The following is a 144,179-nucleotide window of genomic DNA, read 5'->3' as shown; positions in this document are numbered from 1 at the left end:
TAATGATGTGATACCTCAAAGGATAATATTATCGATGATTTGAAGAATAGTTGGTTGGATTTTGTAATTCATTTTGTTCTACTGGGTGCAAGGTTCAAATTTATACTCTTGTGGAATATGATACTGAGTCTCTCGGGTATAGTCCCAGAAGGAATCGGATCATTTTTTATGATCGGCCAATATCTTGTTTAGATAACGCTGATGTTTTTGTGGGATTCATTAAAATTAGAAATAAAACTGTATTTAATGTTATTATATAATTAAAAATCCTGAAATTTTGTTTTTTCTCACTTTTATTGATAATTCCATAGGTACTCATTTTGGGTGAATGGTTTGGTATGTGTGTATGGAACTTTCAGAATCTGCAAGGAATATTTCTTCGCCTCAAATCTTTTTTGTAAAACTCTAGCTTCCTTCTCAAAGTCTCCATCATGCGTACAATTTTTTCTGATATGTCTGTATTGCCCATAAAAAATATTGTGAATTCACTTCCAATAATGTCCACAAGAGAATTCCAAATAGCTGTTGACATCTACATTCTTAAAATGTGTACTGGTGACAATTGTGCCTTGTCCCCTCTTTGAAAGAACCAGGTCGAGAAATTCAATTTTAGGAAAAAGAGAATTCCAAATTCCAAGGATTATTTTTGAGTGTATGTACAAAAAGTTGTGTGTTCATGGAACGTGCCAGTCCAGAGGAAGAACAAGTCATCAATATACCTTCTGTAAAACAAGATATGGCCTGCCAACAGGGGGAACTGGACTATGAACAGGGACTCAAACCACCTCATTTCTCATTTTAACATTGGATGTTTATATTATCATGTTCCTATATTATATTGCACATCCCCCATATGTCAGCATTATGTACCTTTACATTTATTTGTTTATGTGCACTGATCCTTTACCCTATAATGTCAGTGTGTGACTCTTTTCCCTCCTTTTTTGTTCATTTAAATCCGATCTGTTATATTATTAATACATGCCTGTCCTGAGGAACACATCTGTCCAATGTTGAAGCACGTAGCCCAATTTTTAAAAATAAATGTTTATGGAGCTATTGCCTGCCTTTATGTTGCACTCAATAGTGTTTTATCATCCCCTTTTTTATTTCAAATTTTTACCATATTTTTCTCTTTCATTGTAGTTACTGGACTGGACAATCATTTGGGGCAGCTGCAGCTGATTCCTTCCATCTTTGGCTGCTAAACAGGGTTGTACCTGGTGTCTGCACATCCCTCCAAGGTGAGAGCACTAGGATATGCCCTTTCAGTCAGCCCTCACCATCTTCAATTTATTGCATTATAGGATAATAGCCAAGGGATAATGGCCAAGGTAGGAAATGCTGAAACTAGACCACCACTGAACAGCACACATTAGTTGAAATGATAAGACTGGGTAAGGAATGGGCTCCTATGAGATGGTATTATAAAACATGAGCAAGTTGGACCTTTTTCAGGTTAAAGATGGACTCAAAATCAGCTCCTAAATCTAATGCAAGTTTATAGAAGACATTTTCTTCAAGCAGTAGTACAGGAAAAAAATCTGCATCTTTCAAGAAAACCATGCTTTTTATGTACAACAATGCTCTGTCACTTGTTGAAGTTCTCTACTACTTGGCTAGCCAATAAAGGCCTTTACACAGCAGGGAAAAGGGAAGAGTGGCAGTAGACCTGAAGCAAAAAATCCCAAAAGAAGCAGGAAAGACTCAGCACCTGGGCCCAGAGAAGGTTAGTAAAGGGCCGTTTGTTGTTCTAAAACTAGCTGCAGCTGGAGGGCAGGGGTTTTCCAAAACTGTAAAACCACTTTATTATGAAAGCTAAAATGATCCATCAGCTTGAAACATTTCCAAAATCAAACTTTGCTTAGGCCACAATGTTTAGCAGAGTGTGGGAAAATCCCTGCTATTTATATTTTAACTTCTCTAGAGGGAACTGGATTTCACGTTAAGTCCATACAGTAGTCTTGACTGGTGGAGCAAGCAGAGGGGTATTAGGTCGAAATGACAAAATGCAAAATAAGAAAAGAGTACAAATCAAAGAGAAGGGTCAGGAGTAGCCCAGTTAGGATTCTGAAAATGCAAGCAGTGTATGCAGAAATGTGTAGGGTGAAATAAACCAAGTTGAAACCAAAGTGGTAAACTAGAAATTTACCCAAAAGAATAATCAAAGAACAACTTGATGAGAATACTAGTAAATATTTCTGTATGAAGTATACAACAACTAGCACTTGACACAGCAAAATACAAATTTTATGCAGGCTGCCAAGGACCGCTATCAAATTTGTCCTGATTGGTTACCTGATTACTGATTGACCAGAAATGATTGGAATTGGGACTGGCAGGAATAGCTGTTCTTCATTGTGATTGGGTAGCTAAATTAACTGCATATTCACCACCCAGTATCTCTGTCGATATGACTAGAGCAGAGACTGACAGTGAAAAGCAACACAAGTAAGCTGCATTTTAAATGTATTACAAAAACCGACAAAAAATGTAAACATTGATTCAATTCTCTTTGCTTAGTCTATAGTTTTAGAATTTTTATCTCAATCACGTTGCCCATAGTATTGTTATAATAGTTAGTATTTGCATCATACTGTAGTATACACTTAGGATTATCTTAATGTAGTAATTAGGAATGGTTATAAAATCATACTATTGAACTCTTGCTGAAGCCCCCAGCCTTTGCTGACCATTACAGCATTAAAGTCCCTTGTTACCTGGTGAAGCGGGCAGTCATTATGGGGTTTGCATCTAACAAACTCATTGTTAATGTCCAGTTACAGTGAACAGATTGGATACTCATTTACTAAGTAATTAAGTATGTAGAATTATAGACACCAGTCAAGCACTTTAATTGCTAATTATAGCACTTTCCTGGAAGGCATTCTTAGAAAGTATCACTCAATGTCAGCAACTTTAAAAGACTTGCTAGCCTATTAAAATTTATTCATGGTTTCTCTCTTATAGTATTAGTGTTTTAGCAAAGTAACAAATATTTTCTCATGATGATCTATATATGTTCCAGTACAATCATTTTGTACAATAAATAGATAATTTTTATGACATTCATTATACATGACTATTGAGGCATAAGCAGAACAACAATAATACAAAGACACTAAAATGTTTAAACCAAAAAGTCACAAGTAAACATTGCTGCCTGATTCAAATACTGCTCTAATAGTGTACAGCATTTATTTTCTATAAGATGAATTGTATTTACTCAAGGTAAGTATGGTCCCAAAAGCTAATGCATGTGGGCGTATTTGAAATTTGTATAAAACATTTAGATTTAAACATTCTAATAAGGACTTGTATGCTCACTTATCAAAATAGTGTGATAAAGATAGAAAAAAGTATAATGGAAAGATGTAAGACCTCTTTTGAGCTGAGCCAATTCCTGGTTTTAGCTTATCAATACTGATGCAAAATATTGACCAAAATACTCCCAAGTGTAAATGCCTTTGGGAATTCTTAGTGCAATGAAGCCGCAATGTAAACTAATCATACATAATGCGATGCATATTAAAGTTCCATTTTGAGCAAACTATTGTGTGCCAAAAACATGTTTTTACTACAGCAACAAGAATCTAAAACTGTAGTTTCCTTTTTAGAATCTGTTGGCTAAAGGATGCAGTAGAACATTCCGAATTGTGACATTTGTGGTGGAAAAAACAAAGAAAAGACTTCAGGAATAAGTGACTATCTTCCTCGTGTTAGATCCATTCCTATGCATAATAAAAAAAAGAAAAACATAATATGAAAAGGGCATAAAATCTATACATAAGTTTAGGCTTAGGCCACAGCCCCACTAGTATTTGGTCAGTATTCGGCCAGTATTTTTTCTCAGGAGTGGGAGCCAAAACCAGGAGTGGGTGATAAATGCAGAATTGGTGCACTTGTTTCTAATATACCTTTTCTCTGATTGTTCCTCACCTGGATTTGGCTCCCACAAATGAGAAAAAATACTGACAGAATACTGACAAAATACTGATAGTGGGGCTGTGGCCTTTCCTGGTGAAGTGTATTCACAAAGTCGCAGGTCAGGGTAGACACATAGACTCAGGGCATTGGCACAGCAGGCTGGAAGGCACATGGAACTGCATGGACTTGAATAACAGGTAATGCTAAATGACAAGCAAGCAAGGTAGGACACATCGACAGCCACATGATCAGGAGTGAAAATGGCAGGTCTGTAAATGAAAATGGCAGGTCTGAAGCAGGACACAGATAAAGGCAGGGTGGGATTCAACTTTTTGACAAGTGGTTCCTCCTTTGTATTAGGAAACCAAGCCCATTTAGAAAGCCATGCCCATTTAAAGCCACACCAATGTTGCCAGTCACACCCATTTCCACGTACATTTTTCTCAACCACAAAATACAAGTAACTGTATCTAAAAGTAAAGGCGCTTTGCTCTACTTACCCTACCTTACCCCACCTCATTGCCTCCTTTCTGGAATACATTGTCCCAGTCACAGTCATTCACTTCTTAGTATGGTGGATAGTCTGCTGCAACTAATCTCTGGCCTCAGCAGCAAATATGTGCAAAATAATATCCCACAATGACCAGACTACATATTGCCTCCACATTGTGACCGAATAATATAATACTGATCATTAATAAAAAACACAATACTAATAACACTAATATTACCATAAGTGTAATTATACACAGGAGCTCTGTATATACAGTAGTCTGAAAAAGTGTTTTCCCCCTTCCTTATTTTTTATTCTTTTGCATGTTTGTCACACTTAAATGTTTCAGATCACAAAACAAATTTAAATATTAGGCAAAGATAACATAAGTAAACACAAAATGAAGTTTTTAAATAAAGATCTTTATTATTAAGGGAAAAATAAATCCAAACCAGGGCCCAGAATGAGAAAAAGTGATTGCGCCCTATACCTAATAACTGATTGGGCTACCCTTAGCAGCAACAACTGCAATCAAGCATTTGCGATAACTGGCAATGAGTCTTTTCCAATGCTCTTGAGGAATTCTGGCCCACTCATCTTTGCAAAATTATTGTAATTCTGCCACATTGGAGGGTTTCCAAGCATGAAACACCTTTTTATGGTCATGCCACAGCATCTCAATCGGATTAAGGTCAGGACTTTGATTAGGCCACTCCAAAGTCTTAATTTTGCTTATCTTAAGCCATTCAGAGGTGGACTTGCTGGTTTGTTTTGGATCATTGTGCTGCTGCATAACCCAAGTGCGCTTCAGCTTGAGGTCACGAACAGATGGCCAGACATTCTCCTTCAGGATTTTTTGGTAGACAGTAGAATTCATGATTCCATTTACTGCAGCAAGTATTCTAGGTCCTAAATCAGCAAACCAGCCCAAGACCATCACACTACCATCACCATATTTTACTGTTGGTATAATGTTCCTTTTCTGAAATTCTGTGTTACTTCTACGCCAGATGTAATGGGACATACTGTACACCATGCAAAAAGTTAAACTTTTGCCTTGTCAGTACACAGAGTATTCTCCCAAAAGTCTTGGCGATCATCAAGATGTTCTCTAGGAAAACTGAGACAAGCCTTTATGTTCTTTTTGCTCATCAATGGTTTTCATCTTGGAACTCTGCCACGCATGCCGTTTTTGCACAGTTTCTTTCTTATGGTGGAGTCATGAACACTGATCTTAACTGAGGCAAGTGAGGCCTGCAGTTGTTTGGATGTTGTTGTGGGGTCTTTTGTGACCTCTTGGATGAGTCATTGCTGCGCTCTTGTGGTAATTTTGTTCTTTCGGCCACTCATGGAAAGGTTCACCATTGTTCCATGTTTTCACCATTTATGGATCATGGCTTTCACTGTGGTTGGCTGGAGTCCGAAAGCTTTAGAAATGGCTTTATAATCTTTTCCAGAATGATAGATCTCAATTACTTTATTTCTCATTTGTTCCTGAGTTTCTTTGGATTGCAGCATGATGTCTAGCTTTTCAGGATCTCTTGGTCTATTTCACTTTGCCAGGCAGGTCCTATTTAAGTGATTTCTTGATTGAGAGTAGATGCAGCAATAATCAGGCCTGTGTGTAGCTAGGGAAATTGAACTCAGCTTCCCAAAGATGTGATAAACTACAGTTAATTTATGTTTTAAGGGGAGGGGGGGCAATCACTTTTTCATACAGGGCCCTGTAGGTTTGGACTTCTCTTTTCATTTATATTAAAAAGCCTTCATGGAAAAGCTGCATCTAGTGTATACTTGTGTTATCTTTGTCTACTATTTAAATTTGTTTTGTAACCTGAAACATTTAAGTGTGACAAACATGTAAAGAATAAGAAATCAGAATGGGGCAAACACTTATTCACACCACTGTGGAAGACAGTGCATAGTGTACATGTAATACAGTGACATTATACACTGGAGCTCTGTATATAATGTCAGTGTACAGGTAATAAAGTGGTCACAGGTGACATTATACACAGAAACTCAGTTTATAGTATATAGAGAACAGGTAATACAGTGATCACCAGTGACATTATACACAGGAGGTCTGTATATAACGTGTAGTGTACAGGTAATACTGTGATCACTGGTGACATTATACACAGGAGCTCTGTATATAGTATCAGTGTACAGGTAATACAGTGATCACCAATAACATTATACACAGGAGCTCTGTATATAGTGTCAGTGTACAGGTAATACAGGGATCACAAGTAACATTATACATAGGAGCTCTGTACATACTATATAGTGGATAGTGTAAATGTACAGGTAACATACTGACTTACAAGTGATGTCTGTAACTGAAGCGATTCATCTTCACTTTTCTTCATCCAGCGCAGACCGCCATCACTTCTTCCAACCAAGATTCGTCTCTGCAGAAAATAACAGTCATCTATAACTGATCGCCTCTAGAGCACATTCCCACTTTTTACCCCCCGAATTCTACACTTCACCACATGAAAAATAAAAGCGACATAGTGCACAGTAACAGGACCCCCACAACCTCATTGAAAACAGTATCCTCAAAAAAATCAACACATTCCCAGCATCCTCCTGGCCCCACATCAATAATGTCTCAATCCTCCTTACCCCCACATCCATCATGTCTCCATCCTCCTGGCCCCACATCCATCATGTCTTCATCCTCCTGGCCCCATATCCATCATGTATCCATCCTCCTGGCCCCACATCCATCATGCCTCCATCCTCCAGGCCAAACAAAAAATATCACAGCAGTAATACTATCCCTTAATGAGATCCTACAGTTATAATGTCCTATAACCTGGCCCATTCCTGTAATAATGTCCTCTATCCTGGCCCCTTCCTGTAATAATGTCCTCCATCCTGGTCCCTACAGTTTTTATCTCCTCCATCCTGGCACCTTTATGTAATAAAGTCCCCCATCCTGGCACCTGTCTGTAATAAAGTCTTCCATTCTGGGCCCCTTCCTGAAATAATGTCCTCCATCCTAGTCCCCTTATGTAATAATTTCCCCCATCCTGTGCCACATATGTCTCCCATATGTCTTCATCCTCCTGGCCCCACATCCATCATGTCTCCATTCTTCTGGCCCACATCTATCATGTCTCCATACTCCTGGCCCCACACCCATTATGTCTCCATCCTCCTGGCCCCACATCCATCATGTCTCCCTGTCCTCCATACTGCAGCTTTTACACTAAAAAAATGTTTGTCCTTACCTGGCCGCAGTCCAGCAGTGTTCTCTTCTTTCTTCATATGCGGCGTATGGCAGTGATGTCATACGTCGGCGACATGCGTGCTGACGTCTACTGTCAGCCTCCGATTGGTTGGCGGCTGTTCGCTATTCTGGTGTGAGAAGCCGGTGGCTTTCTGTACCACAATATATTTCAACAGAATGTGCGTCCTCAGACGCACATTCAGTTGATGATTGTGGGCCAGGGAACCGGATCGGGGCTCCGCTTCTTGCCGTTTCGGGGAATAGCCTGCTATTTTAAGAAGCATGTCTTCCTCATAAATTATATTTTCAGGTATAAATTTGCGTGAATCTCAATACATAAAAGCATATAATTGCTCGGAAAATGAGGAGAGGAGAGACAGAGAGAGAACTCTGTTGATTGTAGAGCTTACACTTTGTGAGGACCTCACAGAACATAAGATCTTACACTTTACAGGTGAGACGAAGACACAGGACTAGAGATGAGCGGTGTTCGACTAGAACTGCTCGCCAATCTCAAATTCGAGCTGTTTTGGGCGGTGTTCGAGTCGTTCGACGAACGCGAACGATTTGCAAAAAATTTGGCTGTTCGAGGTAATGTTCAATAACTGTTCGTGCACATAAACCGTAACTGGATTTTTTCATATCATGCAGGGATTGTCTGCCACTCACTGTAATGCCACAGCCATGGTGGTTGTGGCATTACAGTGGTTGCCCAAATCGACGGGAACAGTGCTCACAATGAAACATGAAAAGCCGGCAATTCAGCAGCGGCATACACCGGTACAGGACAATTTAGAACAGAAAGAATAGAGCATCACACATAGACATGCCGCAGACATGTCAGTCACATATATAATAAGTACAGTGACAGTGTTGGTTACTGTACTTGTCATTTAGTGTTAAAGGATTTATTAAAAAAAATAATAGTGTTTTCATGCACCGTGTCTTTAAAAAAGCCGGCCGGCAATTCAGCATCGGTACCCAACAATTTAGAACAGAAAGAATAGAACATCACACATAGATTAGATAGATAGAAACATGTCAGTCACATATATAATAAGTACAGTGATAGTGTTGATTACTGTACTTGTCATTTAGTGTTAAAATAAAGTATTTATTAAAAAAAAAATTGGCGTGTGGTTCCCAGTAATTTTAGTCTCTAGCGGAGGTTAAGCAGACGGCTGGGGCAGATGTTTGAAGCCTGGGAAGGGGGTAATACCCACGGAGCTTCCCAGGCTACTAATATCAGCCCCCCCCGCTGAATACCTAGCCTTTACTAGCTATTAAAATGGGGGACCCAAAAAAAAAATGACGTGGGGTCCCCCCTATTTTAATAGCTAGCAAAGGCTAGGCAGACAGCTGGGGGCTGATATTAAAAGCCCAGGAAGGATGCCATGAATATTGGCCCCCTCCCAGGCTAGAAACACCAGTCGTCAGCCGCCCCAGAAATGGCGCATCCATAGATTGCGCCAATTCTGGCACTTAGCCTCGCTCTTCCCACTGCCCTGTAGCGGTGGCAGTGGGGTAATAGGGCTTAGGATGATGTCAGCTTATAATGCCAGCTGACATCAAGCCCAGGTTAGTAATGGAGAGGCGTCTATAAGACACCCCCATTACTAACCCCATAGTCAAAGTTAAAAAAACACAAACACCCAGAATAAAGTCCTTTAATTGAAATAAACACACAATTCTTTAATTTTCTAAATTAAACCATACTTACCATCACGCCCATTCCAGCTGAAGCCAACGATCTCCTGCAATAAAAGTAAAATAATAAACCAACCTCATCCTTACCTTTCCATGGTTCCCAGGACAGCTTCACCTCTGCTATATTCACATAACAGGCTGGAGCACAGCAGAAAGCTGCCATCCAGCTTGCCATGCCGCAGACACTGAGAAGCGCAGGCATGCTTGCGCTCCCCAGTGTCTCGCTGTGACGGCATCCAGATGAGCCGAGTTCATGTCCAATGAACTCAGCTCATCTCATGCACGTCACTGACAGCATGGGAAAATTCTCCTGCGCTTGCCGTGAGTGCAGGAGAATTCTCTCACGCTCATCGTAAGCGCAGGAGAATTTTCCCACGCTGTCAGTGGCATGCATGAGGTGAGCTGAGTTCATTGGACATGAACTCGGCTCATCTGGATGCCGTCACTGCGAGACACTGAGGAGCGCAAGCATGCCTGAGCTTCTCAGTGTCTGCAGCATGGCAAGCTGGATGGCAGCTTTCTGCTGCGATGCAGCCTGTCATGTCAATGTAGCAGAGGTGAAGCTGTCCTGGGAACCATGTAAGGGTAAGGATGAGCTTGGTTTATTATTTTACTTTTATTGCAGAAGACATTAGCTTCAGCTGGAATGGACACGATGGTAAGTATGGTTTAATTTAGAACATTAAAGAATTGTGTGTTTATTTCAATTAAAGGACTTTATTCTGGGTGTTGCGTTTTTTTTAAATACTTTGCTAGAAATTCATGGCGGTCATGTCAAATATTGGCGTGACCCCATGAATTTCGGGATAAGGGCCAGCTGATAAAGCCAAGCTGGCCCTAACCCCTCTGTCAGTGACGTGCATGAGGTGAGCTGAGTTCATTGGACATGAACTCGGCTCATCTGGATGCCGTCACAGCGAGACACTGAGGAGCGCAAGCATGCCTGCGCTTCTCAGTATCTTCGGCATGGCAAGCTGGATGGCAGCGTTCTGCTGCGATCCAGCCTGTCATGTCAATGTAGCAGAGGTGAAGCTATCCTGGGAGCCATGGAAAGGTAAGGATGAGGTTGGTTTATTATTTTACTTTTATTGAAGGAGATCGTTGGCTTCAGCTGGAATGGGCGTGACGGTAAGTATGGTTTAATTTAGAACAATAAAGAATTGTGTGTTTTTTTTTAATTAAAGGACTTTATTCTGGGTGTTTGTGTTTTTTTTAACTTTGACTATGGGGTTAGTAATGGGGGTGTCTTATAGACACCTCTCCATTACTAACCTGGGCTTGATGTCAGCTGGCATTATAAGCTGACATCAACCCCAGCCCTATTACCCCACTGCCACCGCTACAGGGCAGTGGGAAGAGCGATGCGCCATTTCTGGGGCGGCTGACGGCTGGTGTTTCTTGCCTGGGAGGGGGCCAATATTCATGGCACCCTTCCTGGGCTATTAATATCAGCCCCCAGCTGTCTGCCTAGTCTTTGCTAGCTATTAAAATAGGGGGGACCCCACGTCATTTTTTTTTGGGTCCCCCATTTTAATAGCTAGTAAAGGCTAGGTATTCAGCGGGGGGCTGATATTAGTAGCCTGGGAATCTCCATGGGTATTACCCCCTTCCCAGGCTTCAAACATCTGCCCCAGCCGTCTGCTTAACCTCTAGAGACTAAAATTACGGGAACCACACGCCAATTTTTTTTTTAATAAATCCTTTATTTTTACACTAAATGACATGTACAGTAATAAACACTATCACTGTACTTATTATATATGTGACTGACATGTTTATATCTATCTAATCTATGTGTGATGCTCTATTCTTTCTCTTCTAAATTGTCGGGTACCGATGCTCAATTGCCGGCCAGCTTTTTTAAAGAGAGTGTCTTCTGAGCAGTTTGTCAGCTTTTGGACACCTTTGAAGGTATTTTCTTTGTGTTTTTGTTTGCCCTCCATTGGTTTTAACGGTGTTTGACCGTGTTCGACAGTGTTCTAAGGTGTTCGACGAACAGTTCCACGAAAATCCCGGTGTTCGACGAACCGAACCGAACCCAAACACTACGGGGGTGGCTCAACACTGCACAGGACACCACTGACTATAAGAGCTGAAACTCTACAGGAGAGAGGACCCCGCAAACCATAAGAGTTTGCACTCTACAGGAGAGAGAGACTTACCAGTGACCAAAGAGATGGAGAACAACTGTGCCATACAAATGGTGCTTCAATGGGAACCGTTGATCTCAGATGGCCCAGGTACTGACCACCACAGTACAAGGTATGATAAGTCGTAATATGTTATAGCATCAGTCCATTATAGCAAAGCTTGTGTGGCAATGCAAAATTATGTTAGCCTGCTCTCTGATGCTTCAGCAGTGTGAGAAAGGATGCTGTGCAAGTTCACTTTTTTTTTTGTGTGTGGGGGAGCCATGAATGAAATCTCAAATTGTTAATATTTATATGAAACCGCAAATTTCGGAAAATTCGACTCAAACTCGTTCCCCCACAAATCGATTCTCTGATCTCTAGTATTGACTATTCATACAGTTTGTGATCCTCACACACAAGGAGTAAACTAACAACATATGCAAGTAATGGAATCCACAGGAGATTGTAACATACTGAGAACCATCTCAAATAAGAATTCATGATTCTTGCAGCACACCGTGGATTAAACAGCAGCAGATGCAAGTAATGTGAACAAACTCTAATAACAGTACTTGAGACTAATGACAAAAGATGGGTTAATAAGACAATCTACTATATAATTGTCTTATCCCGTCTGTCTGTCTGTCTGTCTGTCCTGGAAATCCCGCGTCGCTCATTGGTCCGGCAGCGGCCAATCAGCGCAGCGGGATTTCTGAAAAAAGATGGCGGCCGTTAGCGGTTCATCTGCGGGACGGAGCTCAGCGGCGATGCAGCGGGGAGATGAGCGGTGCTAGCAGCACAACTACCCCGACCGGAGCCGCTGACCTCCATGCAGCTAACGTCGGAAGATCAGCGGCTTGGCCCGCTGATCTCCCGACAGCAAGTGTGAACGGAGGACCGGGGAGCGGCGCCGCCGGTCGGGATGCTTCTGCTGCGAGCAGCCGCTCATCTTCCGGCTTCTCGCAGCAGAAGGAGCCGCACAGGCAGCGCCGCTCCCCGGTCCTCGCTAATACGGAGCAGCACAAGCAACGCCGCTCCTGGGCCCACACTAATACGATGCTGATTGGTCGCGGTGGCCGGCCGCGACCAATCAGCGAGATGGGCTGCAAATTTAAACGCCGCTCGCTGATTGGTAGCGGCCGGCCACCGCGACCAATCAGCGAGATGGGCGGCAAATTTAAACAACGCTCTGCTGATTGGTCGATTTTATCGCCAAATTTAAACAAGCTCTCCGGTCCTCACTAACACAGTTCGCTGATTGGTCGCGGCCGCCACCCATGACCAATCACCGATATTGCCCCCAAATTTGAACACCGCTTTGCTGATTAGTCGCGGTTGCCGGCGGTGACCAATCAGCGATTTTGGCGCCAAGTTTAAACAACGTTCTGCTGATTGCGCCCGGTCGGCCGCATACATATTCTAGAATACCCGATGCGTTAGAATCGGGCCACCATCTAGTTAGAAATATCCTGGCTCCTATGTATTATTGACAAGCAAATATCACTCTTGTTTGAATTTGTATATTGATAAAAGCAAAAGATGAAATATTCCAGCCGGTTCTGATTAAAATATGTCAATGATGTTTATTTAAGCATATTAAAAGTGGTTCAGATATAGTCCAGGTAAAATTTGCAGGATTAATTCACATGTTTCAGACATAACTATTTTTATTCATGGATCAATTTACTAAAAATATAATGTATAAGACGCTCTTTTTTCCTCCAAAATTTTGGAGGAAAGTTGGGGGTGCATCTTATAGTGCGAACATATGTTCTGTGGTAGTGGGTGGTGGGGAGGCTGGCGGGAGCGGCAGAGGGGGATTAGCGTGGCACAGGAGGCAGCAGCCACCTGCTGCAGCCTACGCTGTCCACGCTGCTAAAGAAAATGAATATTCCCTGCTCCCCACGACCATGGGCGTGGGGAGCAGGGAATATTTATTTTCCACAATAGCACACACACTGTAGCTGCATTGCGGCTCCCACTGCGGCCGGCAGTCGATGTGCCCGCTATTAAAGCTCATGAATGTTCGCTACACCCCTCTCCCATAGGTTGTAGTGAATATTCATGGTCTTTAATAGCGGGCACACTGATGCCGAGTGAAGCAGGAACTGCGCTGCGGCTACAGGGTGTGCGCGCTATTGAAGAGAGTTAATGGTTACTGCTCATGCACACAGTACCGCCGTGGGGAGCAGTGACTATTCCGACACAGCACTTCACTATGTGAGGATGCATGGCAGGGTCATGCGCGGCTCACACAGTGAGAGTGTCGGCAGCAGAGCGGGATGCAGCGCTGGAGGAGAGAGGAGGTGAATATGATTGTTTAATTTTTTTGTGGGCAGCGTGATGGGGATCAAGGGGTGCATACCAGGATGGAGGGGTGCCAAGCATACCAGGATCAGGATCAAGGTGTGCCATACATAGCAGGATGGGGGAATCAAGGGGTGCCATACATACCAGGATGGGGGAATCAAGGGGTGCCATGCATACCAGGATGGGGGATCAAGGGGTGCCATGCATACCAGGATCAAGGGATGCCATGCATACCAGAATCAAGGGGTGCCATGCATACCAGGATCAGGGATAAAGGGGTGCCATGCATACCAGGATCAGGGATCAAGGGATGCCATGCATACCAGGATCAAGGGGTGCCATGCATACCAGGATGGGGGATCAAGCGGTGCCATGCATGCCAGGATGTAGAATCAAGGGGTGCGATGCATGCCAGGATGGGGGTCACGTGGTGCCATGCATACCAGGATGGGGGATTGGGGTGCCATGCATGCCAGGATGGAGATGAGGGCCATGTATACCAGGATGGGGATGAGGGCCATGTATACCTGGATAGGGATGAGGGCCACATATACCAGGAAGGAGGAGCCATACATACCAGGATGGAGGATATTAGCAGAATTGGGGGACATTACCCCAATACCAGTGTCAGCAGCAGACCTCCTCCCCTATAACAGGGAATCATGACCACATTTTTTGCTTACATTTTTTTTCTATGTTCTTCCTCTAGAACCTAGGTGCGTCTTATGGTCCGGTGCGTCTTATAGTCTGAAAAATATGGTACATCACTTAAGAGTATGTGACATTGCCCAAAAGGGTGAATCATGGGTTTGAATTTTGCAGACCAGATTAACTAGTAATTGATGTATGTTTGCAACCTGGTCTTCCAAATTATAACATACAAAACCATAAAAACATGAAAAATATTAATCATATTTGATACAATTAATTAATGTGTTGGAAATAGTCTTTACAGCTCTGGAATAAAATAAAATATTTCCAGAATGTTGTCATATGAAATACTTGGCAGCATTAGAGGTGCGACTATCAAATTAACGATTTATGCCGCCAATGTGCTTTTAAGGGTTTTGTAATTCCAGTGCACTGCATTGTAGACACTTAGAGCAGCAACTATGGGAAGGGAAAATACATAAGTTTAATGGTTCATTGGTTGAAAGTTGTTAAATTCGACTATTGAAAGAGTTGTAAAACCTTAACCTTTTTTATTTTATTTTATTTCATTTTTAAGTTATCCCCCCACCTCCTTGAACAAAAATGTAACGTAACCAAAAATGCTGTTTTGCAAAGTAGTTACATTCAGGTTCATTTATGAAAAATAATAATACAGCAACAGCATGCAGTATGTTAACAAGTTGTATGATTGAAAAATTGGACTATTAAAACAGGCATTAAAAAAATAAAATGTTTCTGTTATAAAATATTTGTAAAAAATTGCACATCGATACTTTTGAAGCAATAAACAGGACCATAAAAACTTTTTCATTTATTGTCCCTAAGGCAAGCACCTGCAGCAGGCTGCTATATTAGGGTGACATGTACTGGTCTAATATTGGACTACTAAATCCAAGTGTGAAAAAATATAAAAAATGAAGAATTTTAATAAGCACAATTTGTGAGGTAGATGGTTGATTTTAAAATTTTAGGTTCTGGAGATTTGTGATTCTATTTAACCCCTTTAAGACCAATGACGGACATAGCACGTCATGAGCGGGTGTCAGTTCCCGCACCATGACGTGTTATGTCCGTCATGCATTTAAGCAGAGTGCCAGGGGGTCGGGCAGGAGATCTCTGGGGGTTGGATCTCGCCTTATCGTTGTGTCAGCAGAGGCTCTATCTGAGGTACGGTGTGATGATTTATTGCACCAGCTTGAAACTTCCCACAGGACAGATCGCGCTGTTAGTGGGAGTTATTGGCTCCAGCATCACCTGATTTGCAGGAAAGTTAAAGCTGCAGCAATAGCTCACCGTAATCCTCAGAGCGACTGCAGACACGGGTTTACAGAATCACACACTGACTGCTCCTGAGCCTGGCACCAGGACATCATACATTGCATATAATATATACAACCATACATTATATTATGTATGTCCTATAGCCAGGTCCAGGAGTGACCAGTCAGTGCATACATCATTGTACAATAGGTCATTGATACATCCTATACTATGGGTGCAAACATTAGATGTCATATACAGTACAAGTGAGGGTACAATATCTGATGTCTGTACTCATAATGTAATCAATATATCACATATTGTCATGTATATGACATCCGATGTCTGTATCACAGCATAATATATTTCAGTCACATATTATCATGTAATATACTATGTGCACAGACATCCTATGTTGTATACAGGAAAATTATGCAGCTGGTGTAATATCTGTTGTCTGTAGTCACAGTATATCATATACTAATCTGCATACTATATGTAATATACTATGTGCACAGACATCCAATGTTATAACCAGGATAATATGCGACTGGTATAATATCTGATATCTATAGTCATAGTATATCATATACTAGTCAAACTAATCTGTATACTGTATGTAATACACTATGTGCACTGACATCAGATGTTATATACAGGATAATATGTGGCTGGTGTAATATCTGATGTCTGTAGTCACAGTGTATTTTATACTTGTCACATAGTATATTACATCCAGTATACTCAAGTGACATCATAGTGTGATAGGACCTAGTAAGTGCCAGAGGCACCCAGGATGTGGATCACACTAGGACAATGCAATTTAAGTTAATGAGAACAATAATTGAAGCATTTTTACGCTACAGAATGGATGTTTTTGCTCCAGCCAATTGTTTACGATTTAAGACACAGATTAAGGGAGATAATAGCATATTCATAAGAGCTATTACTAAAACAAAAACAGTATAAGAGCCACAGTTAAAGCTCAGTCATTGGGCTTAAAGTATAAAACTAAAATGATCTTTACCCTATTTGTATGCTGAGCTGTGATGCGCAAGGAAACCTCGCCGACAGCCCATCAATCAGCAGGGAGCGCGTCAATGAGTCACATCCGGCTGCGGCCGGAACTTGACGTGACATCAGCGGATGTCGGAGCCGGCTGCAGCTGGGGGTCACATGATGCCTGTGAGCTGTTAGCAATAGCGCCGCTCACAGGCAATAAAGAACAAGCAAGGTATTTACAAAAACACTTCTCTCCACAGTTTAAATAAATTGGGGCATTTTATATAGTAGTGGACAACCTCTTTAAGTGTTATTAGAGATTGTCTCACTACAGTACAAGTTTGAATTTCATTTGGTGAGCATTCTGGAAAAAATAATCACATGAACTTTAGGGGGCATCATAAAAAGTAAGTAACAGCAATAATAGGTAAAGGAGAATTGCTTCGTGTGATTTCAATTGAAAGATTGTTGTGTTTTAGGTGATATAACATAAACATGTTATATTTAGACATGGGACAACACCTTTAAAAATTGAGGAATTTCAGACACTCCTCATCAGTGGCTCTAGATGTCTTAGCTAAATGTAACTTTTCGGTAATACATAACGCAGAATGACATTAGTACACACTCCTCAACATTATAATTGCAACATCAAAAAAGTAAATGGTTTGAAATCACGGAAATCACTACATTGATAGACATTTTAATGATATGGAAATGCTAAAAATGGAAACAAATTTTTTAAAACATCTAGATTTATTTATTATTTATTTGTTTACTTACATGCCTACATGCCTTTGCATGCTATAATTGAGGAGGTTAATGGCTGTCTGATGTATGTCCTGCCATATTAAAGAGGTTGTCCACTAATTTTACATTGATGAGCTATCCTTACAATAGGTCATCAATGTCTGATTGGCCGGGGTCTGACACCCAGCACCCCCACTGATCAGCTGTTATTGTTGTCAGCAGCTGCAACCGTACTTACTTGTGGAGTTGGCCGCCTACTTGTAGGGCCACCGCAAGGTTCTACACATCCTTGATTTTAATAGGAGGTGGATGTACAGTACCAAGCCTCAGCCACTACAAGTAGACGGCCAGCTCCGCAAGTAAGCACTTCCGGCTGTCGGCCGCCGCCAACACCGAAGACGGCTGATCAGCGGGGATGCCTGGTGTTGGACCCCAGCCGATCAGACATTGAAGATAGCTCATTAATGTAAAAGTAGTGGACAATCTCTTTAAATGCACTTATGCATCAAATCATCAAGATCTGCTGCCCTTTTGAAATTTCCGACCAATAATGTCTCTGATTTGCTAAATAGGAGAGAAGTCTGGAGTTGCTGGAGACTATGGTAGTACGTGTAGCCCATGCAGGTGTGGCGCCCTTGCCGGTCCAGTCGCCACAGAGGTGCTGCATCTCAGCCAGAGGTGTGGTTCCCCACTCTCGGGTAAGGAGGGAGCACTACCCGGGTCCCACACACCCACATCCAACACCACATCACTCCTGAGGGAGAGCACAGTCCCTGTCCCTGTCTGGAGGAGGGAACTAGATAGAGGAGGTGGGTGGAGGAAGTAGTTTAGGGGAGCACACAAGGAAGGACTGAAGGTAGAGGGGACCACGTAGAGTGACAGTTAGTGACGTTGGTCACATGACAGACAGTATAAAAAGACAGGTAGAAACATCTAGAATGGTCCAGTGAGTGAGGACCGTTGAGGAGTAGGGTCCAGACAGAGTGAGGGCCCAGTCAGAGGGGCCCAGTAGGAGAGAGAACGAGAGGAGCGAGGGAGTCAGAGAAGGCTCCAGAGACAGAGAAGGTGCGGAGTCCACCCATGCGCCCGAATTTACGCCAACCATAGTCGGGAGAAGGCATCAGATCACAGTAGGGGACTGACCCCAGACTAGTGGAGGACTGAAAGACTCAGCTAGCAAATCGGAGGCTGCGGTATCTCTTAGTGCTGTAGCCAAAACCACACACGTTCGCTGAAAAGGTGGCCATATAGGACCAAGGGGACAGAGAGGACGTCATCCAACAAGGCCCACGGCCACTGGCTCGGGACACTGTTTGTGAGGCGCAGGGCAGGAGGGCGAGAGCCAGCGCAGAGAAAGACGACCCAGGAAAGGTACACAAGAAGGGGGTCCCGATCAAGTGCACCCAAGCTATCTGAGAGTTGGCTGGATCACTTCCCAGGAGGACACAGGACTCGTTGGGCTGTTATAACCTGCTGGCAGTTGTAATCTGGAACATCATAAGAACTGTAACAACTTGAAGACTACATCCCGCTGTGTCCTTGACTTAATTGCTGCGTCACCTGTCTTGCATTACACCAACAACAAAGCTACCTCTTTAACTGCCCTGGGGCCTAGCTCTACCCGTGGGGAGCTGAACTCTCTCTGCTGCGTCACCAACGGTCCCAGTGGATCTGAGCAGCAGCGGCGGCCACTTATAGCTGCATACCACGGGTGGCGTCACGAAAGTTTATCCCCAAAACTTTATTCCCCTCTGTTATTGACCCCCCGGGGCTACGAACCTGGTCAAGCCACCATGACTATCCCACGGGGGCGCGTCACAGGCTGCGCACGAGCAACATGGCATTGTGTGGAAAAATTTATTTTGGTACACTTTCTGTAATTTTTCAGCTTCCAAATATGAGTGTAAAGAAAGACATGGCTTAGTTAACCTGAAACATACACCCTGTTCACATTTAAGTATAGTGCTGCTTTGTTATCTATCTATCTATCTATCTATCTATCTATCTATCTATCTATCTATCTATCTATCTATCTATCTATCATAATTCATTGTAATGCTGTTTAAAAGATCCCTTCTGTACAGATCATAACATATGGTAATGACAGTTTATAGCTTATATTTTTACTTTATACTTTCAGCTATATCTTGAAGCCGATAAGTCATCACTTCTGCAATCTCTATCTGCAAAGTACTTTTCACCTATCTATAAATTTTGTTTCATTGAAGTAGAGCGATATGTCTGCAGGCTATGATGTAACAGCATTGCCTTGAAATTTTTCATTAGAAATAATCACTGCATGGCAGATAAGCAGACCTCTACTAATGGGGTTGATGCTCAGGTAATCTGCAAGATGGCCAACTCTATGGTGACACTGTTTTTAAAGCATTGCTGTTGAAGGCAGCGTGGCTTATACACATTACTGATATTGCTCATTAGAATTCACAGCTTGATATGCATATATTGCTTTGTTTTTTACAAGAACAAAAATTACAGGATATCAAGTTAAAAGATGTTTCTTCTATAATTGTATCCTTCAGAAATGTCCATTGTTTTCTTTGCGAAGCTGTGCAAGGGGACTGAAAAACTATGTAAACTGCAGTGAATCCTTAGTTTAAAAATAACAATCAGATTATATTAGTGTTTCTAAAAAAAATTGCATAAATCAATAGTACAAACAAATATATCAAAGTCTAATATATTGGAGAAAATGGAGAAGGGAAATGGACAAGGATAGAAGAGCCCAGTGAGTGAGAGAACAGCAGAGATACACACAGACATTGCTTCTACTTTCCAGTAAGTATTTTATACCGCTCAAGTGCTGGATTCAAAGCTATTTTGCGCAGTACATTTTTATAATGTCCTTCATGCTGTTGTTGCTTCTGAGAGAAAGTAGAGCATAAACACTAATTTCTGTTGTGCTGTGTATGGGATACATAATAGCAGTTAATCTCCACCCACTAGTTCAGAGACAACTGAAATATGAGAAAGCTGGTGAAGAATTCTGTATACAAGTCATTGTACTCTCTCTCATTTTCTTTAAATCACTCATTTACTACTTTAAAGTTCTGTTCACAATTCATTTGTGAGCTAAGTTCAGTGTATGTGTGGAGTAAAGTTCATGTGTATATGCAAAACATATCAATTGGGCTCTGTGCTCTTGTGGAATATACACTGTATGCACAATTATTAGACAAATTGCATTTTTGATAATTCATTTTATTATTAAACAACTACAGTGCTGTTGGTCAAACCAAACGGATAATAAACTTGAAACACGAATATTTATGAAAGTGAAAGTGAGGTTTTGTCTTTCCTAGGAGAATATCAGTTTGCAAAATTACTGGACAGCTATTAGTGTGCAGAATTATTATACAACTAAATGAAAAATGAAAATTTCCCCAAAATGTACAAAAATACATTACTGACATTTCAAAAAGAATATCAGTGACCAATATAGCCACCCTTCTTTTCAACAATAGTCATAAGCTTTCCATCCATGGAGTGTCAATGTGTTGACAATTAGAGATGAGCGTTGTTCTACTCGAACTGTTCGCCAATCTCAAATTCGAGCTGTTTTGGGCGGTGTTCGAGCCGGTCGGCGAACACGAACAATTTGAGAAAAATTCGGCTGTTCGAGGTTATGTTCGATAACTGTTCGTGCACCAAAATCATAACTGGATTTTTTCTCAGTAATGATGAAAATTAATGTTAATACGCAGTTTGAGTGTACAGCGGGGCGGGGGGAGGGGCAGGGGATGGATCTCTGCAGGAACAATGAAGATCTCCATTTTTTTTTCTCTTTCCCGCATTTGCAGTGGGGAGGTGCAATCTGTCAGCCTATCAGCAGCGCACACACGGAGCGAAGTGCTTTTTTTCACACAAGCAAGGGCATGTGTGATTGGCAGTGTATGTCACATGTCCTTGCCCTATAAGACCAAGCCATTTTCCCCGTCGCCACCATTTTCTCACTGCTGCAGCTGCGTGTTAGACGGCACCGCTGTTGCTGTGTGCGCTATACCTTGTTAATTTCAAGCCAATTTTCGCACAAATATACAGATAGCTTGGGAGTAGGGAATAGTTGTGATTGCAGTCCTTTTAAGGACTAGGTTACAGCATTTCCTACGACTTTTATCAGGCAGGTCTGTGCTCTTAAATAGATAGATTGTGGGAGTAAAGACTAATTGTAATTGGAGTCCTTTTCAGGACTAGGTTACATCAGTTCCTATCAGTTTTTGCCAGGCAGGTCTGTGCCAGTGCTGTGCAAGTTTTTTTCACAGCATTTGGCTGAATCTAGCAAAGCTAATCCTTTTTGGCCTATTGCAGAGTGTGTTAGTCAGTGGAGTAGCCTATCTGTGTTGCAAGATATACCACCTGTGTATAGAATACCAATTTTTTTACTGCACCTAGTGAAGTAAAATCTTTTGGGCATAGCATCATTCTATTAGTCCATCTATACTGACCTCCATCAGGTTGCAAACTGAATATAATTTTTTTCTGCATCTAGCTCTGAAAAAATATTTGGGCTTCTAGCAGTGTGTGGGACTTGGTCTATTAGTCCATCTATACTGACCTCCATCAGGTTGCAAATTAAAAATAATTTTTTTCTTCATTTAGCTCTGAAAAAATATTTGGGCTTCTAGCAGTGTGTGGGACTTGTTCTATTAGTCCTTCTATACTGACCTCCAGCAGGTTGCAAATTGAATATAATTTTTTTCTGCATCTAGCTCTGAAAAAATATTTGGGCTTCTAGCGGTGTGTGGGACTTGGTCTATTAGTCCATCTATACTGACCTCCATCAGGTTGCAAATTAAAAATAATTTTTTTCTGCATCTAGCTCTGAAAAAATATTTGGGCTTCTAGCGGTGTGTGGGACTTGGTCTATTAGTCCATCTATACTGACCTCCATCAGGTTGCAAATTGAATAAAAAAATTTTCTGCATCTAGCTCTGAAAAAATATTTGGGCTTCTAGCGGTGTGTGGGACTTGGTCTATTAGTCCATCTATACTGACCTCCATCAGGTTGCAAATTAAAAATAATTTTTTTCTGCATCTAACCCAGCCAATAGTTTTGGCCTAATACCACAGTTTGGCCACTCAGCTCTGCTCGGTTACCATCCATTGTTTTTTTGTGCAAACAACTCCAGAGTTGTGAATTAGTTAACCACCAAAATGAGTGGAAAAAGGCCTGCTGCTGGTGGAAAGGGGAATAGGCGTGTTGGGAAGGGGAAAAAAGGTTGTGTCCGTGGGGTAGGTGCAGAAGAAAGACCATCTTCCAGCCAAACTAAAATGTCTACTTCTTTTAGCGGACAATGTGATAAGATCCCTTTCTTACGGCCACGCCAATCGCTACAAATTCCAGATGAGGCACAAAAACAGCAGGTGCTTCAACGGATATCAAGTGCTCCTTTAAGTGGGCTCTCCTTCACATCAACTTCAACATCACAAATACTCCAGTCCTCAAAGTTGTCACCCAAATCGCACTTGCTTCCTCACAGCTCCCAAATCTCCAGCTGCCCGTCTGAGTATGAGGTAGAACAGATGGTTGAGTCTGCAGAGCTGTTTACTCATACTATAGCCTGGGAATCAGAGGTCGACTCCAGCGCTTCTGTGAATCCAGACGAGGAAATGATCTGCACTGATGCCCAGAATCTTTATGAGTCGGATCCAGGACCAGACGCAGAAGGTTCTGACCATAATGTAGACCCTCATTCCCAAACTGTAACTCCTGTTGGTGGAGACAATGAGGAAGACGATGATAAGACTCAAATACCTGATTGGAGCGACAACTTTAGTTTTTTGTCAGGGCAGGAACAGGTTGGCTCTGAGGACGACGGGTGTGATAACGCACAGGGTGATGATGATGAGGTCGGAGATCCCACTTACTGTCAACCCACAGTCAGCCAAGAGATGAGGTCAGCAGAGGAGGTGGAGGAAGATGCTAGTGACGACGAGGTCAGGTTGCGCCTTCCTGGACAGAGACGTAGTACTGGAAGCACGTCAACAACTGCATCCTCAAACACAACTCTGCCTCTCACCACAAGTCGTGGTGGCTCTTCAGGTCGCATGGGTGCTAAGCCTTGCATAGCCTGGGCATTTTTTCAGATCGATAAAGATGACCCAACTCGTGTTATCTGTAACATTTGTCAGCAAAAGCTAAGTAGAGGCCAAAAAATACATAGTTTGAGTACTTCATGCATGAACCGGCACATGGACATGAAGCATAAGTTGCAGTGGGAAGCTCAGTGTGCTACAATGCGGTCTAGCCGGCCGGGCCAACCACCGTCTGCCATATCTTGTGCATCCGCGGCCTCTTCATCCTCTGTGACTGGGGGGACAGCAGTCACACCTGTTTTGGGGCGCAGACCTGCCACCTCTTTACCCGCAACAGCCAGCGTGATTGGCAGGTCATCATTTTCTTTGGAGGTGGTAACACCAGCTGGTCTTGAGCGCTGTCCGACATCGATAGCACCACCTTTGGATCAAGGCAACCTAACATGTCCGCCTGCATCTTCCTCACAGACCGGCAGTTTGCCGGGGACACCCTTATCAACCCCGTCTAAGCACAATAGCCAGCCCTCGGTCCCTCAGATGTGGACAAGTAAAAGACCATTTCCTCCTAGCCATGAGAAAGCTAAGAGGTTGAATTTCACCATCTGCAAGCTCTTGGCTACAGAAATGCTGCCTTTCCGCCTGGTGGACACAGAGGATTTTCGAGACCTTATGTCCGTCGCAGTGCCCCAGTACCAGATGCCCAGTCGGCACTACTTCTCAAAGAAAGGTGTGCCTGCGCTCCACCAGCATGTCGCACACAACATCACCGCTTCTTTGAGAAACTCTGTGTGTGACAGGGTGCATTTCACCACAGACACTTGGACGAGTAGGCATGGACAGGGGCGTTACATGGCGCTGACTGGGCACTGGGTAACTATGGTGACAGCAGGACAAGGGGCTGCTGTCCAAGTCTTGCCGTCCCCACGAGTTGTGCGTCAATCCTCTTTATGTCATTTTTCCTCCACTGCTTCTGCCTCCTCAACCTCCTCTCGGTCTTCCACCTGCACCCAAAGCCTGTCTGGTCATGCCACAAGCTTTCTAACTGCGCAGAAGGGATCCTGCACACCTCCTTACTATGCTGGCAGTAGGGCTCAACGTCATCAGGCGGTTTTTACATTGAAATGTCTGGGAAATGTGAGTCACACAGCTGAGGAGTTGTGGTCAGCTCTGGAGAACCAATTTCATGAATGGTTGTCTCCACTGGACCTGAAACCAGGGAAGGCCGTGTGCGACAATGCTGCAAACCTGGGTGCGGCCCTTCGCCGGGGCAATGTCACACACGTGCCTTGTATGGCTCACGTGTTGAACCTGGTTGTCCAGCAATTTTTAGCCCACTATCCCAGACTAGATGGCCTTCTGCAGAGGGCACGGTCGCTGTGTGCTCACTTCCGCCGTTCGCATCCCGCAGCTCAGCGACTTACATCTCTACAGAAGTCGTTGGGCCTGCCACTTCACCGGCTAAAATGCGATGTGCCTACCCGGTGGAATTCAACTCTGCACATGTTGCAGCGACTGTGGCAGCACCGACAAGCCCTGGTGCAATACGTTCTGACGTATAGCCTGGGCCAACGAGATTCAGAGGTGGGGCAAATCACGCTGGAGGAGTGGTCTCAGATCAGGGACCTATGCACCCTTCTGCACAGTTTTGAAATGGCGACGAAGATGTTTAGTGCTGACGATGCCATTATCAGCATGACTATTCCGGTGATTTACATGCTGGAGCACATGTTAAACAGAATTCGGAGTCAGGTGGTGGCACAAGAGGAGGTGGAGGAAGTAGAGGAGGAGGGGTTGTATGCGGAAGGGCTAACATCTGCAAGGTCCAGACGGTCGGCAGCACCAGGGCGGCAGGCATGTGAGGGTGGGGGAGATGATTTTACCAGGGCGCATGGTAGCAGCCAAACTAGTGAGGAAGGTGCAGGAGCCCAGGAAGAAGTGGAGGACGAACTGATGGAAGACTCATCAGATGAGGGAGACCTTGATCACATTTCTGTTGTGCGAGGTTGGGGGGAGAGGACAGAGGAAGGAAGCATGATTGTTACCTCGCCACCAACACAACAGGGACTTGGTGCTCCTGGATGCGCAACACACATGAGTGCCTTCTTGCTGCACTACCTGCAACATGACCCTCGAATTGTGAGAATTAGAAATAATCCTGACTACTGGGTTGCCACACTGTTAGATCCCCGGTACAAAAGTAAATTTGCAGAAATTATTCCTGCCATAGAAAGGGATGCACGCATGCAGGAGTATCAGCAGAGACTGTTGCAGAATCTTACATGTGCTTTTCCACAAAATACCAGTGGTGCACGTAGTGAATCTCACAGTTCCAACTTGCCAACCGTGGTCTGTATGGAATTGTTCAATAAAGGGCCCAAAATTAAGATAACATAGATGGGAGAGGTCTCTATGAATAGGAATTCCTAAGTATTTGATACCCTGTGAGGGCCAGGCAAAGGGAAAGTTGGACTGGATGGAATCCTATATGGATTTAGGGAGGGAGACATCGAGGGCCTCAGACTTCGCTGCATTGATTTTAAAATTTTACCATGTAACAAAGTGATCTATTTCAGCCATAACAGCAGGGATGGATATATGTGATTGAGTGATATATACTAGGACATCATCAGCAAATAGAGAGCACTTGTACTCGGTGCCTCCCACCTCAATCCACCTAATATTGGGGTTATGGCGAATTGATGAGAGCAGGTGCTCTGTCACTAGGATGTATAAGAGAGGGGACAGAGGACATCCCTGCCTTGTCCCATTGGTGATTGTGAAAGGTGATGAAAATGTTCTGACGCACCCCCTGGGCCTTGGGACACCCGGAGCCGGACCCTTTTTGGTGGATGCTGGTGGTTGCAGTCTTCGTGGCGGCGATCCGGTTCCGTGGCTCAGGGCGGTCAAACCAGTGGCGGAACTATTTATGTGGTTTTGATGTTTAAATGTCCGACTACGCCACCCGTGGATTGCGGTCAGAGTGAACCGCCGCTACAGGGCAGACCGCTAAGGCTGGTGTTGTGGGTGCAGCAGAGCGTAGCATAACTCCCCACGGGAGGAGTATAGCCTCAGGGAAGTGTATGCGGAGGATGGGGGTGATGGTGCAGGGCAGCAGCAGTAACGACACGGAGTCAGTGATGCAGTTCAGGGCCTTTACTCACAGTTCTTATTATCCAGACCACGTCTGCAGGTAACGGCTGCCCACGTCGTACTGTGCTCACCAGGTGAGGGGCTCAGACAACTCCCAGATAACTTTGGAGCGCTTCACAGGACCCCCTTTGTGTGTCCTTTGTCTGGCCTTTCTTACCAACACTTCTGTCCGGCTGCCTCGGGCCTCCTCTTGGTAAACTTGGCGCCAGTTTCCCTGACCCTATGTGGTGCCTTCCTAGCGGGTGGAGCAAGGGGCTGCGCCACATAAAATGTCAGAGCCTCCGGTTTCTAGCTGAGGGTCGTTTCCTGCCTCCACTAGTTCGGGGACCGGTCTCCCCCTTTGGCCTGACCCCTCCACGCAGGTGGATTCGGGCGTGCGGTGGCGACTCACCCGTCCGCACCCCTGGGATCCCTTCATTCCTCGTTCCTGGAGCCTTCTCCGCTCCTCTTCCTTCCTTCTCCCTCTTGCAGGCCTGGGCCTCTGTTACTAGGCCCGCCTCCGGAGCAGAGCTCATGCAGAGCCCCTGCTCCCTGCCACTTCTGCTCAGACTTCTCTGCACTGAACTAAGATGGTGCCCACCTTTTATACTCCCTTCTCAATGCACCCAGGAACTGCTTCCTCCCTGCTCCTGCACTGCAGGGTTCCCCTTCCTCAGTGTTCCCTCCCCCCACGCCAGCCAGGGACAGGGACTGTCGTGCCCATCTCAGGGGCATATTGGTCGCCCTGCCCCACGGCAATGTGGTGTAATGCATGCAGGTGTCGGGTCCTGATCCACACTCCATCCTTATCTGAGAGTGAGATATCACACCTCTGGGTGAGGTGCAATACGTCTGTAGCAACCGAGCCCTCGGTGCTACAGTTCCATTTATCTTCAGCCTAGGTGACGTATTGTGATACAGGGCCGTGATTTTGGCTATAAAAGGGTCCCCTAGACCCCTACCCCAAGCTTTTTAAGAGAATCATATATGGCGTGCCAGGAGACTCTATGGAATGCTTTCTCAGCATCCAACGAGAGTATCTACTTACAAATTTTTAACTGCATCTAGCCCAGGAAATACTTTGTGCCTAGTAGCAGTGTCTGCTAGTCAGCGGATTATCCCGGCTGTTAAGCAAGCTACACCACCTGTAGTTTGGACACTTAATTTTTTCAAAGGAAATGCTTCGGGACCACGGGATACTTAGTGAAGAGCATCAGGAGGCACCCCAAGGCATAGGGGCTGGGACTGGCACTAGGATGCCTTGCGGTGGACAGCCGAGCTCGATCCTTATAAAAGCTTTTTAACTGCAGCAGCTTTAGTGGACGCTACTGGAGCTGGAATTACGCGGCTGCTGGCATGAGACTTGCCCTCCAATAGATCCTTGTAAATGGATTTAAAGTGTATTCATTCAAATTAGAGGGACAATTTAAATTAAAAAGCTTAGAGCTGCCTCCACCACAGGGGGGCTCTCTCGACCCACCAGCGGACAGGCACCAGTATTGGGAGAGGGGGGCTGGCCGTCAGGGTTCACCGCGGCTCTGGCACAAACCCGGCGACACGGAGGTGGCACGGGCAGGAGCGGACTGGCCGTCTCGGCTTCTCACTTTTTGGATTTTAGAAGGGCATGACATGCCTATATCTGTGTCTCCCCCTCCTTTTACTCCTCCACCTCTTTTCTTTTCGCATGACTATATGTACTTGTCACTTTTCCATGTGTTAGTTGTGTCTTCTGAGCAGTTTGTCAGCTTTTGGACACCTTTGAAGGTGTTTTCTATGTGTTTCTATGTGTTTTTGTTTGCCTGCCATTGGTTTTAACGGTGTTCGAAGGTGTTCGACGAACAGTTCGACGAACAGTTCGGCGAACACACGGGTGTTCGACGAACCGAACCGAACTCGAACACTACGGGGGTGGCTCAACACTATTGACAATAGGGATGAGCGAACACTAAAATGCTCGGATGCTCGTTGCTCGAGCTGAGCAATTCATAATGCTCGAATGCTCACTTTGTGTAACGAGCATAATGGGAGTCAATGGGAAGTCTGAGCATTTTTCTGGTAGACCATACAAGGAGGTCTCGGGGGGCAGTGAAAATGTTGAAATGGATGGAAAAAGTGCTAAATGGAAAGAGAACAGAATGGGGAAGACCACTGGAGTGGAAGCATCTCTAACTCCCAGATCGCTGCTGAGAACAATGGTTTGACACTTTCACTCCACTTTAAGGACTTACAATAAAACATTCAAAATCAACGAGAAATTGGAGTTTACAGGAAAAAAATTTTTAAGAAACATTCTTTGCTGTGTAATGACTTGTACATAAAAAGGATTTTAAAAAAACTAATAATTTAAGTAAACCAAATGAGAAATTTTTATTTAAAAAAAATTGGAATTGTCGGTGTAATTTATGAAGGAAGCAAGAACTGCCAAAAATTTGATGAAAGAGGGACTCAGTTACATCCTGTATTAAACATAAAGGAGGGCCTCATACACATTCTCTTCAAATTGTCATATAGTATAGTTGTGGTACTCCTACACTTATAAAAGCTTGGCACACAGTGCCAAAAATTACAACCAGGGTTTTCCATATACCCTTGAAGGCACCAACTGTTATGCTTCTTTCAAATATTTTGAACAAAGTGTAGTTGTGGTACTCCTACACTCATAAAAGCTCTGCACACAGTGCCAAGCCTCACAAAAATTACAAGCAGGGTCATCCATACACCCTTGAAGGCATCAACTGGAGTGCCTCTTAAAAAAATAAGAAAGTGTAGTTATTATTATTTATTAGTATAGCACCATTTATTCCATGGCGCTTTACATGTGAAAAAGCGGTATACATACAAAAACAATTACAATGATCTTTAACAAAATGTGATGGCGACTGGAACAGAAGGAGCGAGGAACCTGGCTGCGAAGGCTCACAGTCTACAAGGGATACAGTAGGTGGGGGTAGAGCTAGTCATGCAGCGGTATGATGGAGCGATGGTTGCTGCAGGTTGTAGGCTTGTCGGAAGAGGTGGGTCTTCAGGTTCCTTTTGAAGGTTTCCACGGTAGGCGAGAGTCTGATATGTTGGGGTAGAAAGTTCCAGAGTAGGTGGGATGCACGGGAGAAATCTTATATGCGATTGTGGGAAGAGGAGATAAGAGGGGAGTAGAGCAGGAGATCTTGTGAGGATCAGAGGTTGCGTGCAGGTATGACTAGGTCACAGATGTATGGAGGAGACAGGTTTTGGATGGATTTGTATGTCATGGTTAGGATTTTGAACTGGAGTCTCTGGCCAATGGGGAGCCAGTGAAGGGATTGACAGAGAGAAGAGGCCAAGAAATACCGGTGGAACAGGTGGATTAGTCGTGCAGCAGAGTTTAGGACAGATTGGAGGGGTGCGAGAGTGTTAGAAGGGAGACCACAGAGCAGAGGTTGCAGTAGTCGAGGCTGGAGATGATGAGGGTGTGCACTAGTGTTTTTGCAGATTCGTGGTTGAGGAATGTGCGGATCCGGGAAATATTTTTGTGTTGGAGTTGGCAGGAAGTGGAAAGGGCTTGGATATGTGGTTTGAAGGAGAGATCAGAGTCAAGGGTTACCCCAAGGCAGCGAGCTTGCTGGACTAAGGAGAGTGAACAGCCATTGACATTGATAGGTAGGTCAGATGGGGGATGAATGGGAAGGTGGAAAGATGATGAATTCTGTTTTATCCATGTTAAGTTTTAGAAATCTGGCAGAGAAGACGGATGAGATAGCGGACAGACATTGTGGGATTTTGATTAGTAGGGAGGAGATATAGAGTCCAAAGAGGTAGATCTGTGTGTCATCAGCATAGAGGTGATACTGAAAGCCGTGAGGTACTTTTACACTCAAAGGCTCTGCACGCTGTGCAAAGCAAGAAAAAAATTATGAGGGGGATCATTCATACACCCTTGGAGGCAAAAATTGGAGGGCTTCATTCAAATATTAAAATTAAAATAACTTTATGTGCAGCTGTCATCTGGTAGTGTGGAAAAGTTGAGGCTAATCCAGGCTTTGTTCATTTTATCAGAGTGAGCCTGTCAGCATTTTCTGTTGACAGGCATTAGCGCCTGTCTCTTATGACCCCCTCGGTGGCAATAAAAACCCACTCAGACAAGACGATAGCAGCAGGGCAGCACAACACCTCCAAGGCATAGATGGACAGCTCATGCCAGGTGTCCAGCTTTGAGACACAATTTTTGAAGGTCGCAGAGGAATTAGGGAATATGCTAGTTTTGTCGGCAAGGTAATGCTTGACCATCTTTAAAAGCTTTTCCCTCCTTGTCAAAAATACTCGGTCATCAGGGCCTGAATTCTGGGAGGATGTCAGGAAATTAGCACAGGCCTTTGACAGTGTACCCCTGCCTCTACTGTACCTGTTTTGTGTCTCCCTCGCCTCTCCTTGGTTGAGCAAGGAAGCTTGCCCCCTGCTGCTAGCATTGTCTGATGGGAATTTTTTCAACATATTTTCCACAATAACATTCTGGTATAGCACCATTTTAGTAGATGTGTCTGCCTCAGGAAAGAGAGATGCAAGGTTCTCCTAGTAGAATGGATCTAGCAAGGTGAACAACCAGTACTCTTTTTTTGTGCAAGATGAATGTAACATGAGGGTCACTGGAAAGGAATAGGTTCATGAAGTCGGCCATATGTGTCAAGCTCCCTACAGCCAACACTTCCCTGTCTCCACCATTGATGACTACTCTCCATCTCCTCCTTCTCCTCCATCTATTCCTTCTCATTCCCCTCCTCAGCCCATCCACATAGGAGAGGTGGGATGAATCTTGCTTGGGTACTAGCCTCTATTGAGCTAGAAATCAGCTCCTGTTCCTCCTCCTCAGCCTCTACCTCCTCATTGTTACCCAATCCACACTGAGCTGATGAGATTTGGCTGGGATAGGTAGTATCTCCTTGTCTCATGTCTTCTTTCATCTCCACCTGGTCCACATGCAAAGCTTCATGTTTAATTGTCAGCAGCGACAGTTTAAGTAGGCATGCACTGACTATGGCGTCATTGCCTCTCATCATCTTTGTGGTGTCCTCAAAGTTTTGGAGAACCGTAAAAATGTCAGACATCCAAGCACAATTTTAGTTGCTAGGTGCGGAGGCTGACCATATTGTTGATGGGCGTGTTGGAGCTTGTATTCGATAATTGGCCTCTGCTTCTCACAAAGCCTTGACACCATGGGCAAATGTGGTGTTTCAGCGAGTGGTGACATCGCACACAAGTCGGTGAGCTGGCAATAGATTGTGCTGCTGCAGTACTGGCAGAGCAACGGCAGCTGTAGATGATTTGTGAAAACCTGAGTAGGTTTTTGAAACCCACTGAATCACCAAGTTGAGCACATGGGGCAAGAATGGTACATGTGCGACTTGCTAAGCTTCATAGCAGCTACCAAGTTACTCCCATTATCATACATGACCATGCCTGGTTGTAGGTTCAGCAGCGAGAGCCACAGATCTGTCTTTTCTGTTATTCCCTACAATAACTTTGCCACAGTTTGCGGTTTGTTTCCTAGACAAATTAGCTTCAGCAGAGCCTATTGGCACTTTGCTAAGGAAGTGCTGCTGAGTTTTCAGATTCCGGCTGATGTCGACAACGTGCTCTGTGATAACAAATTGGAGATGGAGGATGAGAAGGAGCAGGAGGGGGTGCAGGAACCAGTGTTGGAGGTGGAGGAAACCCTAATAGAAGTAGGGCCAGCAATCTTCTGTGTCGGTAGCACATGTGCCGTGCCAGGGTGGGACTCGGCCCCGGCCTTCACAATGTTCACCCAGTGTGCTGTCAGGGAAATGTAGCTTTCCTGGCCACAAGCACTTATTCACGGGTTGGTTGTTTAGTGGGCAATCCCAGTTACTGCCTTGGTAAGGGCACAGGTGATGTTACTGGACACGTGCAGTTACAAGGAGGGGACGCCACACCAGGAGAAATAGTGGGACCGAGTACCGAGGGATTGCTGCCGCCATGATTGAGTAGAAATCCTCTGTGTCTACAAGCCTAAATGGCAACATTTCCATGGCGAGCAGCCTATAAATTTGCCCATTTAGCATTTTGGCCTGTAGGTGGGTGTATGGAAACTTTATTTTTCTTTCCAAGGCCTCGGGTAGGGACAGCTGAATGCTGTACTGTGACAAGTTTTTGGAAGTGCCTGATGATGGTGCCTCAGAGTGTGCAAGGATAGGAGCACGGCTGGAGGCATCTGCACCAGTGCCATGGACAGGGGATTGGAAAGCACCTAGCACAGGGGAAGAGACAGTGGTGACACCCGCTGGCATCAATCGTGGACCTAAGCGTTCGGCCAGCCGAGTCGAGTGCTTAGATGACATGTGCCTGATCATGCTATTGGTGATTAGGCTCTTATTGGTCAGGCCCTTGCTGATCTTGTCATGGCACAGGTTGCAAATGACCATTTTTTTGTCCCAGAACTCACTTTAAAAAAATCCCAGACTGGGGAACACATAACTCCTTAACGGAGAAATTCACGAGTGTCGATACTCTGCGGAACAGTTGCCGGCCTTCTCCCTCTGGTCACCCCACTGCCTCTTCTTGCCTGTTTTGGTGCTGCCAATTCCTCCCTCTCAGCACTGCTAGCCTTGATCTGCATGCCAGATTTCTAGGTTGGGTCTGTAACTTCGTCATCTACTACCTTGTCTTCCACCGCCGCACCCTAGTCCTCCTTACTTGGTGACTTAACAGCAACCTGACTAATTTACCGTTCCCCACCGTCATCTTCTGGTGACTGTGACTGATTTGTTTATCAGTAAACAGCATGTCCTCCTGTCCCTCTTTGAGCATGCAGGGTGAGAGGCCAGAAGCAAGAAATGATAATGCAAAGAGCTACTTGAAGTTTCCTAGTGTGGGACTACTGGTCTCCTGGGACTCAACATGGTGAGAGAAGGAAGGATCAGGGTAAGGATTAAGTGATCCAGACTGTTGGCTGGTAAGACAGGACCATGTGGAAGACATGTGGTGCCGGCATGCTGGAAGCATTATCTGCTATTCACCTGTTCGCACTGGTGTGGCTAAAGAAGTGGTGTCCCCTGCCTCCCTGCAAAGTGGGACAGGAAGCCATGTGTCGTGGATGGGTATGTTTTTTGCTCTCCAGCAACTGGCATAGTCCTAGCTCCCCCACGTCTTCAGCGTCTGCGTGTACCATTATCAGCAGTTTAACTTCCACGTCCCTTACTGCACGCCTTACACATTTTCTGATTGCTAGGTCTGTAGAAACCAAGTTTATTTTTGATTAAAAAAATTTGATCACCTGCAGCAAGCAAAGCATTTTTTTTAGTTTAATACCACCGAAATGTAACACTAAGCATGTTAAACTGTATGGATGACTAATTGAATTTAGGAAAAAAATGTGAACTTTTTTTTGCATTTTATATACTATTGTAATGTAATACTAAGAACATTTGACTATATGGATTACTAATTGAACCCAGAAAAAAATGTTGAACAATTTTTGAGGGGTTTAATATATCATTGCAATGTAACACTAAGCAAGTTAAACTCTATGGATGACGAATTCAATGCAGATTTATTTTTTTTCCGGAGTTTAATGCATTATGCAGAAGTTCATACTTATTTCTAGTTGCATATGGCATTTCTGATTTATAGTTGAAATTCAAAAGTGATAGAGTACTTCTAAACTTTACACTCTGGACTTCAGCTTTTTTTACCCTCCACTGTAATGAACACCATGTGTTCCCTCCTGGTCGGAATAGTACTTTCTAAACCTCCGAAACTGGTTTGTACGTTGCCTACTGTAGCCCAGTTCTTACTAGCTGCCTAGAGGAATTATGCCTCCCTCAACTCTGACTATTGCTACGGCAGGTACTCACTGATGGTGAAAAGGAACTTCAGATGACTTCTCATTCTATCTCTGCACTCTGGTCGTGTAAGAATTCAGTTACTGTAGAACTTGTTAACCCTTTAATTCTCCTGCAGCTAAAACACTCCATCTTGTGGCCTACTAAACGATTAAAGTTCTTATATCTTCAGTCTCTTCGCTCTAATAGTGTTGAGTGAGTTTGTTTGGCAAATATTCGAAAGTTTCAAATTCGGCACGAATATGGCACAGTCGGATTCGTGATCGCAAAGGCAAGCAAATTTTCTTAAAATCAAAAAAGTTTGACGAATTTGCGCGGCACCGTGAATACAGGACAACCACAGCATTTTGAACAGTTTTGTTAGCATAGTGCAAGTATATGATGAGCGCTGACATGTGCCAGGTGAGTGTGGGGGCTGTGGAGAGCTTAGAACAGGTCAGATCAGCGGCGCACTGTTTTTTTTTTTTCTTTTTTTCCTGCGGGCGGCAACTTTAACTGAGGAAAGCGCGGCCAGCCAATCATAGCGAAAGAAGCATATACACTCTCCAGACATAAGGGCTTCTGCAATTGGCTGCAGAAATCACATGTCCTCTCAATATAAAAAATGGCCATTTTTCCCTCAGCGCCATTATATCCATGTCAATGCTGGAGACAGACGCAGCTCAGTGTTCTCCTGTGTAATGAGAGATATTAGCTAGATAGATGGGCGCTTGTGTGGTTGTCAGATAGTGTAGATAATTCCTGGCCTGTGCAACCGCTGGTGCAGCACATTTTTGGTGTTCTTCTGCAAGTACTGAGCTTCTGACTGAAACAGAGGGCCCATGCCATACAATAGTGCTATGAACCGCTGGTATAGAGCTCCATGTCTCAGTATACCTTGAATCTTTTTTTGCACTTGCTAATGTGATCAAGCAAGCGCAGTGCACCTTTTCAGTTAGTGGGGTTGAAATTGTGCTCTGCACAGTCTGCAGATCTACTTATTGCAGAGCACAAAATCAGTTTTTTTTTCTGTTGCTATTGTGATATTGAAAGCTGTGTGCACTAAAGGTTTTCAGATACTATTTTAATGGAGCTGAACTTCAGGTGGTTTCAGAGTAAAAAAAATACATTTTTTCTCTTGCTACGCCCAGTCCAAAAAATATTTTTTTCTGTGCCAAAAGTCATACAGTTCTATAAGCCAGCTACTGCAAAAAAAAAAGGAGCACGGACCACATCTCCAAAAAATCATACATTTGATCTAATGCCTCTCAGCAAAAATATATATAACTGAACATGAGGTTCTTAGTTTAACATTCTGATCAGACTGTATGAAGCCCACTGCCACGTCACGGCAAACCTTATAGTGGGTCCTAACATTTCCTGCCTGAACTGGAGCGGAGCCGTGTGCCATCCACCGCTGCAGACAATGCACCAGCAGTGCGGGCGGCCCGGTGCCTCACAACACCCATGCTGCAAGACCGAGTCCCCATGACTCCAGGCCGCACCGCCCCACAAGCACAAAACCACAGCAATAATGGCCGACACGCTGCACCAACACCACATGAAATGAGCATTGTGACTCACCTTCCTCAAGCTCTCAAGTGAGAGCAAAAATAGGCTAGACTCTCTTTGCAGTCTCCTGCTAATTAAAATCTCCTGTGCCAAATGGGAGGAGTGCTGGTCCAAGAAAGGGGAAAGAATATGCAATGCAGAAAAAAGGGGCATGGACCGCACCTCCAAAAAATCATACATTTGATCTAATGCCTCTTGGCAAAAATATATATAACTGAACATGAGGTTCTTAGTTTAACATTCTGATCAGACTGTATGAAGCCCACTGCCACGTCACGGCAAACCTCGTAATGGGTCCTAACATTTCTCTTGCTATGCCCAGTCCAAAAAATATTTTTTCCTGTGTCAAAAGTCATACAGTGCTATAAGCCAGCTACTACGTCAGTGGCGGTCAAAGTCAGCTGGACGAAGAGCTTATGCAGAGTAACCCAAAAATATTTTTTGCTCTGAGTAAAGTGATACAGCTGGCTAGATCTGAGTTTGAAATATTTTGGAGCATATATTCTATGTCATACTGGCCTCATCCACATTAAAAAAAAAATTCTTCTGTTCCTAAAGTAATACAGCAGGGGACATCTCAGTTTGAAATTGTTTGGAGAATATCTCCACAAAAAAGAGAGAAAGGTAGACAGAGAGCACACCAATCTAAGTGTAGCGGTAATATGAATATTTATAATGGTCTTTTGCACTCACCTTTATTTGGTCTTTCAATTCAGCTTACTGATCTCTAAGGATCACAAAGAAAGGGATTTTCTCCTTTCAGTTGGTTTGCTGCATTTTCCTGGTGGCTATTCGATAGCCCTGCTCGGGTTATCATAGAAAAGAGATTTTGACAATAATATCCATATATTCATCCATATATTCTGAGGAAGACATAATCTTGTCGAAACGTGTTGTACTTACTTGGGTAAGAAAGATCGTTTGGAAAATATATACCCACAGTATTCACTGGCATCTTGGAAGCGCATTTGGCCTGAATGAACATTATTGTCAAAATTGGAGAATATCTCGTAGGTTTTATAGGCCTCACGCACACAAACAAATTTCATTAGTCTGTTAGTAGCGTTATACAGCAGGCAATATCTTACCTTGTCATTTAGTGACGCTGAAATTCAGGTGAGTGTTGAGCTATTGCACAGGAAAAAAACATATTTTTCTTTAGTTAATTGCGTGCTCCTACCACTGTATCTGACCAACATGAGTGGGAAAAAGATGGCGGGAAGGGGGAATAGGCTTGGTGTTCAGGGTGTATGTGGGGTACGTGGTAATGTTAGTGAAAGCACTAGTGAACCAACAGAAACATGTCCTATCTAAAGACAACTGACAACTTATTTTAGTGGACGGCCTACTGCACTCCCTTCCTTTGGCAGCCGCACAGCGATATGCCTTGTTGATAAGGTTCAGAAAGAGCAGGTGCTCCAGTGGATGGCAAGTTCTGCTTCCAGTTCCCTCTCCTCTTCTTCCTCCACCTCAACATCACACTCAGTACAGTCCACAGAGGTGGCACCCCAATTACCCATGCTTCCCCCCGCGTCACAACTGGCCAACAACCCAACTGACTGTAGCGAACCACAGATGGGTGAGTCTGTAGAAATCTTCACCCATTCGACACCATGAGCATCAGAAGTGTACTCCAAACAGTCACAGAGTCAAGGGGAGGAAAACATCCGCACCGATGCCAATTTTTTTTAGCTTGGATTCAGGCCTGGACGAAGTAGGGTCCGAGCAGGTTCTTGACCCTCGTCACCAGATATTAACCGCAGGGGAGGGATGTGATCCCGATGAGACTCAGATACCTGAGACTCATGCAGACTGTACTGTGCTGTCAGGGCAACAAGAGGAGAGGGGTCACTCTGAAGGCGAGGAATGGGATAACACATTGGATGATGACGAGTTTGAAGTTCCTACTTGAACCCAGTGTCACGCAGCCGAGTATCTCATCTGAGGAGGTGGAGGAGGAAGACGAGGAGGTTACATTTCACCATACGGTGCAGACACGGAGTGATGCAAGCACGAGGAGCACTCCATCCTTAGCCACAACTGGGGCTGTGGCCAGCAGTGGTCACGGGTCTGCAGGTGCAGCAAGGGTTGCCTAGCATGGGCCTTTTTTGTCTCTGCAAAGGATGAGCCAACTCACGTTATCTGCAAACGTTATCTGAAAACTTTGCGCTAAAAAACTCAGTAGAGGGAAAGACTGCAATAATTTGACTACTACATGCATGAACGTTCACATGCTCAAACAACATTCTTTACGCTGGGAATCTTACCACACTGAAATGCGGACCAGCGCACCTCAACAACCATCAGCAGCCCCATCAAACGCATCAGCTGCTTCTTCCTCTTCCTCTGTTACCGTGCCAAGTATTGTCATGCAGGAAACTCCGGTTCTTTACCTGGCTCCAGTCAGGCTGTTCACCATACTCTGCCCTCTCTCAGCACCTTAGCCAGACCTCGGTCCCGCAGTTGTGGTCACGTAAAAAGATTGTTTCATCCTACGCATGACAAAGCTAAAAGGTTGAACTCCAACATCTCCAATCTGTTGGCCATGGAAAAGCTGCCTTTCCGCCAGGTAAATTCAGATGGTTTCCGAAAATTAATGGCCGTTGCAGTCCCCCAGTACCAGTTGCCCAGTCGCCATTACTTCTCTAAGAAAGCTGTGCCTGCACTACACCAGCATGTCACAGACAACATCACCCTTTCCTTGCCTAAATCTATGTCTGCCAGGGTGCATTTCACCACAGACACCTGGACGAGTAAGCATGGCCAAGGGCATTACATCTCGCTGACTGGGCACTGGGTGACTCTGGTGGCTGTGGGGGCAGGCGGGGAAGGGGCTGCTTCACAAATCTTTGAATCCCCAAGGTTTGCAGAAGAAAACCTCTGTATTTCCCACGTCATCCACTGCTTCTGTTTCCTCCACCTCTAGGGCCTCCACCTGCACACTCAACCTCTGCCTTAACGAGACACGCCTTCCAAAGGTGCGGAGCGAATACACACCACCTCCGTACTGCGCAGTCAGGGCTCACTGTAATCAGGCAGTCTTCAAATTAATATGCCTTGGAGATCGCAGTCATAAAGGTGAAGAGTTGTGGGCAGCTCTCCAGGCTCAGTTTGAGCAATGGCTGTCTCCGATGGACCTAGAGCCAGGGAAGGCCATGTGCGATAACGGTCCAAACCTGTTAGTGGCCCTAGGCTGAGGTAAGCTCGCACATGTGCCTTACATGGCTCCCATCCTCAACCTGGTGGTACAGTGATTTCTCCGCCACTATCCTGGCCTGGATGAGCTGCTTCACAAAGTACAGAAACTGTGTGCTCACTTCCGCCGTTCGCACCCTTCATGTCATCGACTTGCATCGATACAGAGGTCTTTGTCCGTGCCAGTTAACAGGTTGATCTGAGATGTGCCGACGCGGTGGAATTCTACTCTGCACATGTTGCAGCGACTGTGCCAGCAGCAACAAGTGCTGACACAGTATCTCATGATGTATAGCTTGGGGCAATGCAGTACGGACTTGGGGTATATAACGTTTGCGGAGTGGGAACAGATTAAGGACCTCTGCACCCTTCTGCACAGATTTGATTTTTGAAATGGCTAGTAAACTGGTTAGCGCTGACAATGCCATCATCAGCATCACTATTCTGATCATATACATGCTGGAGCAAACTTTAAATAACCTGCGGCAGGAGGTGGTGGCCCTAGAAGAAGAGGAGGATGCGAAAGGGATACCAATGTCTCAAATGTCTCAGATTTCCAGACTGTCATCACACAGGTGGTTGCCAAGTGACGGTGGATTACAGCGATCGAGGGGGTTTGGTAATACCAGGCAAACTGTTAGTGAAGGTACAAGAGCCAAGGAACTAATGGAGGAGTAAGAGGTGATAGGCAATCAACTGTCAGAGGATGAAGAGGATAATCATCCCCTCTCGTTTGAACATGGTTGGCAGGAGAGGACGGAGGAAAAAGGCATCAGTGTTACGCAGCCCACAATACAGCCTGGCTTTAGACCTCCAGAAGGGGGCTGGAGGCAAGGAACCTAGATGGAAGCCCCACATGTCCGGGAAGGGACAGGAGGGTGTAATTTGAACTTAAAAGGATAGGGATTGGATATAGGTTGAAGGGCGGGCATTTGAGGAGGGGGGTAGATAAAGCAGAAAGGGTGGGGAGAGAAACGGTCAGCTCCAGTCGGGGTGCCTGCTAGAAACAACGGGACAGGGATGCAGCAGCGGAATTTCATGGGCAGGCAGCGTCAATTTGAAGATCTGCTGCCTGGCTCGATGCAACACATTCAAGGCGGTGGAGCGGCGGGCATTAGCACTGGGATGCCTGGCAGTCAAACTTGGAACACGACAGGCCGGACACGAGAGTCAGGGTCTGGAAATCGAGGAAGGTCACGGACGGCAGGAAGGACCAGAGCCAGGATTGACGGAGGACGAGCAGCGGAGACGGCGGCGAGTGCTCCGGTCCCCCCTGGTGACGAGGAGGCCAGGGGCGCGGGCCTTGCACTGCAGCAGGAGTTGGACGGATCGGAGAGTGGGGAGGATAGAGGTGAATACAGGCGTCGGCAGGACACAGGAATTTCGGCTGGCAGGGACACAGCACCTGCGCAGCTGGGTGAGTTTGCTTCTATGTCTTGTTTGTTGCCCGCTGGGTCATTACTGTATGAGGGAGTTGATAGGTAGTCGGCGGGGCCCAGCGGGCAAAATATTAGGGAAGGTTACGGGTCAGATATAATGGATCTTAGAGACATTTTGTTTAATATGTCGCAATTCTTGGCTAGAATAGATAGTGGGGGAGTTAATCAGGGTGGATTGGCACCCGCGGCAGCGGCGTGGGTGCCTAGTCAACCGGTGTCTTTGCAGGTGGGAAGCGAGATGGGCAGGTCGGGGGTCAGTGCAGACATTATACCTTCTGGGGTATCGGTTTGTGTGCAGACAGAGAAGGACAAGGCGGATAATGTAAGACTGGACGATAGGGCAAAAGGGGAAGTTTATGTGTGCTTTGAGGGGCCGTTGGGGGCACACCTAAAAAAAGAGGTAAAGGAAAAAATTTGGCGGGATGAGTACATAGAGATTTTTTCCCTTCTTCCATTGGAAAAGTTTAACCTGGATAAGGGAAAAAGGGATGAGAGTAGAAAAGAGGAGGAGGAGAAGAGTAGGTGGAGGTTGATTCCTCAGACGTTTGTAAATTGGTTACAGGCTTTCGCAATATTGGTTAGTGTTATTGGGGAGAAAGCTGCTGATAATTGCTCAGGCTTATTCTGCTATCTTGATGCTATCGGGGAGGCTCATAGGACTTACGGGGGTCAGGCGTGGTTAAGATATGATGAGCAATTTCGGCAGAGAAAAGCAGTCCGACCGGAGATCAGATGGGATCAGAAAGCCTTTGGGTTGTGGTTGAGGGTTATGGCCCCAGTGAGGTATGGGCAGTCCTTTCACGGGAACAACAGTAGCGGGAATCAATCAGCGGGACATGGGGGAGGTAGTCAGGGGGCGCAAAACATTAAAAAGGAAGCGGGAACTTGCTGGCAATTTAATGATGGCCAATGCAAGTACGGGAACTCCTGTAAATTCAAGCATGTGTGCTCCCATTGCAATGGAAGTTCACATGGAGCATCAAAATGCTTTAAGAGAGGAAAAGGAAAGCCGTCGGTGGTTACCGGTCAAGGGGGTTACTCCGGTGAGGGTTTACGCGATGGCCCCCTTTCTAAATAGGTATCCGAATCAGTTGAAGTCTAAAGTTATTGAGGATGGGTTTTTGGATGGTTTTAGAATACCAGCTCCTGATCATGTAGTCCCTTTTTCGGTTAAAAATTTAATGTCGGCTCACCATTTTCCAGAGGTGGTTAAGACGAAGTTAGCTAAAGAGGTTGAATTGGGCAGGATGGCGGGACCTTTTCAGGAATTTCCTAGCAACAAGGTGATTATTTCACCGTTAGGAGTTGTGCCCAAGAAAGAGGTGAATAAGTTTCGCTTGATTCAGCATTTGTCATACCCTAAAGGGCTTTCAGTGAATGATGGCATTGCGCAGGAGTTGTGTTCGGTCCAATATACATCTTTTGATGCAACGGCACAATGGGTACGGAGGTATGGGCCAGGCTCGTTGCTAGCTAAGACTGATATTGAGTCTGCTTTTAGGTTGCTGCCAGTTCACCCGGATAGCATCCCGTTGTTGGGATGTTTTTGGGAAGGGGAGTATTATGTTGATAGATGTTTGCCAATGGGTTGTTCAATTTAGTGTTCTTTGTTTGAAACTTTCAGTAGTTTTTTGGAATGGGTAGTGAAGGACCTGGCTTCTGTGGAGTCGGTCATTCATTATTTGGACGACTTCTTGTTTATAGGTCCCCCGCAATCATTGTTGTGTAGGAATTTGTTAGGTACTATGGAGTGGGTGGCAGAGCATTTTGGCGTACATTTGGCAGTAGAAAAGACGGAAGGCCCTTGCACAACTCTAAGTTTCCTGGGTATTGTAATTGATACTGAAAGGATGGAGTGTCTTTTACCAGATGATATATTGATTTTGATAAACAGGAGGTCGATAGGATCGGGAGATTGCGCAAGGTGACACTGAAGGAGTTACAGTCACTGTTAGGGCGTTTGAATTTTGCGGGCAGGATTATGCCAATGGGCAGAATATTTTGTCGCAGGTTGGCTGAAGCGACAGCAGGAATGTGGGCTCCGCATCATTTTATTCACTTAAATAAAGAACACGAGGAGGATCTGAAAGTTTGGAAGCTGTTTCTGCAAAATTATAATGGAAGATCGTTAATACAGGAGGAGTTATTGAACAGTTATAATTGTGAGATATTTACGGATGCTGCAGGAGGTGCTGGTTATGGGGCATACTGGAAAGGACGGTGGAGTGTAGGTGAGTGGCCGAATATGTGGAAAGAGAGGGGTCTTACGAGGAACTTGGCATTTTTGGAGTTGTTTCCTATTGTTGTGCCGGTGAATATTTGGGGGGAGTGTTTTGCCAACAGGAAAATTCGGTTTCACTGCGATAACATGGGAGTGGTATCGGTCGTCAACAGTTTGTCGGCCTCGTTGCCGCCTGTGATTAGGTTGCTGAGGGAACTTGTACTTTGTTGTCTTAAGTTGAATGCTTGGATTACAGCAGTCCATGTGCCAGGTGTAAAAAATTCCATAGCAGATGCCTTGTCTCGTTTTCAGTGGGATCGTTTTCGGGCACTAGCACCAGAGCCAGAGGACGTGGGTCAAGAATGCCCTTCGCGGTTGTGGCAGATGGTTATGGAGGAGCGGGTCGGTTAATACAAGAGTCTATCACAAGGCAGACCTGGGCATCATACGAGGCATCGTGGCGAGTATGGCAAAGTTGGATTCGGGAGTGGGATGGAGTGGAGAGTGAGGTAGATAGACGGCGGTGTTGTTTCTGCTGGGAAGGGCGGCGGAGAGCGGATGGTCGGTTTCAAAAGTTGGCAAGTTTGTGGCAGGGTTAGCATTTGGTTTTAAATTGCTGGGTACGAAGGATGTTACGAAGGCCTTTTTGGTGATGCAAGCTTTGAAGGGCTTTAGGAGAGGAGGTAAAGTGTTGGATAAACGTAGGCCGGTAACCTTTAGTATCTTGGAACGTTTAGGTTTGGTAATGGAAAGGATTTGTTGTTCATTTTTTGAGGCCACATTGTCTAGATTGGCTCTTGCATTGGCATTTTTTGGTGCACCAAGGGTAGGTGAATTGGTGGCACCAAGCAGGAATAAGGTTGGGGATTTGTTTGCTGAGGATATGAGCAGTCGAGATGGGGGCATTGAATTTTGGATAAGACGGGGGAAGACAGATCAATTGGGCAGAGGAAAACGTGTGGTCTTATGTGAGGTTAAGGGATCTTTGGTTTGTCCTAGGACATGTTTAATGGCTTACTGGCAGGTTTGGTCAGGGAGGAAGGGCCCATTATTGTGTCATGAAAATGGTGAATTTTTATCACGTTTCCAGTTTATAGCAGTGTTTAAGAATGGTATTACTGAGTTGGGCCTTAGCCCTGAGGTATATGGGTCACATTCCTTCAGAATTGGCGCGGCGTCGGAAGCGGATGGTTTGGGGTTAGGCAAGGAAGTGATAAAACGCATTGGGAGATGGAGTTCCGATCGATACCTGTCTTATGTAAGGAATTAGGCATTCGGTCTAATGTAATTTATCTTTTTGGATTTAAATATTTTTGGTTGTCTTGTTGAAGGTGGAGTCCCGCTGTTAGTGTGGATTATAGGGCACTCTTTTGTCCACTGGGGGGCGCTGCGGGCGGATGTGAGGCCCGACGGTAGGCAATTGGGCTTCAGCCGAGAGAAAGCCGTGGTTCGGTGGTTGGGTTTCCGAGGGATGGTGTGGAGAAGAGTACTGCCAGGGTTCCATAAAGCAGCTCGTTTGGATCGGGCACCGGATATTTTAGTGCTGCACATGGGAGGGAATGATTTGGGGACTTGACTGGTCAGGGAATTGATGAGGGACATTAAAATTGATCTTTTAAGGCTATGGACATCGTTTCCTGAGGTGTTGACTGTTTGGTCTGAGGTGGTGCCCAGAAAAACATGGAGGGAGGCCAGATCATTGAAGGGAATTAATAGGGCATGTATAAAGTTGAACAGAGCCATATCAGCTTTTGTTAACAGGAATGGGGGAGTAAGCGTACGACATCTTGATCTGGAAGTGGGAGTTGTGAAATTTTGGGCAAAGGATGGCGTGCATTTGAATGATATAGGCATCGATTTATGGGCATTGGCCATACAGGGGGGGATTGGAAGGGCTTTGGCGGTGTTGGGTCGCTCACGAGCCTGAGGTGGTCAGGGCTGTTCGTTTGTGGCGGGGGGGGTTGGGGTTCTTGGAGTTGGCACGGAAGTGTCGGCAAAAAAGGAGATTATCAAGTTACAGAAATTGGCTTGATTAAGTGGGGTGATCTGGCATTGTGGCTTTGGGGGCTCTGGACGGGGTTTTACCCTGGGAGCTTTTGGTGCCCTTGAGCTGGCGTGGTACAGCTGAGGGTAACATGGTGGTTCAAGTACTGTTTGGTTTATGCCAGATCAATTTTTTAACTCCAAGAACCCTTACCCTTGTTATTATAATGTTTATATGTTTAATATTGTTGTTTGTTAATAAAACGGCTGCTGTGGCCAAATTTATCCAAAGAGAAAATTACAGGTGCAGTGTTTTATTTGGCATTGGTGAAAAGGGGAGGGGGAATGTGAACAATGGAAACGTCAGTTCGTCAACGCCAAAACATTAGCAGCAGCTGAGTATGTGGCAGAAGCAATTTTTGGGAGTCTTTTCACACAGTTTTTGCACCAGCTCATGAACCAGCACAACAGAGTACAAGTCTGACACGTGGTGAACGACTGGAGAGGATGGTGCAGGAGTATCTAGAGTTCAATATCAATACCATCAGGGAGGGTTTGGACCCTTGTACATTTTGTTCTTCAAAAATGGATGAATGGCCTGAGCTCACCTCTCATGCCTTGGAGGTTTTATCATACCCGGCAGCCATTGTTCTCTCTGAACGTGTCTATTGCGCTGCCGGTAGTGTCTTGACAGATAAGCCCACCCAGCTGTCCCCTGAAAGTGTAGACCACCTAACTTTCATCAAGATAAACAAGTCATGGATCTCCAAGCACTTTTGTACACCAATTGCAGACTGTACAGAGTAGGCGATGTTGTCGTTTTGAGTGTGCTGCATTGATCTCTTGAAATTGCAGTCTGTGATATGGCTTCTGTGCCTGCTCTTGCTGCTGCTGCAGGTTTTAGGCCCTAATTTTGGGAAATGTGAAGAATTCTGATTGTGACTCCATCCATTGGGTTGGCTATAGTGGGACAGGTTTGGGTCTGCGTTAAACTACTTGTAGTCTGATGACATTGATGCAACTTAGGTGGTGTTAGGCCCTCATTTAGGGAAAAGTGAACACTTCTGATTAGGTCTCCATCTCCTGGGTTGGCTGTACTGGAAGAGTTGTGGGTCTTATTTCTACAGTAGTGAAATTGATGTTACTTTGCTGGTGTCTGCCACTAATTTTTTTTAAATTTGGGGAATCCTAATTGGGTCTCCATCTATTGGGTTGGCTGTAGTAGAACTGGTTTAGGCCTCCTTAGCAATACTTATACTCCAGTGAAATTGATGCCACTTCGGTCGTGTTTGTTAGGCCCTCATTTAGGGCAGTGTGAACACTCATGGTTAAGTCTCCATCTCTTGGGTTGTCTGTACTGGAAGAGATGTGGGTCTCATGTACACTATTTCTACTGTAGTGAAATTGATTACACTTTGCTGGCATCTGCCGCTAATTTTTGGAAATGTGGTGAATTCTGAATGGGTCTCCATCCACAGGGTTGACTGTAGTGGAAGAGGTTTTCGTCTCCATGCATTTCTATAGTTATACTGTAGTGAAATTGAGCATTTGGTGCAGATATTATTCTCCCCAAACAGGTACACAAACATGATAAACTCTAAATTGATTTTCAATAAACAACCATCAGCCGCCCCATCAAACACCACTGCTGCTTCTTACTCCTCCTCTGTTACCGTGCGAAGTTGTATCACGCAGATGTCCAACAGAACCAGCTGTATACCCGCTGAATTTAGTCTGAGTGACAGTCCGTCAGCTGTAAGTGAAGCGGACATGCCTGCTGTGTTTGTTTCCCTGAGCACACCACACGTTTCTCAATCCACCGTAACATCTCCGCCTGCACCTCACTCATGGTCTATCGGCTTGTCTATTTCACCGTACTCTGCCCTCTCTCAGCACTGCAGCCAGCCCTAAATCTCTCTGTTGTGGTCACGTAAAAGATTGTTTCATCCTACACATGACAAAGCTAAGAGGTTGAACTCCATCATCTCCAATCTCTTGGCCACGGAAATGGTGGTCTTTGGCCCTATTTTTTTAAATGTAAACACTTCCGATTGAGTCTGCATCTCCTGGGTTGGCTGTAGTGGGACAGGTAAGGGTCTGGGTTAAACTACTTGTAGTCTGATGACATTGATGCCACTTTGTTGGTATTAGGCCCTCATTTAGGGCAATGTGAACACTCCTCGTTAGTAGTGTTGAGCCACCCCCGTAGTGTTCGAGTTCGGTTCGGTTCGTCGAACACCCGTGTGTTCGCCGAACTGTTCGTCGAACTGTTCGTCGAACACCTTCGAACACCGTTAAAACCAATGGCAGGCAAACAAAAACACATAGAAACACATAGAAAACACCTTCAAAGGTGTCCAAAAGCTGACAAACTGCTCAGAAGACACAACTAACACATGGAAAAGTGACAAGTACATATAGTCATGCGAAAAGAAAAGAGGTGGAGGAGTAAAAGGAGGGGGAGACACAGATATAGGCATGTCATGCCCTTCTAAAATCCAAAAAGTGAGAAGCCGAGACGGCCAGTCCGCTCCTGCCCGTGCCACCTCCGTGTCGCCGGGTTTGTGCCAGAGCCGCGGTGAACCCTGACGGCCAGCCCCCCTCTCCCAATACTGGTGCCTGTCCGCTGGTGGGTCGAGAGAGCCCCCCTGTGGTGGAGGCAGCTCTAAGCTTTTTAATTTAAATTGTCCCTCTAATTTGAATGAATACACTTTAAATCCATTTACAAGGATCTATTGGAGGGCAAGTCTCATGCCAGCAGCCGCGTAATTCCAGCTCCAGTAGCGTCCACTAAAGCTGCTGCAGTTAAAAAGCTTTTATAAGGATCGAGCTCGGCTGTCCACCGCAAGGCATCCTAGTGCCAGTCCCAGCCCCTATGCCTTGGGGTGCCTCCTGATGCTCTTCACTAAGTATCCCGTGGTCCCGAAGCATTTCCTTTGAAAAAATTAAGTGTCCAAACTACAGGTGGTGTAGCTTGCTTAACAGCCGGGATAATCCGCTGACTAGCAGACACTGCTACTAGGCACAAAGTATTTCCTTGGCTAGATGCAGTTAAAAATTTGTAAGTAGATACTCTCGTTGGATGCTGAGAAAGCATTCCATAGAGTCTCCTGGCACGCCATATATGATTCTCTTAAAAAGCTTGGGGTAGGGGTCTAGGGGACCCTTTTATAGCCAAAATCACGGCCCTGTATCACAATACGTCACCTAGGCTGAAGATAAATGGAACTGTAGCACCGAGGGCTCGGTTGCTACAGACGTATTGCACCTCACCCAGAGGTGTGATATCTCACTCTCAGATAAGGATGGAGTGTGGATCAGGACCCGACACCTGCATGCATTACACCACATTGCCGTGGGGCAGGGCGACCAATATACCCCTGAGATGGGCACGACAGTCCCTGTCCCTGGCTGGAGTGGGGGGAGGGAACACTGAGGAAGGGGAACCCTGCAGTGCAGGAGCAGGGAGGAAGCAGTTCCTGGGTGCATTGAGAAGGGAGTATAAAAGGTGGGCACCATCTTAGTTCAGTGCAGAGAAGTCTGAGCAGAAGTGGCAGGGAGTAGGGGCTCTGCATGAGCTCTGCTCCGGAGGCGGGCCTAGTAACAGAGGCCCAGGCCTGCAAGAGGGAGAAGGAAGGAAGAGGAGCGGAGAAGGCTCCAGGAACGAGGAATGAAGGGATCCCAGGGGTGCGGACGGGCGAGTCGCCACCGCACGCCCGAATCCACCTGCGTGGAGGGGTCAGGCCAAAGGGGGAGACCGGTCCCCGAACTAGTGGAGGCAGGAAACGACCCTCAGCTAGAAACCGGAGGCTCTGACATTTTATGTGGCGCAGCCCCTTGCTCCACCCGCTAGGAAGGCACCACATAGGGTCAGGGAAACTGGCGCCAAGTTTACCAAGAGGAGGCCCGAGGCAGCCGGACAGAAGTGTTGGTAAGAAAGGCCAGACAAAGGACACACAAAGGGGGTCCTGTGAAGCGCTCCAAAGTTATCTGGGAGTTGTCTGAGCCCCTCACCTGGTGAGCACAGTACGACGTGGGCAGCCGTTACCTGCAGACGTGGTCTGGATAATAAGAACTGTGAGTAAAGGCCCTGAACTGCATCACTGACTCCGTGTCGTTACTGCTGCTGCCCTGCACCATCACCCCCATCCTCCGCATACACTGCCCTGAGGCTATACTCCTCCCGTGGGGAGTTATGCTACGCTCTGCTGCACCCACAACACCAGCCTTAGCGGTCTGCCCTGTAGCGGCGGTTCACTCTGACCGCAATCCACGGGTGGCGTAGTCGGACATTTAAACATCAAAACCACATAAATAGTTCCGCCACTGGTTTGACCGCCCTGAGCCACGGAACCGGATCGCCGCCACGAAGACTACAACCACCAGCATCCACCAAAAAGGGTCCGGCTCCGGGTGTCCCAAGGCCCAGGGGGTGCGTCAGAACATTTTCATCACCTTTCACAATCACCAATGGGACAAGGCAGGGATGTCCTCTGTCCCCTCTCTTATACATCCTAGTGACGGAGCACCTGCTCTCATCAATTCGCCATAACCCCAATATTAGGTGGATTGAGGTGGGAGGCACCGAGTACAAGTGCTCTCTATTTGCTGATGATGTCCTAGTATATATCACTCAATCACATATATCCATCCCTGCTGTTATGGCTGAAATAGATCACTTTGTTACATGGTAAAATTTTAAAATCAATGCAGCGAAGTCTGAGGCCCTCGATGTCTCCCTCCCTAAATCCATATAGGATTCCATCCAGTCCAACTTTCCCTTTGCCTGGCCCTCACAGGGTATCAAATACTTAGGAATTCCTATTCATAGAGACCTCTCCCATCTATGTTATCTTAATTTTGGGCCCTTTATTGAACAATTCCATACAGACCACGGTTGGCAAGTTGGAACTGTGAGATTCACTACGTGCACCACTGGTATTTTGTGGAAAAGCACATGTAAGATTCTGCAACAGTCTCTGCTGATACTCCTGCATGCGTGCATCCCTTTCTATGGCAGGAATAATTTCTGCAAATTTACTTTTGTACCGGGGATCTAACAGTGTGGCAACCCAGTAGGCAGGATTATTTCTAATTCTCACAATTCGAGGGTCATGTTGCAGGTAGTGCAGCAAGAAGGCACTCATGTGTGTTGCGCATCCAGGAGCACCAAGTCCCTGTTGTGTTGGTGGCGAGGTAACAATCATGCTTCCTTCCTCTGTCCTCTCCCCCCAACCTCGCACAACAGAAATGTGATCAAGGTCTCCCTCATCTGATGAGTCTTCCATCAGTTCGTCCTCCACTTCTTCCTGGGCTCCTGCACCTTCCTCACTAGTTTGGCTGCTACCATGCGCCCTGGTAAAATCATCTCCCCCACCCTCACATGCCTGCCGCCCTGGTGCTGCCGACCGTCTGGACCTTGCAGATGTTAGCCCTTCCGCATACAACTCCTCCTCCTCTACTTCCTCCACCTCCTCTTGTGCCACCACCTGACTCCGAATTCTGTTTAACATGTGCTCCAGCATGTAAATCACCGGAATAGTCATGCTGATAATGGCATCGTCAGCACTAAACATCTTCGTCGCCATTTCAAAACTGTGCAGAAGGGTGCATAGGTCCCTGATCTGAGACCACTCCTCCAGCGTGATTTGCCCCACCTCTGAATCTCGTTGGCCCAGGCTATACGTCAGAACGTATTGCACCAGGGCTTGTCGGTGCTGCCACAGTCGCTGCAACATGTGCAGAGTTGAATTCCACCGGGTAGGCACATCGCATTTTAGCCGGTGAAGTGGCAGGCCCAACGACTTCTGTAGAGATGTAAGTCGCTGAGCTGCGGGATGCGAACGGCGGAAGTGAGCACACAGCGACCGTGCCCTCTGCAGAAGGCCATCTAGTCTGGGATAGTGGGCTAAAAATTGCTGGACAACCAGGTTCAACACGTGAGCCATACAAGGCACGTGTGTGACATTGCCCCGGCGAAGGGCCGCACCCAGGTTTGCAGCATTGTCGCACACGGCCTTCCCTGGTTTCAGGTCCAGTGGAGACAACCATTCATGAAATTGGTTCTCCAGAGCTGACCACAACTCCTCAGCTGTGTGACTCACATTTCCCAGACATTTCAATGTAAAAACCGCCTGATGACGTTGAGCCCTACTGCCAGCATAGTAAGGAGGTGTGCAGGATCCCTTCTGCGCAGTTAGAAAGCTTGTGGCATGACCAGACAGGCTTTGGGTGCAGGTGGAAGACCGAGAGGAGGTTGAGGAGGCAGAAGCAGTGGAGGAAAAATGACATAAAGAGGATTGACGCACAACTCGTGGGGACGGCAAGACTTGGACAGCAGCCCCTTGTCCTGCTGTCACCATAGTTACCCAGTGCCCAGTCAGCGACATGTAACGCCCCTGTCCATGCCTACTCGTCCAAGTGTCTGTGGTGAAATGCACCCTGTCACACACAGAGTTTCTCAAAGAAGCGGTGATGTTGTGTGCGACATGCTGGTGGAGCGCAGGCACACCTTTCTTTGAGAAGTAGTGCCGACTGGGCATCTGGTACTGGGGCACTGCGACGGACATAAGGTCTCGAAAATCCTCTGTGTCCACCAGGCGGAAAGGCAGCATTTCTGTAGCCAAGAGCTTGCAGATGGTGAAATTCAACCTCTTAGCTTTCTCATGGCTAGGAGGAAATGGTCTTTTACTTGTCCACATCTGAGGGACCGAGGGCTGGCTATTGTGCTTAGACGGGGTTGATAAGGGTGTCCCCGGCAAACTGCCGGTCTGTGAGGAAGATGCAGGCGGACATGTTAGGTTGCCTTGATCCAAAGGTGGTGCTATCGATGTCGGACAGCGCTCAAGACCAGCTGGTGTTACCACCTCCAAAGAAAATGATGACCTGCCAATCACGCTGGCTGTTGCGGGTAAAGAGGTGGCAGGTCTGCGCCCCAAAACAGGTGTGACTGCTGTCCCCCCAGTCACAGAGGATGAAGAGGCCGCGGATGCACAAGATATGGCAGACGGAGGTTGGCCCGGCCGGCTAGACCGCATTGTAGCACACTGAGCTTCCCACTGCAACTTATGCTTCATGTCCATGTGCCGGTTCATGCATGAAGTACTCAAACTATGTATTTTTTGGCCTCTACTTAGCTTTTGCTGACAAATGTTACAGATAACACGAGTTGGGTCATCTTTATCGATCTGAAAAAATGCCCAGGCTATGCAAGGCTTAGCACCCATGCGACCTGAAGAGCCACCACGACTTGTGGTGAGAGGCAGAGTTGTGTTTGAGGATGCAGTTGTTGACGTGCTTCCAGTACTACGTCTCTGTCCAGGAAGGCGCAACCTGACCTCGTCGTCACTAACATCTTCCTCCACCTCCTCTGCTGACCTCATCTCTTGGCTGACTGTGGGTTGACAGTAAGTGGGATCTCCGACCTCATCATCATCACCCTGTGCGTTATCACACCCGTCGTCCTCAGAGCCAACCTGTTCCTGCCCTGACAAAAAACTAAAGTTGTCGCTCCAATCAGGTATTTGAGTCTTATCATCGTCTTCCTCATTGTCTCCACCAACAGGAGTTACAGTTTGGGAATGAGGGTCTACATTATGGTCAGAACCTTCTGCGTCTGGTCCTGGATCCGACTCATAAAGATTCTGGGCATCAGTGCAGATCATTTCCTCGTCTGGATTCACAGAAGCGCTGGAGTCGACCTCTGATTCCCAGGCTATAGTATGAGTAAACAGCTCTGCAGACTCAACCATCTGTTCTACCTCATACTCAGACGGGCAGCTGGAGATTTGGGAGCTGTGAGGAAGCAAGTGCGATTTGGGTGACACCTTTGAGGACTGGAGTATTTGTGATGTTGAAGTTGATGTGGAGGAGAGCCCACTTAAAGGAGCACTTGATATCCGTTGAAGCACCTGCTGTTTTTGTGCCTCATCTGGAATTTGTAGCGATTGGCGTGGCCGTAAGAAAGGGATCTTATCACATTGTCCACTAAAAGAAGTAGACATTTTAGTTTGGCTGGAAGATGGTCTTTCTTCTGCACCTACCCCACGGACACAACCTTTTTTCCCCTTCCCAACACGCCTATTCCCCTTTCCACCAGCAGCAGGCCTTTTTCCACTCATTTTGGTGGTTAACTAATTCACAACTCTGGAGTTGTTTGCACAAAAAAACAATGGATGGTAACCGAGCAGAGCTGAGTGGCCAAACTGTGGTATTAGGCCAAAACTATTGGCTGGGTTAGATGCAGAAAAAAATTATTTTTAATTTGCAACCTGATGGAGGTCAGTATAGATGGACTAATAGACCAAGTCCCACACACCGCTAGAAGCCCAAATATTTTTTCAGAGCTAGATGCAGAAATTTTTTTTATTCAATTTGCAACCTGATGGAGGTCAGTATAGATGGACTAATAGACCAAGTCCCACACACTGCTAGAAGCCCAAATATTTTTTCAGAGCTAGATGCAGAAAAAAATTATTTTTAATTTGCAACCTGATGGAGGTCAGTATAGATGGACTAATAGACCAAGTCCCACACACTGCTAGAAGCCCAAATATTTTTTCAGAGCTAGATGCAGAAAAAAATTATTTTTAATTTGCAACCTGATGGAGGTCAGTATAGATGGACTAATAGACCAAGTCCCACACACCGCTAGAAGCCCAAATATTTTTTCAGAGCTAGATGCAGAAAAAAATTATTTTTAATTTGCAACCTGATGGAGGTCAGTATAGATGGACTAATAGACCAAGTCCCACACACCGCTAGAAGCCCAAATATTTTTTCAGAGCTAGATGCAGAAAAAAATTATATTCAATTTGCAACCTGCTGGAGGTCAGTATAGAAGGACTAATAGAACAAGTCCCACACACTGCTAGAAGCCCAAATATTTTTTCAGAGCTAAATGAAGAAAAAAATTATTTTTAATTTGCAACCTGATGGAGGTCAGTATAGATGGACTAATAGACCAAGTCCCACACACTGCTAGAAGCCCAAATATTTTTTCAGAGCTAGATGCAGAAAAAAATTATTTTTAATTTGCAACCTGATGGAGGTCAGTATAGATGGACTAATAGACCAAGTCCCACACACCGCTAGAAGCCCAAATATTTTTTCAGAGCTAGATGCAGAAATTTTTTTTATTCAATTTGCAACCTGATGGAGGTCAGTATAGATGGACTAATAGACCAAGTCCCACACACTGCTAGAAGCCCAAATATTTTTTCAGAGCTAGATGCAGAAAAAAATTATTTTTAATTTGCAACCTGATGGAGGTCAGTATAGATGGACTAATAGACCAAGTCCCACACACTGCTAGAAGCCCAAATATTTTTTCAGAGCTAGATGCAGAAAAAAATTATTTTTAATTTGCAACCTTATGGAGGTCAGTATAGATCGACTAATAGAACAAGTCCCACACGCTGCTAGAAGCCCCAATATTTTTTCAGAGCTAGATGCAGAAAAAAATTATATTCAGTTTGCAACCTGATGGAGGTCAGTATAGATGGACTAATAGAATGATGCTATGCCCAAAAGATTTTACTTCACTAGGTGCAGTAAAAAAATTGGTATTCTATACACAGGTGGTATATCTTGCAACACAGATAGGCTACTCCACTGACTAACACACTCTGCAATAGGCCAAAAAGGATTAGCTTTGCTAGATTCAGCCAAATGCTGTGAAAAAAACTTGCACAGCACTGGCACAGACCTGCCTGGCAAAAACTGATAGGAACTGATGTAACCTAGTCCTGAAAAGGACTCCAATTACAATTAGTCTTTACTCCCACAATCTATCTATTTAAGAGCACAGACCTGCCTGATAAAAGTCGTAGGAAATGCTGTAACCTAGTCCTTAAAAGGACTGCAATCACAACTATTCCCTACTCCCAAGCTATCTGTATATTTGTGCGAAAATTGGCTTGAAATTAACAAGGTATAGCGCACACAGCAACAGCGGTGCCGTCTAACACGCAGCTGCAGCAGTGAGAAAATGGTGGCGACGGGGAAAATGGCTTGGTCTTATAGGGCAAGGACATGTGACATACACTGCCAATCACACATGCCCTTGCTTGGTGAAAAAAAGCACTTCGCTCCGTGTGTGCGCTGCTGATAGGCTGACAGATTGCACCTCCCCACTGCAAATGCGAGAGAAAAAAAAATGGAGATCTTCATTGTTCCTGCAGAGATCCATCCCCTGCCCCTCCCCCCGCCCCGCTGTACACTCAAACTGCGTATTAACATTAATTTTCATCATTACTGAGAAAAAATCCAGTTATGATTTTGGTGCACGAACAGTTATCGAACATAACCTCGAACAGCCGAATTTTTCTCAAATTGTTCGTGTTCGCCGACCGGCTCGAACACCGCCCAAAACAGCTCGAATTTGAGATTGGCGAACAGTTCGAGTAGAACAACGCTCATCTCTACTCGTTAGGTCTCGATCTCCTGGATTGGTTGTACTGGAAGAGGTGTGGGTCTTATTTACACTATTTCTACAGTAGTGAAATTGATGCCACTTTGCTGGCGTCTGCCACTAATTTTTTTAAATGTGGAGAATCCTGTTTGGGTCTCCATCTATTGGGTTGGCTGTAGTGGAACCTTCCTGTTCTGCAGTCTAAGTTGTGTAAGATTGCATACCAGTCCTTGCTGCACTCCTGATACAGACTCTGCCTGCTGCACTCCTGATACAGACTCTGCCTGCTGCACTTCTGATACAGACTCTGCCTGCTGCACTCTGATACAGACTCTGCCTGCTGCACTCTGATACAGACTCTGCCTGCTGCACTCTGATACAGACTCTGCCTGCTGCACTCTAATACAGACTCTGCCTGCTGCACTCTGATAAAGGCTCTCTGCCTGCTGCACTCCTGATGCAGACTCTGCCTGCTGCACTCTGATACAGACTCTGCTTGCTGCACTCTGATACAGACTCTGCCTGCTGCACTCTGATACAGACTCTGTCTGCTGCACTCCTGATATCATATATAAAACAGATTATTGTAATACTATACATTAATACAATACATTTTCAGTGAGAGTGTCAAGACTTCTCTACTTTTACAATTCCACAAATGAACGCTTGACAAGGAACTTCATTGGAAGAAATTCCAAGTGACTACCTGTTTAAGCTGCTTGAGAAAATGAAAAGGGAGTGTAAAATTGTTATCAAAGTAAAAGGGGGAACTTTGAGCAATCTAAGGTTCAACACATTCTGGTTTGCTTCACATGTGTTTCATTATTCCTTTTTTCCATAGGTGTTTTTTCTTTTTGCTACCTTTATTCAGAATCTACAATGTGCAGATTTCTAAAAGAACAAGAAAAATCATTACATGAAGAGGTGTGTCCAAACTTTTGACCGGTACCAAATCTTAGAATTATAGAAAAGCAATATGTGAACATAGCAGAACACTGACTAATGGAAATTTTATTATCACTTACTTTTGACAGTTTCTATATTACTTTAACCTGATCAGTAATATTAACTGACCAAGATGTGAGAACTGGAAAAGGAATTTAAAAGCCCCAATTCATGAATGTGTTTTCTCCACTTTTCTGGCATGAAACATCTTTAAATATCACAACTTGTACATTGGTGACTTTTGATGTTTTTATGCCAATCCTGGCCAGCTCCTCCAAAATGAGCGGAAAATTAGCAAGATGGACCATGGCTAAGCACGATAGTCTGATTCGTGAAAATTTACACGATTTTAGTGACCCACAAAGATTCTGGAAGGATGAGATAGTGGGGAAAAAAGATACAGAAAGCGCTATCTAAGCGTAGTAAGTTTGTACGATTTATGAAGGAGATGAATGACTATATATCACACTCACTTTTATGAGTTGTGCAGTTAGGTACAACTCTAAATATCTTTTTGGGTAACACAAAGATTCCTTCACTTTGTAGCTGACGTTCCAATATACAGAGTTGGAAATTATTCCTTCCCGGATAATCCCTTCCACGTGGATGTAAATAAAAGCAAAGAATGGGGTTTTCTGGCTGGCGCCTCTGTTCCAGACAGAATCTCCAAAGTGAGTCAAGGAATATTTTCATAATTAGTGATGGTAGGTGTTAATTCTTTTTATTATTTAAAATATCCTTTTCAGAAAAATTGTATATGTAATTCAAAAGTACAATATCACACAACGCGTTTCGGCTTAGACAAAGCCTTCATGAGTTGTCTAGAGCTGTATCTCCTACTGGAAATTTATATCATTCCTTATTTCTATGGGTGGGTTTCTCTATATGGGTGGGCCTATTAGCAGAGAGGAAAACTTCCATACATGCCACAAGATTCAATCTCATATCATGATTTTAGTATGATTTTAGTACATATGTATTTTCTGTATGTTAAAAACTAAAATATATTAATAACTAAACGTTGTTAAAAAAAAAAGAAAAAAAAGTTAACAACTAACATCACTAATTATGAAGATATTCCTCTGACTCACTTTGGAGATTCCATCTGGAACAGAAGCGCCAGCCAGAAAACCCCATTCTTTGTTGTTTATACAACTTTAGTTGCATTAATTTAATCAGGGATGTACTGCAGTGAAGGACTTAAGTACATTCCTGTCAGTGGTATAGGACACTTCTAAGATGTGCCTAATTCATTAAGTTGCGTGAGACTATTAATGAATTAGGTGCATTTTACAATGACATGCTCCTTCATTAAGACTGGGGTGAAACATGCCAGTATTAATGGATTTAGGCCAAAATCTTTTAAAATCCTTTTTTAATACAAAAAAGTGAATAGGAAAAATAACAATAAAATTTGATTCCCTAACGTAATGTGTGTTGTATCTGATGATCGCTATAAGCACACCAAGCAGTATTTTAAAAAGCTAACAGCATCAAGGAAAAAAAGGAATTCATTATGTTTTGTTTGACAGAGGGCAGTAGAAAAATAGTAAGTTGTCCAAAATCAAAAGGAAATAATTACTCTTTCTTTTTTGTATGCTGTGTTCTGAAAATGTCATCAGACTTAAAAATTAGCAACTGGAAACAAAAGACTTCCATGCACTATTTTACAGATATTACCTTTTATTTTTCTATTCAGAGTGAACAAAACAACAGCACAAAGTATTAGTTCTAACCAAGTGGCAACTAATATTTACTATAGTCCAATGGATGTCAGCCCTTTGAGTTCTCTTTTTCTCAATATAGTCATGTTCATTAAAATTATCTCTCCCCAAGCAGTGCTTAACTTTAAAATACAAAAACTACATTTTTAATAGTAGTAGGCATCATTATCAGTGTTTCATTTGCTGGATTTGACAGGACTTAAAAGTCATTCACTTGTGACTTAAATCAAGGAGGGAAGAACACTTTCAAGTCATTAAATTACATACTTTTTAATGGTACTTACTCTAAATGTGATGAAAATAATTTGATTTCCAAGTGTCATTAATTTGCAGGCTTTTGTAATGCTTCTGTCTCTGACAGTAGCATAGTTCACACTAAAGAATGAGTAGAATGTGTACAGCTCCTTTCCATTCTGTATGAAACACTAAAAAAAATCAATTATTACAAATGGTGTTTTATATTTTTTTAGATATTTAATTCAGTACTGGGACAGGGTATTTCGGTGTCCTCGAATTGTACAAGTAAAATCAAATAACTCATATTGTTGTCTCCTATATGTACTGGCAAACCTCAACTGCTATATTTTCCTATCCCCCTGTTCACTGAAAAGAGGGCAAACTAGTGTGATTTTTTTGGAAAATAAATATAGGCAATAGGTTATAACTATTTTTCTTTTTTATGGAATAGAGCAAACTACATTGCTATTGCATAATGAATGATAACAGATGACATCTGCAGTTACTTACAGGAAGTTCCATATATAATGTACATATGCCTTAGCGTGTCCTGCATGGATTGTAACTGAAATATTGCCACCATTTGGTTGGATGACCACATAACATGCTAATCCATTTATATAACTGGGCCAATAGTAGAGGACACTGTAGCCCACATTCACAAACACAGGGATGGGAGTTGAGTGAGAACAGTGCCTCGCCATCCACTCACCTTAATAGCGGATACACAGAGATACCTGCTACACTCACAATCAACGCCTACATCAAAGCACTGTACAGAAATATGCAGCGTTTTTAAGGTGGTACCAAGAAAAGGAAGTGGGGGAAAAGGAAACTATCGTATCCAAACTCACTCTACTGTGCCTTGTGCTTTACAATCAGCAGTGTAGCAGAGAACAGAGCCACACCCTCTACACTAACCTATGTCTTTGGCTCAGAAGTAGTTTTCGGGGGGAGGGGGTGGATATCTGTATATAGCCTTAGTGAACTGAAACCTACAATTTCCTCCAGCATGTAATGTGTCAGGGGTTAAATCATTATATTCAAAGGGTGTGGTTTTGTGAGTAGGTGATAGATGGGCAGGACGCCTACTCACCATATCTCTGCCTGGAAGGATTGGCTGGGAGCAGCTAAATACTGAGCCACTGTTTTTTTTACTGGGTTCTGGTCTGGAGAAGCAAGTTTCCAGGCTGTGAGTGAGGCCAGAGAGCTCCACTGAAGGACTTTGCTGGACTGTTTGTGATACCGAGAGAAGGCGAAACCCGCTCACCTATGAACTGTGTTTTACTTTATCTTTTTGTTTTCCCATTATGCCGGAGAGGACTTGATTATTATTTTTGTGGAACCCTGCTGCAGTTTATGCCGCATATTAATAAACCTGCAGGAAGTTAACCCGAGACGTGTGTCCTGTGTTTGCCTCTGTGAGAGCCGAGCAAGTTGCTTTAGCAAAGTTGGTGTGAGAGTGCTGACGAGATTCCAGGAACACATGTACCTGCCATAGTGAACGGTGGATGTCCTGGGTGAAGGTCGTCAGCCAGCCAGAAATGTCCAGCAACATGGAAGAGCTTATTAAGCATTTAGTCCAGAGCCAAGCACAGCAACATCAACAGCACTGCAGCAATTACAGCAGCACCAAGAGCTACAGCAGCAGCTGATCCTGCAGCAGCAGCAAGCTTAACAGGAAACGACCAAACTGTTGCTGCAACAGACGCAGTTGCAGCAGAAAGCGCAGCAGCAACACCAGCAGGAGCAGCAGCAGCAGATACAGCTTCTGGCGGATGCCATCCAGGGCAGAGCGACTGCCCCACCCCCAGGGCCAACTGATGAAACGTCAGGAAGGTGGTAAGACAGGCTTTGCAGAAGATGACCCTGGGGGATGATGTATAAGCCTTTCTGACAATCTTTGAGAGGGTAGCTGATCGAGAGAGACTTCCACCAGAACAGTGGGCAGAGGTTCTAGCACCATATTTGTGGGGTAAACCCGAAATGGCATATTATGACTTAGCACTGAAGGATGCCAAGGAATATGCCAAACTAAAGACAGAGATCTTGGCACGCCTGGGAGTGAATATGGTGGTGAGAGCCCAATGAGTCCACCACAGGGCGTTTGCCGGCGACAAACCCCTCGCTCGCAGATCTTTGTCGCCGTTCAGAAGTGGTTGCAGCCAGAGTCCTCCACCCCTGCCCAGATGGTCGAGCGAGTGGTGATTGATAGAGTCAGACACTCCCTTCCCAGGTCGGTACAGACTTGGGTTGAAGGCAATCCCCAGAACACAGACAACCTCGTCAGCCTAGTAGAGAGGTACCAGGTCGTTGATAAATCCCTTGGGAAACTGGATATAGTCACTTCCTCATACTGGGATACTCAAAAGGGGGCAGGTTCACCACGAAAGGGGCTTAGAGCCACAACTGGGGGGCGTCCAACTTCCACTGAAGGTGCCGCAAGGACCATTGTTAAGGATATGGTCTGTTGGCAGTGTCACAATCCAGGACACGTAGCCACCCGGTGTCATATGTCAGTTGAGCCAATGGACTGCAGCTTATTCAGACAGAGTTCCTATTATGCTTATCCAGCCTGCAGTGTGGACTGTCAAACCGGTGAGGGGTCGCAGGCGTGTGCCGTGTCCATTAATGAAGTAAAGGTGCTTGGACTGTTAGACTCTGGGAGTCTGTTGACCTTAATCAGAGCTACTTTTCCCCACCAGTTGGTCCCTACCAAAACCGCTGGCGTTCGGTGCATCCATGGTGATGCCAAGGACTACACTGTGGCCACAGTGACAGTGGGAACAGACTGTTGTGCCTAGTCCCACGAGGTCGGGGTGGTCAAGGACCTGATGAAGTCTCAAGTGGATGAGTTCCCACTGTGTGTCCTTGCCATCGATGAGGTTGAGACGGTGACCAAGGAGGCTGACCTTCCTGAGTTAGATGTGTCCGGAGGGAACTTTGGGACTGCTCAAGTTCGGGACCTGTCCTTAAGGGGGCGTTTGACCAGGTTACTGTATGAAATAGGGTCACTCAAGATCCGGGGGCCGACAGTGGGTTCCCCCACTTTGCAGTCCACCGGGAGTTTGGGTGTCCTAAACTAAAAGCCGGTGAGATAGTGCAACAACTGCTAGTGCTGGGGCCATACCGATGGAGAGTATTAGATATGGCCCATTCACATGTTCTGGGGGGACACCGAGAGGTTGAGAAAATGCAGGAGAGGATATTGAGAAGGTTTAATTGGCCAGGGTGTTACTGAGAAATTCTAAATAATTGTAGGTCCTGCCCCACCTGCCAAATAACCGCTCCCTCTTCCCACTTCTGTAGTCCACTAATTCCACTACCGGTGATAGAGATCCCCTTTGAGAGGATGGCTATGGACCTAGTGGGGCCCTTAGTCAAATCAGCCCGGGGCCACCAATACATTCAGGTGGTCATGGACTATGCGACCCGGTATCCAGAAGCGGTACTGCTAAGGAAATCATCGAGTAAGTTCATAACCAGGGAACTTGTCCATATATTTGCCAGGACTGATCAGCCAAAGGAAATACTAACTGATCATGGGACCCTGTTCATGAGCAAGGTAATGAAGGAGCTGTGTAAGGTCCTCCAGATTACCCAGCTGCGAACATCCGTTTACAATCTGCAAACAGACGGCCTAGAAGAGCGCTTTAACAAAACCCTAAAAGCGATGCTCAAGAAAGTCGTAGAGAAGGATGGACGTAATTGGGACTATCTGCTACCGTTCTAGCTCATCTCGATAAGGGAGGTTCCGCAAGACTCTACTGACGTTTCCCCATTTGAGCTACTGTATGGACGACATCAGTGAGGGCTCCTGGATTTTGCTAAGGAAACCTGGGAAGCCAAGGTTATGCCACACCGGAGCATCATTGAACATGTCGCCCAGAAGCAGGAAAGAATGGTGAAAGTGATGCCTATCATGAAGGTGCATCTCCTCTGGGCGCAGGAGCCTTAGGCAAGGGTCTGTAACCGATCGGTGAGGCCGGGGCAGTTCTAGCCTGGGGACCGTGTTTTGGTGTTAATCCCTACAGTCGAGAGCAAGTTCCTGGCCAAATGGCAAAGCCTGTATGGCGTGGTGGAGAAAATCAGTGAAGTTAATTATAAAGTCCACCAACCTGGCCAAAGAAAGCCGCACCAAGTGTACCATGTGAACCTGCTCAAGCCTTGGCGAGATCGGGAACCTGTTGAAGTTCCTTTCCTGGGAGCCGCTCCCGAAGGCAAGGTGGAAGAGGTCGCAATAGCAGAGACTCTATCGCCGACCCAGAAGCAACAGTGTCAAGAACTGCTACAGCAGAATCGTAACCTGTTCTTGGAGTTGCCGGGGCGTACTCAGGTGACATAGCATGACTGTTATGATCTGCAACAAGTACTAAGGAAAGATAGGGGAAAGCTGTCCCTACAGTAAGACTAAGCTGAATCACTACAATGTAGCGGGCTGCCTGTTCCTAGCGAACAGACCCGCCTTTGTCGTTGGCTAGTCTGAACGAAGACCTATAGCATAAGGGAAGGAGTCCCTAAAAGAACTAAGGACTGGGACAAAAATGGGACACCTTCTAAACAGAGAAGTTGTTGCAGAACACAAAATGACCAACTGGTAAAAAGGTACTAGAGGTCCCAGAAGGACCAAGCGAACTGACAGAGAAAGGCACCAAAGCACCTGGCTAGAGAAACAGTCAAACACTGAAGTCCAGCACATCCAAAAGGGCGGAGCTGGAATATAAAGGCAGATGGTCACGTGACCGCAAAACACAAGATGGAAAAAAAACAAACAGGAGGGTTCTAACAGTACCCCCTCTTTTATGAGGACCCTCCGGATCCTCCAGGCCCAGGCCTATCTGGAAACCTCTTGTGGAAAGCTTTAACAAGCCTAGAAGCAGAGACGTCATCCGTCCTTACCCAGGAGTTGTCTTCGGGACTGAAACCCTTCCAGGAGACAAGATACTGTAATCTCCCCCTATGCCATCTAGAATTCAAGATACAAGAAATTTCATATTCGCCATCTTCCACCACAGGAGGAACTGTGACAGTGGCATCCCTATCTGACATGTGGCACCCTGCTGTTCACAGGTACCACAGGACCTAGGGTGCATGGATGGACTTCTCCACAAGTGGTCCTCATTACATACAAACACCTCCACCCATCCACCTCATACCACCAGAGGGAGCCCGTTAGGGATATATATATGGAGGGTGGAGCCAGGCAGTTCAGTCAGTCAGACAGAGTCAGAGAGTCTGAGAGCGTGCTGATGCTGAGAGCAGCGAAGACGCAGCACGTCTGCTGCTGAGTTCTGAAGGCCCCGAGTGTGGCCGACGCCAAGGAGGAGAGGAGAGAGGAGTTGAGGGGCAGAGTATCATCATAGGCTCACCCCGAATATACAAACCGGACACCGGGTCCGTGCCTACAGGGTCCTTTATACCCAGTAGGGATCACCAGCATACTCGAAGGACAACAAGTCCCTGGCCGACCTGAAGCTAAACCCTTAACAGGATCTTGGACCACGAAGAGCCCAGCGTTACCAGGGGTAGTGGTTGCCAGCAGAAGGTCCTACTACCAAGCGACAGGTGAAGGAACAGCACGACACATAAGCTAGGCCCAGTTGCAGGCTGGCCAGGAACATACAGAGAGGCAGACACGGACCAGGAGGCCTTATACCCACTCACTGGGGAGAAGTCCTGAAGTGCACCCATCCTACTGAGTACCCTGGACCGTACCTGACATCCGCACCAGTAAAGGTATTGAAGCGAATCCCCTGTCTCTGTCAGTTACTACTGCTGCGCCATTCCACCTGCACTACAGGTCCCAGCATCACCACCCACCATCAAACTCTACCCTGCACTGAGGCCCGCTCCACCTGTGGGCAGCCGTTCCATCCCAGATGCCTTATCAACTGCCTCAGAGGTTTGCAGCAGCCCTGGTACAAATTACCAGAAACCATAGGTGGCATCACGATCGAACTGTAAACCCCCTATAAACTTTCCCCCCTATTAGTTGACCGCCCTGGGCCACGGACTGGGCCATCCACCATGACATATCCCTTTCCCCCAGCATCCATAGGCCCGGACACCGAGTACCCCACTGCCCTGGGGGCGCGTCAACTTCTGGCGTCATGAACAGGATTTTGTGCCCGTTGCCACCGGGTACTGTGTGCCGTATTGAACTGTGTTTTAAATGTGGTGAACATCGCCGCCATTACCGCGTCGCCGCGCGGGAAGAAGAGGGGCGTAACCGCGGGAATCGGAGAGGCGTGACTGCTAGAAGCGCGCGAAGATCAATCCCTGACTCGCGCTCTGATGCAGCACAAGGAAGCGTCAGGTCCTGGAAGGAGACCGTTGTCTGGGGAGCTGCAGCCTACCCGATTAAAGAAACAGGAGGTAGGCTACGGTTCACTAGGGGGGCGCAACCATGGCCGACGACCAGCGAGACGCCGGAGCACCGGATAACGCTCCTGATGCTCAACTTGCGCCCTGCGCTGCACAGGCGGAGTGGCCGCCCCACCAGCAGGGGTCGTGACTCCGTTGATACCCATGGCCCTGCCGTATATCCCTGGAGCAAAATGGCTTTCCCACTATGATGGCAAACCAGACTCCCTATCTGGATTCAAACGGAAAATATGAGGTGTACTGGATATGTACTCAATGACTGGTAAACAGAGAGCCGCTGTTGTGCTGGGACAATTAACTGGTGCCGCAGAGCGGGAAGTTGAAACCTGGCCAGCCGCAGACCAGGAATCAGTATCCATTATCTTTAAGAGACTGGAAACTGTCTTTGAAAACCGCACTGAGACAGATCTCCGGATGAGGTTCTACCACTGTACCCAGAAACCTGAGGACAGTATCCGGGACTATGCCTGGCGCTTACAGGAAGCCCTGCGGGCCCTGAAACAGGTTAGTCCAGCCAGCATACAAGATTAGAGATGAGCGGTGTTCGACTCGAACTGTTCGCCAATCTCAAATTCGAGCTGTTTTGGGCGGTGTTCGAGCCGTTCGGCGAACACGAACAATTTGAAAAAAATTCGGCTGTTCGAGGTTATGTTCGATAACTGTTCGTGCACCAAAATCATAACTGGATTTTTTCTCAGTAATGCTGAAAATTAATGTTAATACGCAGTTTGAGTTTACAGCGGGGCGGGGCGATGGGCAGGGGATGGATCTCTGCAGAAATAATGAAGATCTCCATTTTTTTTTCTCTGTCCCGCATTTACAGTGGTGAGGTGCAATCTGTCAGCCTATCAGCAGCGCACACACGGAGCGAAGTGTTTTTTTTCACACAAGCAAGGGCATGTGTCATTGGCAGTGTATGTCACATGTCCTTGCCCTATAAGACCCAGCCATTTTCCCCGTCGCCACCATTTTCTCACTGCTGCAGCTGCGTGTTAGACGGCACCGCTGTTGCTGTGTGCGCTATACTTTGTTGATTTCAAAACAATTTTTGCACAAATCTACAGATAGCTTGCGAGTAGGGAAGAGTTGTGATTGCAGTACTTTTAAGGACTAGGTTACATCATTTCCTATGACTTTTATCTGACTGGTCTGTGCTCTTAAATAGATAGGTTGGGAGTAAAGACTAATTGTAATTGCAGTCCTTTTGAGGGCTAGGTTACATCAGTTCTTATCACTTTTATCAGGCAGGTCTGTGCTCTTAAATAGATAGGTTGGGAGTAAAGACTAATTGTAATTGCAGTCCTTTTCAGGGCTAGGTTACATCAGTTCCTATAACTTTTTGCAAGGCAGGTCTGTGCCAGTGCTGTGCAAGTTTTTTTCACAGCATTTGGCTAAATCTAGCAAAGCTAATCCTTTTTGTCCTCTTGCAGTGTGTGTAAGTCAGTGGAGAAGCCTATCTGTGTTGCAACCTACACCACCTGTGTATAGAATACAAATTTTTTTTTCTGCACCTAGTGAAGTAAAACCTTTTGGGCATAGCATCATTCTATTAGTCCATCTATACTAACCTCCAGCAGGTTGCAAATTTAATATAATTTTTTTCTGCTTCTAGCGCTGAAAAACTATTTCGGCTTCTAGCAGTGTGTGGGACTTGTTCTATTAGTCCATCTATACTGACCTCCAGCAGGTAGCAAATTCAAAATAATTTTTATCTGCGTCTAGCTCTGAAAAAATATTTGGGCTTCGGCTTGTAGCAGTGTGTGGGACTTGTTCTATTAGTCCATCTATACTAACCTCCACCAGGTTGCAAATTCAATATAATTTTTTTCTGCATCTAGCTCTGAAAAAATCTTTTGGCTTGTAGCAGTTTGTGGGACTTGTTCTATTAGTCCATCTATACTAACCTCCAGCAGGTTGCAAATTCAAAATAATTTTTATCTGCATATAACCCAGCCAAAACTTTTGGGCTAATACCACAGTTTGGCCACTCAGCTCTGCTCGGTTCCCATCCATTGTTTTTTGTGCATACAACTCCAGAGTTGTGAATTAGTTAACCACCAAAATGAGTGGAAAAAGGCCTGCTGCTGGAGGAAAGGGGAATAGGCGTGTTGTGAAGGGAAAAAAAGATTGTGTCCGTGGGGTAGGTGTTAAAGCAACAGTAATATCTGCAGAAGAAAGACCATCTTCCAGCCAAACTAAGATCTCTACTTCTTTTAGCGGACAATGTGATAAGATCCCTTTCTGACGGCCACGCCAATCGCTACAAATTCCAGATGATTTACAAAAACAGCAGGTGCTTCAACGGATATCAAGTGCTCCATTAAGGGGCTCTCCTCCACCTCAACTTCAACATCACAAATACTCCAGACCTCAGAGGTGTCACCCCAATCGCACTTGCTTCCTCACAGCTCCCAAGTCTCCAGCTGCCCGTTTGAGTATGGGGTAGAACAGATGGTTGAGTCTGCAGAGCTGTTTACTAATACTATAGCCTGGGAATCAGAGGTTGGCTCCAGAGCTTCTGTGAATCCAGACGAGGAAATGATCTGCACTGATGCCCAGAATCTTTATGAGTCGGATCCAGGACCAGACGCAGAAGGTTCTGACCATAATGTAGACCCTCGTTCCCAAACTGTAACTCCTGTTGGTGGAGACAATGAGGAAGACGATGATGAGACTCAAATACCTGATTGGAGCGACAACAGGTTGGCTCTGAGGACGATGGGTGTGATAACACACAGGGTGATGATGACGAGGTTGGAGATCCCACTTACTGTCAACCCACAGTCAGCCAAGAGATGAGGTTAGCAGAGGAGGTGGAGGAGGATGCTAGTGACGACGAGGTCAGGTTGCGCCTTCCTGGACAGAGACCTAGTACTAGAAGCACATCAACAACTGCATCCTCAAACACAACTCTGCCTCTGACCACAAGTCATGATGGCTCTTCAGGTCGCATGGGTGCTAAGCCTGGCATAGCCTGGGCATTTTTTCAGATCGATAAAGATGACCCAACTCGTGTTATCTGTAACATTTGTCAGCAAAAGCTAAGTAGAGGCCAAAAAATCCATAGTTTGAGTACTTCATGCATGAACCGGCACATGGATATGATGCATAAGTTGCAGTGGGAAGCTCACTGTGCTACAATGCGGCCTAGCCAGCCGGGCCAACCACCGTCTACCACATGTTGTGCATCCGCGGCCTCTTCATCCTCTGTGACTGGGGGGACAGCAGTCACACCTGTATTGGGACGCAGACCTGCCACCTCTTTACCCGCAACAGCCAGTGTGATTGGCAGGACATCATTTTCTTTGGAGGTGGAAACACCAGCTGGTGTTCAGCGCTGTCCGACATCGATAGCACCACCTTTGGATCAAGGCAACCTAACATGTCCACCTGCATCTTCCTCACAGACCGGCAGTTTGCCGGGGACACCGTTTTCAACCCCGTCTAAGCACAACAGCCAGCCCTCGGTCCCTCAGATGTGGACAAGTAAAAGACCATTTCCTCCTAGCCATGAGAAAGCTAAGAGGTTGAATTTCACCATCTGCAAGCTCTTGGCTACAGAAATGCTGCCTTTCCGCCTGGTGGACACAGAGGATTTTCGAGACCTTATGTCCGTCGCAGTTCCCCAGTACCAGATGCCCAGTCGGCACTACTTCTCAAAGAAAGGTGTGCCTGCGCTACACCAGCATGTCGCACACAACATTACCGCTTCTTTGAGAAACTCTGTGTGTGACAGGGTGCATTTCACCACAGACACTTGGACGAGTAGGCATGGACAGGGGCGTTACATGTCGCTGACTGGGCACTGGGTAACTATGGTGACAGCAGGACAAGGGGCTGCTGTCCAAGTCTTGCCGTCCCCACGAGTTATGGGTCAATCCTCTTTATCTCAAAGTTCCTCCACTGCTTCTGCCTTCTCAACCTCCTCTCGGTCCTCCACCTTCACCCAAAGCCTGTCTGGTCATGCCACAAGCTTTCTAACTGCGCAGAAGGGATCCTGCACAACTCCTTACTATGCTGGCAGCAGGGCTCAACGTCATCAGGCAGTTTTTACTTTGAAATGTCTGGGAAATGTGAGTCACACAGCTGTGGTCAGCTCTGGAGAAACAGGTTCATGATTGGTTGTCTCCACTGGACCTGAAACCAGGGAAGGCAGTGTGCGACAATGCTGCAAACCTGGGTGCGGCCCTTCGCCGGGGCAATGTCACACACCTGCCTTGTATGACTCACGTGTTGAACCTGGTTGTCCTGCAATTTTTAGCCCACTATCCCAGACTAGATGGCCTTCTGGAGAAGGCACGGTCGCTGTGTGCTCATTTCCGCCGTTCGCATCCCGCAGTTCAGCGACTTACATCTCTACAGAAGTCGTTGGGCCTGCACAGTTTTGAATTGGCGATGAAGATGTTTAGTGCTGACGATGCCATTATCAGCATGACTATTCTGGTGATTTACATGCTGGAGCACATGTTAAACAGAATTCGGAGTCAGGTGGTGGCACAAGAGGAGGTGGAGGAAGTAGAGGAGGAGGAGTTGTATGCGGAAGGGCTTACATCTGCAAGGTCCAGACTGTCGGCAGCACCAAGGTGGCAGGCATGTGAGGGTGGGAGAGATGGTTTTACCAGGGCACATGGTAGCAGCCAAACTAGTGAGGAAGGTGCAGGAGCCCAGGAAGAAGTGGAGGACGAACTGATGGAAGCCTCATCAGATGAGGGAGACCTTGATCACATTTCTGTTGTGCGAGTTTGGGGGGAGAGGGCAGAGGAAGGAAGCATGATTGTTACCTCACCACCAACACAACAGGGACTTGGTGCTCCTGGATGCGCAACACACATGAGTGCCTTCTTGCTGCACTACCTGCAACATGACCCTCGTATTGTGAGAATTAGAAATAATCCTGACTACTGGGTTGCCACACTGTTAGATCCCCGGTACAAAAGTAAATTTGCAGAAATTATTCCTGCCATAGAAAGAGATGCACGCATGCAGGAGTATCAGCAGAGGCTGTTGCAGAATCTTACATGTGCTTTTCCCCAAAACACTAGTGGTGCACGTAGTGAATCTCACAGTTCCAACTTGCCAACCGTGGGACCGTCGAGTGTTCAGCACTCAAAACGTAAGAGAAGCACAGTATCTGCTGGTAACAACAATTTTGCGGAATCATTTCACCACTTTTTTAGCCCATCATTTGCAAGGCGACAGGAGACAAGAAGTCTGACACATAGTCAACGCCTAGAGACGATGGTACCGGAGTATCTCTAAAAACAGACAGCATAGCCAGAACAATAGACAGAATTTTTAGAAAATAGCAAAAGGCAATGGTACTCACCAGCCAAGGTTTCAAGAAGAAATGCACACCAGGACACGGCCGGCCCCCTTTTGTTAGAAGGAGGTAACACAGCTGCAGAATGCTGATGAACAATCGCCCTTATCCACTCTCACTGGAGGGGCGACTGCCCAGCACTAAAACTGCACACAGATGAAACTTGCAGTAGGGTGCAATTCACACACTCGCGGCACCGTGCCCAGCCAGCATCCTATTACACGCCCCTACTATTCGACTAGGCGGGATGCCCGGCACCCTTTCCGTGCATCGCAGAGTTGTGAAGCCCCAACTCACAAGGTCACCATTACTGGGCCTGGCCGTGCCCGTGCAGTTTTAGTGCTGGGCAGTCGCCCCTCCAGTGAGAGTGGATAAGGGCGATTGTTCATCAGCATTCTGCAGCTGTGTTACCTCCTTCTAACAAAAGGGGGCCGGCCGTGTCCTGGTGTGCATTTTTTCTTGAAACCTTGGCTGGTGAGTACCATTGCCTTTTGCTAATTTCTACAGGAGTATCTCCAAGTAAACATTGAACCCATGACTGCGTCACTGGACCCTTGCTCTTTTTGGGCTTCCAATCTGGATAAATGGCCGGAGCTTGCCACTTAAGCCTTAGAGATCTTGTCATGCCCCGCAGCCAGCGTTCTGTCTGAACGTGTGTTCAGCGCTGCTGGTGGTGTGCTGACAGATAAGCGCACGCGGCTCTCCACTGATAATGTAGACAGACTCACGTTCATAAAGATGAACAAATCATGGATCCGAAACGACTTTTCTACCCCTGTGTCATCCTGGGGAGAGTAAAAGCTTGATGATTTGTTAAAATCACCTCACCAACCGTTTTATGCTTTAAAATTACTAATCATGTTTATCTGTATCTTGGCTGGAAAATAATTTGGGCCTTGTAGCAGTGTGCAGTACTGATTCTATTAGGCATTCTATACTAAGCTCTACCAGATTTAAAATTACTAATCATGTTTATCTGTATCTTGGCTGGAAAATAATTTGGGCCTTGTAGCAGTGTGCAGTACTGGTTCTATTAGGCCATCTATACTAAACTTCACCAGATTTAAAATTACTAATCTTGTCTATCTTTATCTTGGCTGGAAAATAATTTGGGCCTTGAAGCAGTTTGCAGCACTGATTCTATTAGGCCATCTATACTAAGCTCCACCAGCTTTCAAATTAATAATAATTTTTAGCTGCATCTAGCCCGGAAAATAATTTCGGGGCTCCTAGATGCGCAAGACACATGAGTGCCTTCTTGCTGCACTACCTGCAACATGACCCTCAGATTGTCAGAATTCGAAGTAATCCTGACTACTGAGTTGCCACACTCTTAGATCCCCCACACTCTTCGATCAACCTTTTCATTTTAATAAAGAACAAAAAAATGGTCATTTTTGAAATTATAAGCATTAGCAGATTATTAGAAACTGAAATAAAACAGTTTTCAACTCAAAACTTTATTCTAGGTGATGTTACATTAGCACATAGGACCCCTTGTTCGAAAGGAGCTTCTGAACTCTCTCGTCCATTGAATTTGTCCGGTTTTGGATGGTTTCTGCTTTAATTGTTTTGCATGAGGACAGAATACCCTCCAAGAGCTGTTGCTTAGAAGTGAACTGCCTCCCGCCATCATAGACACTCCTTTTGATGATGCTCCAGAGGTTCTGAATGGGGTTGAGGTCAGGGGACCATGGGGGTCACACCATAAGTTTGTCCCCTTTTATGCCCATATCAGCCAGAGATGCAGATGTGTTATGTGCAGCATGAAAATTATCTTGCTGCGGAATACACGGTTCTTCTTCTTGATCCTTATTGAAAAAATGACCAAGTATGGAATGGACAAGGCAACTGTTAGGTGGATTCATAACTGGCTTAGTGATCGGACTCAAAGGGTGGTTGTAAATGGCTTCACATCCAGCTGGATGAATGTCTCAAGTGGGGTACCACAGGGCTCCGTCCTGGGACCTGTATTGTTCAACATCTTTATCAATGATTTAGATGAAGGAATTGAGGGTAAACTGATTAAATTTGCTGATGACACAAAGCTAGGAGGGATAGCTAATACTAGAGAAGAGAGAGAGAGGATTCAAAAAGACCTAAATAAACTGGAGCAGTGGGCAGCAACCAACAGAATGGTTTTTAACAGGGAAAAATGCAAAGTACTACATCTGGGCAATAAAAATGAAAAAAGCATATACAGAATGGAAGGAATAGAGCTAAGCAACAGTACATGTGAAAAAGACTTAGGTATACTAATAGATCATAGACTGAACATGAGTCAACAGTGTGATGCAGCAGCAAAAAAGGCAAATACAATTCTGGGATGTATTAACAGAAGAATACAGTCTAGATCACGTGAAGTCATTATCGGTCTTTACTCCTCTTTGGTCAGACCTCATCTGGAATACTGTGTACAGTTTTGGGCACCACATTTTAAAAAAGACATAGACAAACTGGAGCAAGTTCAGAGAAGAGCGACCAGAATGGTGACTGGTCTGCAAACCATGTCCTATGAGGAACGGTTGCAGGATTTGGGAATGTTTAGCTTGCAAAAAAGAAGACTGAGAGGAGACTTAATAGCTGTCTACAAATATGTCAAGGGCTGTCACATTGTAGAAGGATCATCTTTATTCTCATTTGCACAAGGAAAGACTAGAAGCAATGGGATGAAACTAAATGGGAGGAGACACAGATTAGATATTAGAAAAAACTTTTTGACAGTTAGGGTGATTAATGAGTGGAACAGGCTGCCACGAGAGGTGGTGAGTTCCCCTTCAATGGACGTCTTCAAACAGAGGCTGGACAGACATCTGTCTGAGATGATCTAGTGAATCCTGCTTTGAGCAGGGGGTTGGACCAGATGACCCAGGAGGTCCCTTCCAACTCTACCATTCTATGATTCTATGATTCTATGATTCTATGAACCATGGCAGGAAGTGCTGTTTGAGAAACTCCACATACATTATGGAGTTCATCTTTACCCCTTCAGGGATCCTAAAGGGGCCGACAATTTCTCTCCCCTTGATTCCAGCCCAGAACATTACTCCACCTCCTCCTTGTTGGCGCCGTATCCGTGTTTGCGTGGGGTGTCCATCAACCAGCCATCCTCCACTCCATCCATCTGGACCATCGAGCGTTGCACGGCACTCATCGGTGAACAAAACAGTTTTGAAGTCAGTCTTCATGTATTGTTTGGCCCACTGGAGCTGTTTCTGCTTGTGTGCATTGGATAGAGGAGGTCAACAGGATGGCTTACGCTCAGCTGCAAACCTCTGAAGGACCCTGCATCTTGTTGTTCGGGGGACGTTGGAGGCACCAGCAGCTTCAAAAACTTGTCTGCTGCTAGGACAAGGCTTTTTTGCCGCTGCTCTTTTAGCCAGGCGTAATTGCTGGTAGGAAAGAGTCCTCAATTTTCCCTTATCAGCACGCACACGTGTGTACTGTGAATCAGCTACATACTTCTTGATTGTGCGATGATCAGGATGAAGTGTCTTGGCAACGTTGATTGTAGTCATGCCTTGACCTAAACACTCCACAATTTGTTGCTTCTCAGCAGCCGACACATCCTTTTTCTTTCCCATTTTGGCAGAAAATGTAGGCTGCTTAATAATGTGTGACAGCCTTACAGTTCTAACTTGCCAACCGTGGTCTGTATGGAGTTGTTCAATAAAGGGCCCAAAATTAAGATAACATAGACGGGAGAGGTCTTTATGAATAGGAATTCCTAAGTATTTGATACCCTGTGAGGGCCAGGCAAAGGGAAAGTTGGACTGGATGGAATCCTGTATGGATTTGGGGAGGGAGACATCGAGGGCCTCAGACTTCGCTGCATTGATTTTAAAATTTGACCATGTAACAAAGTGATCTATTTCAGCCATAACAGCAGGGATGGATATACAGTACAGACCAACAGTTTGGACACACCTTCTCATTTAAAGATTTTTCTGTATTTTCATGACTATGAAAATTGTACATTCACACTGAAGGCATCAAAACTATGAATTAACACATGTGGAATTATATACTTAACAAAAAAGTGTGACACAACAGAAAATATGTCTTATATTCTAGGTTGCTCAAAGTAGCCACCTTTTGCTTTGATGACTGCTTTGCACACTCTTGGCATTCTGTTGATGAGCTTCAAGAGGTAGTCTCCAGAAATGGTCTTCCAACAATCTTGAAGGAGTTCCCAGAGATGCTTAGCACTTGTTGGCCCTTTTGCCTTCACTCTGCGGTCCAGCTCACCCCAAACCATCTCGATTGGGTTCAGGTCTGGTGACTGTGGAGGCCAGGTCATCTGGCGTAGCACCCCATCACTCTGCTTCTAGGTCAAATAACCCTTACACAGCCTGGAGGTGTGTTTGGGGTCATTGTCCTGTTGAAAAATAAATGATGGTCCAACTAAACGCAAACCGGATGGAATAGCATGCCGCTGCAAGATGCTCTGGTAGCCATGCTGGTTCAGTATACCTTCAATTTTGAATAAATCCCCAACAGTGTCACCAGCAAAGCACCCCCACACCATCACACCTCCTCCTCCATGCTTCACGTGGGAACCAGGCATGTAGAGTCTATCCGTTCACCTTTTCTGCATCGCACAAAGACACGGTGGTTGGAACCAAAGATCTCAAATTTGGACTCATCAGACCAAAGCACAGATTTCCACTGGTCTAATGTCCATTCCTTGTGTTCTTTAGCCCATACAAGTCTCTTCTGCTTGTTGCCTGTCCTTAGCAGTGGTTTCCTAGCAGCTATTTTACCATGAAGGCCTGCTGCACAAAGTCTCCTCTTAACAGTTGTTGTAGAGATGTGTCTGCTGCTAGAACTCTGTGTGGCATTGACCTGGTCTCTAATCTGAGCTGCTGTTAACCTGCGATTTCTGAGGCTGGTGACTCGGATAAACTTATCCTCAGAAGCAGAGGTGACTCTTGGTTTTCCTTTCCAGGGGCGGTCCTCATGTGAGCCAGTTTCATTGTAGCTCTTGATGGTTTTTGCAACTGCACTTGGAGACACTTTCAAAGTTTTGCCAAGTTTTCGGACTGACTGACCTTCATTTCTTAAAGTAATGATGGCCACTCGTTGTTCTTTACTTAGCTGCTTTTTTCTTGCCATAATACAAATTCTAACAGTCTATTTAGTAGAACTATCAGCTGTGCATACACCAGACTTCTGCACAACACAACTGATGGTCCCAACCCCATTTATAAGGCAAGAAATCCCACTTATTAAACCTGACTGGGCACACCTGTGAAGTGAAAACCATTTCCGGTGACTACCTCTTGAAGCTCATCAAGAGAATGCCAAGAGTGTGCAAAGCAGTCATCAAAGCCAAAGGTGGCTACTTTGAAGAACCTAGAATATAAGACATATTTTCAGTTGTTTCACACTTTTTTGTTAAGCATATAATTCCACGTGTGTTAATTCATAGTTTTGATGCCTTCAGTGTGAATGTACAATTTTCATAGTCATGAAAATACAGAAAATTCTTTAAATGAGAAGGTGTGTCCAAACTTTTGGTCTGTACTGTATGTGATTGAGTTATATATACTAGGACATCATCAGCAAATGCAGAGCACTTGTACTTGGTGCCTCCCACCTCAATCCACCTAATATTGGGGTTATGGCGAATTGATGAGAGCAGGTGCTCTGTCACTAGGATGTATAAGAGAGGGGACAGAGGACATCCCTGCCTTGTCCCATTGGTGATTATGAAAGGTGATGAAAATGTTCCATTTATCTTCAGCCTAGGTGACGTATTGCGACACAGGGCCGTGATTTTGCATATAAAAAGGTCCCCTAGACCCCTACCCCAAGTTTTATAAGGGAATAATATATGGCGTGCCAGGAGTCTCTATGGAGTGCTTTCTCAGCATCCAACGAGAGTATCTAATTACAAATTTTTAACTGCATCTAGCCCAGGAAATACTTTGTGCCTAGTAGCAGTGTCTGCTAGTCAGCGGATTATCCCAGCTGTTAAGCAAGCTACACTACCTGTAGTTTGGACACTTAATTTTTTCAAAGGAAATGGTTCGGGCCCCCGGGACACTCAGTGAAGAGCATCGGGGAGGCACCCCAAGGCATAGGGGCTGGGACTGGCGGTAGGACGCCTTGCGGTGGACCGCAGAGCTCGATCCTTATTAAAGCTTTTTAACTGCAGCAGCTTTAGTGGACGCTACTGGAGCTGGAATTACGCGGCTGCTGGCATGAGACTTGCCCTCCTATAGATCCTTATAAAAGGATTTAAATTGTATTCATTCAAATTAGAGAGACAATTTAAATTAAAATGCTTAGACCTGCCTCCACCGCAGGGGGGCTCGCTCGACCCACCAGCGGACAGGCACCAGTATTGGGAGAGGGGGGCTGGCCGTCAGGGTCCACCGCAGCTCTGGCACAAACCCGGCGACACGGAAGTCGCATGGGCAGGAACGGACTGGCCGTGTCGGCTATGCACTTTTTTGGTATTAGAATGGCATGACATGCCTATATCTGTGTCTCCCCCTCCTTTTACTCCTCCACCTCTTTTCTTTTCGCATGACTATATGTACTTGTCACTTTTCCATGTGTTAGTTGTGTCTTCTGAGCAGTTTGTCAGCTTTTGTACACCTTTGAAGGTGTTTTCTATGTGTTTCTATGTGTTTTTGTTTGCCTGCCATTGGTTTTAACGGTGTTCGAAGGTGTTTGACGAACAGTTCGATGAACAGTTCGGCGAACATATGGGTGTTCGACGAACCGAACCGAACTCGAACACTACGGGGGAGGCTCAACACTATACAAGATGAAAATAAAATGCTGACAGAACAATTCATCTGGGGGTTGAGGTCCCAGGAAGAGAGTAGAACCATACAGTGGTGGGCCTTAGATCATCCAAATGCCACCTTTGACACCCTGAAGGACATGGCTATTAAGGGCCTTCAGCCCCTGGAAACATCAGTGACTGCTATCCAGTGTTACCAGGATGGGGCCATCCCAGTGCCCACAGCACCCACTACTCCTTCATTAACAGCTGAAACAAAGATGCAAACAGTACCCCCTAGCGAGCTGGATAGCCTGCGCTCTGAAGTGCGTCAGCTAAGTAAAACCCTGGCCACTATCCTGAGCACCCTGCAGCTACAGACGGAGCCTGAGCCGGAAGGAAGGATCCTACTCGCCGACAGTCCTGAGGATGTCCCCTGGATGAGGAGAAGAAGGAGGACAACTCCACCGCGTAGGAGGACAACGCCACCCCGTGGGAGGACCCATGACCAATTTTGCCCTCCAGGAGATTTCATCTGCTACCGTTGCTACAAGGCAGGCCACACCACGCGGAACTGTCCTTTAAACGGGCAAACCCTGGGGCTGAGGGCCGACACCCAGGAGTAACTCAACCAAGCCCATCAAGCTGGTACCACCGGTTCGTAGGAGCAAGGCCTTTCCTTTCCATCATGCTGGACGGCATAGCAACACCTGCGTTACTGGACACCGGCTCACAGGTAACCATTATACCTGATGTCCTCTACAAAAGGTACTGGTCCATTGATGAACTCAACCCGCCAGCCCCGAACCTCTCTGTGTATGCCACTAACGGCCTTCCTCTTAACCTAGTAGGGGTTAAGGACGTGACAGTGAAGGTGGGGAGAGAGGAACTAAAGGACCAAGGACTAATTGTCATAGAATCTAACCCTGGTGATACCAATCCGTATATGATACTTGGTACAAATATTGTTGGTAACTGTTTGGGAGAAGTGTTGTTTTTATTCCAACAGATTGCTGACACTGCCAAACCAGGGCAGAGGAAGGTGCTCCAGAGAGAGTTTCGAGCCCTCCTGTACCAGCAACAGGTAAAGCTAACAGGTGGTGAGATTGGTAATGTACGGGTGACAGACCCGATACCCATTATGATTCCCCCAATGAGTGAGATGCTGATTTGGTGTAGGGCAGCAATAGGTCTCAAGGGACAGAACTACCAGGCGGTAGTGGAGCCCATTAGCTCAGAGCACAGACCTACACTCTTAACTGCTAGAGGGGTAGTTGATGTACGCAATGGAAGGGTACCTGTACGTCTCCTAAATTGGGGGAGGCGGAAGTTAAATTGCCACGATACGCCACTGTTGCCAGACTGTATAAGGTGAATGATGATGCCATACACAAAGTGGAATCCTTGACCCCACCAGATACAGTGGAGGACAATGACTCCGAAGCTCAGCTGGAGGATTGGTGTCAACAGCTCCATGTTGGGACTGACGCCACTCCTGCCATCAGAAACACGGTGTTTGAAGAGTGGTTGAGGAATATGAACAAGTGTTTAGTAATCACCCACTTGATTTTGGAAGGATTAAAGGCGTACAACACCACATACCCACAGGTGACCATCCACCCATTAAGAGCGTTACCAAACCATACCACCAGCACATTACCAGAAAGCCAAGGAAATGTTGGGTGACATGAAAAAGGCAAGGGTAGTAAGGGATAGCTGTAGCCCCTGGGCAGCTCCCCTGGTCCTGGTCAGGAAAAAAGATGGTAGCATTAAGATGTGTGTAGATTATAGACAAATTAATCGCATAACACATAAAGATGCATACCCTTTGCCCGTATAGAGGAATCCCTGGCTGCACTCAAATCTGCCAATTACTTCTCAACACTGGATCTCACTAGCGGGTACTGGCAAGTCTCTGTTGCTGAGGAAGACCGGGAAAAGACAGCCTTCACCACCCCGATGGGACTATGCGAGTTCAACAGTATGCCGTTTGGGCTCTGCAACGCACCCAGAACGTTCCAGAGGCTGATGGAGTGTTGCTTGGGACACCGGAAATTAGAGACAGTGCTGCTGTACCTGGATGAGGTTATCGTGTACTCGAGGATGTATGAAGACCATCTGAAGCACCTAGTGAAGGTATTTGAAGCATTGTCCCCTTATGGGATGAAACTAAAACCTTCTAAATGCCACTTGCTCAAGCAGAAGGTTCAGTACCTGGGACACGTAGTCAGCTCGGAGGGAGTAGCACCAGACCCGGAGAAGGTCACTGCCATCCATAAGTGGCCTGAACCGAGAAGCATCAAAGAGGTACGGCAATTCCTGGGACTGGTCGGGTACTACACGAGGTTCATAAAGGACTATACCAAAAAGGTAGCACCTCTACAAGACCTCCAGGTAGGACAGTTCAAAAGAGGGAAGAGTCCCCCATTCCAGTGGGGCAAAGAACAGGCTGAATCCTTTGCAGTAATGAAGGAAATCCTGACTGGTGAAGAAATCCTGGCTTACCCTGACTACAGCCAGCCTTTTCTGCTGTACACCAACGCCAGCAACGAGGGACTGGGAGCTGTGCTGTCCCAGAAGCAAAATGGCAGAGAGAAGGTAATTGCCAGTATGCCATTAGGAAGCTTCGCCCTACCAAGTGGAACCCGGAGAATTACTGCTCTTTCAAGCTGGAGTTCCTGGCCTTGGTCTGGGCTATCACTGAACAATTCAAGCATTATCTAGCCTCAACTAAGTCTACAGCTTTTACTGACAACAATCCCTTGACAAACCTGGAAACAGCCAGGTAGGTAGCCATGGAACAGCGTTGGGTGGCCAGACTGTCAAATTATCAGTTTACCATCAAGTACCGGGTTGGTCACAAGAACACCAATGCTGATGCCCTGTCAAGGATGCCTCACCAGTCAGACACCGAGGATGAAGTGGATGATTTAGAGGAAGTTGAATTACCTTCTTTCCATCAAAGCGGAGTGGTCCACGAGCAACACGCCACCAGAAGACGTCATGGAAGGACGCTGAATCCTCTACCCCACCACAGTTGGAAGGAGACCCAGGACAGTGACCCAGTTTTCAGCCTCATCAATAGACTGATCACCCAAGAAGGTTCTCACCTGGAGAAGGATGCTCCCCCACAAGCCAAACACCTGTGGAATGAAAGAAGCCGGCAGTTCATCTACAGAGAGAAGCTGTGCAGAAGATATGTCAACCCCAAGACCCATGAAATGGTGTGGCAGATTGTTGTACCCAGGACGGATATCCAGATGGTGTTAGAGGCCTACCACGATCAAGCAGGTCACTTTGGCTGGAAGAAGCTGGAAACCCTGCTGAAGGACTGGTTCTATTGGGTTGGAATGCGGAGTTCCATAGAGAGGTGGTGCTGGAATTGTGGGCCCTGTAGCCTCAGAAGAAAAGACTACGGCAGCCAGAAAGCACCCTTGCAGTCCATCAGAACAACCCAGCCCCTGGAGATTGTCGCTCTAGATCACTTCAAGCTGTCACCCAGCAGGTCAGGCTATTCCTATGCACTGTCCATGGTGGATCATTATTCCCGGTTCCTGGTGGTAGCCCCTGTCAAGGATCTGACAGCAGAAACTGCAGCAAGAACATTCCAAGCATACTTCTGCAGGCCCCATGGATACCCGGACAAAGTGCTGACGGATCAAGGCCCTGCCTTTGAAGCCGAGCTGTTTAAAGAATTCTGTCATCTGTATGGATGCAAAAAGACCAATGGTTTATGTGAGAAAATGAACAACATTGTCATAGACCTGCTGAAAACCTTACCCTTGGAAGAATGGAACCAGTGGCCAGACAAACTACCTGACCTGGTAGATCTGTACAATCACATACCTGTGAGTTCTACTAATTGTACCCCAGCGTACCTCATGAGAGCAAGACCGGGAAAGTTGCCCATGGACCTGGAACTCGGAGCGGTAGAACCAGAAGCAGATATGTCCACTGAAGACTGGGATACAAATCAGCAAGAGCAGTACAGGAGAGTACAGGCCTGTGTTGAAGACAGTCTGAACAGGGTAAGGGAAAGACAGGAAGAACAGTACAATAAACATGCACCAGCAGAACCCTTGGCACCTGGAGAGATAGTGCTAAAGTGGAAGAGAAGAAGTGACAAGCTTGATGACCAGTGGGAAAGAGAGCCCTACACAGTGTTGAACTCCAAGTTTGACAACAGTAAAACCTGACTGATTAGCAATGATGGAGGTAAAACAACTGCAACAGTCTCAAGAGACCACCTGAAAGTGTGCCCAGGTCTACTGAAGACAGCGGAGGAAGAAGTACCTCCTATAGCACCGGAAGAACCCAAGGAACAAGTGCTTCACACAGTTCTAGGAGATTTCCCTGCGGACTGGCCTCAACTTGATGGAGCAGTTATTATACCCGTAATACACTTCTATCAGCCACGAGAAGAACCTGTGTGCGCTCTGGAAGAACCTGCTCAGGAACAGGAAGAGTCCCCAGTCAGAGGAGGATCACCCATTGAAGCAGAGCCTGAAGGCCCAGTGGACAGTGCACATGCCAGTCCCATAGAGAGATTAAGGCAGTTCTATAATTTACCAGCACGTACACCTGCTAGATTAACAGAGAGGGCATGCATAGACACTAGTGACACCCCAGTGCTACGAAGGTCCACACGCAGCACACAAGGATAAATCCCTGCCAGCTTTAAAAAGTGTCTACCATGTAAATAGTTACCCAGTTGGGTATTGCCTATTGTTTGCTATGTAAACTGTCAATAATATGTGTGCATTTAGTTACCCGTCAGGGTACAAAGACTTGTAGGCTGAGGACTGTGAGCAGCCAAAAACTGTCCTTGTACACTATATAATTTGCACTTATCAAAGTGCCCCTTATTTGACCACAGAACAAAAATCCGTTTGGCGTGGCCAAAGACGTGGTCCAGCACCTGGATGGCCTATGCCCTGTAGCCACGCCCAGGGCCTACCTTGAGGGTTTTCAGGCGGGTCCCTCATGTTACTCCTGTTACATCATCGGTGAAATGTACACCTGGTTACGAGACATACTGTAACTTTATTATTATTATTATTGTTGTTGTTATTGTTGTTAACCTATTTTACAAAATGCTTCAGTCCGGGAGTACTGAATTGTACTAGGGAGGAAGGTGGCACCCTGCTGTTCACAGGTACCACAGGACCTAGGGTGCATGGATGGACTTCTCCACAAGAGGCCCTCATTACATACAAACACCTCCACCCTTCCACCTTATACCGCCAGAGGGAGCCCGTTAAGGATATATATATGGAGGGTGGAGCCAGGCAGTTCAGTCAGTCAGACAGAGTCAGAGAGTCTGAGAGCATGCTGATGCTGAGAGCAGCGAAGACGCAGCACGTCTGCTGCTGAGTTCTGAGGGCCCCGAGTGTGGCCGACAGCAAGTAGAAGAGGAGAGAGGAGTTGAGGGGGCAAAGGAGCATCATAGGCTCACCCCGAATATACAAACCGGACACCGGGTCCGTGCATACAGGGTCCTTTATACCCAGTAGGGATCACCGGCATACCAGGAGGACTACAAGTCCCTGGCTGACCTGAAGCTAAACCCTCAACAGGATCAGGAACCACGAAGGCCCCAGCGTTACCAGGGATAGTGGTTGCCAGCAGAAGGTCCTACTACCAAGCGACAGGTGAAGGAACAGCACGACACATAAGCTAGGCCCAGTTGCAGGCTGGCCAGGATCATACAGAGCGGCAGACCAGGAGGCCTTATACCGGCTCACTGGGGAGAAGTCCTGAAGTGCACCCATCCTACTGAGTACCCTGGACCGTACCTGACATCTGCACCAGTAAAGGTATTGAAGCGAATCCCCTGTCTCTGTCAGTTACTCCTTCTGCGCCATTCCACCTGCACTACAGGTCCCAGCATCACCACCCACCATCAAACTCTACCCTGCCCTGAGGCCCGCTCCACCTGTGGAGAGCCGTTCCATCCCAGCTGCCTTATCAACTGCCTCAGAGGTCTGCAGCAGCGCTGGTACAAATTACCAGAAACCACAGGTGGCGTCACGATCGAACTGTAAACCCCCTATAAACTTTCCCCCATTTTAGTTGACCGCCCTGGGCCACGGACCGGGCCAGCCACCGTGACATATCCCTTTCCCCCAGCATCCATAGGCCCGGACACCGAGTACCCCACTGCCCTGGGGGCGCGACAGACACATCAGCCTTTTTCAACAAGGAAACATGAAACACAGGATTAATCTTCCAGGAAGTAGGGGCACCCAACCTAACAGCAGACGGGTTAACAACCTGAAGCACTTTAAATGAACCCACAAACTTAGGACCCAGTTTTTTAGAGGGAATCCTCAACCACAGGTTCTTTGAGGACAACCAAACCATGTCACCCACAGTAAACAAAACCTCCTTACGTTTCCTGTCAAAATACTTCTTGGACTTCTTGTTAGCCTCTTGAAGGTTGCAATGTACATTAGTAAAAACTCTCTCCAAATCACCGGAAAAATTCTCCTCCGGCACCGCTGACCCCAATTTGTAGAACGAACCAAAAGACAGATGTCTCCCAGTACAACAAACAAAAGGAGAACACCCAGCAGAGGAGGATGTATGATTGTTAAGAGCAAATTCCACGAGAGGCAGAAACTCAGACCACATCTCTTCATTGTCCGCCACAAAACAACGCAAAAACTGTTCTACATCCTGGTTCTTTCAGTCTGTCCATTAGACTCAGGATGATACCCAGACCAAAATGACAAATGGACTCCCAACCTGTCACAAAAAGCAAACCAACAGCGATCCACAAACTGAGGTCCTCTATCAGAAACAATATCCGTGGGAACACCATGAAGCTTGACAATCTCCTTAACAAACGCCTTAGCGAGTGTCTTGATGCAGGGCAATTTAATGAATGGAACCAAATGACACATCTTACTAAAACAGTCCACGACCACCCAGATGACAGTAAAACCCTCGGACACAGGAAGATCAGTAATAAAATGCATTGTGAGATGCGTCCAAGGTGCACTAGGAACCTCCAGAGGGCAAAGCAACCCCGCAGCTTGAGTATGTGAAGCCTTTGACCTAGCACACACAGTACATTGACACACCCACTTGATGACTTCTTTCTGCAATCCAGGCCACCAAAAACTGCGACTGATAAGTCTCTTAGTCTCAGAAATTCCTGGATGACTGCCAACCGAGACTCATGACACTCCACAAACAAATCTCTCCTAAAGGTTCTAGGCACGAACAACCTCCCATGGGGAGTGTTAGATGGGGAATCATCTTGAGCTTTCAGAATCCCATCCTCCAAAACGGAGTCCAATGCCGCCACCACAACTCCTTTCTGTAAAATGCTCTCCTACTCCTCGGCACCGACCGTAGGAAAGAAGCTGCGAGATAAAGCATCGGCTTTAACATTCTTAGTACAAGGGAAATAGGTAACAGAAAAATGAAACCTAGAAAAAAAAAGTGCCCTCCTAGCTTGACGGGCATTCAAGTGCTTGGCAGCATCCAGACAGATCAAATTCTTATGATCTGTGAAAATCTGAATAGGAAATCTAGCGCCTTCCAAAAAATGACGCCGATGTTCAAACGCGAGTTTAATAGCCTGCAACTCCCGATTTCCAACATCATAATTCAGTTCGGTTTCCGAAATTTTTTTCGAAAAGAAGGCACAAAACTGCTCCGACCCCCACCGATGAAGCATCGACCTCGACCAAAAAGGCTTGGTCTCATCAAGCTGCATAATGATAAAGGAAGAACTGGACCTCTCTTTGAGATACTTAAACGCTTCAATAGCCTCAGTAGTCCACTGGATTGTATTCGCACCTTTCCTGATGAGATCGGTTAGATCGGTTAGAGGTTTAACAATTACAGAAAAATTCTTAATGAATTTCCTGTAATAATTGGCAAAACCCCAAAATCTCTGTATAGATTTCAAACCAAGAGGCCTAGGCAATTCCTGCACAGCCTGATCCTGCATCGGATCCATCTCAAAGCCCTCGCTGGAGACAATGTAGCCCAGAAAACTAATTTTCTGCACAGCGAACTCACATTTCTCCAGCTTAGCAAAGAGTGAATTATCACTCAATAACTGCAAAACTTCACGTACACTTTGCCACTGGGACTCTAGATATGATGAATAAATCAAAATGTCATCCAAATACACAACCACATTCTTACCAACCAAAGGTCTCAGGATGTCATTAATAAGGTTCTGAAAAAATGCAGGTGCATTGGTAAGACCAAAAGGCATCACCAGATTCTCAAAATGAACTACCGGAGTGTTAAAAGCAATTTCCCATTCATCACCCTCCTTCACTCGTAACAAATTGTATGCCCCCCGGAGATCAATTTTAGAGAATCACTTGGCCCCCACTAACTGGTTAAACAAGTCAGGAATTAATGGCAATGGGTAGGAATTGCGTACGGTAATCTTATTAATTTCACGAAAATCCAGACATGGACGTAAACCCCAGTCCATTTTTTTAGCAAAGAAAAATCCAACTGCCACAGGCGACTTAGAAGGTCTAATGTGACCAGCAGCCAGGCTAGTCTGTATGTATTCCTCCAAGGCCTTTCTTTCTGGGATAGTCAGATTAAACAAGCGACTCTTGGGAAGAGTAGCTCCCGGAACAAACTCAATGGCGCAATCATAATCCCTATGAGGAGGTAAAACTTGCGACGACTCCTCCAAAAAAAACCTCCATAAATCTTGAATAGGTACCGGTAATTCCCCTTTTTCCACAACCGCAATGCGACCATTATGACTAGAGATGAGAGGTGTTCGACTAGAACTGTTCGTCAAACTCAAATTCGAGCTGTTTTGGGCGGTGTTTGAGTCGTTCGACGAACGCGAACATTTTGCAAAAAATTCGGCTGTTCGAGGTTATGTTCGATAACTGTTCGTGCACCAAAAGTGTAACTGGATTTTTTCACATCATGCAGTGATTGTCTGCCACTCACTTTAATGTCACAGCCATGGTGGTTGTGGCATTACAGTGGTTGCCCAAATCGATGGGAAGAGTGCTCACAGTGAAACATGAAAAGCCGGCAATTCAGCAGCGGCAAACACCGGTACCCGACAATTTAGAACAGAAAGAATAGAGCATCACACATAGATTAGATAGATAGAAACATGTCAGTCACATATATAATAAGTACAGTGAAAGTGTTGATTACTGTACTTCTCATTTAGTGTTAAAATAAAGGATTTATTTAAAAAAAATTGGCGTGGGGTTCCCAGTAATTTTAGTCTCTAGCGGAGGTTAAGCAGATGGCTGGGGCAGATGTTTGAAACCTGGTTAGGGCGTAATACCCACGGAGCTTCCCAGGTTACTAATATCAGCCCCCAGATGAATATCTAGACTTTACTAGCTATTAAAATGGGGGACCCCAAAAAAAATGACGTGGGGTCCCCCCTATTTTAATAGCTAGTAAAGGCTAGGCAGACAGCTGGGGGCTGATATTAATAGCCCAGGAAGGGTACCATGAATATTAGCCCCCTCCCAGGCTAGAAACACCAGCCGTTAGCCGCCCCAGAAATGGCGCATCCATAGGATGCGCCAATTCTGGCACTTAGCCTCGCTCTTCCCACTGCTTTGTAGCTGTGGCAGTGGGGTAATTGGGCTGGGGTTGATGTCAGCTTATAATGCCAGCTGACATCAAGCCCAGGTTAGTAATGGAGATGCGTCTATAAGACACCCCCATTACTAACCCCATAGTCTAAGTTAAAAAAAACACAAACACCCAGAATAAAGTCCTTTAATTGAAATAAACACACAATTCTTTAATGTTCTAAATTAAACCATACTTACCAACATGCCCATTCCAGCTGAAGCCAATGTCTTCTGCAATAAAAGTAAAATAATAAACCAACCTCATCCTTACCTTTCCATGGTTCCCAGGACAGCTTCAGCTCTGCTACATTCACATGACAGGCTGGATCGCAGCCGAAAGCTGCCATCCAGCTTGCCATGCCGCAGACACTGAGAAGCGCATGCATGCTTGTGCTCCTCAGTGTCTCGCTGTGACGGCATCCAGATGAGCAGAGTTCATGTACAATGAACTCAGCTCACCACATGCACGTCACTGACAGCGTGGGAGAATTCTCCTGCGCTCAGTGCTTGAGCAGGAGAATTCTCCCACGCTGCGATGGCATTCTGATGACAGGCTGGATCGCAGCTGAGTGCTGCCATCCAGCTTGTCATCCTTCAGAGACACTGCAGAGACACTTTTTTAAAGAGAGTGTCTTCTGAGCAGTTTGTCAGCCTTTGGACACCTTTGAATGTGTTTTCTATGTATTTTTATTTGCCTGCCATTGGTTTTAAACGGTGTTCGACGATGTTCGACAGTGTTCTAAGGTGTTCGACGAACAGTTCCAAGAACATCCCAGTGTTCGACGAACCGAACCCGAACACTACGGGGGTGGCTCAACACTAATTATGACATTTATCATAGCACTTCGGACTCCAAGACTTAATCACGGTAGTAGACCAGTCCAGCAAAGGATTGTGCAGTTTTAACCAAGGCAAACCTAAAATGACCAGAGAGGGTAAATTATCTAATACAACCAAGTCCAAAATTTCTTGGTGAACTCCATTCGTAGTGAGGGGAAATGCAGCAATCTTGTGAGTAATACATTTTAAGGAAGTGTTATCAATTGCAATCAGAGAAATAGGTGATGACAAAGGTGTGGATTTTAATTTAAGGTTTTCCAAAAACCCTTTATCAATCACATTAAGTGTTGAACCACAATCCACAAATACCTGAAATTCAATCAAATCTCCCTGCAAAGTTGTACTCCCAGAAAGAAATACTCCTGCAGAGCGTAAACAAGCAATACGGGCGTACCTGACCTTTTTTTTTTCTTTACTTAAACAAAGCTCACAATACTTAAAAAAATGGTCAGCTTTACCACAATAAAGACACAATCCCTCAGCAAACCTCCGGTCTCTTTCCTGAGAGCGGAGTGACATCGCCCCAACCTCCATCGGTTCTCTGCCGTCTGAGCAGATTTTCTGGAGACTAGGACTTGACATTACAGGAGTGTTAACCTCATTCAACCTGAGCCTCAGCCTCCTGTCCACACGAACAGCTAATTGCATGGCATCCTGCAGAGTCTCAGGTGCAGGGAATGCAATTAGCAGATCCTTAACTCTTTGACTCAGACCAGCAAGAAATAAACATTTCAGAGCAGGATCATTCCATAAGACTTCTGAAGCCCATCTTCTGAAGTGTGTGCAATAATTTTCAACATCACCTGACCCCTGATTCAAACGCCTGAGTTCTGCCTCAGCAGATGAGATTCTATCAGGATCGTCATATAATAGACCCATAGCAGAAAAAAATTCTTCTACAGACCTTAAGCATGGATCATTAGGTTGGAGAGAAAAGGCCCACCCCTGTGCTTCATTGCACAAAAGTGACATAATAAAACCAATGCGCTGTGATTCATTCCCAGAGGCCCTTTGTTTCAAACGTAAATATAACAAGCATTTTTAAAGGAAAAAAATCTTGCTGTTTACCATAAAAAACATCAGGCAGTCATACCTTGGGTTCCACAAAATGCGCTCCAGAACAGCTACTCACGTGTTGTTGTTGCTCGGCCGCCTCCAGAGACTATCCCTGCAAGTGTTGAGCCAAATCCTGGATGGAAACCATACTGATCCCCGAATTTCTTTCCTTTTAGTTTTTTGGGCTGGACTTACTGTTATGATCTGCAACAAGTACTAAGGAAAGATAGGGGAAAGCTGTCCCTACAATTAGATTAAGCTGAATCCCTACGATGTAGTGGGCTGCCTGTTCCTAGCGAACAGACCCGCCTTTGTCCTCGGCTAGTCTGAACGAAGACCTATAGCATAAGGGGAGGGGTCCCTAAAAGAACTAAGGACTAGGACAATACTGGGACACCTCCTAAACAGAGAAGTTGTTGCAGAACAAAATAAGACAAACTGGCAAAAAGGTACTAGAGGTCCCAGAAGGACCAAGCAAACAGACAGAGAAAGGCACCGAAGCATCTGGCTAGAGAAACAGTCAAACACTGAAGTCCAGCACAGCCAAAAGGGTGGAGCTGGAATATAAAGGCAGATGGTCACTTGACCGCAAAACACAAGATGAAAAAAAAAAAAAAACATTAGGGTTCTAACAATGACATGCTAACAGAGCCACATATACAAGTGAACCTGAAAACATCCAGAATTCCTGAAGCACGCCGCAAGGTGATCTCAACCAAGGTGAAAAGGATGTTAGACCTTGGTGTGATAGAGGAGTCGAAGATTGGATGGTCGAGTCCCATCGTCCTCGTGCCAAAACCCAACGGGGAGTGGAGGTTTTGTAATGACTACCGCCGGCTGAATGAGGTGTCCAAGTGTGATGTATACCCGATGCCCCGCATTGTCGAACTCATCGAGAGGCTTGGTCCTGTGAGTTATATCACCACCCTCGACCTGACGAAGGGCTACTGGCAGATACCCATGTCCAGAGGGCCATTGAGAAGACAGCTTTCTCTACACCTTATCAGGTGTTTCCAATACACCTGAATGCCTTTTGGATTGCTGGGGGCCCCAGTCACCTTCCAGAGGGCCATGGATCGGATCTTAGCCCCACATAAGAAGTATGCCGGAGTCTACCATAATGACATTGTAGTCTTTAGTCCAGACTAGGCTAATCACCTGCCGAAGGTAGAGGCGATTCTGGATGCTCTGAGGAACGTGGGATTTACTGTAAATCCAAAGAAATGGCTATGGCTATGTCGTCGGGAGAGGCAAAACTAAACCGTTAAGCCGCAAGTCAACAAAGTCAAGGCAATCTAAAAATGGCTGCAACCGCTCTCCAAGAAGCAGATGGGAGCGTTTCTTCGAATTGTGGTATCTTGCAGGCGGTTTAAGCCAAATTTTGCCATGATGGCCATGCCACTTACAGATCTTCTCAAAGGCACCAGATCAAAGATGGTGAAATGGACGGATGAAACGGAGACGGCATTCCAACTGCTGAAACTGGCACTGTGCAAACAGCCGATCCTGGTCACACCAGACTTCAGTAAAGAATTTGTGGTCCAGACAGATACTTTAGAAGTTGGCCTAGGAGCCATGCTCTCTCAAGAGATAAATGGGGAGGAAAATCCCATTCTCTGAGTCGGAAGGTCTCTTCCTACGAAAAAGTATGCTATAGTAGAAAAAGAGTGCTTAGCCATAAAATGGGCTGTAGATACTCTGAGATATTACCTACTAGGCCGGAAGTTTAAGCTCATGTCAGACCATGCCCCTTTGAGGTGGTTGAGTGAAAACAAGGGTAGAAATACCTGGGTAGCTAGGTGGTTTTTAGGTCTCCAGGACTTTAATTTTCATGTGGAGCGTAGGCCTGGTAAGTTACATGGGAACGCTGATGCCCTCTCTAGAATTCTCTGTCTGGTGTCTGAAGGTGCCCAAACCCCCGGCTTCGGGCGGGGGGGGGGAATATGTGACAGAGTCACTTATGTTGTATGTGAGGGGAGATATGTTTCACTACGCTTATTAACCTTAGTGAACTGAAACCTACAATTTACTCCAGCATGTTACGCGTCGGGGGTTAATTCATTATATTCAAAGGGTGTTGTTTTTGTGAGTAGGTGAGAGACGGGCGGGACGCCTACTCACCATATCTGCGACTCGAGGGTGTGTCTGGGAGCAATTAAATATTCAGCCACTGTTTTTTTTCAGGGTCCTGGTCTGGAGAATGAAGTCTCCAGTCTGTGAGTGGAGGCCAGAGAACTCCACTGAAGGACTTTGCTAGACTGTTTGTGATACTGAGAGCAGGTGAAAACTGCTCACCAATGAACTGTGTTTTACTTTATCTTTTTGTTTTCCCGTTATCCTGGAGAGGACTTGATTATTTTTGTGGAACCCTGCTGGAGTTTATGCCGCATATTAATAAACCTGCAGGAAGTTAACCCGAGACGTTTGTCCCGTGTTTGCCCCTGTGAGAGCCGAGCAAGTCGCTTTATCACAATATATATATAAATATATATATACATATATATATATATATATATATATATATATATACAGTACAGACCAAAAGTTTGGACAGACCTTCTCATTTAAAGATTTTTCTGTATTTTCATGACTATGAAAATTGTACATTCACACTGAAGGCATCAAAACTATGAATTAATACATGTGGAATTATATACTTAACAAAAAAGTGTGAAACAACTGAAAATATGTCTTATATTCTAGGTTCTTCAAAGTAGCCACCTTTTGCTTTGATGACTGCTTTGCACACTCTTGGCATTCTCTTGATGGTTTTGATTCTCTCTGCCCACAAGCTTTTTGGAGATGGAAATTTCATTGTCAAGTAGGACTAGGCACTAGTGATGAGCGAGCATGATCGCGACTGCTCGGTGCTCGCCCGAGCATCTCACTACTCGAGATTCTCGAAGCTCACCGAGTATCTCAGGGGTTGCTCGGCGGGAGCTCGGGTCTAGTGTTGAGCCACCCCCGTAGTGTTCGATTTCGGTTCGGTTCGTCGAACACCCGTATGTTCGACGAACTGTTCGTTGAACTGTTCAACGAACACCTTCGAACACCGTCAAAACCAATGGCAGGCAAACAAAAACACATAGCAACACATAGAAAACACTTCAAAGGTGTCCAAAAGCTGACAAACTACTCAGAAGACACAACTAACACATGGAAAAGTGACAAGTACATATAGTCATGCGAAAAGAAAAGAGGTGGAGGAGTAAAAGGAGGGGGAGACACAGATATAGGCATGTCATGCCCTTCTAAAACCAAAAAAGTGCGTAGCCGACACGGCCAGTCCGTTCCTCTGTTTCAACGTGTTTTAGCCAGAGCTGCGGTGGACCCTGACGGCCAGCCCCCCTCTCCCAATACTGGTGCCTGTCCGCTGGTGGGTCGAGTGAGCTCCCCTGCGGTGGAGGCAGGTCTAAGCTTTTTCTTTTAAATTGTCTCTCTAATTTGAATGAGTACACTTTAAATCCTTTTACAAGGATCTATTGGAGGGCAAGTCTGATGCCAGCAGATGCGGGAATTCCAGCACCAGTAGCGTCCACTAAAGCTGCAGTTAAAAAGCTTTTATAAAGATCGAGCTTGGCGGTCCACCGCAAGGCGTCCTACCACCAGTCCCAGCCCCTGTGCCTTGGGGAGCCTCCCGATGCTCTTCACTGAGTATCCCGGGGGCCCGAACCATTTCTTTTGAAAAAATTAAGTGTCCAAACTACAAGTGGTGTAGCTTGCTTAACAGCTGGGATAATCCGCTGACTAGCAGACACTGCTACTAGGCACAAAGTATTTCCTGGGCTAGATGCAGTTAAAAATTTGTAATTAGATACTCTCGCTGGATGCTGAGAATGCATTCCATAGAGTCTTCAGGCACGCCATATATTATTCTCTTAAAAAGCTTGGGGTAGGGGTCTAGGGGACCCTTTTATAGCCAAAATCATGGCCCTGTGTCGCAATACGTCACCTAGGCTGAAGATAGATGGAACTGTACCCCCCCCGAGGGCTCGATTGCTACAGAGGTATTGCAGCTAACCAGAGGTGTGATATCTCACTCTCAGATAAGGATGGAGTGTGGATCAGGACCCCGACACCTGCATGCATTACACCACATTGCCGTGGGGCAGGGCGACCGATATGCCCCTGAGATGGGCACGACAGTCCCTGTCCCTGACTTTTGATGCGGGGAGGGAACACCGAGGAAGGGGAACCCTGTAGTGCAGGAGCAGGGAGGAAGCAGTTCCTGGGTGCATTGAGAAGGGAGTATAAAAGGTGGGCACCATCTTAGTTCAGTGCAGAGAAGTCTGAGCAGAAGTGACAGGGAGCAGGGGCTCTGCATGAGCTCTGCTCCGGAGGCGGGCCTTGTAACAGAGGCCCAGGCCTGAAAGAGGGAGAAGGAAGGAAGGAAGAGGAGTGGAGAAGGCTCCAGAAAAAAGGAACGAAGGGATCCCAGGGGTGCGGACGGGCGAGTCGCCATCGCACGCCCGAATCCACCTGCATGGAGGGGTCAGGCCAAAGGGGGAGACCGGTCCCCGAAACTAGTGGAAGCGGGAAACGACCCTCAGCTAGAAACCGGAGGCTGTGACATTTTATGTGGCGCAGCCCCTCGCTACACCCGCTAGGAAGGCACCACATAGGATCAGGGAAACTGGTGCCAAGTTTACCAAGAGGAGGCCCGAGGCAGCCGGACAGAAGCGTGGTCACTGGTGGGGTAAGAAAGGCCAGAGAAAGGACACACAAAGGGGTCCTGTGAAGCGCTCCAAAGTTATCTGGGTGTTGGCCGAGCCCCTCACCTGGAGAGCACAGTACGACGTGGGCAGCCGTTACCTGCAGAAGTGGTCTAGATAATAAGAACTGTGAGTAAAGGCCCTGGACTGCATCACTGACTCCGTGTCGTTATTGCTGCTGCCCTGCACCATCACCCCCATCCTCCGCATACACTGCCCTGAGGCTATATTCCTCCCGTGGGGAGTTATACTACGCTGTGCTGCACCCATAACACCAGCCTCAGCGGTCTGCCCTGCAGCGGGGTTCACTCTGACCACTATCCACGGGTGGCGTAGTTGGACATTTAAACATCAAAACCACATAAATAGTTCCGCCACTGGTTTGACCGCCCTGAGCCACGTAACCGGGTCGCCGCCACGGAGACTACAACCCCCAGCATCCACCAAAAAGGGTCCGGCTCCGGGTGTCCCAAGGCCCAGGGAGCGCGTCAGAAAATTTTCATCACCTTTCATAATCACCAATGGGACAAGGCAGAGATGTCCTCTGTCCCCTCTCTTATACATCCTAGTGACGAAGCACCTGCTCTCATCAATTCGCCATAACCCCAATATTAGGTGGATTGAGGTGGGAGGCACCGAGTACAAGTGCTCTGCATTTGCTGATGATGTCCTAGTATATATCACTCAATCACATATATCCATCCCTGCTGTTATGGCTGAAATAGATCACTTTGTTACATGGTCAAATTTTAAAATCAATGCAACGAAGTCTGAGGCCCTTGATGTCTCCCTCCCCAAATCCATACAGGATACCATCCAGTCCAACTTTCCCTTTGCCTGGCCCTCACAGGGTATCAAATACTTAAGAATTCGTATTCATAGAGACCTCTCCCGTCTATGTTATCTTAATTTGGGGTCCTTTATTGAACAACTCCATACAGACCACGGTTGGCAAGTTAGAACTGTAAGATTCACTACGTGAACCACTGGTGTTTTGTGGAAAAACGCATGTACACTGTGTTCCAAATTATTATGCAAAAAGTGTTTAGGAGTGAAAAGGTAAGAATTTTTTTGTTTGTCAGTTAAACTCATTGATGGTGATGTGTGTCAGGGCTCTTTTTATCACTGTAAGCAATTGCAGACACCTGTGCTAAATAGTTTGGCAGGTGTGTCCAATGAAAGGAAGGACTACTTAAGAAGGTTGTCCCACATTATTAAGCAGCCTACATTTTCTGCCAAAATGGGAAAGAAAAAGGATGTGTCGGCTGCTGAGAAGCAACAAATTGTGGAGTGTTTAGGTCAAGGCATGACTACAATCAACATTGCCAAGACACTTCATCCTGATCATCGCACAATCAAGAAGTATGTAGCTGATTCACAGTACACACGTGTGCGTGCTGATAAGGGAAAATTGAGGACTCTTTCCTACAGGCAATTACATCAGGTTAAAAGAGCAGGGGCAAAAAAGCCTTGTCATAGCAGCAAACAAGTTTTTGAAGCTGCTGGTGCCTCCAACATCCCCGAACAACAAGATGCAGGGTCCTTCAGAGGTTTGCAGATGTGCGTAAGCCATCCTGTCGACCTCCTCTATCCACTGTACACAAGCAGAAACGGCTCCAGACTGACTTCAAAACTGTTTTTTTCACCGATGAGTGCCCTGCAACGCTCGATGGTCCAGATGGATGGAGTGGAGGATGGCTGGTTGATGGCCACCCCATGCAAACACGGCTACGGCGCCAACAAGGAGGAGGTGGAGTAATGTTTTTGGGCTGGAATCATGGGGAGAGAGATTGTCGGCCCCTTTAGGATTAGTGTTGAGCCACCCCCGTAGTGTTCGAGTTCGGTTCGGTTCGTCGGACACCCGTGTGTTCGCCGAACTGTTCGTCGAACTGTTCGTCGAACACCTTCGAACACCGTTAAAACCAATGGCAGGCAAACAAAAACACATAGAAACACATAGAAAACACCTTCAAAGGTGTCCAAAAGCTGACAAACTGCTCAGAAGACACAACTAACACATGGAAAAGTGACAAGTACATATAGTCATGAGAAAAGAAAAGAGGTGGAGGAGTAAAAGGAGGGGGAGACACAGATATAGGCATGTCATGCCCTTCTAAAATCCAAAAAGTGAGAAGCCGACACGTTCAGTCCGCTCCTGCCCGTGCCACCTCCGTGTCGCCGGGTTTGTGCCAGAGCCGCGGTGAACCCTGACGGCCAGCCCCCCTCTCCTAATACTGGTGCCTGTCCGCTGGTGGGTCGAGCGAGCCCCCCTGTGGTGGAGGCAGCTCTAAGTTTTTTAATTTAAATTGTCTCTCTAATTTGAATGAATACACTTTAAATCCATTTACAAGAATCTATTGGAGGGCAAGTCTCATGCCAGCAGCCGCGTAATTCTAGCTCCAGTAGCGTCCACTAAAGCTGCTGCAGTTAAAAAGCTTTTATAAGGATCGAGCTCGGCTGTCCACCGCAAGGCATCCTACTGCCAGTCCCAGCCCCTATGCCTTGGGGTGCCTCCTGATGCTCTTCACTGAGTATCCCGTGGTCCCGAAGCATTTCCTTTGAAAAAATTAAGTGTCCAAACTACAGGTGGTGTAGCTTGCTTAACAGCCGGGATAATCCGCTGACTAGCAGACACTGCTACTAGGCACAAAGTATTTCCTGGGCTAGATGCAGTTAAAAATTTGTAAGTAGATACTCTCGTTGGATGCTGAGAAAGCATTCCATAGAGTCTCCTGGCACGCCATATATGATTCTCTTAAAAAGCTTGGGGTAGGGGTCTAGGGGACCCTTTTATAGCCAAAATCACGGCCCTGTATCACAATACGTCACCTAGGCTGAAGATAAATGGAACTGTAGCACCCTGAGGGCTCGGTTGCTACAGACGTATTGCACCTCACCCAGAGGTGTGATATCTCACTCTCAGGTAAGGATGGAGTGTGGATCAGGACCCGACACCTGCATGCATTACACCACATAGCCGTGGGGCAGGGCGACCAATATGCCCCTGAGATGGGCACGACAGTCCCTGTCCCTGGCTGGAGTGGGGGGAGGGAACACTGAGGAAGGGGAACCCTGTAGTGCAGGAGCAGGGAGGAAGCAGTTCCTGGGTGCATTGAGAAGGGAGTATAAAAGGTGGGCACCATCTTAGTTCAGTGCAGAGAAGTCTGAGCAGAAGTGGCAGGGAGCAGGGGCTCTGCATGAGCTCTGCTCCGGAGGCGGGCCTAGTAACAGAGGCCCAGGCCTGCAAGAGGGAGAAGGAAGGAAGAGGAGCGGAGAAGGCTCCAGGAACGAGGAATGAAGGGATCCCAGGGGTGCGGACGGGCGAGTCGCCACCGCACGCCCGAATCCACCTGCGTGGAGGGGTCAGGCCAAAGGGGGAGACCGGTCCCCGAACTAGTGGAGGCAGGAAACGACCCTCAGCTAGAAACCGGAGGCTCTGACATTTTATGTGGCGCAGCCCCTCGCTACACCCGCTAGGGAGGCACCACATAGGGTCAGGGAAACTGGCGCCAAGTTTACCAAGAGGAGGCCCGAGGCAGCCGGACAGAAGTGTTGGTAAGAAAGGCCAGACAAAGGACACACAAAGGGGGTCCTGTGAAGCGCTCCAAAGTTATCTGGGAGTTGTCTGAGCCCCTCTCCTGGTGAGCACAGTACGACGTGGGCAGCCGTTACCTGCAGACGTGGTCTGGATAATAAGAACTGTGAGTAAAGGCCCTGAACTGCATCACTGACTCCGTGTCGTTACTGCTGCTGCCCTGCACCATCACCCCCATCCTCCGCATACACTGCCCTGAGGCTATACTCCTCCCGTGGGGAGTTATGCTACGCTCTGCTGCACCCACAACACCAGCCTCAGCGGTCTGCCCTGTAGCGGCGGTTCACTCTGACCGCAATCCACGGGTGGCGTAGTTGGACATTTAAACATCAAAACCACATAAATAGTTCCGCCACTGGTTTGACCACCCTGAGCCACGGAACCGGGTCGCCGCCACGAAGACTACAACCACCAGCATCCACCAAAAAGGGTCCGGCTCCGGGTGTCCCAAGGCCCAGGGGGTGCGTCAGAACATTTTCATCACCTTTCACAATCACCAATGGGACAAGGCAGGGATGTCCTCTGTCCCCTCTCTTATACATCCTAGTGACGGAGCACCTGCTCTCATCAATTCGCCATAACCCCAATATTAGGTGGATTGAGGTGGGAGGCACCGAGTACAAGTGCTCTGCATTTGCTGATGATGTCCTAGTATATATCACTCAATCACATATATCCATCCATGCTGTTATGGCTGAAATAGATCACTTTGTTACGTGGTCAAATTTTAAAATCAATGCAGCGAAGTCTGAGGCCCTCGATGTCTCCCTCCTCAAATCCATATAGGATTCCATCCAGTCCAACTTTCCCTTTGCCTGGCCCTCACAGGGTATCAAATACTTAGGAATTCCTATTCATAGAGACCTCTCCCATCTATGTTATCTTAATTTTGGGCCCTTTATTGAACAACTCCATACAGACCACGGTTGGCAAGTTAGAACTGTAAGATTCACTACGTGAACCACTGGTGTTTTGTGGAAAAGCACATGTACACTGCGTTCCAAATTATTATGCAAAAAGTGTTTAGGAGTGATAAGGGAAGAATTTGTTTGTTTGTCAGTTAAACTCATTGATGGTGATGTGTGTCAGGGCTCTTTATATCACTGTAAGCAATTGCAGACACCTGTGCTAATTAGTTTGGCAGGTATGTCCAATGAAAGGCAAGACTACTTAAGAAGGCTCTCTCACATTATTAAGCAGCCTACATTTTCTGCCAAAATGGGAAAGAAAAAGGATGTGTCGGCTGCTGAGAAGCAACAAATTGTGGAGTGTTTAGTTCAAGGCATGACTACAATCAACATTGTGCGATGATCAGGATGAAGTGTCTTGGCAATCAAGAAGTATGTAGCTGATTCACAGTACACACGTGTGCGTGCTGATAAGGGCAAATTGAGGACTCTTTCCTACAGGCAATTACGTCAGGTTGAAAGAGCAGCGGCAAAAAAGCCTTGTCATAGCAGCAGACAAGTTTTTGAAGCTGCTGGTGCCTCCAACGTCCCCCGAACAACAAGATGCAGGGTCCTTCACAGGTTTACAGCTGTGCATCCGCCATCCTGTCGACCTCCTCTATCCACTTCACACAAGCAGAAACGGCTCCAGTGGGCTAAACATTACATGAAGACTGATTTCAAAACTGTTTTGTTCACGGATGAGTGCCGTGCAGCGCTCGATGGTCCAGATGGATGGAGTGGAGGATGGCTGGTTGATGAACACCCCACGCAAACACGGCTACAGCGCCAACAAGGAGGAGGTGGAGTAATGTTTTGGGCTGGAATCATGGGGAGAGAGATTGTCGGCCCCTTTAGGATCCCTGAAGGCGCTAAAGATGAACTCCATAATGTATGTGGATTTTCTCAAACAGCACTTCCTGCCATGGTTCAAGAAGAAGAACCGTGTATTTCACAGCAAGATCATTTTTCTGCATGATAATGCACCATCTCATGCTGCACATAAAACATCTGCATCTCTGGCTGATATGGGCATAAAAGGGGACAAACTTATGGTGTGTCCCCCATGCTCCCCTGACCTCTACCCCATTCAGAACCTTTGGAGCATCATTAAAAGGAGTGTCTATGATGGCGGGAGGCAGTTCACATCTAAGCAACAGCTCTGGGAGGGTATTCTGTCCTCATGCAAAACAATTGAAGCAGAAACCATCCAAAACCTGACAAATTCAATGGACGAGAGAGTTCAGAAGCTCCTTTCGAACAAGGGGTCCTATGTGAAAATGTAACATCACCTAGAATAAAGTTTTGAGTTGAAAACTGTTTGATTTCAGTTTCTAACAACCTGCTAATGCTTATAATTTCAAAAATGACCATTTTTTTGGTCTTTATTAAAATGAAAAGGTTGATCGAAAAGTTTGGGGGATCTAAGAGTGTGGCAACCCAGTAGTCATGATTACTTCGAATTCTGACAATATGAGGGTCATGCTGCAGGTAGTGCAGCAAGAAGGCACTTATGTGTCTTGTACATCTCGGAGCCCCAAAATTATTTTCCGGGCTAGATGCAGCTAAAAATTATTATTAATTTTAAATCTGGTGAAGCTTTAGTATAGATGGCCTAATACAAAGCCCAAATTATTTTCCAGTCAAGATACAGATAAACATGATTAGTAATTTTAAATCTGGTGGAGCTTATTATAGATGGCCTAATAGAATCAGTGCTGCACACTGCTACAAAGCCCAAATTATTTTCCAGCCAAGATACAGATAAACATGATTAGTAATTAGAAAGCTTAAAATGGTTGGTGAGGTGATTTTAACAAATCATCAAGCTTTTACTCTCCCCAGGATGACACAGGGGTAGAAAAGTCGTTTTGGATCCATGATTTGTTCATCTTTATGAACGTGTGTCTGTCTACATTATCAATGGAGCGCCGCGTGCGCTTATCTGTCAGCACACCACCAGCAGCGCTGAACACACGTTCAGACAGAACGTTGGCTGCGGGGCATGACAAGATCTCCAAGGCGTAAGTGGCGAGCTCCGGCCATTTATCAAGATTGGAAGCCCAAAAAGAGCAAGGGTCCAGTGACACAGTCATGGCTTCAATGTTTACTTGGAGATACTCCTGTACCATCCTCTCTAGGCGTTGACTATGTGTCAGACTTCTTGTCTAATGTGGCCTTGCAAAGGATGGGCTAAAAAAGTGGTGAAATGATTCTGCAAAATTGATGTTACCAGCAGATACTGTGTTTCTGTTACGGTTTGAATGCTGAACATTCGACGGTCCCACAGTTGGCCAGTTGGAACTGTGAGATTCACTACGTGCACCACTGGTGTTTTGTGTAAAAGCACATGTAAGATTCTGCAACAGCCTCTGCTGATACTCCTGCATGCGTGAATCCCTTTCTATGGCAGGAATAATTTCTGCAAATTTACTTTTGTACCGGGGATCTAACAGTGTGGCAACCCAGTAGTCAGGATTATTTCTAATTCTCACAATTCGAGGGTCATGTTGCAGGTAGTGCAGCAAGAAGGCACTCATGTGTCTTGCGCAATCCAGGAGCACCAAGTCCCTATTGTGTTGGTGGCGAGGTAACAATCATGCTTCCTTCCTCTGTACTCTCCCCCCCAACCTCGCACAACAGAAATGTGATCAAGGTCTCCCTCATCTGATGAGTCTTCCATCAGTTCGTCCTCCACTTCTTCCTGGGCTCCTGCACCTTCCTCACTAGTTTGGCTGCTACCATGCGCCCTGGTAAAACCATCTCCCCCACCCTCACATGCCTGCCGCCTTGGTGCTGCCGACCGTCTGGACCTTGCAGATGTTAGCCCTTCCGCATACAACTCCTCCTCCTCTACTTCCTCCACCTCCTCTTGTGCCACCACCTGACTCCGAATTCTGTTTAACATGTGCTCCAGCATGTAAATCACCGGAATAGTCATGCTGAAAATGGCATCGTCAGCACTAAACATCTTCGTCGCCATTTCAAAACTGTGCAAGGGTGCATAGGTCCCTGATCTGACACCACTCCTCCAGCGTGATTTGCCCCACATCTGGATCTCGTTGGCCCAGGCTATACGTCAGAACGTATTGCACCAGGGCTTGTTGGTGCTGCCACAGTCGCTGCAACATGTGCAGAGTTGAATCCCACCGGGCAGGCACATCGCATTTTAGGCGGTGAAGTGGCAGGCCCAGCGACTTCTGTAGAGATGTAAGTCGCTGAGCTGCGGGATGCGAACGGTGGAAGTGAGCACACAGCGACCGTGCCCTCTGCAGAAGGCCATCTAGTCCGGTATAGTGGGCTAAAAATTGCTTTACACCCAGGTTCAACACGTGAGCCATACAAGGCACGTGTGTGACATTGCCCTGGCGAAGGGCCGCACCCAGGTTTGCAGCATTGTCACACATGGCCTTCCATGGTTTCAGGTCCAGTGGAGACAACCAGTCATGAAACTGGTTCTCCAGAGCTGACCACAACTCCTCAGCTGTGTGACTCACATTTCCCAGACATTTCAAAGTAAAAACCGCCTGATGACGTTGAGCCCTGCTGACAGCATAGTAAGGAGGTGCGCAGGATCCCTTCTGTGCAGTTAGAAAGCTTGTGGCATGACCAGAAAGGCTTTGGGTGCAGGTGGAGGACTGGGAGGAGGTTGAAGAGACAGAAGCAGTGGAGGAACTTTGAGATAAAGAGGATTGACGCACAACTCGTGGGGACAGCAAGACTTGGACAGCAGCCCCTTGTCCTGCTGTCACCATAGTTACCCAGTGCCCAGTCAGCGACATGTAACGCCCCTGTCCATGCCTACTCATCCAAGTGTCTGTGGTGAAATGCACCCTTTCACACACAGAGTTTCTCAAAGATGCGGTGATGTTGTGTGCGACATGCTGGAGGAGAGCAGGCACACCTTTCTTTGAGAAGCAGTGCCAACTGGGCATCTGGTACTGGGGCACTGCGACGGACATAAGGTCTCGAAAATCCTCTGTGTCTACCAGGCGGAAAGGCAGGATTTCTGTAGCCAAGAGCTTGCAGATGGTGAAATTCAACCTCTTAGCTTTCTCATGGCTAGGAGGAAATGGTTTTTTACTTGTCCACATCTGAGGGACCGAGGGCTGGCTGTTTTGCTTAGACGGGGTTGAGAAGAGTGTTCCCGGCAAACTGCCGGTCTGTGAGGAAGATGCAGGCGGACATGTTAGGTTGCCTTGATCCAAAGGTGGTGCTATCGGTGTCGGACAGCGCTGATCACCAGCTGGTGTTTCCACCTCCAAAGAAAATAATGACCTGCCAATCACGCTGGCTGTTGCGGGTAAAGAGGTGGCAGGTCTCCGTCCCAAAACAGGTGTGACTGCTGTCCCCCCAGTCACAGAGGATGAAGAGGCCGCGCATGCACAAGATGTGGCAGACGGTGGTTGGCCCGGTCGGCTAGGCCGCATTGTAGCACAGTGAGTTTCCCACTGCAACTTATGCTTCATATCCATGTGCCGGTTCATGCATGAAGTTCTCAAACTATGGATTTTTTGGCCTCTACTTAGCTTTTGCTGACAAATGTTACAGACAACACGAGTTGGGTCATCTTTATCGATCTGAAAAAATGCCCAGGCTATGCAAGGCTTAGCACCCATGCAACCTGAAGAGCCACCACGACTTGTGGTCAGAGGCAGAGTTTTGATTGAGCATGCAGTTGTTGATTTGCTTCCAGTACTACGTCTCTGTCCAGGAAGGTGCAAGCTGACCTCGTCGTCACTAGCATCCTCCTCCACCTCCTCTGCTGACCTCATCGACTGGCTGACTCTGGGTTGACAGTAAGTGGGATCTCCAACCTCGTAATCATCACCCTGTGTCATCCTCAGAGCCAACCTCTTCCTGCCCTGACAAATAACTAAAGTTATCGCTCGATTCAGGTATTTGAGTCTCATCATCATCTTCCTCATTGTCTCCACCAACAGGAGATACAGTTTGGGAACTTGGGTCGACATTATGGTCAGAACCTTCTGCGTCTGGTCCTGGATCTGACTCATAAAGATTCTGGGCATCAGTGCAGATCATTTCCTCGTCAGGATTCACAGAAGCTCTGGAGCCGACCTCTGATTCCCAGGCTATAGTATGAGTAAACAGCTCTGCAGACTCAACCATCTGTTCTACCCCATACTCAGATGGGCAGCTGGAGACTTGGGAGCTGTGAGGAAGCAAGTGCGATTGGGGTGACACCTCTGAGGACTGGAGTATTTGTGATGTTGAAGTTGATGTGGAGGAGAGCCCACTTAAAGGAGCACTTGATATCCGTTGAAGCACCTGCTGTTTTTGTGCCTCATCTGGAATTTGTAGCAATTGGTGTGGCCGTAAGAAAGGGATCTTATCACATTGTCCGCTAAAAGAAGTAGACATCTTATTTTGGCTGGAAGATGGTCTTTCTTCTGCAGATGTTACTGTTGCTTTAACACCTACCCCACGGACACAACCTTTATTTCCCTTCCCAACATGCCTATTCCTCTTTCCACCAGCAGCAGGCCCTTTTCCACTCATTTTGGTGGCTAATTAATTCACAACTCTGGAGTTGTTTTCACAAAAAACAATGGATAGGAACCAAGCAGAGCTGAGTGGCCAAACTGTGGTATTAGCCCAAAAGTTTTGGCTGGGTTAGATGCAGATAAAAATTATTTTGAAATTGCAACCTGGTGGACGTTAGTATAGATGGACCAATAGAACAAGTCCCACACACTGCTACAAGACGAAAGATTTTTTCAGAGCTAGATGCAGAAAAAAATTATATTGAATTTGCAACCTGGTGGAGGTTAGTATAGATTGACTAATAGAACAAGTCCCACACACTGCTACAAGCTGAAATATTTTTTCAGAGCTAGATGCAGATAAAAATTATATTGAATTTGCTACCTGGTGGAGGTTAGTATAGATGGACTAATAGAACAAGTCCCACACACTGCTACAAGACGAAAGATTTTTTCAGAGCTAGATGCATAAAAAAATTATATTGAATTTGCAACCTGGTTGAGGTTAGTATAGATGGACTAATAGAACAAGTCCCACACACTGCTACAAGCCGAAATATTTTTTCAGAGCTAGATGCAGATAAAAATTATATTGAGTTTGCAACCTGGTGGAGGTTAGTATAGATGGATTAATAGAATGATGCTATGCCCAAAAGGTTTTACTTCACTAGGTGCAGTAAAAAAAATTGATATTCTATACACAGGTGGTGTAGCTTGCAACACAGATAGGCTACTCCACTGACTAACACACACTGCAAGAGGCCAAAAAGGATTTGCTTTGCTAGATTTAGCCAAATGCTGTGAAAAAAACTTGCACAGCACTGGCACAGACCTGGCTGGCAAAAAGTGATAGGAACTGATGTAACCTAGCCCTGAAAAGGACTGCAATTACAATTAGTCTTTACTCCCAACCTATCTATTTAAGAGCACAGACCTGCCTGATAAAAGTGATAGGAACTGATGTAACCTAGCCCTCAAAAGGACTGCAATTACAATTAGTTTTTACTCCCAACCTATCCATTTAAGAGCACAGACCTGCCTGATAAAAGTGATAGGAACTGATGTAACCTAGCCCTGAAAAGGACGGCAATTACAATTAGTCTTTACTCCCAACCTATCTATTTAAGAGCTCAGACCTGCCTGATAAAAGTCATAGGAAATGATGTAACCTACTCCTTAAAAGGACTGCAATCACAACTATTCCCTACTCCCAAGCTATCTGTAGATTTGTGCGAAAATTGGCTTGAAATTAACAAAGTATAGTGCACACAGCAACAGTGGTGCCGTCTAACACGCAGCTGCAGCAGTGAGAAAATGGTGGCGATGGGGAAAATGGCTGGGTCTTATAGGGCAAGGACATGTGACATACACTGCCAATGACACATGCCCTTGCTTGTGTGAAAAAAAGCAGTTCGCTCCGTGTGTGACCTGCTGATAGGCTGACAGATTGCACCTCCCCACTGTAAATGTGGGAAAGAGAAAAAAAAATGGAGATCTTCATTATTTCTGCAGAGATCCATCCCCTGCCCCCCCCCCCCGCCCCACTGTACACTCAAACTGCATATTAACATTAATTTTCAGCATTACTGAAAAAAAATCAAGTTATGATTTTGGTGCACGAACAGTTATCGAACATAACCTCGAACATCTTAATTTTTTTCAAATCGTTCGTGTTCGCCGAACGGCTCGAACAACGTCTAAAACAGCTTGAATTTGAGATTGGCGAACAGTTCGATTCGAACACCGCTCATCTCTACTCGGGTCCCCTCCCTGCTCTTTAGAGCGCCAATCAACATGCAGGGATTGCCTGCCACTCACTGTAATGCCGTAGCCATGTTGGTTGTGGCATTACAGTGATTGGCTGGCCGCACAGCGTCATCGGGTCTATATCAGACCTGGCGCCGCCATGTTCGTCACAGTCACTCTGGAATCAGACAGTGTAGGGAGAGATGCTGCTGCGTCAGGGAGAGATTTACTTGTGTATTAGGTAGTGTAGGGAGAAAAACCGTACATTACACATATCCATCTTAACAAACAGTTCTTTTGAGGACTAACTAATCCATCTGCAGAGATATCAGGCAGGCAGTTTATATAGGCAGGCAGGCAGGGTATATAGCAGACTGCAGTGCATACAGCACAAGAGGCTCCATTCCAATTCTGCCTTCTGCTGCTGTTAGATATTTCTATACAAAGGCCCTGGTCTCAGGGGCGAGGAATATTTTTCTTTAGATCTTAATCCTCATTATTTGCTTGAAAAGCAATCAGAGAACACGGTTTTTCTGCGCCATTTGCTTGTTGGCACTGCAGAATACAGCCAGGTCCTTTCCATATTAGAGCGCTAGAAATCCAGTTATTTAAAACTGTGTTTTCTAAGTCAAACGGATCACAGAAAATACTGCCATTTCTGGCCTCCATTAAAAATTTCCTTTAGTGTGTCAGTGAAGCAATACACAGCAGTTTGCTATTCAAACTACTTACCTATAGGCCAGGTATTTAAAACTCTGTTTTCTCTGTCATATGGATCATATATACGTTGTCAGAAAATACTGCCATTTCTAGACTCCATTAAAAATTTCCTTTAGTGTGTCAGTGAAGCAATTCACAGCAGTTTGCTGTTCAAGCAACTAACCTACAGGCCAGGTATATAAAACTCTGTTTTCTGCGTCATATGGGTCACGCATACGTTGTCAGAAAATACTGCCATTTCTGGCCTCCATTAAAAATTTCCTTTAGTGTGTCAGTGAAGCAATTGACAGCAGTTTGCTGTTCAAACTACTTACCTACAGGCCAGGTATTTAAAACTCTGTTTTCTGCGTCATATGGGTCACATATACATTGTGAGAAAGTACTGCCATTTCTGGCCTCCATTAAAAATTTCCTTTAGTGTGTCAGTGAAGCAACTGAAAGAAATTTGCTGTTCAAACTACTTATCTACAGGCCAGGTAGTTAAAACTCTGTTTTCTCCGTCACACGAATTACATATACGTTGTTAGAAAATACTGCCATTTCGGGCCTCCATTAAAAATTTCCTTTTGTGTGACAGTGAAGCAATTCACAGCCGTTTGCTGTTCAAACTACTTACCTACAGGCCAGGTATTTAAAACTCTGTTTTTTCTGTCACATGGATCACATATATGTTGTCAGAAATTACTGCCATTTCTGGCCTCCATTAAAAATTTCCTTTAGTGTGTCAGTGAAGCAATTCACACCAGTTTGCTATTCAAACTACTTACCTACAGGCCAGGTATTTAAAACTCTGTTTTCTCCATCACACGGATCACATATACATTGTCAGAAAATACTGCCATTTCTGGCCTCCATTAAAAATTTCCTTTAGTGTGTCAGTGAAGCAATTCACAGCAGTTTGCTGTTCAAACTACTTACCTACAGGCCAGGTATTTAAAACTCTGTTTTCTCCGTCACATGGATCTGACGCGCCCCCTGGAGCGTGGGGTACTCGGCAGCCGGGCCTATGGATGCCGGTATGGGGGATATCACGGTGGCTGACCCGGTCCGTGACCCAGGGCGGTCAGTAAAAATGGAGATAGATTTATAGGGGATTATAGGTGTTTGTGACGCCACCTGTGGATTGCGGCTAAAGGGAGCCGCCGCTGCGGAGCAGTCCTCTGGAGCTGGTATTACGGCAGCAGGGGTGGTGTGGCTCTCCACAGGTAGAGCTTAGCTCCAGGGCGGTGTTGATGTTATAGGTTGTGCTGGGCGTTGTAGTGCAGGGGTGAAGGCACAGACAATAATCACATAGATGGTGGGGTGCAGTCTTCCGAGTTTACTCACAGTTGATAAGTTCCTCAGGTTACAGGGTCTGGACCACAACCTCCAAGGTCGTGCTGCATTCACCAGGCAGGGGTTCAGCAATCCCTCAGGTAATTCAAGAGTGCCTGACATGACCCCTTTCTATGTGCCTTCCTCAGTCATCTTCCTGCGCTGGCTCTCGCCCTCCTGCCCTGCGCCTCGCAACCAGTGTCCCAATACGCTAGCCTCGGGTCTTGTCGGGCGACCTGCTGTCCCCTGGACCCTCTGTGGCGACCTTTTCGGTGATATAGTTGCAGATGCGGCCACTGCACCTTGCAAGTACAGCAGCCTCCGGTTCCTAGATGAGCCTTGTAGTCCTCCACTAGTTTAGGGGCCGGTCCCCCCTGTGGCCCGATCCCTCTGTCTTCTGACAGATTCTGGGCATACGGGTGCTGTCTCGCACTCGCCGTACCCCCTAGGATCCCTTCTGTTCCTGGAGCTTTTCACCTGCTCCCTCTCCTCTCTCAATCCTGGGCCTTTTACTTAGGCCCGCCTCTGGAGCAGAGCTCTTGCAGAGCCTCTGCTCCTTTCACTTTCCTCCTCTGCCTGGCTTGTCTTTCTAAGATGGCTCCTCTTTTTATACAGATTCCTTCATGTGCTCCCCTGAACTACGCCCTCCACCCAGACCCACTACAGGTTGCCCCTACCTTTGGGTTCCCCCCACTCCAGCCAGGGTCAGGGCTCAGCTCTGTGCACGCATGTTGCCCCTCCAGCCGGCCTGGAGCAGTGTAGTGTTGAATGCAGGTGTGGGGGTTCCGGGCAGCACTCCCTCCTTACCTGATAGAAGGAGACACCACACCTCTGGGTGGGGTGCAATAGCTCTGTGGAGACTGAACCCTCAGGGGCGCCACAGATCACATGTACGTTGTCAGAAAATACTGCCATTTCTGGCCTCCATTAAAAATTTCCTTTAGTGTGTCAAAGAAGCAATTCACAGCAGTTTGCTGTTCAAACTACTTATCTACAGGCCAGGTATTTAAAACTCTGTTTTCTCCGTCACACAGATCACATATACGTTGTCAGAAAATACTGCCATTTCTGGCCTCCATTAAAAATTTCCTTTAGTGTGTCAGTGAAGCAATTCACAGCAGTTTGCTGTTCAAACTACTTACCTACAGGCCAGGTATTTAAAACTCTGTTTTCTCCGTCACACGGATCACATATAAGTTCACTCCAAACTCAGTCATTTGTAGTGAGCGTGGAAGATACTGTCCTCCATTTAAAATGGGCAAGGCATGTGGCAAGGGACGTGATGGTAATGGTGCATGCAGAGGCCGAAGACAAGGCCCTGGGCAAGCTGAAATTGTGCCACAACAAACACCCAAATTTTCTCTCCTGACCATCCTGTCCCAATTTCTAGGGGACCGCAGCACACCACTATTGAACCCAGAGCAGTGTCAAAAGGTTGGTGGTTGGATAGCAGACAATGCTTCCAGTCACTTAGCCACCACCACCACCACCCTGTCTCCCACACGGTCAAGTCTCAGTAGCCGTGAGTCTGGACCACATATTCCTCACCCTGATCCTCCTTCCTCCCACCATGCCGAGTACCCAGAGACAACTGATTTCACACTTGGACACTCTAAAGAGCTGTTCACTTTTCCATTTATAGATTCGGGCCTCTCGCCCGGTCCACTTGAAGCGGGGCAAGAGGAGATCGCGTGTAGCGATGCCCATATATTTGAGCAGCCACGGTCACATAAAGGCGACGGTGGGAAATTGTCACAAGAGGTGGATGATGATGAGACCCAATTGCCAGACTGTCAGGAGGAGGACCAGGGTGCGGAAGTGGAAGACGAGGTGGTGGATGATAGAGTAACTGACCCAACCTGGCAGGAGGACATGCAGAGCGAGGACAGCAGCACACAGGGGGAGGGAGGCAGAGCACCCCAACAGGCAGGAAGAAGCAGTGTGGTGGCCGCAGACAGAAGGCAGGCAACCGTTCCTCGTAACACCAACACGAAGGAAGTTGCCAGTACAACTGTTAGGTCTTCCCGAGTCTGGTTGTTTTTAAAAGACTTTGCCGATAACCCCAAAAAGGCCATTTGCACCACCAGCCAGGCCAGCATCAGGAGGGGTGGCAAAACGACCAGCCTGACAACCACCAGCATGATCAGGCACATGGCAGAAAAGCACACGACTTTGTGGGCCGAACTCCAGGGTCCAGGAATAGTATCTGCGGGTGGCACCGTTGCTTCTTCCGCTGTTGTTCATGCAAGCCAATCCCCTGTCCATGGTGCACTCTCAAGTAGCAGCATCAGGAAGCACGTCCATGTCCTTGTCCCAGCGCAGCGTTCAGTTGTCCATACCCCAATCCTTGGAATGCAAGCGCAAATATGCAGCCAACGCCCCACAGGCCACACTACTAAATTCTCATATTTCATGACTGCTTGTGCTTGAAATGTTGCCTTTTAGGCTCGTGGAGACGGAAGCATTCCGCAACCTGATGGCGGTGGTCGTCCCTCGGTACTCGGTCCCCAGCCGCCACTATTTCTCCCGGTGTGCCGCCCCCGCATTACACAAGCACGTGTCCCAAGACATTAGCCGTGCTCTCAAAAACGCAGTTACCGGGAAAGTCCACCTAATCACGGACACGTGCACAAGTGCTTTTTGGCAGGGACGGTACATCTCGCTGACAGCACACTGGGTTAACATAGTGGAAGCCGGGACCCAGTCGGACCTTGGGACGGAACACGTCTTCCCGACGCCAAGGATTGCGGGCCCTAGGTCAATCAGGGTTGCCCCCACGGTCTACAGCTCCTGCACCTCATCCTCCTCAGCCTCCCACTTCTCTTCAGCCTCCATCTCCGACATGACCACATAAGTTACAAGCTGGAAGCACTGCTGCACTGCCTCGGCCAAGCGGCAACAGGCTCTGCTGAAGCTAATATGCTTAGGTGAAAAAACGCACAATGCTGAAGAGTTGTGGACAGCTGTGAAAGAGCAGGCTGATTTGTGGCTCACATCGCTGAACCTAGAGCCAGGCATGTCGTGTGTGACAATGGCTGGAACCTGGTGGCTAGTGTTGAGCCACCCCCGCAGTGTTCGAGTTCGGTTCGGTTCGTCAAACACCCGTGTGTTCGCCGAACTGTTCATCGAACTGTTCGTCGAACACCTTCGAACACCGTTAAAACCAATGGCAGGCAAACAAAAACACATAGAAACACATAGAAAACACCTTCAAAGGTGTCCAAAAGCTGACAAACTGCTCAGAAGACATAACTAACACATGGAAAAGTGACAAGTACATATAGTCATGCGAAAAGAAAAGAGGTGGAGGAGTAAAAGAAGGGGGAGACACAGATATAGGCATGTCATGCCCTTCTAAAATCCAAAATGTGAGAAGCCGACACGGCCAGTCCGTTCCTGCCCGTGCCACCTCCGTGTCGCCGGGTTTGTGCCAAAGCCGCGGTGGACCCTGACGGCCAGCCCCCCTCTCCTAATACTGGTGCCTGTCCGCTGGTGGGTCGAGCCCCCCGCGGTGGGGGGGAGTAACATCTGCAGAAGAAAGACCATCTTCCAGCCAAACTAACATGTCGACTTCTTTTCGTGGACAATGTGATACGATCCCTTTGTTACGGACACGCCCATCGCTACAAATTCCAGATGAGGCACAAAAAAAGCAGGTGCTTCAGCGGATATCAAGTGCTCCTTCAAGTGGGCTCTCCTCCACCTCAACTTCAACATCACAAATACTCCAGTCCTCAGAGGTGTCACCCCAATCGCACTTGCTTCCTCACAGCTCCCAAGTCTCCAGCTGCCCGTCTGAGTATGGGGTAACACAGATGGTTGCGTCTGCACAGCTGTTTACTCATACTATAGCCTGGGAAATGGAGGTCTGCTCCAGAGCTTCTGTTAATCCAGACGAGGAAATGATCTGCACTGATGCCCAGAATCTTTATAAGTCGGATCCAGGACCAGATGAAGAAGGTTCTGAGCATAATGTAGACCCTCGTTCCCAAACTGTAACTCCTGTTGGTGGAGACAATGATGAAGACGATGATGAGACTCAAATACCTGATTGGAGCGACAACTTGACTTTTCGGTCAGGGCAGGAAGAGGTTGGCTTTGAGGACGACGGGTGTGATAACACACAGGGTGATGATGACAAGGTTGGAGATCCCACTTACTGTCAACCCACAGTCAGCCAGTCGATGAGGTCACCCGGGCCTTTGCCTGGCCTTTGGGATGTCGCGGTGGTCGGCTCCCTGGCCCGTACCCTGGGGTCACTCTTTAAAAGGGTGGACAATTGTTAATTTTATAAGAGTTTGTGACACCACCTGTGGTATCTGGTGAGAAGCACCAGCGCTGCAGCAGTCTACTGAGGCCCGTGATAAGGCAGCTCGATGGTATAGCTCCCCACAGGTGGAGCTAGGTCTCAGGGCAGCGTATGCAGTGGGAATGCAGGACAGGCGAGACCCAGCTGGGTCAGAGCAAGAACGGAAACGGACACGGTAGTCACTTCAGTACCTTTTACTGGAGGAAATTCAGGCACATCCTGGAGCACTGTAGGGTGAAGGGTGCATATCAGGATCCTCCCCAATGAGCGGGTGTAGGGCCTCCTGTTTCTTGCCTCTGCGCAGTAAGTTTCTGACCTGCCTGGAGCTAGGCCTAACTTTGTCTCTGTCCTGCGCTGGCTGACCTTGTGGTAGGGCCTTCTCTTGAAGTTCACGCTCCCAGTATGCGGGGCCTAAGCGTCTCCTGGCTCTGTTACGTATCAGCACCTTAGCGTTCCTGGGACTTGTAGTTCTCCAGGGATTCCGATTATGCCTTACTGGGTCATAGAGATCCCGGTAAGCTCGGATCCGGTGTCCGGTAAATGCTTCGGGGTGAGCTGGTTAAGCTCCTCTGCCCCTTATGTACTAACTCGCCACTCGCCTTCGGCCTACTCGGGCCCTCAATAGGCTATACACACTAACGGCAGCTTGCCGCGCTTCACCGATCTTATGACGCTGGCACACCTTAAGCTCTATCTGGGCTCCCTGAATCTAGCTAGCAGGAGCCTCGTGCTCCACTGCTGAACTATTAACTGAGTTCTCTAGACTAGACTGAGCTCCAGTGCAGACTGACCTCTCTTAGGCTTCTCTACTGCGGGAACTCTTCAGAGGAACTGAACTGCCTAGCTCCACCTTCCCTATTTATATCCCTAACGGGCTCCCTCTGCTGGTCTGAGGTGGAAGGTGGAGATGTGTGAATGTTTATGGGGGCCTCTTGTGGAGGATTCCATCAATACACTCTTCTAGGATCTGTGATACCAAGCGCAGCGGGGCGTCACAGATGCTATTGACGACGAGGTTAGGTTGCGCCTTCCTGGACAGAGACGGAGTACTGGAAGCACGTCAACAACTGCATCCTCAACCACAACTCCGCCTCTGACCACAAGTCGTAGTGGCTCTTCAGGTCGCATGGGCTCTAAGCCTTGCATAGCCTGGGCATTTATTCAGATCGATAAGGATGACCCAACTCGTGTTATCTGTAATATTTGTCACCAAAAGCTAACTAGAGGCCAAAAAATCCATAGTTTGAGTACTTCATGCATGTACCGTCACATGGATATGAAGCATAAGTTGCAGTGGGAAGCTCACTGTGCTACAATGCGGCCTAGCAGGCTGGGCCAACCACCGTCTGCCCCATCTTGTGCATCCGCGGCCTCTTCATCCTCTGTGACTGGGGGGACAGCAGTCACACATGTTTTTGGACGCAGACCTGCCACCTCTTTACCTGCAACAGCCAGTGTGATTGGCAGGTCATCAGTTCATTGGGAAGTGGAAACACCTGCTGGTGTTGAGAGCTCTCTGACATCGAGAGCACCACCTTTGGATCAAGGCAACCTAACATGTCCGCCTGCATCTTCCTCACAGACCGGCAGTTTGCCAGGGACACCCTACTCAACCCCATCAAAGCACAACAGCCAGCCCTCGGTCCCTCAGATGTGGACAAGTAAAAGACCATTTCCTCCTAGCCATGAGAAAGCTAAGAGGTTGAATTTCACCATCTGCAAGCTGTTGGCTACAGAAATGCTGCCTTTCCGCCTGGAGGACACAGTGGATTTTTGAGACCTTATGTCCGTCGCAGTGCCCCAGTACCAGATGCCCAGTCGGCACTACTTCTCAAAGAAAGGTGTGCCTGCGCTCCACCAGCATGTCGCACACAACATCACCACTTCTTTGAGAAACTCTGTGTGTGACAGGGTGCATTTCACCACAGACACTTGGACGAGTAGGCATGGACAGGGGCGTTACATGTCGCTGACAGGGCACTGGGTAACTATGGTGACAGCAGGACAAGGAGCTGCTGTCCAAGTCTTGCCGTCCCCGCGAGTTGTACGTCAATCCTCTTTATCTAGAAGTTCCTCCACTGCTTCTGCCTCCTCAACCTCCTCTCGGTCCTCCACCTGCACCCAAAGCCTGTCTGGTAATGCCACCTGCTTTCTAACTGCGCACCTCCTTACTATGCTGGCAGCAGGGCTCAATGGCATCAGTGTTTACTTTGAAATGTCTGGGAAATGTGAGTCACATAGCTGAGGACTTGTGGTCAGCTCTGGAGACCCAGTTTCATGAATGGTTGTCTCCACTGGACCTGCAACCAGGGAACGCCGTGTGCGACAATGCTGCAAACCTGGGTGCGGCCCTTCGCCGGGGCAATGTTACACACGTGCCTTGTATGGCTCACGTGTTGAACCTGGTTGTCCATAAATTTTTAGCCCACTATCCCGGACTAGATGGCCTTCTGCAGAGGGCACGGTCGCTGTGTGCTCACTTCCGCCATTCGCATCCCGCAGCTCAACGACTTACATCTCTACAGAAGTCGTTGGGCCTGCCAGTTCACCGGCTGAAATGCGATGTGCCGACACGGTGGAATTCAACTCTGCACATGTTGCAGCGACTGTGGCAGCACCGACAAGCCCTGGTGCAATAGTTTCTGACGTATAGCCTGGGCCAACGAGATCCAGAGGTGGTTCAAATCACACAGCAGGAGAGGTCTCAGATCAGGGACCTATGAAGTTGACGCGCCCCCTGGGCCGTGGGGTACCCGGAGCCGGGCCGGTAGACTCTGGGGGTTGTAGTCACTGTGGCGGTGACCCGGTCCGTGACCCAGGGCGGTCAATCCAACGGTAATTTGTATATATGGATTTTATAATGTCCGACTACGCCACCTGTGGAGTGCGGCCAAAGGGGCCGCCGCTGCGGAACAGTCCTCTGAAGCTGGTGGTTTTGCTGCAATGGTATTATTACTCACCACAGGAAGAGTGTAGCTTCAGGGCAGTGTGGGTGGATGATGGTGGTTGTAGTGTAGGGAGTCAGTAATGAACACAGAGTCCGTGTGATGCAGTCCCAAGATCTTTACTCACAGTTGTTGCAGTCCAGATTACAGGTACCAGAGCTATCTCACCCGTCGTGCTGTGCGTACTCAGTGAGGGGCTCAGTCCACCCCCAGATAGCTCCGGAGTACTTAGCAGGACCCCCTTCTGTGTGTCCTTTCTCTGGCCTTCTCCCTGCACCTCACACCCAGTGACACTTCTATCCGGTATCCTCGGGCCTTGGCGGGCGACTTGTGTTCCGTCCCCTGGGTCCCATGTGGCTACCTTCTTAGTGAGACTGGTGTGGACTTTTGCCTGCAGTACATGAAATGCTGCAGCCTCCAGTTTCTAGTTGAGCCTTGCTGTTTCTCCTCTAGTTGAGGGACCGGTTCCCCTTATCTGGCCTGACCCCTCTACCTCCTGGTAGCAGCGGGAGTACAGGTGGCCTTCTGCACGGCTCGTAGCCCTAGGGTCCCTTCGGTTCCTGGAGCCTTCCTGCTCCCACTCCTCTCTTCTCTCCTTCAGTCCTGGGCCTCCCAGGCTAGGCCCGCCTCCGGAGCAGAGCTCATGCCGAGCCTCTGCTCCTGTCACTTTTCCTCCTCTGACTGGCTTGCTCTTTCTAAGATGGCTTCCTATTTATACTCTCCCTGTCATGTGCTCCCCTAAGCACCCACTACATAGGATCCTCCCACCAGCTAGGGACCTGGGACTGTGCTCTCCCTTAGGAGCAATCTCGCCCTAACCCCACTGCGGGTATGTGTTGGATGCAGGTGTTAGGGTCCCGAGCCATACGCCTTCCTTACCTGAGGGTGAGATACCACACCTCTGGGTGAGATGCAGTAACTCTGTGGTGACTGCACCCTCAGGGGTGCCACACACCTTTCTGCACAGTTTTGAAATGGCGACGAAGATGTTTAGTGCTGACGACGATGCCATTATCAGCATAACTATTCCGGTGATTTACATGCTGGAGCACACATTAAACAGAATTCAGAGTCAGGTGGTCGGACAAGAGGAGGTGGAGGAAGTAGAGGAGGAGTCGTATGCGGAAGGGATAACATCTCCAAGGTCCAGACGGTTGGCAGCACCAAGGAGGCAGGCATGGGAGGGTGGGGGAGAGGGATTAAAAAGGGCGCATGGTAGCAGCCAAACTGTTGAGGAAGGTGCAGGAGCCGAGGAAGAAGTGGAGGATGAACTGGCGATGGGCATGGAAGACTCATCAGATGAGGGAGACCTTGATCACATTTCTGTTGTGCGAGGTTGGGGTGAGAGGGCAGAGGAAAGAAGCATGATTCTTACCTTGTTACCAACACAACAAGGACTTGGTCCTCCTGGATAGTGTTGAGCCACCCCCGTAGTGTTCGAGTTAGGTTCGGTTCGTCGAACACCCGTGTGTTCGCCGAACTGTTCGTCGAACTGTTCATCGAACACCTTCGAACACCGTTAAAACCAATGGCAGGCAAACAAAAACACATAGAAACACATAGAAAACACCTTCAAAGGTGTCCAAAAGCTGACAAACTGCTCAGAAGACACAACTAACACATGGAAAAGTGACAAGTACATATAGTCATGCGAAAAGAAAAGAGATGGAGGAGTAAAAGGAGGGGGAGACACAGATATAGGCATGTCATGCCCTTCTAAAATCCAAAAAGTGAGAAGCCGAGACGGCCAGTCCGCTCCTGCCCGTGCCACCTCCGTGTCACCGGGTTTGTGCCAGAGCCGCGGTGAACCCTGACGGCCAGCCCCCCTCTCCCAATACTGGTGCCTGTCCGCTGGTGGGTCGAGAGAGCCCCCCTGTGGTGGAGGCAGCTCTAAGCTTTTTAATTTAAATTGTCCCTCTAATTTGAATGAATACACTTTAAATCCATTTACAAGGATCTATTGGAGGGCAAGTCTCATGCCAGCAGCCGCGTAATTCCAGCTCCAGTAGCGTCCACTAAAGCTGCTGCAGTTAAAAAGCTTTTATAAGGATCGAGCTCGGCTGTCCACCGCAAGGCATCCTAGTGCCAGTCCCAGCCCCTATGCCTTGGGGTGCCTCCTGATGCTCTTCACTAAGTATCCCGTGGTCCCGAAGCATTTCCTTTGAAAAAATTAAGTGTCCAAACTACAGGTGGTGTAGCTTGATTAACAGCCGGGATAATCCGCTGACTAGCAGACACTGCTACTAGGCACAAAGTATTTCCTGGGCTAGATGCAGTTAAAAATTTGTAAGTAGATACTCTCGTTGGATGCTGAGAAAGCATTCCATAGAGTCTCCTGGCACGCCATATATGATTCTCTTAAAAAGCTTGGGGTAGGGGTCTAGGGGACCCTTTTATAGCCAAAATCACGGCCCTGTATCACAATACGTCACCTAGGCTGAAGATAAATGGAACTGTAGCACCGAGGGCTCGGTTGCTACAGACGTATTGCACCTCACCCAGAGGTGTGATATCTCACTCTCAGATAAGGATGGAGTGTGGATCAGGACCCGACACCTGCATGCATTACACCACATTGCCGTGGGGCAGGGCGACCAATATGCCCCTGAGATGGGCACGACAGTCCCTGTCCCTGGCTGGAGTGGGGGGAGGGAACACTGAGGAAGGGGAACCCTGCAGTGCAGGAGCAGGGAGGAAGCAGTTCCTGGGTGCATTGAGAAGGGAGTATAAAAGGTGGGCACCATCTTAGTTCAGTGCAGAGAAGTCTGAGCAGAAGTGGCAGGGAGCAGGAGCTCTGCATGAGCTCTGCTCCGGAGGCGGGCCTAGTAACAGAGGCCCAGGCCTGCAAGAGGGAGAAGGAAGGAAGAGGAGCGGAGAAGGCTCCAGGAACGAGGAATGAAGGGATCCCAGGGGTGCGGACGGGCGAGTCGCCACCGCACGCCCGAATCCACCTGCGTGGAGGGGTCAGGCCAAAGGGGGAGACCGGTCCCCGAACTAGTGGAGGCAGGAAACGACCCTCAGCTAGAAACCGGAGGCTCTGACATTTTATGTGGCGCAGCCCCTTGCTCCACCCGCTAGGAAGGCACCACATAGGGTCAGGGAAACTGGCGCCAAGTTTACCAAGAGGAGGCCCGAGGCAGCCGGACAGAAGTGTTGGTAAGAAAGGCCAGACAAAGGACACACAAAGGGGGTCCTGTGAAGCGCTCCAAAGTTATCTGGGAGTTGTCTGAGCCCCTCACCTGGTGAGCACAGTACGACGTGGGTAGCCGTTACCTGCAGACGTGGTCTGGATAATAAGAACTGTGAGTAAAGGCCCTGAACTGCATCACTGACTCCGTGTCGTTACTGCTGCTGCCCTGCACCATCACCCCCATCCTCCGCATACACTGCCCTGAGGCTATACTCCTCCCGTGGGGAGTTATGCTACGCTCTGCTGCACCCACAACACCAGCCTTAGCGGTCTGCCCTGTAGCGGCGGTTCACTCTGACCGCAATCCACGGGTGGAGTAGTCGGACATTTAAACATCAAAACCACATAAATAGTTCCGCCACTGGTTTGACCGCCCTGAGCCACGGAACCGGATCGCCGCCACGAAGACTACAACCGCCAGCATCCACCAAAAAGGGTCCGGCTCCGGGTGTCCCAAGGCCCAGGGGGTGCGTCAGAACATTTTCATCACCTTTCACAATCACCAATGGGACAAGGCAGGGATGTCCTCTGTCCCCTCTCTTATACATCCTAGTGACGGAGCACCTGCTCTCATCAATTCGCCATAACCCCAATATTAGGTGGATTGAGGTGGGAGGCACCGAGTACAAGTGCTCTCTATTTGCTGATGATGTCCTAGTATATATCACTCAATCACATATATCCATCCCTGCTGTTATGGCTGAAATAGATCACTTTGTTACATGGTAAAATTTTAAAATCAATGCAGCGAAGTCTGAGGCCCTCGATGTCTCCCTCCCTAAATCCATATAGGATTCCATCCAGTCCAACTTTCCCTTTGCCTGGCCCTCACAGGGTATCAAATACTTAGGAATTCCTATTCATAGAGACCTCTCCCATCTATGTTATCTTAATTTTGGGCCCTTTATTGAACAATTCCATACAGACCACGGTTGGCAAGTTGGAACTGTGAGATTCACTACGTGCACCACTGGTATTTTGTGGAAAAGCACATGTAAGATTCTGCAACAGTCTCTGCTGATACTCCTGCATGCGTGCATCCCTTTCTATGGCAGGAATAATTTCTGCAAATTTACTTTTGTACCGGGGATCTAACAGTGTGGCAACCCAGTAGTCAGGATTATTTCTAATTCTCACAATTCGAGGGTCATGTTGCAGGTAGTGCAGCAAGAAGGCACTCATGTGTGTTGCGCATCCAGGAGCACCAAGTCCCTGTTGTGTTGGTGGCGAGGTAACAATCATGCTTCCTTCCTCTGTCCTCTCCCCCCAACCTCGCACAACAGAAATGTGATCAAGGTCTCCCTCATCTGATGAGTCTTCCATCAGTTCGTCCTCCACTTCTTCCTGGGCTCCTGCACCTTCCTCACTAGTTTGGCTGCTACCATGCGCCCTGGTAAAATCATCTCCCCCACCCTCACATGCCTGCCGCCCTGGTGCTGCCGACCGTCTGGACCTTGCAGATTTTAGCCCTTCCGCATACAACTCCTCCTCCTCTACTTCCTCCACCTCCTCTTGTGCCACCACCTGACTCCGAATTCTGTTTAACATGTGCTCCAGCATGTAAATCACCGGAATAGTCATGCTGATAATGGCATCGTCAGCACTAAACATCTTCGTCGCCATTTCAAAACTGTGCAGAAGGGTGCATAGGTCCCTGATCTGAGATCACTCCTCCAGCGTGATTTGCCCCACCTCTGAATCTCGTTGGCCCAGGCTATACGTCAGATCGTATTGCACTAGGGCTTGTCGGTGCTGCCACAGTCGCTGCAACATGTGCAGAGTTGAATTCCATCGGGTAGGCACATCGCATTTTAGCCGGTGAAGTGGCAGGCCCAACGACTTCTGTAGAGATGTAAGTCGCTGAGCTGCGGGATGCGAACGGCGGAAGTGAGCACACAGCGACCGTGCCCTCTGCAGAAGGCCATCTAGTCTGGGATAGTGGGCTAAAAATTGCTGGACAACCAGGTTCAACACGTGAGCCATACAAGGCACGTGTGTGACATTGCCCCGGCGAAGGGCCGCACCCAGGTTTGCAGCATTGTCGCACACGGCCTTCCCTGGTTTCAGGTCCAGTGGAGACAACCATTCATGAAATTGGTTCTCCAGAGCTGACCACAACTCCTCAGCTGTGTGACTCACATTTCCCAGACATTTCAATGTAAAAACCGCCTGATGACGTTGAGCCCTACTGCCAGCATAGTAAGGAGGTGTGCAGGATCCCTTCATCGCAGTTAGAAAGCTTGTGGAATGACCAGACAGGCTTTGGGTGCAGGTGGAAGACCGAGAGGAGGTTGAGGAGGCAGAAGCAGTGGAGGAAAAATGACATAAAGAGGATTGACGCACAACTCGTGGGGACGGCAAGACTTGGACAGCAGCCCCTTGTCCTGCTGTCACCATAGTTACCCAGTGCCCAGTCAGCGACATGTAACGCCCCTGTCCATGCCTACTCGTCCAAGTGTCTGTGGTGAAATGCACCCTGTCACACACAGAGTTTCTCAAAGAAGCAGTGATGTTGTGTGCGACATGCTGGTGGAGCGCAGGCACACCTTTCTTTGAGAAGTAGTGCCGACTGGGCATCTGGTACTGGGGCACTGCGACGGACATAAGGTCTCGAAAATCCTCTGTGTCCACCAGGCGGAAAGGCAGCATTTCTGTAGCCAAGAGCTTGCAGATGGTGAAATTCAACCTCTTAGCTTTCTCATGGCTAGGAGGAAATGGTCTTTTACTTGTCCACATCTGAGGGACCGAGGGCTGGCTATTGTGCTTAGACGGGGTTGATAAGGGTGTCCCCGGCAAACTGCCGGTCTGTGAGGAAGATGCAGGCGGACATGTTAGGTTGCCTTAATCCAAAGGTGGTGCTATCGATGTCGGACAGCGCTCAAGACCAGCTGGTGTTACCACCTCCAAAGAAAATGATGACCTGCCAATCACGCTGGCTGTTGCGGGTAAAGAGGTGGCAGGTCTGCGCCCCAAAACAGGTGTGACTGCTGTCCCCCCAGTCACAGAGGATGAAGAGGCCGCGGATGCACAAGATATGGCAGACGGTGGTTGGCCCGGCCGGCTAGACCGCATTGTAGCACACTGAGCTTCCCACTGCAACTTATGCTTCATGTCCATGTGCCGGTTCATGCATGAAGTACTCAAACTATGTATTTTTTGGCCTCTACTTAGCTTTTGCTGACAAATGTTACAGATAACACGAGTTGGGTCATCTTTATCGATCTGAAAAAATGCCCAGGCTATGCAAGGCTTAGCACCCATGCGACCTGAAGAGCCACCACGACTTGTGGTGAGAGGCAGAGTTGTGTTTGAGGATGCAGTTGTTGACGTGCTTCCAGTACTACGTCTCTGTCCAGGAAGGCGCAACCTGACCTCGTCGTCACTAGCATCTTCCTCCACCTCCTCTGCTGACCTCATCTCTTGGCTGACTGTGGGTTGACAGTAAGTGGGATCTCCGACCTCATCATCATCACCCTGTGCGTTATCACACCCGTCGTCCTCAGAGCCAACCTGTTCCTGCCCTGACAAAAAACTAAAGTTGTCGCTCCAATCAGGTATTTGAGTCTTATCATCGTCTTCCTCATTGTCTCCACCAACAGGAGTTACAGTTTGGGAATGAGGGTCTACATTATGGTCAGAACCTTCTGCGTCTGGTCCTGGATCCGACTCATAAAGATTCTGGGCATCAGTGCAGATCATTTCCTCGTCTGGATTCACAGAAGCGCTGGAGTCGACCTCTGATTCCCAGGCTATAGTATGAGTAAACAGCTCTGCAGACTCAACCATCTGTTCTACCTCATACTCAGACGGGCAGCTGGAGATTTGGGAGCTGTGAGGAAGCAAGTGCGATTTGGGTGACACCTTTGAGGACTGGAGTATTTGTGATGTTGAAGTTGATGTGGAGGAGAGCCCACTTAAAGGAGCACTTGATATCCGTTGAAGCACCTGCTGTTTTTGTGCCTCATCTGGAATTTGTAGCGATTGGCGTGGCCGTAAGAAAGGGATCTTATCACATTGTCCGCTAAAAGAAGTAGACATTTTAGTTTGGCTGGAAGATGGTCTTTCTTCTGCACCTACCCCACGGACACAACCTTTTTTCCCCTTCCCAACACGCCTATTCCCCTTTCCACCAGCAGCAGGCCTTTTTCCACTCATTTTGGTGGTTAACTAATTCACAACTCTGGAGTTGTTTGCACAAAAAAACAATGGATGGTAACCGAGCAGAGCTGAGTGGCCAAACTGTGGTATTAGGCCAAAACTATTGGCTGGGTTAGATGCAGAAAAAAATTATTTTTAATTTGCAACCTGATGGAGGTCAGTATAGATGGACTAATAGACCAAGTCCCACACACTGCTAGAAGCCCAAATATTTTTTCAGAGCTAGATGCAGAAAAAAATTATTTTTAATTTGCAACCTGATGGAGGTCAGTATAGATGGACTAATAGACCAAGTCCCACACACCGCTAGAAGCCCAAATATTTTTTCAGAGCTAGATGCAGAAAAAAATTATTTTTAATTTGCAACCTGATGGAGGTCAGTATAGATGGACTAATAGACCAAGTCCCACACACCGCTAGAAGCCCAAATATTTTTTCAGAGCTAGATGCAGAAAAAAATTATATTCAATTTGCAACCTGCTGGAGGTCAGTATAGAAGGACTAATAGAACAAGTCCCACACACTGCTAGAAGCCCAAATATTTTTTCAGAGCTAAATGAAGAAAAAAATTATTTTTAATTTGCAACCTGATGGAGGTCAGTATAGATGGACTAATAGACCAAGTCCCACACACTGCTAGAAGCCCAAATATTTTTTCAGAGCTAGATGCAGAAAAAAATTATTTTTAATTTGCAACCTGATGGAGGTCAGTATAGATGGACTAATAGACCAAGTCCCACACACCGCTAGAAGCCCAAATATTTTTTCAGAGCTAGATGCAGAAAAAAATTATTTTTAATTTGCAATCTGATGGAGGTCAGTATAGATGGACTAATAGACCAAGTCCCACACACCGCTAGAAGCCCAAATATTTTTTCAGAGCTAGATGCAGAAAAAAATTATATTCAATTTGCAACCTGCTGGAGGTCAGTATAGAAGGACTAATAGAACAAGTCCCACACACTGCTAGAAGCCCAAATATTTTTTCAGAGCTAAATGAAGAAAAAAATTATTTTTAATTTGCAACCTGATGGAGGTCAGTATAGATGGACTAATAGACCAAGTCCCACACACTGCTAGAAGCCCAAATATTTTTTCAGAGCTAGATGCAGAAAAAAATTATTTTTAATTTGCAACCTGATGGAGGTCAGTATAGATGGACTAATAGACCAAGTCCCACACACCGCTAGAAGCCCAAATATTTTTTCAGAGCTAGATGCAGAAAAAAATTATTTTTAATTTGCAACCTGATGGAGGTCAGTATAGATGGACTAATAGACCAAGTCCCACACACCGCTAGAAGCCCAAATATTTTTTCAGAGCTAGATGCAGAAAAAAATTATATTCAATTTGGAACCTGCTGGAGGTCAGTATAGAAGGACTAATAGAACAAGTCCCACACACTGCTAGAAGCCCAAATATTTTTTCAGAGCTAAATGAAGAAAAAAATTATTTTTAATTTGCAACCTGATGGAGGTCAGTATAGATGGACTAATAGACCAAGTCCCACACACTGCTAGAAGCCCAAATATTTTTTCAGAGCTAGATGCAGAAAAAAATTATTTTTAATTTGCAACCTGATGGAGGTCAGTATATATGGACTAATAGACCAAGTCCCACACACCGCTAGAAGCCCAAATATTTTTTCAGAGCTAGATGCAGAAATTTTTTTTATTCAATTTGCAACCTGATGGAGGTCAGTATAGATGGACTAATAGACCAAGTCCCACACACTGCTAGAAGCCCAAATATTTTTTCAGAGCTAGATGCAGAAAAAAATTATTTTTAATTTGCAACCTGATGGAGGTCAGTATAGATGGACTAATAGACCAAGTCCCACACACTGCTAGAAGCCCAAATATTTTTTCAGAGCTAGATGCAGAAAAAAAATATTTTTAATTTGCAACCTGATGGAGGTCAGTATAGATGGACTAATAGACCAAGTCCCACACACTGCTAGAAGCCCAAATATTTTTTCAGAGCTAGATGCAGAAAAAAATTATTTTTAATTTGCAACCTGATGGAGGTCAGTATAGATGGACTAATAGAACAAGTCCCACACGCTGCTAGAAGCCCAAATATTTTTTCAGAGATAAATGAAGAAAAAAATTATTTTTAATTTGCAACCTGATGGAGGTCAGTATAGATGGACTAATAGACCAAGTCCCACACACTGCTAGAAGCCCAAATATTTTTTCATAGCTAGATGCAGAAAAAAATTATTTTTAATTTGCAACCTGATGGAGGTCAGTATAGATGGACTAATAGACCAAGTCCCACACACCGCTAGAAGCCCAAATATTTTTTCAGAGCTAGATGCAGAAAAAAATTATATTCAATTTGCAACCTGCTGGAGGTCAGTATAGAAGGACTAATAGAACAAGTCCCACACACTGCTAGAAGCCCAAATATTTTTTCAGAGCTAAATGAAGAAAAAAATTATTTTTAATTTGCAACCTGATGGAGGTCAGTATAGATGGACTAATAGACCAAGTCCCACACACTGCTAGAAGCCCAAATATTTTTTCAGAGCTAGATGCAGAAAAAAATTATATTCAGTTTGCAACCTGATGGAGGTCAGTATAGATGGACTAATAGAATGATGCTATGCCCAAAAGATTTTACTTCACTAGGTGCAGTAAAAAAATTGGTATTCTATACACAGGTGGTATATCTTGCAACACAGATAGGCTACTCCACTGACTAACACACTCTGCAATAGGCCAAAAAGGATTAGCTTTGCTAGATTCAGCCAAATGCTGTGAAAAAAACTTGCACAGCACTGGCACAGACCTGCCTGGCAAAAACTGATAGGAACTGATGTAACCTAGTCCTGAAAAGGACTCCAATTACAATTAGTCTTTACTCCCACAATCTATCTATTTAAGAGCACAGACCTGCCTGATAAAAGTCGTAGGAAATGCTGTAACCTAGTCCTTAAAAGGACTGCAATCACAACTATTCCCTACTCCCAAGCTATCTGTATATTTGTGCGAAAATTGGCTTGAAATTAACAAGGTATAGCGCACACAGCAACAGCGGTGCCGTCTAACACGCAGCTGCAGCAGTGAGAAAATGGTGGCGACGGGGAAAATGGCTTGGTCTTATAGGGCAAGGACATGTGACATACACTGCCAATCACACATGCCCTTGCTTGTGTGAAAAAAAGCACTTCGCTCCGTGTGTGCGCTGCTGATAGGCTGACAGATTGCACCTCCCCATTGCAAATGCGGGAAAGAGAAAAAAAAATGGAGATCTTCATTGTTCCTGCAGAGATCCATCCCCTGCCCCTCCCCCCGCCCCGCTGTACACTCAAACTGCGTATTAACATTAATTTTCATCATTACTGAGAAAAAATCCAGTTATGATTTTGGTGCACGAACAGTTATCGAACATAACCTCGAACAGCCGAATTTTTCTCAAATTGTTCGTGTTCGCCGACCGGCTCGAACACCGCCCAAAACAGCTCGAATTTGAGATTGGCGAACAGTTCGAGTAGAACAACGCTCATCTCTACTCCTGGATGCGCAAGACACATGAGTGCCTTCTTGCTGCACTACCTGCAACATGACCCTCAGATTGCAGAATTCGAAGTAATCTCGACTACTGGGTTGCCACACTCTTAGTTCCCCGGTACAAAAGTAAATTTGCCGAAATAATTCCTGCCATAAAAAGGGATTGACGCATGCAGGAGTATCTGCAGACGCTGTTGCAGAATCTTACATGTGCTTTTCCACAAAACACCAGTGGTGCACGAAGTGAATCTCACAGTTCTAACTTGCCAACCGCGGGACTGTCGAGTCTTCATCACTCAAACCGTAACAGTAACACAGTATCTGCTGGTAACAGCAATTTTGTGAAATCGTTTCACCACTTTTTTAGACCATCCTTTGCAAGGTCACAGGAGACAAGAAGTCTGACACATAGTCAATGCCTAGAGAGGATGGTGCAGGAGTATCTCCAAGTGAACATCGAAGCCATGACTGTGTCACTGGACCCTTGCTCATTTTGGTATTCCAATCTGGAAAAATGGCCGGAGCTCGCCACTCACGCCTTGGAGATCTTGTCATGCCCTGCAGCCAGTGTTCTCTCTGAATGTGTGTTCAGCGCTGCTGATGGTGTGCTGACAGATAAGCGCACGCGGCTGTCCACTGAGAATGTAGACAAACTCACGTTCATAAAGATGAACAAATCATGGATTCGCAAGGACTTTTCTAATCCTGTGTTATCCTTGGGAGGCTAAAAGCTTGAGGATTTGGTAATATCAACTCACCAACCGTTTTAAGCAACTGTAGGGCAATTGATGCCACTTAACCCTAGAACGCATGACCATAAAAATCTACACTTTCATATACCTGGGGCCTTTTAGGCCCGTGTGCAAATAACATTGAATAACTCAAACTCAAATGACAAACAACTATATACATGAAGAATACCTAGAGTTTCAAAATTCTAACTAAAGTAATCTTGCAGAAAATAGAAAACAATTAACAGGGCGGAACTGCGAGGCCCCAGGTATGCGGTCTAGGGTTAAGTGGTGTCTGTGCCACAATTTTGGGAAAAAATGGAAACTCTTTTTGGAGTCCCCTTGCTGTGTCTTACGTGACGTTGGCATCGTCAATTCCAGGTGGGTTGGGTCGCTCCCCCCCCCCTTTTAACTGTAAGAGACTACATACACTATGGCTTGGGGTAACACAGATGATTGAGTCTGAAGAGCTGTTTACTCAGAGGTCTGCTCCAAATATTCAGTGTCTGCTAGTCAGCGTAGAATTTTTAACTGCATCTAGCCTAGGCAATACTTTGGGCGTAGTAGCCCAGCTGCGAAGCAAGCTGCACCGCCTGTGTATCTAATAAGAATTTTTAAATGCATCTAGCCTAGGCAGACTGTGGGGACCCCCAACCAAACCCAGACGCTCAGCCCCCCTACCGCCCCCCTTTCCTTGACAATACAATAATGTAACTCTTACAACTGGATGGGTGAGGATCGGTCACAGCTTTATTAACTCTTTATACTCATTCCATTAGAAAGACATTTTATTTCTAAAATAATTCAGCTTGTTGCAGCATGCCCTGGGTCTCCACTCCGGCAACTTGGCCAACAAGTGTAACTCTCCAACATGTCCTTTCTATTTCCAGGCCACGGAGGATCCTGCGTACTCGTATGCAGGACTCTGACCCCCACCCATCACTCTTAACGCTTGTTCCACTCCGTCCTGGAGTCCTGACAGGAATATGTCCAGTCCAATATCCATTAAGTGAACACCGTCGGGCCGTATGAGGCCTGCTTTATCTCCTTCCAGTTGTCAGTGTCATACCACTACACCGCCTCTGTCTCTTCTAAATTTTGCCATCCGAATATTTATTACCCGCCTTGTCCGTTCGATGGCCGTGATGTCTCGCGCACCTTGCCATACCGCTATCGGCACAATCTCTGACCATACTATAGCTAGTTTTGTGAAAAATTCTCTGAAGCGCTCAGTGTCTAGTTTCATTATTGCCATTAGTTATGCGCTCTTGTGATGACCTAGGTTGTTTCCCCCGGCCTGTATAACTAAGATGACCAGACATCTTGCCTCTCTCCCTACCTTGATTACCTCCATTAGTACCTGTGGCCATAGCAGGCCTCTAATACCTCTCCAGTTGAAATATGTGTTATGAAACTCTAATTTCCTCCCGCCTGGGCGGACTTTCGCCCTTTAATCTGCCCAATATATATACGAGTGGCCTATCACCCACACTGTTGGCTTAGCGTCACCTGTAAAAGAAACAAACCACGTTAGGATAACAAGTCCGGTCTTATGTATCTTGCCAAACACGTGGATCACCATCTCTCTATCCTCTGAACTTCCGTTTCTGACAGTCCTGCTCTTGCTGCTTCTGTGGCCGCGCCTATGCGGAATGAGTGTGTCCCGTAATCTTTGGGGTGGTTCCCTGCCGATGTTATGCATTTATTAAATATAGCTTGGAACTGGTATCTTGCTAATGGCGTCCCATCAATGTGTGATAGGAACAAATTACTTTGTGATCTGATGGTTAGATATGGTTTTACTATTGTTACCCGACTCAGTGTACCGTTTGTGGGTTGTAGAAGTACCCAAGTGCCCCTGCCCGCTGGAACCATTTTCGATTTGTGTATGCGTAGACGTATTGCATTATTGGCTATGACTACGTCCTGGTGTAATAAGCCTCCACTGGTGCTAATTTTGGATTGAGGGACTAATTCGCTTATGCATAGCGCCCCGAAGAAGGCGATCACAAATGCAGTAGACAGGAGTGTTGCTTCAAATTGTGAGTGTCATGTTAATGGTGTTAGGGATATGATGTGAGAAATCAGTTTTGGTGACACGGGACGGGACGTCTACACTCCTGATTTGGCTGACCCCTTTTCCACCCTTTTATGGATTGTCTGATGATGAATCTTTGTCACATCTCCCCAATTCAGTAGTTGGAAGTGAAATGCTACTCCGGTCAGACACCGCTGCGCTGACGCCCCTGATATGCCCCTCATCATTAGCTGGTGGAGAAATTCTATGGTGACTTGTGATCTGGCTTGTTCACATTGGTCAACCCTTCTGCCTGCTACTAGTCGTGTCCACTCTTCCCATGCCTTACCGTATGCTTGCCACGTCGACGGGGCAACTGACGCTCTGATTAATGGCATCAACTATTCGCCACTAGATCCCATAGGGAAGGTGGGCAACTGTTGTCCCGATGGGTGGGCATTGTGGAAGAGCTCTGTGAAAATCTGCCAATTGAATTGTTATAAAGCGTTAGCAGCAGCTTTAGACCCCTCAGCATAGTGGCTAGCGCGGACCCATACATTGTGTTTTAGGCACAGGAATGCTAGCCTGGGTAGTAGGCCTAGCACTGGGAGAGACGATGATGCCATCTTATTAATGCAGTGCGCTAAGCTGGTGTTTTTTGTTATGAAGCGTATATTTTTGTAAGCCAGGAGCGCGCCCCATATTTCTATTGCTACCACTATTGGGAAGAAAAATTATTTTCAGTGCTAGATGCAGCGAAAAATTATTATTAATTGAAAAGCTGGTGGAGCTTGGTATAGATGGCCTAATACAATGAGACCCACACATTGCTAGAAGGCCAAATATTTTTTCAGAGGTAGATGCAGAAAAAAATTATATTCAGTTTGCAACCTTATGGAGGTCAGTATAGATGGACTAATAGAACAAGTCCCACACACAGCTAGAAGGCCAAATATTTTTTCAGAGGTAGATGCAGAAAAAAATTATATTCAGTTTGCAACCTTATGGAGGTCAGTATAGATGGACTAATAGAACAAGTCCCACACACAGCTAGAAGGCCAAATATTTTTTCAGAGGTAGATGCAGAAAAAAATTATATTCAGTTTGCAACCTTATGGAGGTCAGTATAGATGGACTAATAGAATAAGTCCCACACACAGCTAGAAGCCCAAATATTTTTTCAGAGGTAAATGCAGAAAAAAAATATATTCAGTTTGCAACCTTATGGAGGTCAGTATAGATGGACTAATAGAACAAGTCCCACACACAGCTAGAAGGCCAAATATTTTTTCAGAGGTAGATGCAGAAAAAAATTATATTCAGTTTGCAACCTTATGGAGGTCAGTATAGATGGACTAATAGAACAAGTCCCACACACAGCTAGAAGGCCAAATATTTTTTCAGAGGTAGATGCAGACAAAAAATTATTTTGAATTTGCAACCTTATGGAGGTCAGTATAGATGGACTAATAGAACAAGTCCCACACACAGCTAGAAGCCAAATATTTTTTCAGAGGTAGATGCAGACAAAAAATTATTTTGAATTTGCAACCTGATGGAGGTCAGTATAGATGACTAATAGAACAAGTCCCACACACAGCTAGAAGGCCAAATATTTTTTCAGAGGTAAATGCAGACAAAAAATTATTTTGAATTTGCAACCTTATGGAGGTCAGTATAGATGGACTAATAGAACAAGTCCCACACACAGCTAGAAGGCCAAATATTTTTTCAGAGGTAGATGCAGACAAAAAATTATTTTGAATTTGCAACCTGATGGAGGTCAGTATAGATGACTAATAGAACAAGTCCCACACACAGCTAGAAGGCCAAATATTTTTTCAGAGGTAGATGCAGACAAAAAATTATTTTGAATTTGCAACCTTATGAAGGTCAGTATAGATGGACTAATAGAACAAGTCCCACACACAGCTAGAAGCCCAAATATTTTTTCAGAGGTAGATGCAGAAAAAAATTATATTCAGTTTGCAACCTTATGGAGGTCAGTATAGATGGACTAATAGAACAAGTCCCACACACAGCTAGAAGGCCAAATATTTTTTCAGAGGTAGACGCAGAAAAAAATTATATTCAGTTTGCAACCTTATGGAGGTCAGTATAGATGGACTAATAGAACAAGTCCCACACACAGCTAGAAGGCCAAATATTTTTTCAGAGGTAGATGCAGACAAAAAATTATTTTGAATTTGCAACCTGATGGAGGTCAGTATAGATGACTAATAGAACAAGTCCCACGCACAGCTAGAAGGCCAAATATTTTTTCAGAGGTAGATGCAGAAAAAAATTATATTCAGTTTGCAACCTTATGGAGGTCAGTATAGATGGACTAAAAGAACAAGTCCCACACACAGCTAGAAGGCCAAATATTTTTTCAGAGGTAGATGCAGACAAAAAATTATTTTGAATTTGCAACCTGATGGAGGTCAGTATAGATGACTAATAGAACAAGTCCCACACACAGCTAGAAGGCCAAATATTTTTTCAGAGGTAGATGCAGACAAAAAATTATTTTGAATTTGCAACCTTTTGGAGGTCAGTATAGATGGACTAATAGAACAAGTCCCACACACAGCTAGAAGCCCAAATATTTTTTCAGAGGTAGATGCAGAAAAAAATTATATTCAGTTTGCAACCTTATGGAGGTCAGTATAGATGGACTAATAGAACAAGTCCCACACACAGCTAGAAGCCCAAATATTTTTTCAGAGGTAGATGAAGAAAAAAATTATATTCAGTTTGCAACCTTATGGAGGTCAGTATAGATGGACTAATAGAACAAGTCCCACACACAGCTAGAAGCCCAAATATTTTTTCAGAGGTAGATGCAGAAAAAAATTATATTCAGTTTGCAACCTTATGGAGGTCAGTATAGATAGACTAATAGAACAAGTCCCACACACAGCTAGAAGCCCAATATTTTTTCAGAGGTAGATGCAGAAAAAAATATATTCAGTTTGCAACCTGATGGAGGTCTGTATAGATGGACTAATACAACAAGTCCCACACACAGCTAGAAGCCCAATATTTTTTCAGAGGTAGATGCAGAAAAAAATATATTCAGTTTGCAACCTGATGGAGGTCAGTGTAGATGGACTAATACAACAAGTCCCACACACAGCTAGAAGCCCAATAATTTTTCAGAGCTAGATGCAGAAAAAAATTATATTCAATTTGCAACCTGATGGAGGTCAGTATAGATGGACTAATAGAATGATGCTATGCCCAAAAGATTTTACTTCACTAGGTGCAGTAAAAAAATTGGTATTCTATACACAGGTGGTATATCTTGCAACACAGATAGGCTACTCCACTGACTAACACACTCTGCAATAGGCCAAAAAGGATTAGCTTTGCTAGATTCAGAAAAATGCTGTGAAAAAAACTTGCACAGCACTGGCACAGACCTGCCTGGCAAAAACTGATAGGAACTGATGTAACCTAGTCCTGAAAAGGACTCCAATTACAATTAGTCTTTACTCCCACAATCTATCTATTTAAGAGCACAGACCTGCCTGATAAAAGTCGTAGGAAATGCTGTAACCTAGTCCTTAAAAGGACTGCAATCACAACTATTCCCTACTCCCAAGCTATCTGTAGATTTGTGCGAAAATTGGCTTGAAATTAACAAGGTATAGCGCACACAGCAACAGTGGTGCCGTCTAACACGCAGCTGCAGCAGTGAGAAAATGGTGGCGACGGGGAAAATGGCTTGGTCTTATAGGGCAAGGACATGTGACATACACTGCCAATGACACATGCCCTTGCTTGTGTGAAAAAAAGCACTTCGCTCCGTTTGTGCGCTGCTGATAGGCTGACAGATTGCACCTCCCCACTGCAAATGCGGGAAAGAGAAAAAAAAATGGAGATCTTCATTGTTCCTGCAGAGATCCATCCCCTGCCCCTCCCCCCACCCCGCTGTACACTCAAACTGCGTATTAACATTAATTTTCATCATTACTGAGAAAAAATCCAGTTATGATTTTGGTGCACGAACAGTTATCGAACATAACCTCGAACAGCCGAATTTTTCTCAAATTGTTCGTGTTCGCCGAACGGCTCGAACACCGCCCAAAACAGCTCGAATTTGAGATTGGCGAACAGTTCGAGTAGAACAACGCTCATCTCTACTGGTGCCGGCTCTGAGGCGAGGCGAGCTCTCACACGTACCATGTCTGGCCCATGTGCTTAACCTCGTGGTTCAGTGGTTTCTCAAATCCTACCCGGAGCTCCCGGAGCTGCCTGTTAAAGTACGCCGCCTGTGTACACATTTTAGAAAGTCAGCTACAGCTTCCGCCGCCCTTGCAGTGTTTCAGCAGCGTTTGCAGCTTCCAGCTCACAGACTGGCGTGTGATGTCAACACGCATTGTAACTCTACACTGCAGATGTTGGGAAGGATTTGTGAGCAGAAGAGGGCAGTTGTTGAGTACCAGTATCTACAAGACCATCGGTTTTCAGTTCAGACTCCACAAATAAGACCTCAGGAGTGGACATGGATGTCAGACATATGTACCATCCTCTAAAAATTTGAGGACTTCACCAAGATGGTGAGCGGTGATGACGCCATAATTAGCGTCACCATCCCACTTTTCTGTCTTCTGAAACGCTCTCTGCTCACAATCAAAGGGGATGCATTGCAGGCGGAGCACGATGAGATGGAGCAAGGAAGCATACAGGGTGATTACACACAGCCAAGCCTCATCTCATCCCAACGTGGATTGGGTGACAATGAGGAATAGGAGGAGGAGGAGGAAGGACAGGAGCTAGTTTCATGCACTATAGACGGTACTACCTGCACAGCTGTCATACCGTCTGTTCAGCGTGGATGGCCAGAGGACAGAGAGGAGGAGGATGAGGAGAGCATGGTCAGTCATCCTCTTGGTGAGGACACGGAAGTCTTGCCTGTTAGTAGTCTGGCACGCATGGCTGAGTTTATGTTACGCTGCCTTTCCCATGACCCTTGCGTTCTCAAAATTTTCGGTGACAGTCATTACTGGTTGGTGACACTTCTAGACCCACGCTACAAGGAGAGCTTTATATCTCTTATTCCTGAGGTGGACAGGTCTACAAAAATGGGGCAGTACCAGAAGGCCCTTGTTGCAGAACTATTAAAAAAATTCCCATCTGAAAATGCTGGCAGCAGAGGGCACACTTCGTTGGACAACCAAGGAGTACAGGCGAGAGAGACACAACTTCAAACCAGCAGAGGCAGGGGAACACTGTCAAAGTTCTGGGAGAGTTTTCTCAGACCCTCCCATCGCACAAGCCCTGAGGCGCGTGTTACTCTCACAAGGAGTGCAAAGTTTGGGAAGATGCTGAGGGAGAACCTTGCCGACCGTACCAACGTCCTCCGTGATTCCTCTGTGCCTTATAATTATTGGGTGTCCAAGCTGGATACGTGGAATGAACTGGCTCTCTATGCCTTGGAGGTCCTGGCCTGCCCTGCTGCTAGCGTTTTATCAGAGCGGGTTTCTAGTGCCGCTGGTGGAATTATAACTGATAAGCGCATCCGCCTGTCAACTGACAGGCTGACTCTTATAAATATGAACAAGGGCTCGATTGGGCCAGACTTCTCAACATCACTGAATGATAGCAGCATAACATAAACTCAAATCCAGTGTCTTTTCTTGGGAGGTGTATTCCCATGCACCATTTCACACCCATACATGGTTATGCGCTTCCTAAATTTTGTCTATTTGCTCTTGTCCTCCTCCTTCTCCTCATCCTCCAACACCATATCACCGGGGTGACCGTAATCCGTGATGCAACACCCACATAATTTTTTTAAAGGGTGTTTATGTTGTCCGTAAAAAAATTTTTTTATACAGTATGTTCATGTAAATGGGGGTAAATGTTTGTCAGCCCATACACTTGCATGGGCATTACAAGAATAGGAGGCCCACTCCTTTCTAATGGGAACATTTTTTTTTAGTCCCTCCCCCACGTCTCTTCCAAGGGGCATTGAAGTACTTCCAAATTTTTGGCAGCCCTTGCATTCTCTGCATCGGCCAACACTATGGGAGACTCTCTTCTTTCTAAAGGGAATTTGTCATTACTGTGGCCCTGCTCTGTGTGTCTTTAAATTCTTAGTGGGTTTTTTCCTAAAATTGTCAGCCGCTGGACTCACTGCATACCCTATGACTGTATAGCATACCCTCTCCTTGCTAATGGGAACATGTGGTACCTTGTTACTGTGGCCTTGCTCCATGTGTCTTTAAATTCTTAGTGGGGTTTTTCCTAAAATTGGTCAGCTGCTGGACTCACTGCATACCCTATAACTGTATAGCAGACCCTCTCCTTTCTAATGAGAACTTGTCGTACCTTGTTACTGTGGCCCTGCTCGGTGTGTCTTTAAATTCATAGAGTGGTTTTTCCTAAAATTCGTCAGCCGTTGGACTCACTGCATACCCTATAACTGTATAGCAGACCATCTCATTTCTAATGGGAACATGTCGTACCTTGTTACTGTGGCCCTGCTCTATGTGTCTTTAAATTCTTAGTGGGTTTTTTCCAAAATTTTTGGTAGCCCTTGTAGTCACAGCATGGGCATTACCACTATAGGGGACCTGCTCCTTTATAAAGGGAACATTTTTGTTACTGAGACCCTCCTCTATGTTTCTTCAAAGGGGTATTGGGTTGTGTCTAGTGATGAGCGAGCATGCTCGCCACTGCTCAGTACTCGCCCGAGCACCTCAGTACTCGAGATGGTCGGAGCTCGCAGAGTACTTGCGTGATGCTCAGGCGGGTGCTCGGGTTCCCGTCCTGCATGTTTGGCGCTATTTAGAGCACCAATTATGCAGGGATTGTCTGCCACTCACTGTAATGTCACAGCTATTGTGGTTGTGGCATTACAGTGATTGTCCAAATCGATGGGAACAGTGCTCACAGTGAAACATGAAAAGCCGGCAATTCAACAGCGGCATAATCAGTACCCGACAATTTAGAACAGAAAGAATAGAGCATCACACATAGATTAGATAGATAGAAACATGTCAGTCACATATATAATAAGTACAGTGATAGTGTTGATTACTGTACTTGTCATTTAGTGTTAAAATAACGGTTCCCTGTAATTTTAGTCTCTAGCGGAGGTTAAGCAGATGGCTGGGGCACATGTTTGAAGCCTGGGAAGGGAATAATACCGACTGAGCTTCCCAGGCTACTAATATCAGCCCCCAGCTGAATACCTAGCCTTTACTAGCTATTAAAATGGGGGACCCAAAAAAAAAATGATGTGGGGTCCCCCCTATTTTAATAGCTAGCAAAGGCTAGGCAGACAGCTGGAGGCTGATATTAATAGCCCAGGAAGGGTGCCATGAATATTGGCCCTTTCCCAGGCTAGAAACACCGTAGGATGCGCCAATTCTGGCACTTAGCGTCGCTCTTACCACTACCCTGTAGCGGTGGCAGTGGGGTAATAGGGCTGGGGTTGATGTCAGCTTATAATGCCAGCTGACATCAAGCCCAGGTTAGTAATGGAGAGGCGTCAATAAGATGCCCCCATCACTAACCCCATAGTGAAAGTTAAAAGAAAAAAAACACCCTGAATAAAGTCCTTTAATTGAAATAAAGACACAATTCTTCAATGTTCTAAATTAAACTCTACTTACCGTCACACCCATTCCAGCTGAAGCCTACGATCTCCTGCAATAAAAGTAAGATAATAAACCAACCTCATCCTTACCTTTCCATGGTTCCCAGGACGGCTACAGCTCTGCTACATTGAGATGACAGGCTGGATCGCAGCAGAACGCTGCCATCCAGCTTGCCATACCGCAGACACTGAGAAGCTCCTCAGTGATACTCCTCAGTGTCTGGCTGTGACGGCATCCAGATGAGCCGAGTTCATGTCCAATGAACTCAGCTCACCTCATGCTCGTCACTGACAGCGTGGGAGAATTCTCCTGCGCATGCGGTGCCGGCAAATGACGTCACCGCTTGAGCAGGAGAATTTTCCCACGCTAGGACGGCATTGAGATGGCAGGCTGGATGGTAGCCATTCCATCTCCGAAATGACTACATCAGTCACAAGCTGACAGCACTGCAGCACTGCCTTGGCCAAGCGGCAACAGATAGCTGCTGAAGATAACATGCTTAATGCTTAATTGACAAACCGCCCAGCGCTGCAGAGTTTTTGAAAGCTGTAACACAGCAGCCTGATCTGTGGCTCTCACCGCTGAACATACAGCCAGGCATGGTCATGTGTGACAATGGGCGGAACCTGGTGACGGAGAAATGACAGCCAGGGTAGATACGGTTTCCATCTATGCCAGAGCTAAAGAATATGGCTGTGGTGAAATACAACTCCCACTGAGAAGCTGTTTTTGATTGAAAAACATTGTGCCCACCAGAGGATTTGATTCTGAGGGCTCAACTTTCTCACCCGTTCAAGAGCCCCATAGCAGCTGCAAAGTTAGCGCTATCATGAACTCTCCTGAGGTAGAAGCCAAGGCACACCAGAGGATTCTCTGGTGGGACCGTCCAACCCTGCCGAGAAGCAGTCCTGGCTAAGAAAAGTGTGTGGGAAGGTTCCTGGACACTCTATGGCTGCTTTTTTACTGAGGAGGAAAGACACGCAAACACGGGGTAAACATACAAAGTCCTTGCAGATGTTGTTCTTGCTGGGATTTGAACCCAGGATCTCAGCACTGCAAGGCTTCAGTGCAAACCACTGATCCAATGTGCGGCCGTTCCCCCTTCTAATATCTAACAGGCTGGAGAAACTTGCACCTACTGCCACTCTATCTTCAGCTCCTTTGTGAGAAAATTTATTTGGGCAGCCACTCAGTCTACCAAATAAAATTCCTGAGAAGGAAATTGGGGATGGCTTCGCTACTGGTACTGGAGGCAGTGCTAATACCATGGCGTGATACCATAGTTTGCTGGAAATATTCCAGGCTGGTAGGAGGCAAGCAATTTCCCACAGAAAAGTACCAGCAGTAATGTTCAGGCCACATTTCAAGTGCAAGCAGCTTTAGAGGATTTCCTGGGAGAAATGACATGCAGGGTAGATACTGTTTCCCTCTATTCCAGTCCTTTCACCGAGCTAAATACAACTCTCAGCAAAAAAAAGTTGTGGACTGGCTCCATACCGTCCCTGGCCATATTCACCTGTCCGCGTGTTTGAGGTTAGGCGGTCCTTCCCAGTAAGTGCACTAGGAGGGGGGACGGGTGATGCATGTGGAAGGCGGAGGCGATACCGGGAAATATAGTCGCGGCTGGGGACCGAGTATGGACACCCAGCCGCCGCCATCATGAGGTTGTGAAAAGCTTCCACCTCCACGAGCTTAAAAGGCCATATTTCAAGTGCAAAGAGCTGCCCAGAAATCTGACAGTTTAGTGTTGCGGCCTGTGGGTGGGTGGCTGGCTGCATACTTGCACATGCACCCTGCCGAAAAGCAGCACCGGCTAAGAAAAGTGTGGGGGAAGGTTCCCGGACACTCTATGGCTGCTTTTTTAATGCGGATCGGCCATGCTTATACATGTATTTCTCAAAAGGCATTACAGATCAGGCCATTGTCCAACTCTGTATTCAAGAAATTAAATGCGCAAAGAAAGATGTGAATGTGTCAAAGCACCACCGACAAGTGCGAGTTGATGTTGGACCGGCTGCAATTGCTTCTGCAACAAGCTCAATTACAAGACTTCCTGGGAGAAATGACATGCAGGGTACATACGGTTTTCCCCTATGCCAGTCCTTTCACCGAGCTAAATACAACTCTTAGCAAAAAAAGTTGTGGACTGGCTCCGTACCTTCCCACGCCACATTCACCTGTCCACGTGTTTGTGGTTAGGCGGTCCTTCCCAGTAAGTGCACTGAGGAGGGCACGGGTAATGTTGTGGGACCCGTGCTTGTGGACGGCGGAGGCGATACCGGGAAATGAAGTGGCGGCTGTGGACCGAGTATGGACACCCGGCCGCCGGCATGAGGTTGTGAAAAGCTTCCGCCTCCACTAGCCTAAAAGGCCACATTTCAAGTGGAAGCAGCTGTCAAAATTTTGGCAGTATAGTATTGCAGCCTGTGGGTGGGTGGGTGGCTGCCTGCATATTTGCACTTGCATTCCAAGGAATGGGGTAGGGACAACTGAACGCTGCAGTGGGACATGGACGTGGACGGTGATTGTTGCAAGTCTGCAATGACAGGTGCATGGCAGGAAGCATTTTCGCATGCGCCAAGGATCACTTATGATGGTCACACTTTTAGGCAGTGACCTGGGAGTCAGAGATGCTTCCAGAGGTCTTCCCCATGCTGTTCCCAAGTCTTTTCAGCACTGTATGCATGTGTCTGATGATGTGTCACACACCACATGGCCAGATAAGGTTGTAAAATGTTAAAATGACATTTCCTAGTGAATGCATTTGTCTTGGTTGAAAGCAATTCAAAAGTGCAAAAACGAATCAAAAACGCTACGTGTGAACATAGCCCAAGTTGTGGAGGAGTATTTTTGTTTTTGGTTATTTATTTTGCCTTATATACAAGTCATTACCCTGGAAAGGATGTTCCTTAACATATTTCCCAGGAAAATCCATTTTGGTTTCGTTTTTGTATGTTTAATTGTGAGTCCGTAAAAGTGGCGTAATACTCTGACCACATTGCTGACAGCAGTGATCTGGGAGTCAGAGAAGCTTCCAGGGGTCTTCCCCATGCTATTCCCATGTCATTTTAGCACTGTTCCCATCGATTTGGGCAATTTTTAGGCCCTCTGCAGACCGCCGAGTGAAGCCGCCTGAAAAATGCTCAAGTTTCCCATAGACTTACATTGGGCTCGTTGCTCGGGTCGAGCACCTGAGTATTTCAATTTGCTCGACCCGAGCAATGAGTACCCAAGCATTTTAGTCCTCGCTCATCACTAATATATATATATATACACTGCTCAAAAAAATTAAGGGAACACTTAAACAACAGAATAGAACTCCAAGTAAATCAAACTTCTCTGAAATCAAGCTGTCCACTTAGGAAGCATCACTGATTGACTAATAATTTCACATGCTGTTGTGCAAATGGAATAGACAATAGATGGAAATTATTGGCAATTATCAAGACACGCTCAATAAAGTAGTGGTTCTGCAGGTGGGGACCACAGACCCAATCTCAGTACCAATGCTTTCTGGCTGATGTTTTGGTCACTTTTGAATGTTGGTTGTGCTTTCACACTCGTGGTAGCATGAGATGGACTCTACAACCCACAGAAGTTGCTCAGGTAGTGTAGTTCATCCAGGATGGCACATCAATGCGAGCTGTGGCAAGAAGGTTTGCTGTGTCAGTCAGCGTAGTGTCCAGAGGCTGGAGGCTCTACCAGGAGACAGGCCAGTACACCAGGAGACGTGGAGGGGCCGTAGGAGGGAAACAACCCAGCAGCAGAACTGCTTCCTCTGCCTTTGTGCAAGGAGGAACAGGAGGAGCACTGCCAGAGCCCTGCAAAATGACCTTCAGCTGGCCACATATGTGCATGTCTCTGCACAAACGGTTAGAAACCGTCTCCATGAGGGTCGTATGAGGGCCCGACGTCCACAGATGAGGGTTGTTCTCGCAGCCCAATACCGTGCAGGACGCTTGGCATTTGCCACTTAACACCAGGATTCTCAAAGTCCTGTACTCTTCACAGATGAAAGCAGGTTCACACTGAGCACATGTGACAGACGTGACAGAGTCTGGAGATGCCATGGAGAGCGATCTGCTGCCTGCAACATCCTTCAGCATGACTGGTTTGGCAGTGGGTGTGGGGAGGCATTTCCATGTGCTCGCCAGAGGTAGCCTGACTGCCATTAGGTACCGAGATAAGATCCTCAGACCCCTTGTGAGACCTTATGCTGGTGCGGTTGGCCCTGGGTTCCTCCTAATGCAGGACAATGCCAGACCTCATGTGGCTGGAGTGTGTCAGCAGTTCCTGCAAGATGAAGGCATTGAAGCTATGGACTGGCCCGCCCGTTCTCCAGGAGACCATCCGCAACCTCATCAGGAGCATGCTCAGGCATTGTAGGGAGGTCATACAGGCACGTGGAGGTCAAACACAATACTGAGTCTCATTTTGACTTGTTTTAAGGACATTACACCAAAGTTGGATCAGCCTGTAGTGTGTTTTTCCACTTTAATTTTGGGGGTGACTCCAAATCCCGGCCTCCATTGGTAAATAAATTTGATTTCCATTGATGATTTTTGTGTGATTTTGTTGTCAGCACATTCAACTTTTTACAGAACAAAGTATTCAATGACAATATTTCATTCATTCAGATTTAGGCTGTGTTATTTGAGTGTTCCCTTTATTTTTTTGAGTAGTATATATATATATATATATATATATATATATATGTATATATATATATATATATATATATAAACATATAAACTATAGTCATTGTCCTGGGACAAGAACTCTACTCTTAAGTGGATGAATTTACTTTTATAGTCACCATCTTGTAAAGGGTTATCTACTGGTGGAGTTATAAAATCTCTCATTTTCTTACTTTGGTTTACAATTAAGATATATAATCACTAGTGTTGAGCGAGCATGCTCGATAGGGCTCGGTACTCGCCCGAGCAGCTCATTACTCGGGATGCTCGGCGAGCACCGAGCATTTTTGGGTTACTCGGGCGGGAGCTCGGGTCTCCGCCCTGCATGTTTAGCGCTCTTTACAGAGCCAATGAACATGCAGGGATTGCCAGCCAGTCACTGTAATGGCGCAGCCATGTTGGTTGTGGGCATTACAGTGATTGGCTGGCCGCACAGCATCACCTCGAGTATTTAAAACCGAGCGCTGCCATCTTGGACACAGTCGCTCCGAATCAGACTGTGTAGGGAGAGTTCTGCTGAGCTAGGGAGAGATTTATACTGCAAAATCAAACAAGCAGTCCTTCTGAGGACTATTATGCATCCCAGATATCAGGCAGGCAGGCAGGCTGTATAGGAGACGCAGTGGTTATACCAACAAACACTGCATTACAGTCCTGTGTGCTGCTGCTCAAATTGCTAGACTTAGCCCCAGGTCTCAGGGGCCAGGAAAAATCCTTTTTTTTTTCATCTAAATCCTCTTTTTTTTTTTTTCCTCAGTCAAACAATTTCAGTTTAGTTTTTGAACGTTTTATTGTGATCCCGTAAAAGTGGCTTAATACCTCTGACCACATTGTTGACAGCAGTGACCTGGCGGTCAGAAATGCTTCCCGAGGTGATCCCCATGCTGTCCCCATGTCATTTCAGCACTGTCACTATCGTTTTGGGCACTTTTTAGACTTTCTACAGACTGCCGGGAGTGCCGCCGCAAAAATGCTCGTGTCTCCCATAGACTAACATTGGGCTCGTTGCTCGGGTCGAGCACCCGAGTATCAAGGTGAGCTAGGCTCGAGCTTCAAGCCCCCGAACATTTTAGTGCTCGCTCAACACTAATAATCACTATGCTTTGTGTCTCTAGTATTTTTCTGATTATACTAAAGTGTTGGATTAGAATATACATTAAACTGAGTGGTTAGTGTTATGGTAGGTATGACTGTTCAACTGAGGAATATGAAATGCATGTTCAGTGAAACACATACTTTAAAGCTGGCTATACTTATTAAAGAGATTACCCACTACCTGGACAACCCCTTTTTAAATGAAGTACTTCCCCTTGTAAAATAAAAGTAACAGATAGTCACCTACCACACGGGCACTGTTCTAGCAATGTCTGCCCTGGGTCTCCCAGGGATTGCTTGAAGATATTATAACACATTAGTCCTACAACAAATTAGCATCTCTCCACAGCAAGATCATGTTGGTCAGAGGAGATTTTTTTTTTACATTTTATCTAGTACAGATACTCATCAGTGATGTTCTCAATGATTGTAGTTAGCACAGTGGCTCAATGGATAGCACTGTTGCTTTGCAGTGCTGGCGTCCTGGGTTCATATACCACTAAGAACAACATCAACAAGGAGTTTACATGGGTTCCCTCCAGCTTATCTTGTTTTCTCTCACACTCCAAAGACATACTGATAGAGAATTTAGAATGTGAGCCCCAATGGGGACAGTGATCATAAAGTCTATAAAGTACTGAGGAATCTGTGGTGCTTTGTAAGCAAAACACAGTAATTAATTTCCCTCTTTTTTTCCAGTTCGGTCCAGACTGTCATGACCCCTTTTTTCCATCCATAATTCAACTCTGCAATCTATAACACAAAGACGCCTTTGGCTTACTGCTTTCCAACACCCTTATCACATTTCCCCACCTCAACATAAAACATATAGTGATATAACTAGTGATGAGCGAACGTGCTCGCCACTGCTCGGTACTCACTCGAGCATAGAGATGAGCGGTGTTCGACTAGAGCTGTTCGCCAATCTCAAATTCGAGCTGTTTTGGGCGGTGTTCGAGTTGTTCGACCAACCCATAGTCACTGTAGAAGGTACACATAGTCACTGTAGAAGGTACATACCTTATGGGAATAAAAGGGCTAGGAATAGGAGGAAGCCAATGTGGCTAAATAAGGTAGTCAAGAGGGCAATGAAAAACAAAAAAAGGGCTTTCGGTAAACTTAAACAAGAAGGCAGCGAGGAAGCGCTAATAACTTATAGGAAAAAAAAAAATCTGTAAGAAACAAATAAGAATAGCAAAAGAGGAGACAGAGAGACTAATTGCCAAGGAAAGTAAAATGAATCCCAAACTGTTCTTTAACTATATAAACAGTAAAAGGATTAAAACTGATGGAGTTGGCCCATTGAAAAATAACCTGGGTAAAATCATAGAGGGCGATGAGGGTAAAGCAAACCTACTCAATAGCTTCTTCTCCACTGTTTTCACAAAAGAAAACAATTTATCGGAGGAAATGCAGAGTGATAAAGTAAACCCTCCGCTAAATATCACCCACCTAACCCAGGAGGAAGTTCAGAAACGCCTAAATAATATCAAAATAGACAAGTCACCAGGCCCAGATGGCATACACCCCCGGGTACTAAAAGAATTAAGTAATGTGATAGACAGACCGCTGTATCTTATATTCAAGCACTCTTTATGGACAGGGACTGTCCCACTAGACTGGCGCCAAGCAAATGTGGTACCAATATTCAAAAAGGGGTCTAAAAGTGACCCTGGGAACTATAGACCAGTCAGCTTAACGTCTGTTGTGGGTAAATTGTTTGAAGGATTTCTTAGAGATGCTATTGTAGAATATCTTAATGATAATAACTGTCTAACTCCATATCAACATGGATTCATGAGAGATCGCTCCTGCCAAACAAACCTGATTGCCTTCTACGAGGAGGTGAGCTCACAGCTGGACCGGGGAGAGTCAGTGGATGTTGTATACCTTGACTTCTCCAAAGCGTTTGATACCATGCCACACAAAACGTTGGTATATAAAATGAGAATGCTTGGTCTGGGGGATAATGTGTGCAAGTGGGTAAATAGCTGGCTGAGTGATAGAAAGCAGAGGGTGGTTATCAATGGAGTAAGCTCAGGGTGTGTCAGGGTTACTAGTGGGGTGCCTCAAGGGTCTGTCTTGGGCCCTATATTATTTAATATATTTATTAATGATCTAGTGGAAGGGTTGCATAGTAAAATAGCAATATTTGCAGATGATACTAAACTTTGTAAAGTTGTTAATACAGATGAGGATAGGGCACAGCTACAGGAGGATTTAGATATATTGGGGAGTTGGGCCAAAAAATGGCAAATGGGGTTCAATGCCAATAAATGTAAGGTCATGCACATGGGAAAGAAAAACAGCAGTTACCCATACATGTTAAATGGGAAACCGTTGGGGAAATCTGACATGGAGAAGGACCAGGGCGTCTTGGTTAATAGCAAATTAAATTGGAGTGCCCAGTGTCAGGCAGCAGCTGCAAAGGCAAATAGAGTCATGGCATGCATCAGAAGAGGAATAGGGGCATATGATGAGAACATTGTTCTTCCTCTGTATAAAGCGCTGGTAAGGCCGCACTTAGAATATTGTGCACAGTTCTGGGCTCCGGTGCTCAGGAAAGACATATTGGAGCTAGAGAGGGTACAAAGGAGGGCGACTAAGGTAATAAAGGGAATGGAGGGACTAGAATACCCAGAGAGGTTGTCAAAATTAGGCCTATTTACGTTGGAAAAGAGAAGGCTTAGGGGAGACCTCATAAACATGTGTAAATACATCAGGGGGCAGTACAGAGATCTCTCCCATGACCTGTTTATACCAAGGATGGTGACAAAGACGAGGGGGCACACTATGCGTCTGGAGGAAAGGAGGTTCCTGCACCAGCATAGAAGGGGATTCTTTATGGTCAGAGCCGTGAGACTCTGGAACTCTCTGGGAGAGGAAGTGGTGATGTCCAACTCACTTAATGAGTTCAAAAGAGGCCTGGATGCCTTTCTTGAGAACAATAAAATTACATCTTATGCTTAGTGATAGTTAATTAAACCAGATTGGAGTCGGGAAGTGAATTTTTCCTCAATGATGTAAATTGGCCTATACCGCATGTTTTTTTTTGCCTTCCCCTGGATCAACGCTGCGGAATAGCTGCAGTGCACAAGAAATAGGCTGAACTGGATGGACGCTTGTCTTTTTTCGGCCTTATAAACTATATAACTATATAACCCGAACGATTTGCAAAAAATTCGGCTGTTCGAGGTTATGTTCGATAACTGTTCGTGCAC

The sequence above is a fragment of the Phyllobates terribilis genome, unplaced genomic scaffold (assembly GCF_046119375.1).
Source record: "Phyllobates terribilis strain yellow unplaced genomic scaffold, ASM4611937v1 Scaffold_11__3_contigs__length_659146591, whole genome shotgun sequence".
Lineage (NCBI taxonomy): Eukaryota > Metazoa > Chordata > Amphibia > Anura > Dendrobatidae > Phyllobates > Phyllobates terribilis.
This window is presented reverse-complemented; position numbering follows the sequence as displayed.